Consider the following 144,179-nt stretch of genomic DNA (forward strand, 5'->3'; position numbering starts at 1 on the left):
TAGCACAGGTCCTTTTTATTAGTCAATAATTAATAAATGGGACCTCATGAGACCAAAAAGCTTCTGTATGGTAAAAATACAATTATTTATCCAAAGCAGAAAGGGAAAAGATTATTTTTTCCTACTACACTTCCAATAGAGAGCTACTATCCAAAATACATAAAGAACTCAAAAAGCTAGATAACAGGAAAACAAATAACCCAATTATAAATGGTATATAGAACTCTCTACATAGAGAGTTCTCAAAAGAGGAAATGCAAATGGATGAGAAACACTTAAAAATGTTTAACATTTTAGCCACCAAGGAAATGAAAACTACTTTGAGATTCCATATTATACCTGTCAGTATAGCTAAGATCAATAACACAAGTGAGAGGATGCTGGAGAGGATGGAGAGTAAGGGGAACACTCTACCATTGCTTGTATAGTCACTATCAAAATCAGTGTGGGAGTTCTACAGAAAAATGGGAATCTACCTCAAAATCTAACTGTGCCACTCAGGCATATGCCTAAAGGATGCTTCATCCTATCACAAAGACACTTGCTCAATCATGTTCATTGCTGCTCTTTTCATAATAGCCAGAAACTGGAAACAACCTAGATGTTCCACAACAGAAGAATGGATAAAGAAAATCTGGTACATTGACACACTGGAATTTTACTCAGGAGTTTAAAAAGGATAAAATCATGAAAAATGTAGGTAAATGAATGGAACTTGAAAAAAATCATCCTGAATGTGGTAACCTAGACCTAGAAAGATAGTATGTTTTAGCAAGCTTTCTTGTTGGACTATTTTGCACTGTTAGCCTGCAAATAATGACCTGGAGACTTATTATTAATCATGAAAGCTTGGCCTTAGCTTAGGCTTTCCCCCTACTAGCTCTTATGACTTAATTAACTTTTTTTAAAAATCTACTTTCTTCCATATGGCTGAGTTACTTCTTAGTCCAGTACATTCCACTTGCTCCAAGTCTGCTGGTGAAATCAGGCACCTAGATTCCTCCCAGTTTCTCTCTCTACACCTGAAAGCCCCACCTATTCTCTCCTGCATAGCTATTGACCATTTAGCTTTTTATTAAACCAATCAGAAGGTGCCTCAGGTAGGTGAGGAAGGACAGAGATGCATCTTCACACAGTGTGATCAAATATCCCACAGCACATACATGGAACGAGCGCACAAGTTCAGAGAACAGTAGACCTTCAGCATATTTTCTCCAGATCTCTCTTCCCTCTTCCTCCACCCCCATGTTTGCATGCGTGTGTGTGTGTGTAAAATAGAATTTAAAAATAAGAAGACGTTTTAAGAAAAAAATCCCTGACATGACATTATTAGACAAAGAACTTCCAAAAATGCCACTGAGTTCATTTTCTGTTGGCTATCTACTTTGGGGCACTTAGTCTATCCTTAAGAGTAGTCTGTTTCTCCAGTAAGACTCCCTTGTAGAAAACTAAGTTTTCATTTGCAAGTAGTTATCAATCATTTGCAAATAGTTACTAACTAGAGATTGCTTCTGGGTTAGGAATGAGAACGTGTGTCTAGTTTTCCCTTTATCTCTAATGCCCCATCTTGTACAGACCCTTCCCATGCTGCCTCAGTTTCTGCTGGTTCATATGTGTACCAATCTTACTGATGAAGTGGGTCTTGTGTTCTTGGTGTCCTTCATCTGCTCTGGCTCTTAGACTATTTCTGCCTCCACTTCCATAGGGTTCCTTGAGCGCTGAGTGGAGAAACTTGATGGAGACATCCTGTTTAGGGTTGAGTATTTTAAAGTCCATCACTCCCTGCAAAATATCGGCTGGGGTGGGGGTCTCAGTGTTTGTTCCCTTCTGCTGCAGGAGGAAGCTTCTCTGATGATGGCTGAGCAAGGCACTGATTATGAGTATAGCAGGATGTCATTAAGAATCATTTTACTGCTTTTGGATTTGTTTGTTAGTTTTTAAGGACAGTAGTTTTTGGTTTTAACCTAGGTCCCTGAACTATCTAGTCTCAGGTTTTTAGTCACCCAAGCACTATTGGGTATGGGTTCTGTCTTGTGGAGTGGGTCTTAAATCATATTAGATATTTGTTAGTTACTACAAAGATCTTTGTGCCACCATTGCCTTAGCATGTCATGCAGGCAGAAAACCATTATAGATCAAATGGTGTATGGTTGAATTGATGTTTATGTTTTTATTTTGGTAGCATGCAGAGTACTTTCCTCTACCAAAGATGCTAGAACATAGGAATGAGAGTTTTCTGTGGGCACCAGCTATGCTTTGGTAGAGGAAGGACCTAGGCTAAAACAAAAACAGAAAGTCTGGATCCTGTATGTTATTGTGTTGTCTTTGAATGTTTTGATTGATGATGAACACACTATAGCTGCTGAGAATCATTGAATTGTGGAAACTGCTAAATTAAACCAACCTATGTATTTTAAAACGTCTTAATTTCAAAATGCAAGTCAAAATACGTTACATTGGGGAAGAGGTTATGCTTTTGTTTCCACAAAAAACAAAAGGCTATGGATTCATTTAAGATTAAAGAGGATCAGGTTTGATTGAGGGAGACTCCCAGAAAATCCTGGCTACAAACATAAAGAAATAAATCTTTAAAAAACCACAAAATAGGTGCTGTATATTTTATGTGCTCAAACATTTTTTAAAAACTCATCTTTCACTGACTTGTGCACATCACACAATCCATACTTGTGTTAATTCAGAAATGTTACCTTTCAGAGCAAGGAGGCCAGACACCAATGAATTTTGGTGGCCCAGGTGACCCAGCTTATCAGGATGCCTCTGTTGCAGTTTTCTCTGAGTTCTGCACAGAATAACCTCAAGGAACACTACAGCCAAGACTTACTCTTTCCTATTGTGTGGAGACTGGACAACAAATGTACAGCTAACTCTCCAGGACTTGCCCATTATCCCAGTGTTCCCAGGGTCCCTTAAAGATGCCATTGCCCCAAGACAACAGGAAGCAGTATAGAAAACACAATGCCCACATTGCCAAGAGTTGGGATGGGTGTTTTTGTTTTCTGGTCATTCAGTGGGTTATGGATATTTATCATCTTTAGGGGGTGTTGGCTACAAATTGATAATGATCAGAAAAAAGCTAAACAAAGTGAATTAGACTCAAGGTTCTATATCTGAAGGAAAAGGGGGATATAGTATAAAATGAGGGGATAAAAAGGTGGATTTTTAAACATACTTTTGAACAACCACTAGTCTCAAATACTTTATATTGGTATAGATTTTGTATTTTGATACAAATTTAAGGTTGTTTTGTTATGTTTATATTATACAAATGCAGCTCATTTAAAAATGTTATGTAAAGTTTTAGTCCTTGAAAGCTATTTAGGATAATAAATACAGGTTAATAATCACCTATAACTCTGAAATTTACAATGATGTTAGGTTTTTTTTCAAGGTTATACTGATGGGGGAATGTCCTTCTATATGTATGTTTCTCTTGTTGGTTGATAAATAAAACACTGTTTGGCCAATTGATGCAAGAAGTTAGGCAGGACGTGTTGATCAGGAGAATTCTGGGGAAGGTAGGCAGAAAGAGATGGTGAGGAGATGCCATGTAGAGCCTGGGAAGATAGGGTGTGCCAGGCATTCTCTGGTAAGATGTAGAAATACATAGATTAGTAGTTATGAGTTAATAATTAAGAAAGAGCTAGCCAGTAAGAAGCCCTAGTCACTGGCCAACAATTTTATAACTAATAAAGCATCTGTGTGCTTATTTGGGGCTCAAAGGCAACTGTAGGACCTGGTGGCACAAGAAAACTTCAGCAACAAAATGGCACCCAATGTGGAGTAAGATTTTCCATGTAAAAGGGATTCTAAACAATAGAACAGAGACAAGCATGGCTTCTTGGTAACAGCATTTTCTTGGGTGGGCTCTTTTTGCTAGAGATAAGCAGAGGCTCTTGGCTTCTTTAAGGGAGGCTTCCTGACTCATCATAAGTGGCAAAAAAATAACCCACATGGCTCTTTCAAGAGGCCCTGTGCTACCAAACAATTAAATGGTGCGTACGAGCAGCTGGCAGCAGCAGTAACTACATTTTCAAGCCCACATGATGCATATCAGATTTAACTTTTATTCACACAGACAAAAATGGTTTAAGAGTCGAGGTGGTGAGCACAGTTCCCAGTGCTGGCAGTAATCTTACACTGGCCATGTTGGAAAGCCAGCAGCTAAAATTTCCACTTTAATCTTAGCTGTGCTATTTAGCAGATAAAAGATTTGTGGCAAGAAAAAAATAGGGATATATTGCAAAGACAGATTCAGATGGAGAGAAACCTCTAAAGAGTTTACAGTGTGTTTAAAAATATATGTAGGCTTGGGAGAGAAAAGAAGAAGAATAAAAAAGAGTAAAGGCATAGCTGGGTGGTGGTGGTACACAAGCCTTTAATCCCAGCACTCGGGAGGCAGAAGCAAGCAAATTTCTGTGATTTCAAGGCCAGTGTGGTATACAGAGTGAATTTCAGAACAGGCAAAAGTTACACAGAGAAACTCTGTCTCAAAAACAAAACAAAACAAAAAAAAAACAAGTAATAAAAATAGAGTAATTAAAAAAAGCCACATAAAGATGGAAAGTACACAGAGAGTCTGGATACTGTGTTATTGTGTTGTCTTTAAATTGTTTGATTGCTGAGGAAAGAGCAACAGCTGCTAACAGACATTTGATTATAAATGCTGCTGGATTAATGCAACCTATATATTTTGAAAATGTTTTGATTTCAAAATTTAAGTCTAAGGACAGGTTACTTTGTAAAAGATGTTTTGTTTTTGTTTACACACACACACACACACAAAATGAAAAGCTGTGGAATTCTTCCAGACTAACATGGTTTGATGAAAAAAGATCCCCCTGAAGCAGTGACTCAGGTGATCCAACATCCAAAAACAGTTGGGATAATGAAGCCTTGTAGATGACTACAGCCGAGATTTGGCCAGGTTTCTGTGTTCTCTCAGGATCCCTTTGGGATTGACAGTGCCCCCAAACAGCAGGAAACAGTTTGGAGACAACAATGCCCAAATTATCAAAAAGTGTTTATAAACGTTTGTCTTCATTTAAATGGGGTTGGTTATAAATGATTAATTATCACATTCAATCTCTTCCTAAAAGAAAAAAGGGAATATGATATAGAAATGAATACATTGTGTGGATTTTGGTTTATTGATAGAAATTTAAGGTCAATTTATATATATATATATATATATTTCTTGTTTAGGTATTTTGTTTATACAACTCATTTAAAAACGTAATGTATAATTAGATTGTAGTCACCTATAATAGTGAAATAGTGGATAGGTATTCTTGAAAATGTTTCAAAGACCTACAGAATATGGCATTTAATGTGGCTTAGTGTTCATGATAGTGAGACACAACTGCTCCTGAAAACACCAATTACTCAGAAAGGAAGAAGGGCATAGAAGAAACTCAATATGGAGTTGCTTTCTATATGGTGAGACTAACCATTTGAGCAAGAAACTGCACTTGTCTGCACTGGACACTGAAGAAACTCTGTATGGATTTGTTTTATTCATGGTAAAAGGCAGTCGTGTGTGCAAGAAACTTCCCTTGCCTTGACTGCTGATAGTATACTGTCCAAACTGGACCAGCAAGACACAAAGAAGTGACTGTTGAACTTTTCCAAGACAGGGTAGTACAATCTTTCAAGAATTCCAGCTTTACAGAAAAGTTTGTTAGATATTCTAGGCCTATAGGTTGAAGATGGATGCCCCAACATTACAGAGGAACCTTGGGTCACTGTTTAGGTGACCAGCTGTTTGTATTGTTGCTTTTAGTTTTGGAAGTTGCTTTCTCTGCACTTCCTGTTTACTGAGGTAGTATTATATTCTTCAGGGGTCTTTGATGGAGTTGAAGGCTAAATAGCCATAGTTATAGTTTCCCTTAGCTATATTAGAAGATAAATTAGTACAAAACTTTGGACACATCAAGAGAGAATGGATAATGGAGAATTTTCTCTAAATTTTCCAAGTTCAAATGAACTGGACATTGTAAATGTGATTCTTATTTGATACTTGTTCATATTTATATGGTTTTATTTGTTAAAGTTAATGCCTTTCTTTTCTATTTAGACAATACCTGATAATTGTTCATATTGTATATAGTTTTACTATGTTAGAGTTAAAACCTTTCCTTTTATTTAGGCAAAAGGGGGAAATCTTATGGAATAATTTTTTGTAAGCTGTGAATATGTCACTCTGATTGGTTTAATAAGAATCTGAAAGGCCAATAGCTTGGCAGGATTTGGGGGGCAGAAAAAAAGCTGTGAAGAAGGCAACGTCTCCAGGATGCACAGAGAACACAGTATGAACACTACTGAGGGCGATGAGGTAATAAAGCCATGAGGAAAAGCAAACTAATAGAAATGGGTTAATTTAAGTTATACGAGCTAGTCAGAATCAAGCCTAAGCTATCAGCTGAGCTTTTATAATGAAGAATAAGTCTCCATGTTATGATTTGGTAGCTAGCAGGAGGGACGGAAAAAAAATGTGACTACAGAATGTAGATTAGTATAGATGAGTTAATTTAAGTTTTATGAGATATTTGGGGAAACACGTAAGCTAAGGCCAAGCTTTCCACTTAACAAGGTCCAAAGAAACACCTGTTACATGTATTGATGTCTAGGTTGGCATTTTATAGCATTGTCTCTAAATACCCTTGCTCTGTACTATCGTATGCTCTCTCTCCCTCCTCTTTCTCTCTTCCTCCCCTACCTTTCCTTCCTCTCATCTGACAATTAATGGCTTTCACCACAAATATTTCAGTTGATTAGCTATGTGTATAATTGTGAATAATTTGAGAATAATTTTCTTAATGGAGTAAGTTTATTTAAGAGAACAGACAACTTAAGTGTGATTGCTTAAGTATTGACTACTCATAATGTGTGTGTGCATGGTATGTATATGTATTTTGAAAATTCTAGCTGAAAAAGAGGAAAATAGAATTTTCTTCTCTCTAAAATAAACTTAATAACCATGTTGTTGGTTTATGTATGTTTGTTATGAAATGGGTCAATGCATACAAAGATGTCAACAGTGCCTATTCTGTGGAAAGTAAAAAAAAAATAACCACACTCACACAAGAACCACAAACTGTTATTAATAAAGGATATTAGAATTTTTAAAAAAGAAAAATACATGTCTCCATGTGTTTTGATAATGGAGTTATATATACAGTGTAGAAAAGTGATGAAAAAGTAATTTCCCAGAAGTCCTAAGAACTATACTAATGTCAAATGGGAACTAATATTTTACAATATGATAATAAATATGTACATGGCCAAGAATGCTGGCATGAAAAAGAGTGGCTAATGAGACACAAAAGAATATGAATTTTCAATTAAACAAATGTTTCTATTTGTTTGTTATTTTGTCAAAGCTAGCCTGATAATTACAATGTTGCCTATTTGTTTATTCATACTGCCTAGTGGGAAAAAATACCACAAATAGACCAGGGTGACCCAAAGTGCTTCCCTTTATCCATATTATCACTTGAAAGCATGGAAGTAACATAGGGAAGGGGCCATCTGACAGCCCTGAACCTAAAACCTGAGCCATTTCTGCAGATACATGGTGGACTACTAGGAGAAAGAATGCTGGGAACCTCGGAGGAGGCAGACCTCCGAATCAGGGAACTGGCAACTAGGGCTGGCACTCAGAACTGCGCAAAAACGGGGACAGTCCCAGTTTAAACATTCCTTGACACACTGGCTAAACCCCACGAAGAGAACTAAATAAAGTGGAAGTCCAGGTGCATGGAGAATCTAGGGTCAACCTGCACTCTTAAGCTGCAGTCTGGCCTTTGGCATGGGTGTCACGAGCAAGGGCATCTGCAAGAAGCTGGATCACAAGAAACCTTTCACTGTTTCAGAAAAGTCATCCATAGGTCCTTCAGAAAAGCTGCCCTTTATCTCCAGTAAGAAGCCTGTGCATAGATGCCCTACTCCACTGGTGAAAGCCAATGCAATTTCTCCCTTAATAAAGGTTTTTAAATAGCTATTGAGTCCCAGGACACTTAAACTAATAACTCAAGTCCTTTATTCATAAACATGAGTTTAAAAAAAACCAGAAGTGCTAGGCATTTTGAGAGAAATGGAAGGGCTGGGCTAGTGACATAGCTCAAAAGGTAAGGGCACTTGTCGAGCACACGGCCTGATTTTCATCCCTGTAACCCACATAAAGTTGGGAGAACTGATTCCACCCACATGATATTTGCACATGCCCATGCAAACATCATGTACCAAACATACACACATATTCACTATCAATCAATAGTAATGATAAAAAAGGACGAGAGATACTAAAATGATTGTACACATATGAAGAAAATATATACTTTAAATCTTTTAAATAGATTTTGATGTTATTGTATTCATGATGAAATTGTCAAAAAGCAGATTCTTAGTAGTCAAAGTAATGCCGCAATTATGTTTTTGAAAAAGAATTGAATTGTAGAATAGATGAGCAATGCTAATTTTGTAGACAGACCTCTAATTAAAAGTTAGGTAGAATGAAATATCTTGCTTTTAGTGCCAAGCAAAGAGGTTAGAAAACTAGTCAAGAAGAATATTGGGTTGAAGACAACTACCATGGTCTCTAGTGCTTGGAGAAAACCCACAAATTTGGGTTGTGGCCAAAGTACCTGGGATTTTAAACGCTTGGCACATTCATTCCCTTCAAGGGTGAATCAAGAAAAAAGGAACAAGTACATTTTTACAGATATTATGATCCAGCCAAGGTGTTAAGGAGGACAAGACTAGAATCTTCCAGAATATAAAATGATCTGGGATTTCTGAGGTTTGTCACTGGCCTGAGTTCTTGAACTTTAAAACATGAATATGTGAGCTAAGTAATGGTTTTTCTTAATAAGTAATTGAAAAAAATTAAAGTGGAAAAGAAAAATATGTAGTAGAGATTTTTGTGTATATATGTATGTGTGAGTGTGTGTGTGCGTGTGTGTCAGTGTGTGTATGTGAGTTTACACGCATGTATGGGGGCTGTGGTACATGCACATGTGCCTATGAGTAAATGCACCCAGATATGTATTTAGGACAGATGAGAACATCAGAAGTCATCTTCTGCCTTATTCCTTTAGTCTGAGTCTTTCACTAGATCTAGGCTGGTGGAGTAGCAAGCCTTGGTGATCCTCCCGTCTCAGACCAGAAGTGCTCCTTCCATTGGTGTTGAAGTTTTAAACTCAGCTTATTATGTTTGTACCACCTGCTAAGCCATTTCCCCACCCTGTAGTAAACATTTACCATTCGTTTTTGTTACTCATCAATGTTTAGGTATTTTCCTCAAGTCTTATGAATTTCTCAGGTTCTAAGCCTTGACAAGATATAAATGAGAATTTCTTTCTCCATTCTTCTATGATATGCTAGTAGGCAAATATTTATTAGTTAAAAATTAATATTGTAGAGATTTGGGACTTGGCTCAGTTGTAGACTATTTGTCTAGTCCGGATGAGGTGCTAGATCAATTTCAAAACAGAAGAAGGAGGGAGAGAAGGAAGGTGGGGGAAGGAGGGGAAAAGGAACTAAGAGGAAGAATAATTAATACTGCAAACTTGAAAATCCCTACTAATTTTCTACAAAGTCTCTTTAAAATATATACACATGTATCACCCAAATGCATACCAATGAACAAGCTGTAGGTAGGTGGTCACTGAAGAATCTGAAAGTGTCTAGGAGCAAATGAAAATGAAAACACAGTACACAGTAACCTGTGAGTATAGAGAAAGCCATACTAAGAAGGTAACAATTAGCAATACATGCCCACACAAAAAACAGAAATCTCAAAGATACAAAGTCCAGTGGCACATCTCAAAGCTCTCAAAAAACAAGAACAAACACAACCCAAAGTCAAAGGAAAGACACAGATAACAGAGCAGAAGTGAATCTGACAAATAAAGGCTACAATTGCAAAGTGGCAATAAAATCAAGGATTGCTTCTTTGGAAAAAGCAACATAAATTTATACCAAAAATAAAGATATATAAATAAGTAAATTATAGATAAACAAGGAGTTATTGAAGGACATACCAGTGAAAAGGATCATCGGCAATATTTTAAAAAATGCTAACAAATTGAAAATTCCCAAAACAACTGAAAGAGAAAATTTAGGACATATACAACCTAACAAATTTATCAAGAGCCTATAAACAACCTCAAGAAATCAGCAACAAATAATAAGAGTGAAGGAGAAACAGAGTCATCCAGAAATGAAGAGCCCAGGATGAGAATCACTGATGAATTCTACCAGACATTTAAAACCATAATAATAATAATATTAACAGCACCAAACACCGAGATCCAGAAGAACAAATGTGATATATGTTCATTTTTGAATGGATACTAGCTGTTAAGTAAATGATAAGCAAGCTACAACCCATATCTCAGAGAGGCTAGGTAAAGAGGAAGTCTCTAGAGGGACACGTGGATCTCCCTTGGAAGGGGAAATAGAAAAAAATTTGCAGGTAAATAGAGGATGGGTGTAGATAGGAGCAGGATGGATGGAGGGAGAGAATGTGGGGAGAGACAGTTGAAATTGGGGAGTATTGGAGTGTGAGGAGGGAAAGCTAGTCAAAACTTCCTGGAATCTGTGAGGGTGACTCTAGAGAAGACTCCTAGTATTGGAGAATATGGAGTCTGAACTGGTCACCTTTTCTAGCTAGGCAGGGCTCCCAGCGGAAAGACTGGGTTATATTCCTTTGAATTTTGGGCCAGTGTGTTTTTGTGGAGATCCCTAAAGAACCCAGGTTAATGCTAACACTGAAGGTCACTCTCTGAAAACTGACAGCAGGGCCTGTTGCCAAGGACAACATCCACATAGCTCATTGAATATAAAGAGATAGAGCTGATGTGAGCATGGAGCCTTCACCCCTATGTTCTAGCCTTTTTGGTGTGGGAAAGGATTCTACAGGCTATGGGAAGAGAAACTTGGACACCAACCCAGTCACAAAAACCTCCACCTACAACCAGTCATGCTTGAAAGATATGCTGGGGCAATGGTGTGGAACTTGGGGGAGTGGCCAACCAACATTTTGTTTAACTTGAGGCTGACTCCACAAAGCGACCCTATGACGTACACTGCCTGGATGGCCAAGAACTGGAAACTGGGTATCCCAGAGATCTAGAGTAGAAGTAAACACAGTTGGCCAGGAAAAAAATTCAGTGAAATGATTCCTAATGATATTCTGCTATACTTACAGATTGGTGCCTTGTCTAGTCATGAGAGTGACTTCCTCCAGCAGTAGATGGGAGTGGACGCAGAGATTCGCAGGCAGACATTATTCAGAGAAAGAGAGTCTAAATTGGAGGCCTCCATGTGGTCCCTTCCAAGGTCAGAGAACCCCTTGGAAGAAGGGAGGAAAGATTGTAGGCACAGAGAGGATGAAGGACACCAGGAGAACATGACGTCTGAATCAGCTAAGCCGGGCTCACGTGGTCTCACAGAGTGAAGCAGCAGGCATGGGGCCTGAGAGGGTCTACACCAGGTCCTCTTCACATGCTATGGTTGTGTAGCTTGATGTCAGGGTCAATAAAAATGACTTCGCTTCATCTTGGCTTACGGTCAGGGAGTTCTAAACTATCCTCCAAGGCTAAAGTTATAAAACCTAAAATTCTAAGGTGTGGCTACTGTAGGATGTTTGTTCTTAGGTGTGAATGTCTTATCTAAATAACAAGAGACTTGGTCTAAGGTGTGGTTATTCTTAACCCTTAAGGCCAGATAATGAGAGATTTAGTCTAAGGTGTGGTTACTAAGTGTTTGGAGAATTAAAGAAGAAAATCTATTTGCTTCCTGTATCATGATAAAGAAGTCTTCCCCTTTTTCCGTTGGGGTATATAAGAATGTTGAAGAATAAACTTTGGGCATTCTGTGTCTCTGTCTTTTCCTTAGTATCTTTACCTGCCTTTTCTCAATCCACACTCTCCCTCTCAGGTATGAACCAGGCAAGTTGGCTGGATCGGACTGAAGCCCCCTCAAAGATGGTTACTACAGTTTGATTGTTTTGTGGGAGTCCTAACAGTGGGAGCAGGTTTGTTTCTGACACCTTTGCCTGCTCTTGAGACTCTTTTCCTTCTTTTGGGTTGCCTTATCTAGCTTCAATATTCATATCAAAGCTTTTGCCTTGTCTTGTTGTATTTTGTTTTGTCCTGTTTAGGTGTCATTTTTTGGAGGCCTGTCCTCTTCTGAAGAGGAAATGGAGGGAGAGTTGATCTGGGGATGCAGGGGAGTTGGGTGGGTGGGGGCCCGAGGAATGGAGGAAGGGGAAGATATGGCCAGGATGTAATGTATGAAAGAAGAATCTATTTTCAATAAAAGCAAAACAAAGCAGTACTATACAAGCTATTCCATATGATAGGAAAGGGACTGTTTCAGTTATTTTTCAATTACTGCCATAAGACAGTTTATTGAAGAAAGAGTTTATTTGGGGCTCACAGGTTAAGAGGGTTATAGTCCATGACCATCATGTTGGGGAACATGGGAATATGGCAGCAGGCAGACATTGCATTAGTTGAGAGCTTAAAACCTGAGACACAACTATGAAGCGGACGACCTAACAAAGAATGAAATAACCTCTTGAAACCTCAATGCCTAACTCCAGTGACGCATCTCCTCCAACAAGGCCACACTCCCTAGTGCTTCCCAAGCAGAGCAGTTCCACCAATTGGGGAGCAAGTTCTCAAACATATTGAGGAATTCTTATGCAAACCATCACATTTCAATCCCTGACCCTCAGAGGCTTGTGACCTTATCATAACACAAAATACATCTAGTCCCATTTCAAAAGTCTCCATAGCCTTTCACAGTCTCAAGAAGTTTTAAAATTCCAAGATCCAATGCTTCTTTGAGACTGAAGACAATCCTTTAATGGTAAGGTCCTGTGAAATCAAAAAGCAAATTACATATTTCCAACATACAATGGCACAAAATATTCACTACCATTCCAAAAGGAGGAAAGGCAACATAATGAGAAAATACTGGACCAAACCAAGACCAAAACCCAGCAGGGGAAACTGAATTCTGTACCTCCATGTTTGATGTCCAAGCTATTAGATGACTCAACCCTTGCAGCTCTAATAACTACAACACACTTTTCTATCCCTTGAGCTGGTTGCATTCCCCATCTATGATCTCTTTAGCAGATATCCCATGGCTCTGGAACCTCTCGGGATCTCCAATCCAAGCTTCACTTTCACAATTTCGTACAATAACCTCTCAGGGCCTCCATGCAGTAAGCCCCCTACCACATGCCTGGTGTCTGCAGCTTCCCTTACTGTAGAGGAAGATTCCACAACCCCTTTACTTCTGTATCTTTCATGACTCTAAAGCAGTGGTTCTCATCCCTCCTAATGCTGCAACCCTTTAATACAGTTCCTCATGTTGCGGTGACCCCCACCCATAAAATTATTTTGTGGCTACTTCATAACTGTAATTTTACTGCTGTTATGTATCATAACATAAATATCTGATATGCATGATACGCAACCCCCAAAGGGGTCACGATCCACAGAACAATTGACCTGAAGTCAGAACCATACAGTCCAACACTGCCAAGTTTTACTGCCTGCTTGGGCCAGAGCGTGCCCCCTCCTTGAATCACATTTCCATGAACTTTCCTTTGTTGATGCTCTTCCGTAGCATGAAATTCTTGAGGCATTTCCTTTTAACTAGCTGGAAGATTAGCTGGGTGGGGTCTCGCCCTGAGGGCATTCCTTCCTGTATTCCATTCCACATCAGACTTTCCCTTATCTCTTTCAACTTAAGCCTGGACTTCAACATTGAATCTCCTGGCACTCTCTTTTTACTTGAAGCTGCAAAGTATATATTGCTTTTTGTCCCGCTTGCTGCTTTACATTGTAAACCTTCATGAGAATAACCCTGGGACAGAATTAGATTATCTTGAAAACCTGTTTGCCCCCCCCCCAAAAATTTAGTCCAAAACTTTTCAATTTAGCCTCAGGACTAGGGCAAAAAGTAGTCATATACTTGCCCAAGAATCACAAAAATGGTCTCTAGCCTAGTCGATGATATTGTTCTGAGTGAAACTGTTAAAGCTGGGTACCGTGGTTTGAATGAGAACGCACACACCGTGCCCCCCACCACTCCCCACCCACCTCCCTGCATAGGCTCGTATCCTTATATGGCTGGTCAGCAGCTGATGGAGCTGTTTGCGAAGGACTAGGAGGTGTGGCCTTATTGAAGGAGGTGTGTCACTGGGTATGAGTTTGAGGTTTCAAAAGACCCAGCCTTCTCTTCTTGCTGTTTGTGTATCAAATGTAAGCTCTCAACTACTTACTCCAGTGCCACGCCAGCCTGCCTGCTGCCAGGCTGCCCGCCAGGAGTTAAGTATCATTATGTGAATGACAGTGAGAAGCACTGACATTTAAAAATCAGCAGAAAAATGAATTACCTTGTTAGTTTCCCATATCGCCTCTGCACCTAGTGTTTCTTTCTTCCTCACTAATATTTTGTAATTTTTGTTAATAAATCACAAATTTCTGAGTAAAATTGACATTAAAGATAAAAGTTGTAACACAAGACTATCTGACTTCCTGGGGGTGTTTAGGGTGTGTGACACTGGTTTAGTGATGGATTTTGTGATAGTTTGACTGAAAATGGCCCTCATAAATTAGGAGGTGGGTAGTAACTGTGGCCTTTTGGAGGAAGTGTGTCACTGAGGGTAGGCTTTGTGGTTTCAGAAGCTCAAGCCAGGCCCACTGTCGTTCTCTCTTCCTCCTGCCTGTGGATCCAGATGTAGAACTCTCAGCCACCTCTCTAACACCATGTCTGCCCACATGCAACTTCCCACCATGGCAATAGTGGACTAAACTTCTGAACTGTAAACCAGCTCCAATGAAATATTTTCCTTTGTAAGAGTTGCGGTGGTCAGCCGGGCGGTGATGGCCCATGCCTTTAGTCCGTCATTCGGGAGGTAGAGGCAGGTAGATCTCTGTGAGTTCGAGACCAGACTGGTCTACAAGAGCAAGTTCCAGGACAGCCTCCAAAGTAACAGAGAAACCCTGTCTTGAAAAACAAACAAAAATACCCAAAACCAACCAAACAAAAATTAGAGTTGCCAAGGACATGGTCTTCACAGCAATAGAAACTCTAATAAAATAAAAGTTGGTACCAGGGATTAGGGTATTATTATGATAGGTCAGACCATGCTTTCATCTGGAGGGATATGGAACACACTGGGGCTTTAAATTAGAAAAATGAATGAATACTTTAAGAGCAGTTTAATGGGTCATACTAGTAGGACCACCGATGATAGTGGGGCTGAGGGTGATGTGAACTGTGGGGTCCTGGACCAAGGGGTTTCAGAGAAGAAGAATTTTAATATGTGGCCTAGAGATTGTTCTTATAGGTTATTGCTTTCTGTGGTTTTTTTATGAATAATATGGCTATTTTCTGCCCTTGTCCAGAACATCTGCCTGAGATTAAATTGAAGAGTTTTAGATTAATTGTGTTTGTAGTCGAGATTTCAAAACAGCCGAGTGCAGACCGTGTCATGTTGTTGTTAGTGACCATGTTTATGAGATCTATAACAAAATGGAGCAAGCTGAGCAAATAAAAATACAAAATGTATAGTTTGAGGAGAAAAGGGGCAACAGAAAGTGTAAACAGATTTTTAAAAAGCCTGATGCTGAGTGGAATAAAGGGAAGGGTGACCTCAGAGCAAGACCCTGTCCAACTAAGCTTCCAACTTTGTGAAAAAAGGAATTAAAGAGTAGCTTTAAGGCTTGGTGTGGAGTTGAACACCTTTAATTCCAGCACTTAGAAGGCAAAGGCTGGTGGATCTCTGAGTTCAAGGCCAGCCTGGTCTACAGAGAAAAATCTCAGAATAGCTAAGCTTAGGCAGTGAAGGAAACAATAGAAAACAGAAAGCTGATTGATGAAGATGTAATCAAATGAAGGGACCATGTTCTAGCCACAGCAAGCAGCAGATCTTGGCAGCTTTGGCCACATCATTCTGCCTTTAAAGTCAAGGACAGAAGAAAGGGGTTATGGAATCTCCCTCCACAGCTAAAGAAAGCTGCTGAGGCCTATCATGTGCCAGGGGTCTCCCTGCATGGAGACCTGGGGAGGCCATTGTGTGAAGTTGTGAAGGTAAAACATGGATTATGCTGGAGACCCCAAAGCATTGGAGATTCCAGAGCTGTGGGATGGCTGCTAAGGAGAGCTACTTTCAGAGTGTGGAGCCAGAGCAGGAGAAAGAAGTGTGTTGTAGTAAACAAAGCTCAAAAGAATTGGAGATCTGAAGAGTGTTTTGACATAGGACTTGGAGATGTAGAATTTGTAGTTTCCCAGCTGGTTTTTGGTCTTGCTTTGGTCCAATTTCCTCACTAAGCTCCGTTTCCTCCCTTTTGGAATGGTAATGCATATCCTGTGCCATTGTATGTTGGAAGTATGTGATCTGCTTTTCATTTTGTTCACAGAGTTTTACAGTTATCAGACTGAATGAATCTCAGAAGAGACTTTGAACTTTGGACTTTTAAACATTGTTGAGACTGTGATAGACTATGGGAACTTTTGAAGTTGAATTAAATACCTTTTTGTGATGGGGGAAGTCCTATGTATATGTCAATAAAGCACTGTTGGGCCAATAGGGAACCAAGATAGGTGGGACTAGGAGTTCAGGGAGAACTCTGGGAAGGAGAAACACAGAGAGTCAAGATGTAACGCCATGGGGTAGGAAGCCCGGAACTATTCTCCGGTAAGAGAAATACTTAGATTAACAATTATGGGGTAATTACTTAAGTCAGAGCTAGCCAGTAAGAAACAAGCAAGGCCAACAGCTTCATAATTAATATAGCCTCCTGTGTGTTTATTTGGGACTGATGTGGCTCTAGAACCAGGCTGGCGGGAAGGCTTCTCTCAAAGAAAAAGGCTTCTCTTTACATTTTTGCATAAGCTATAAGCCTATGTGGGTCAGGGAGTGGAATGTGGTAGTTTGAATAAAAGTGTCCCTATAGACTCATAGAGTAGCACTATGAGGAGGAATGGCCTTGTTGAAGCAGGTATGGCCTTGTTGGAGGAAGTGTGTCACTGGGGTTGGGTTTTGAGGTTTCAGAAGCTCTAGCCAGGCCTAGTGGCTTCACTGTCTCTTTGTCCTGCCTGAGGTTTCAAAATATAGAACTCTCAACTACCTCTCTAGTACCGTGTCTGCCTGCATGGCACCATGATTCCTGTCCTGATGACAATGGACTAAACCTCTGAACTGTAAGCCAGCCCCCAATTAAATGCTTTCCTTTATAAGAGCTGCTATGGACAGGAATCTAAGATCACTTTAGTTCAACACAATTGATCCTCAGAATTCCCCTCATGGAGTATAACTATATACTCCAACCCAGATCTTCAGAATTTATTCTTGGTTTGTGGCTCTTTCCCCTTCTGAAAACTCACCTAATGACACTAGTATTGCCTCAGAGTGAACAATTCCTCTGAATGTGTACAACAGATGCATTTGTTCTTGCTGGCCAAGACTATAAGGTATGCAGAATTTTCTCCAGTCTGGAGATCCAAGTAATGACTACCTGGAGGACCACATGCTTTTACAATAAGTCCTACTTCAGGTGAACTATACACATAGACATCTGTACTAGTTTGCCTGAAGCAACCTCAAGTTACCTGGAAATAAAGATCAAATTGGAGATATGTAGGCAGTTCAGACAGTCATGAAAAAAATAAATATATAAGAGGCTCCTTTGGAAGAATCTGGGCCATTCCCAAGATGATGTGATGGACTCTGGAAATTCCTCATGGAGGCCCTTGCCCTCCCTGGGAGGATGGAGTGGGGGTGAGGGGTTGGGAGGATTGGAGTTGTGAGAGAAGGGGAGGGAGAGGGAACTGAAAGTGGCATGTGTAAAAAGTTAAATAAAAATATGGAAAAAAAAAGAGCTGCTATGGTCATAGTGTCTCTTCACAGCAGTAGAAACCCTAACTAAGATAGGTGTCTTCTTTATATTACCTCATCTTCCCCATCTGACCCACGGACTCTTCCTACGCTGGGGCTCCTCCTGCCTCTTCACCTCCCACTTTCTCTTAGTTACCTCACTCTCTTAATTGTTCTCAAATCTGAAGTATCCTAAGCAAAATTTGTATTTAAAATAAAGCTTGTTATATGGCCGGAGTTACTATTAGTTGATAACTTACTTTGTGTGTTAAAGTTTTGAAACTGGGATAAATCAGTCAATTCCTTGGGGGTAGTCTGGTGATGGGATTTATGCTAGGTTGTAATTGACCTAATCACATCATCACAATTCAGCTCACCTCAATTCCTGACCCTTCTTGCTCTGCCCATTTCTCCTGTATGATGGGGCAAGTCCTATTGTGTATATGTAAATAAAGCACTGTTGGCCAACAGGGAAGCAAGATAGGTGGGACTAGGAGTCGAGGAGGACTCTGATAATTGTAGTGAAGAGAGTCATAGGGATGTGACCCCTGGAGGAGAGAATGCAAGTCTGGCATTCTGGGAAAGATAAGTCCTTATAAAAACATATATTAGTAATTATGGGTTAATAATTAAATCAGAGCTAGCCAATTAGAAACAACAGCAAATTGCCAACAGCGGCATAATTAATATAATGTATCGTGTGTTATTTGAGGGCTAAAGCGGCGACAGGACCCAGGCGGCTGGCGGGAAGTATACACATAATACCTGTGCTTCCTCCCTTCATGATCCATGCACTGACTAGCTCATCTTCTTAAATTTTATTAGTAAATATTAAAATTTTTAATCAAAATTGACATTGCTAAGTCCATTTTTGTCTAATTATGTCACTAGAGTCACATGTGGCTTTAACTTTTATGTTAAAGTTTTGGCAGCTACAATATATAAGCTGTGTGATTTGTGGGTTTATAAATCCTCTCTTCCCACTCACTCACTCTCTTGTTCCATTGTCCACCCCCTAAGTTTTACCCCTCACTGCCCACACTCCCTATTATCCTCCCTTCTCAACCTGCTGCTGAACCTCCAAGAAATACTTACATTAAATATGAAGCTCTTACGTCACTTATTGGAGTCAGTGTTGATTTTATTTTAATTTAAAAAAAATTAGGGTGTGCATGTGTGAGATGTGTTTGTGTGTGAGTTTGGGCACATACATTCTTGGGATCTGGACTTATGTCTTCATGCTTGCAGAGTAAGACCTTTACCCTCTCTCCAGGCCCTGTGTTTACTTTTTGCCACCGGGATGTATTAGCCATCCTGGAGTACCCTGAGTGTTTGACTGTGCATGACTGATACAGCCTTCTACATTACCCTATCCCAAATTCACTTTTTTCTCACCTCCCCAACATCTTCTTTTGATCCTCCCACTTCTTGTCTCTCCAATGAAAAGAAGACCAACAATTGTATGTAATACTTATATAGAAGCTGTTATTATTATAAAATAATAATATTTTAATATTTTGCACCTGTAATATTCTAATTGATTTCCTGGGGCATTCTGGGTACACGATTGATGCTGTGTTATGTGTGTTTGATATCTTCTTTATATCCCACCCCTCATTTCAGACTTGTCCCTTGCTACATATCCCATCCCCCTTCTTAATGTCTTTCTACCCTCCACATCACATTCCCTACTGTCCTCGTTTCCTTGACTGCTGTTGATAAAACTGAAGTATTCAAGGAAAATTGATATTAAAATGAACTTAACTGTTTCATTACTGTTGCTGTTGTTGATAGACTTATTATTGTATGCTGCTTTTCAGATGTAGTTGATTGACATTAGTCCTTGGTTGTGTGATTGGCATCTTTGTTATGCATCCCCATTCTCTTCCCACCTTCCACCTTTCCAATTCTCTTTTTTTCCTGCGCCTACACCCCTTCCTCTTATTTCCTTCACTCTTTTGCTCTTCCACTTACTAGTAACTTAAAAATATCAAGTAATATTAATATTAAATATGTAGTAGGTATGTCAATGAAGCCATCATTGATGACTTTATTGTTAACATGTTAATAGTTTACAACTGAAATATATTTATTTCCTTGGAGTTTGTGAATGCATACTTGATCTGGACTGTGATTGATGTGTTTCTTATATACCCTCACATCTCAATGTCCCACCTTTCCCATCCAATTCCATCTTTCACTTTCTCCCCCTCCCCTATCTCTCCCCCCTTCTCCCCATTATACTATCCTCTTCACTCTAATCAATACGCCTCAACTATTCCAATATTGATGCTAAAGGTAAAAATTTATTATGCCACAGGAGAACCAATGATTTCTTCGCTATTCATGGTATTGTTTCATGCATGATAGTGTATAATTCCCGTCAGTTGATATCCTGGAGTATTCTGTGTATGTCTTGACCCTGAGTTGTGTAATTGACATTTTCTAAAATATAAAAACTCTCTCCTAAACTCACCCCATTCTTAATCTTCTCTTTCTTTTCTTCACTATTCTCCCCCACTCTCCTCAGTGTCCCCCCACCTCCACTCTAATTAATCTCAAGTATTCCATTTAATAGTGTTTTATGATTACTAAAGTCACTATTAATTGTTGGCTTTATTTTGTCTGCTATACAGTTGGTCCCTTGGTTGTTCTTGGCATGTAACCAATCGTGAGTTATATGATTGACATTCCTTATGCACCACCCTATTCCAAAGCCACACTCAACCCCAACCTCTCTTCTTGCCCTTCAATCTCCCTCTTAACACTGTTTCCTACCCCCAGATGTTCCCCTGGTCTCCCTCTCTCCCCATTTATTTTGTATGGGGAGGAATGAACACTGTCCCGCCATGAGTTTATGGAGGTCAAAGGTCAACTTGTAGGTGCTGGTCTTCTCCTTCCACCAGGTGGGTTCCAAATATCCAATTCAGGTTGTCCAGCTTGGCAGCAAGCACCCTTAACTGTTGAGGCATCTTGCTGGCCCCCAATTCCACTTAAATATGTAAATTCTAATTATTTTGGGTACTATTAGTATTGAGGTTTATTATGTCTATGGACTTGATGTTATTTGGTGACTTTATTACCATAGATACTAATGTTTTGCATCTGGACCACATTAGTTGACTTCTTGGAATATTCTGGGTATATTATTGTCACAGGATCGTGAGTATGACTGATGTGTTCCATATACACCACCCCTCCCTTTACACACCACCCACCCCTCCCTACTGGATTACTAACCCCACACCTTTACTCCCTCCCCCATCTCAACAATTCCACTCATATTGAAATATACCACTGTTATCTCACTGGTGTTATCATTAATTGGTGGGCTTATATGTTAGCCTTTTGTAGCTAGAATACATTTATTTCCTGGGGTCTTCTTGGTGTATTATGATGATTAGGTTCTGTGATTAATGTATTCTTCATATAAAACTCCATTCCAAATTTACTCAACTTGTACCCCTCTTGCCACCACTTCCCATCCCCCACTCTGCCTTGTGATCCTATTTGCCCATCCTCTGTTCTTATCTCAGCTGTTGGAAGCAACACTATACCGAGGTTATTTTGTCAATGTAATTTCCTGGGGTAGTTTGGGCATATCATTGATAAATCTATGTGATTAGTATGTTGCATACCACCATGTCAATCTCCACCCTCCTGCCCAACTTCCCATTCTGTTAACCTGGTTGTTCTTCTCTTTCATTTTCCCAGGTCCCTCCCTCTCTAATATATTAATAAATCTCAAGTATTCCAAGTCATACTGAGATTAATAGTTAAGTCACTGGGGTTTCTCTGAGGTGATGGCTTTATTTTGTTAATGTCACAGCTGGAACAAATTAGCCAATATTCTGGGGTATTCTGGGCATATGATTGATGGTGAATTGTGTGGCTGGTGTGTTGTTTATATGCTATTCCCCATTCCAAACTTTTCCCCAAACCCACCCTTCCCCCACCCTCTCTTTTCCCATTTGGTCCCTCCCAACCCCTTTCATTGATGGTGAACTGTGTGGCTGATGTCTTGTTTATATGCTACCTCCATTCCAAACTTTTCCCCAAACCCACCCTTCCCCCACCCTCTCTTTTCCCATTTGGTCCCTCCCAACCCCTTTCATTGATGGTGAACTGTGTGGCTGATGTCTTGTTTATATGCTACCTCCATTCCAAACTTTTCCCCAAACCCATCCTTCCCCCACCCTCTCTCTTCCCAGTTGGTCCCCCCCAACCCCTTTCATTGATGGTGAACTGTGTGGCTGGTGTGTTGTTTATATGCTACCTCCATTCCAAACTTTTCCCCACACCCACCCTTCCCCCACCCTCTCTCTTCCCAGTTGGTCCCCCCCAACCCCTTTACTTCCTAGCTCCCACCCTTTCTCATTCCAGACCCCTCCGCCGCTCCTCCCTCCATTCTTGATGGTGGTGGGCGTGAAAATGATCAGGACACAATTTGCCTTAACCACTAAGTCTTTATTTATTCAAATTTATTGTAACATTAATACAGTATGAGTAATATAGTAAAAAGTATACAGTAATATTGTTTGAAGGGTGGGGTTGGGAGGGGGAAGGGAAGAAGGGATGGGTTAGGGAGGGGAAGGGAGGGGAGGGGAGAGGAGAGAAAGAGGGTTACTGACAAGGAATTAACGATGGCTTTTATTCATCACTTTCTTCCAATTTCCATGCATATTTATCATTTGACATATTACAAACATTACATTGCAAACTTTATTCCAGTAACAGTTTCTCAATGATGCCTATCATTTGGTAGCTCTCTCAGGGTTTACTCACAATCTATCCCTGGAGTTAATTCCTAGGGCCTTTATTAGATTAATCTAATCATCTTTGAAGTTTCACTAGAATTTTATCTATGTCCAATTCACTTATAAAATGTTAATTTCCCTGCAGTTCCCTCTGAGTAGAATCTTAAAGGTAAGGTTGTAGGGAGGGGTAAGAGTGACAAATAAGTACACGTGTCCACTTCTTGTTGTATCTTATCTTATCCTATCTTATCCTAACTTATCCTATCTTATCCTAACTTATCCTATCTTATCCTAACTTATCCCCTAACTTACCCACCCACCTAAATTACTTAATAGTCCCTCCCAGCCTAAAATTCTTAATGATTATGTAGCCCCTATTACTTAATTGACTATAGAAAAAAAGAAAAACAATGCAACATTCAAAATCAACTCAAAAACATTCTACAATCTGAGACAAGCAAAAGCTTCCATTCCCATCAGATGCGTGTTCCCTCTCCAGCTGAATATGTAGCACGGTTCCTGCAGACACTTCTCTTCTGCAGGTGGTCCTTCATGACGGCTCAGGCCTCTCCAACAGGGTGCTCTCTGGTGCCAATCTCGTAACTGTGCGGGATGCGGGATGCTGATGATGTGCGACAGCCAGATCAGTTCAGGAGTCCAGGAAGTACCTGCAAACTTAAACACAAGTCTAGACTGCACCATACAGATGCCCATTTCAAATTAGTATCTCAGTCAAATGCCTCCAGGTTCAAACTAAACTGACTCTTCATGATGACCTTCATGATGAGCAATAGGAACTCTCACATCCCCTTCATCATTAATTAATGAAAAATAAAAATTTGGGCCTACAGTCAATTAGTTAATTTTGTCAATTTGTATTTTCCTCCTTTTCCAACTTATCTTTCTTTCCTAATAAATGAATAAAGGCATTTTTGTTGGAAATGCCAAATAAAAGAAAAAATAAAAAGAACGATTAATATAAATTTGATCAACAGAAGCAAAATAAAAGGAAACTTAACAAACCTAAAAAACTAAAAGGAAACTTAACAAAATTTCAGCATTATAGAGCAAATTGAAGATTACTTATCCTTAACACCTAACATTTATAGCTAGTATATATAGGAACAGAGCATAGGACACACTGCCGAAAGTCATTGGCAAGCTTCACAAAACAATCCAATGTGTGTCAGGGATATTGTCTGTGAGGTGTGAAGTCACACCAGCATGTCCTCCCTGACTGCTTCTCCAAATACTTGCTTGCAGTTGTGGCAAATGTCCGTGTGTCCATGCCAGGGCTGCAGATGATGACCCACTTCTAGGTACTCTGCAGCTTGAAGTCAAATCAATTAAAATGAATGAAGGATGGAATTGAGTTCTGAGGTAAACTGAAGTGATGCTTCACAAAAAATCAGAAGCACAAATGCACCATTTAAAAGTAATTAATGTAAAACACATGACAACTGACCAGCTTTCTGATCCCATTGAACAAAAAAACAATAGTCAATTAGGTTTCTTTTTTGGATTTTTATATCCTTGTGTGTGTGTGTGTGTGTGTGTGTGTGTGTGTGTGTGTGTGTGTGTGAATTTTAAAGGCCGAACTGATAGAACTGAGATTGTATTGTACGGATAGTACTTTGTAATTCAATGGAAATTCTGAAAGCATAGCCAACACTTGAAAATAACATACTTAAAAGAAAAAAAAACTACTGAACTACTTAAACATGCAAGGAAAAGGAAACTTCACCATTAAGACAAAACAATAACCACTACTGCTCAAACTGTTTGGCAACTGGAGACTGTGCTGAAACACATGCTCCGTCAGGCCTGCCTCTTTCATCTCCGTGCTTGGCAGCAAAATGGAGTCAGCAGTCAGGCAGGAAGGTGACAAATCCTGCAGCAGGCTTAATGGCAGTAGTGGAGAATCAAACAGAAAGAGGTTAGACAAATGTTTCAAGGTAGTAGCAAAAGACCTCATTCTTAAAAAGCCAGTATCTTCAAGTTGATGTCCAGTGCTCTAATTCTTCTTCAAATACATCTTGTACGATGGGAGTGTGGATCTGGGTGCAAAATCATTTCCCCTCTCTAAACATCCTCACGATACAGGCTGATGGGATGCCCCATGCATGTGGAGGCAGACACTGCTGGTATGATGATGGTAAGATGTTGTGTCAACACCAGAGTTCTTGGGTACATGTGATCTGCACCAGAATGCGAAGGCACACTCACAAGTCTATCTAAGAAAGCACTTCCTTTTCAAGCTGAGGTGTTTCGTGTTGCAAAGAACCAGTCAAGTTGCTGCTCCTTGAAAATTAACGGAACCATGAAGATGGAGTCTGAAGATGGTGAAGTTCCAGAGGGTGCAGCAAGAGAATCACGGAAGCCTTTCCATGCTGCACCAGCAAGTGTGGCTTCCTTCAGTAAGGCGCCCGTAGGGGCGGGTCGTGTCCTCCTCCTCCTCTTTTCCCCCTCTGTAAGAAATCAGCATGTCCTGTGTTTGCATCAGCTTCTCTGTAAAGAAGTTTGGCAGCCGGCGATTGAGACGTAAAACCCAGGCCAGGCCTTGTCAACTTAGAGTCCATTGGCAGTCAAGGTGGAAAACTGACTTTAGCCCCGTGTGCCTTTGTGCCTGAAGTGGCCTGAAGATCCGGTAGCACACAGTCACTGATTGAGAAGCTACACAGGAGAAAGCAGAGGGCAGAGTCTCTCCGAAGGACACTGTAGGTATTTACAAGGTACTGTAGGATGGAGGCGGCGGGGGCGGCGGGGGCGGCGGGGGCGGAGGCGGGGGTGGTGGCTGCGGAGGAGGATACTGGGGTACTGGGTGAGGATGATGGTGGTACCCATGTGGGCACCAGGTGATCACAACAGGCGTGAGGATCATTCTTCCGTGTATATCTCGCCCCACTGGGTACCACGCAAACATCATGTGGTGGCCTGCGTAGGTCGCATAGGCGGGGAGGTGGTGGTGGTGGTGGTAGTGGTGGTGGTGGTGGTGGTACCCGTGAACGTGAGGGGCAAATTCACTGTAGTTTGCCAGGTGCGCCTGGTCTCCCGCGTTGGGAAGAGACATCCGAAGGTACTGATTTTGGACTGTGCAGTTGTGTGGAGCTCGGCAGTTGTAAGTGACCTGGAGTTTCCATCCTCGCTTCACTTGCAGGACCTGGGCTCCGTTGGGAGCGACGGTGGGGGTCATGAGTCCATTCTTCACGTTCCTGTCCACGAACTCTCGCAGGGCAGCCATCTCGGTTTCAGACAAGGAGTACACGTGTCCGCCGGGAACGCTGTGTGCTCCGGGGTCCATTTCGATGTGAGGGTCAACCAGCCGCTGACCCGGGTAGGCGTGCTCATCCACTGGCGTGTATACATTCTGAACGTAGTAGTACCTCACGGGGTGGTAAACTCGGTATCCATCCGTGTGGTAGAAGAACGGAGGGTGCGGTGGGTGGGGCACCGGGAACAGCAGCGCGGGAGGTACCTGGGAGTACATCCGGCAGCGGAATCGGCAGTAATCGGAGTTGAAGACGATGGAGCGGGTGCTCCAGGTGATGTGCGGGTCGTGCGTGCTCAGCCAACGAACTCCCAGGACGATGGGAAAGAACGGAGACTGCGTCACGTCAAAAGACAGTACTTCGCGGTGGTCACCCAGGTCAACAATCAGGTGGTGTGTTTCCAGAACGATTGGGCCCGAGGCTATGGGATGCCCATCGATTGCTTCCACCATGATTGGCCACTCTTTGATTCTTAGAGGAATCCCGTTTTGGATGACGTAGTCCTGATCGATGAAGTTGCCGGAGGCGCCAGAGTCGATCATAGCTCGGACGAACAGGGTGTGTCTGCCCGGGATATGGACCTGGAGCATCACCTGCAGGTGCGCGGTCGGAGCCTCGGGGGGTGGGGACCTTGTTCTTTCCGGCCCAGTCGCTGAAGGTCCCTCTACAGCGGGGCCGGGGAGTTTCCCGACGGTGAATTCTTGGAGCCCTTGGCGGGGCAGTTGTCGGCGTAGTGGCCTCCGCTGCCGCAGTACAGGCACAGGTTGAGCTTGCGGCGGCGCTCCTTCTCTTCCTGGGTGAGGCGCATGCGGGCACCTCCGACGGGCTCGGTGGGATCAGCCTGGTGGCTCTGGGGCGCCACCAGGGCGCGGGGTGGGTCGGCGCGGGGCTTGTTAGCAGCCTCGGCAGCAGCACGGGCCAGCCTCCTCTCGATGTGGAGGCAGAGTCGGATGAGATCATTGAGGTTGGTGGGAACCTCGGTGCGGCGGGTCAGCTCGGAATGGATGTCTGTGTTGAGGCCCTCGAGGAACTGGTCAACCAGGGAGCTCTCGTTCCAATCCAGGTCCTGGGCAATCGACTCGAATGCACCGGCGTATTCTCCAACAGTGCCCATGCCCTGGCGCAGACGTCTGATCTTGCGTTTGGCAGCTTCACGCCTCTGAGGGTCTTCAAAGACGTGCTTCAGCTCCATCATAAAGGCACGGTAGTTGTTCATCAGGTAGCCGCATCGTTCCAGCTTGGCAGTAGCCCAGCGGGCAGCTCGGCCGAGCAGCATGCTTGTCACGAAGCACACACGGTTGCGATCAACTGAGAAATCTCGGGTGCTCTTCTCCATGAAGATCTGGCACTGGGCGATGAACGGGGTCACCGCGTCGGGGTTGCCGTCAAACTTCTCAGGAAGGTATTGCAGGGATTCTTCATCGACGTAAAAGAGTGGATCAGCGGCTGCTGCAGCGCCTTGCAGCTCGGATTCAGATTCACTGCTTCCAGAGGCCTGGGTCTGAGGCTCTTCGGGTTCGGAGTCAATTCCCACGTCGGGCCGGTAGCGGAGACGACGGTTGCTCCTGCGGGCCTGCCTGGACTGCCTGCCTGGGGGCTTGTTGTTGTTGTTGTTGTTGTTGGGGGGGAGGAGGAGGAGGAGGGGGGCGGGCAGGAACCACCTGCCGCCGCCTCGGCCATGGTGGAAGAGTGCCCAGTATTCTGGGGCACTCGGGGTCTCCGCTTCTTGGTTCTCAAAACCCGTCGGTTCCTGTAAATGTCAACAAAAGCACACATTCAACATACACATTCAATGCAGACTCTATAAACAAGGATTTAGGTTTTTCAAATATCCCTTGACACTTAATTATCAGTAGACAACACATCTTCAAAAGAGGATGAAGTAATCATTCACGAAATAGTAAAAAGCATACTACTTCTTGATGTCCAGACATCCAAATGACTTTTCTAAAAAGTCACCTGCTCCTTATAATTAATCCACGACCTTCAGCAGTATCACACTCACCCTTACAAACTATAAAGGAAAGGTGACAAGTCATTTGTATGGAGGTCACACAGCAAGAAACTTCCAAGGCAAAGATAAACAGGAAATTAATTATGCAAAATAACTTCTAAATTATGCAAAATAATCCCAACACCATGCCTTTTACTAATAAGGGTGCTAGGAAAATATAACTAAACTCTAATCACTCAGAAACCACACACACAAAAGAGGTGGGGTGTTAGAACCACAATGCCTGTCCTCATCAGCTCTGAAAGAAATAAAGTACACTTGGCCAAAAGTCACAACAGAGGTGCACCCCTTAATAATAAAGATCTAATTATTAAGTCCAACAACCAAGCACTATCACAAAAACAAGATTGTCTAATTGCTTCTGTGACCACAAGTTAACCTCCTCAGAATTCTCTATGGGAGAAAAATGGCACTGAACAGCACAAGGGGATGTCAGTTTACCTTATTTGGCAATCATTAAACAAATATTAATTGATGCCTCCTAGGAAGAAATGAGCAATAGGACATCTTTTTTTTAAAATCATGTCTGATAATAGTATAAGTCAAATTTATTGTGCCTTAATTAAATGATAAGTATAAATCCCTTAAATATAACTGTTAACTGATTCTTAGTAAGGTTATTAATTAAAAAAACACAAAGGTAACTGACTTTCTATATAAATGGGAAGGAAGCAGCTTGGGCAGCCTGAATCTAAAGATACTTAAAAATATACATTATTAGTCAAAGAAAACAGAAGTTTATTTGTACTACAGGTCACCATTGTGTAGCCTTTAGTTTTTAATTGAGATTTTTCAGTAGGGTCCCACCCAAAGGCTTGTAAAATTAAGGTGGGATAGGCCTGAAGTCCAAGGCAAGTGGATGCGTGTATGTGTGAAGAGGGGGAGTTTAAATGTCTTCATTATGAGTGGAGTGGTAACCATAACAGAGTGGCCGTCTGGGCACTTCCTAAAAAGGGTTAAATGCAATTAGAATGATTAATAACTTATGTATTTGTAATCTCAAAATCTCAAATTAAAATAATTATAGTAAAGAATAAGATATTAATGTTTTACAAACTTTGTAACTGGACAGTCTAGTAAACTTTTAAAAAAAGTTTAACTAAGTTTATTAAACTTAAAGTTAAAAAAGATGTTTGAACTTACAAACAACTTTTAAGTCTAAAATCTAAAACTTCAGAAAGTTTTTTAAACTTTGTAATTGGACAGCCTAGTAAAGTTTTTTTTTAAGAGTTTGACTAAGTTTACTGAAGTTTTTAAAAACTTTTTAAAAGTTTGAAATAAAACTAATCTTTAAGTTTAAAGTTAAATCTTTAGAAAGTTTAAAAACTTTGAAATTGGACAGTAGCAAACTTTTTAAAAAGTTTAGCTAAGTTTATGGAAGTTTAAAAAACTTTTTAAAAGTTTGAAATAAAACCAATCTTTAAGTTTAAAGTTAAATCTTTAGAAAGTTTTAAAAACTTTGAAGTTGGACAGTAGCAAACTTTTTAAAAAGTTTAGCTAAGTTTCCTGAAGTTAAAAAAAACTTTTTAAAAGTTTGAACTTACAACTTTTAAGTTTAAAGTTTCAAACTTTAGGAAGTTTGAAATTCCTGTTTTTGAAAGTTTATACTTTTTAGTAGCTAGAAACTTTTAATTTAAAAAGTTCAATAAAAGTTTAAGGACATAAAGTTTATAAAACTTTTGAACAAATAAAAGTTTAAAAATAAGTTGTTTTTCTCTGACCAATCAAGGTCAAAATGGGCACTAATTATATCCCATAGGACAAAAGAAAGATAAAAATGTTAATTAGAAAAGTTAGATGGAAAAGCAGCTACTATTTCATCCAATAGAGTACTTTTTAAAAATAGAGGAAAACTGTCATCCCACATGACACCTGTTCATTACCCTTGTCCAAACCCCCCTCCCTCCACCCCACCCCAACATCTAGGCCCCTCCCCTCCACAGCCACCTGCAGCCATTTCCCATTTGTCCCAAGCAGTTCCCGTGGCCTCTCCAATGAGCAGAGTGCACAGGGTCCTTAAATGACAGGAATCCGTGTGCCATTTTAACACTTCTACTTGATCACTTTAATAACAGGCTACCAAAGCTAACATAACTGATAATCGAGTCTTTAAAGGCAGAAGACGCCTTGACCTGTGACATTCAATCTTACTTCCAATTCATTAAAAACAAGTGTTTTGGTAACAAAGACCATGTTCAAAACATTGCAATATTCTTAAAATTAAGTTGTTTTAATCTCTCCTTAAAAATCAATTAACAAGCACTGGTCAGATGACTAAAGTGTAATTTTTGTTATCTAGAAAACAACAATTTCAAAATAGAAATTAAAAATTTCCTTAAGATGGCCTCAGCATGGCTTGGTGCAGCTTGACCCAGGTCAGGAAGGTACACAACTTACTGGACTGGGCTTCACTAAAGCCGGGTCTGGTGGGCATTGACACCTATAAAAGACAATTAGGGGGCAGAAATTGCATTAGGAAATCAGCAATCAATACATGGTTTGCTGATGTCAGTAAGATAATTTAAAGAGAGACTAGAGGTAAGAAAATGTGGGAGGGGCTGTGCCCATGTAACTTGGAGAGGTGTGCCCCTCCCACCAGGATATTCAGGGGGTTATTGCTATTGTAATAATACAGTACTTGCTAAACAAATTAAAGGCTTTATTTGGCCTGTGAGGTCACCACCACGTTAACACTTGGGACCTTCATCACTCCTAGACCTCAGGGTCACCCTTGGGGGCTTTGCAATTTGGGGAGTGGCACTCTACTGCAAGGCAGAGAAGTTTAACCTGTAAAAAGCATTAGGGCTCTGTGCAGACAGGTTAACAGTAACTATAAACAAATAATGGAAATGTTTGAAGAGCAACTGGGGTAGCACAAACTGAAGGGATGCAAGGAGCACGGTGACTTCATTTTAATTTGACTTCAGAACTGTGACTCCTCCATTTCCCTTTGAAGAGGCTACTGAGTGGGGGTTGCTGAGAGCTCCCATTCCTGAAAACTGAAAGGTCACACTGCAGAAGCAAGCCAAGCTACCTGAGATAAATAGGTGCCATCTTCATATGTGATCATTTAGTTTTAGCCTATGTAGGAATATGTACATCTGATTAATTATTAACTCTTTACAATGACTTCTTCAAACTTTCTTTAAATTCCCCCAAACACATCAAAGGACGATAATAGTAAATAAAATAATATATAAATGTCTCATTAGGAAATGAAACATTAAGCAACTCTTAGTTGCTTGAAATTTTTAAATGTCCTTCTCTTAGTATTATGTGGCTTATCTGTGAAATGCAATTCAAATTTGCATATATTGATTTACAATGTTTTGAACCTCTTTAGTATGCAGATAAAATTCCCAAAACAAACTTCAAGCTGTAATTATAAGCACGTATTTCCCATAGTTAGACTTCAGGGGAGGGGCAGTAGGAAGGTGAGAGTTTGGGGGAGCCATAGCCCCCACTTCTCCCCTTAACAAAATCCTGGCTCATGGTCTGTAATATATAGAGCCAGTTTTCTTTTAATTTCTTCATTAATTAAGAGAAATTTCTATTTGGCTTCTCTGTGAATTACAGATGTTTAATTAAGCCAATTGAAACAATCTATGTCTTGCGATGTAACCACTCTGTTACATCACTCAAATTTTAAATGTCAATATGTAACATTAATAACCCCCTTGCCCCAAATTTAAATTAGCTTTTTATGAAAAAAGCTAATTACTTGGGACAGCAAATAATTAGCTTTTTATGAAAAAAGCTAATTACTTGGAATAACAAATAATTAGCTTTTTATGAAAAAAGCTAATTACTTGGAATAACAAATAATTAGCTTTTTATGAAAAAAGCTAATTATTTGGAATATAATTCTGTGTCACATTATAATTACAGCTTACTTTACTGGAATTCAAAAACACACTTTTTTGAAAAAGAAAGTTTTAAAAGTGAGAGAGGGGGGCAGCAGCTCAACTCAGGACAGCAAAGCATCATAGGAAAAAGTACCAAAACCTCAAAAGAGCCTGAACGCCAGCAGCAGGACAATGAGTAATTTCCTTTGGCCATTTAACCAACATCTAATGACCGCCTACTATGTGCCAAGCACTATTTATTATACGTAGGCAGGTCAGCCAGAGCTAATCACCTAGAATTCTTAAGGAAAAACAGAAAGCCAAAAAACAAAATGCTCACAAATGTCTCCTTCCTCAGAGGCCAAGCCATAATAATACCAATGCCACTTCAAACTCTTAAGAAACATAGTCCAAGGTGCTTCACCAAAGCTTTCAATCCAGTAAGTCCAATGGTGTCTTAGGCAAATAATTAAATATGAAATTATTTTAAATTTAATTTTTAATTTAAAATAAATAATTGGCTTAAGTGCTTCAAGGCACCAGTCAGGTCTTCTTAGAAGTTCCCATATCCCACTATCAGTTTTAATTGTGGGATCATTTTATTTAATAATGCAAGGCACTTATTAAAAGTGCTTATGCATGCCAGGTATACTTCTTATTGTTGTTAATTATTCTTATTATACTTATATATTTACTAGACACCTGTGGACAAAAAAGCAAAACCGCGCAACAGAGAAACCGCAGGGAGGCGGGGCTGTACAGCCAGGCTCAGACAGTGTTGGCGCACTTGTGCAAAGCAGGCGGGGATGAAGGGAGGGGCTGGGGCCCACACTGCGCAGGCGCGGGCAGGCTGAGGGGAAGGCGGGGCTCTGGGCCTCCTCAGTGGAGGAGCCCTGGGGGGAGCTGAACATTGAGAGAGGCGGGGCCTGGGCAGGCCACCTCAGAGGAGGCAGGCCTTGGGCGGGGCTGGGAGGTGGAGGAGGCGGGCCTTGGGCGGGGCTGGGAGGCTACCTCAGAGGAGGCGGGCCTTGGGCGGGCTGGAGGCGGGCCTTGGGCGGGGCTGGGCGGCCACCTCAGAGGAGGCGGGCCTTGGGCGGGGCTGGGAGGCTGGCTCTAAGGCGTCAGCACTTGGGAGGGCGGACCCGTGGGAGCATGTTCTGGAAAGGCGCGCGACAGGCGAGGCGCGCAGGCGAGGCGCTAGGCCTCTCTGCGGAGAGGGCCGGCTAGGACGGGAGGGGCAGGTCTGAGAGTGGCTGCTGCAGGGCTGCAGAGTGTCTGCAAGCCTCCCCACCCACCCCCCTGCCCCCCACCTCCCCAGACCCCTCCCTCCAGCTTCCAACAACCATTTTCTTTCCATTGCGGCAAGAGCAGACAGCCCACCCCCTCCCCTCGGCCTCAAACCCACCCAGCAAACTGTTGCTGGACGCCAAGGTGCGCCACCAAATCCACTGCACCGTCACGTCAATCAATCACCACCAGACAAGGCAGCCCCTCCTGCCATTTCCAAAACCCAGCACCCCTCCTTCTACCGCCAGAGCAGGAATGGCGCAGACACTAATTTTTGCGGCCCAGGGCTCCATTTTGTCTAACACCGCCGTCACGCAGCTAGGCCGTCCTGCGGGAAAACCTTTCCAAAAGACGACAAGGGTCTCGTCCCCCCACCACCTCCCTCCGAGGAGAGAACCGCACTTTCTCCCTCTTTTTCCAAATCCACTTTTTCTTCCTATAGCTCGAGAGTCGTCTGCGTTACGGCTCTGCAGCAGGCAGTGGCACACTTATGAATTCATCTTTTTTTGAGTGTGTGTGGCGCATTTCTTTTTTGGTTAACCCTCCTGCGGCTCGGAACGGAGTGCGTGAAGCACGGGAACCGATCGCGGATCGCCGTGGTTCGGACAGGGGTTTGCCGCGCACGAAGCGCCCGTCTGCCGTCCGTCTGCACACACAGCAGCGCACGAGGCGCCCATTAGTACATGGGAACAGCGCATGAAGCGCCCATTAGCACAGCGAGGCGCGCAATAAGCGCCCATTGGCACATGGGAGCAGCGCATGAAGCGCCCATTAGCACAGCGCCGGGCGCGCTCGTATGTGAGTGTATGTGTGTGGGGTGCTGCGCGTGAAGCTCCCGTCGGCTCGTGGCGCATGAAGCGCCTGTCCAGAAGTCCTCCGTGGCGCATGAAGCGCCCGGGAAAGTACTTCGCGGCGCGTGGAGCGCCCATTGGTCCATCGCGGCAGCGCATGAAGCGCCCCGTCTGCAGCAGCAGCAGCGGTGCAGGGGAGCGCCCCGAGAGTTGCAGAGCCGTCCGTTTGCAGCGCCCTTCGGGAGCAAGCACATAGCGAGTCGGGAGGTCCGTAGCTCATATGCGTCTGCAGCTCATCGACTGTCCGCAGCTCATGCGTCTACTGACCAGTCCTGGACGCGGGTCGTGCAAACCGAAGCCGTGACGGGCTCGCTTTGCACACTCGCGTCTCGTGGAGGCCACTGAAGGCGTGGAGCAGAGAGAGGAAAAAAAAACCAGGTTTGCGAGGAGATATCCCGGGGGCGCTACTTCATCTCCCGCAGCTCCCGAATAAACGGGGGATTGCGTGTTGATGGGGTTTTTTTTTTTTTAGAAAGAAGAAAAAAATGTGTCCTCACCGCATACTCACCACGCGAGGACTCCTCTGCGATGACAGGAACGGTCACGGAGACGGCGGGGTCCCACACCTGGCCCGGCGACGGTCCACTGGTTGACCGCGGTCCGGAGAGACTCCGGACCGCAGCCCGCACAGCGGACCTCGGCGAGGCTCGGTGGACCTTCTCCCCGCTGGCTGGGTCGCTTTCCTCAGCTCGCAGTCAGGATTCTTCGACACACACCAACCGAAGTTGGAAACGCGTGTACCGAGAGCCCGGACTGGCCGCCTTATATAGTGTGTTCCTAGGAGGGGGCGACCAATCCCGACGTGCTTCGCGGGCTGGCGGGGGCGGAGGGGGGGCTGCGTGGGCGGGCGCCTGGGGGGATGGGGTGGCGGGGCCGGGAGGAGGGGCGGGGGCGGCGTGCGCCGCGCTGGCCCGCCGCTAGGGGGAGCATGGGCTCGGATGGGGGGTGCACGGTGCTGATGCTGAGCGGGCCGAGCTGGGAGGAAAGAAGAAAGGGAGGGGAGGGGAGAAGCCGGCCTAGGCAGGCCAAGAATGCTATTATCGTGGTGGTGGGAGCTGGGAGACCCCTGTGCTTGGACGGGAAAGGGTCGGGGGACACGCAGGATGAGCCCCGCGACCGCTGGCACACTCTTACTGACAGGTTAGTGGTCTACGCGCGATGTGGAGGTTCGGGGGAGCCACAGGCCGCCGCCTCCCCCTCCCCCACTCGGGTTCCGGGGTGCCAGGGCGCGCCCAAAGGGTGCTGGTCCGTCTCTATGCCCGATGCTCCCCCACAGCACCCCTCTTTCGGGGCACCCTGAAGCCCGTTACCTGGGCTCAGTGGGTTCCCTCCCCAGGCCTGACCCCTGGCTCTTTCTTTCTCTCTTTCTTTCTTCCTTTCTTTCTTCTTTCTTTGTGCACCCCCATGGCCTCTCCCTGTCCAGCAGGGCAGGAATTCATCTCCAGTTTCCACTGCGTGCACCCCTCCTCCCCCCCCAGCCTGGTGGTGGACATCTTCTGATCCCCGAAGCAGAGACCTGGGGGTCATTGCCCCTCGGGGTGGGGGGCTTTACCCCACAATGGAGACTCCTTGGGCTAGATGTGAACCAAAGGACATGGCTGACCAGATGCTTTCTCTGTTACACAAAGATGTACATCTTTTCTCTTTCTGCAATCGGGTAGGGAGAGAGAGACCACCAAAATATGACATTTAAAAGACTGAAGCCCCCACCCCCTTCTTTTAAAACATATTTCCTGGTGGTGCAAACCTTGTTTTTCTTAGGTTTTACCGAACAGGGAAGCAGAATCACGAAATGCTCGGAGCCAAACGGTCTTCAGGTCAGGGTCAACCATGGCTGGGGGTCAAAGATCCTGCAAACGGCACCCGTTGCCCTACTAAATACATTCTGAGGGAAAGCAAGACCAATTGAAAACAGCTGTGGGTTCTTCCAGCGTTCTTGGCGGGCTTTGGAGATTTCAGCTACGGACTTTTGGTGGTGATTGCTAGGTTTACAGGGAGACCTCGGCTTTCTCCCCGCGCCGTTATGTTTTTCTAAATCTTAGGGGGTGAATGAATGTTTTGGGGTGCGGGAACTGCACGCTTTAACCTTTGAAACAGGTTGCTGAGGCTCTGCTCCAAAGATCTGCTTGACTTGGTACATATGAAACCTGTAAGGTTTTTAACGTTAGGGAGATTTGCAAAGGGACAAAACACTGAAATACTGGAGAAGAAAATAGGTGAAACAAACCCTAACGTGGAATCCCGCCTAAGCTGCTGAAAACGTTAGGTGCCAAGGAAACCCACAATCTGTTGCTAATCTTTGTCCCAAAAAGTTAAAAAGAAAAATCAAATCGTCTACAACTGAGTTGGATTTATTCACCACAGATGAAACACATTTGTCTTTCAAGACTAAAACGGCGTATTTCAGGAAGACACCTATAGCTTTTCCTTAAAGGAAAAAGCGAGACTTTGACCCATTGTGTATACTGCAAGGTGGAAGGGACCTTGTGTTATACAAAGCTTTTAGCATTAAGCAAAAACTCATTCATTTACTGGGAACCTACGTTTTAGAAATTAAGTGTTGACCCCCCCCCACCCCAAAGCAGAAATGAATAAGTGCAGATTTACAGTAGGGAAAGGCATTTTTATCTAGGAAGCTGGGTGAACATAATCTTGTTTTTTGAATTTAAAAATGTTTATTGTCTTCTGCAAGACAGACTAATTCCAGGATTTTTTAAACAACTGCTTATTTAACAGTCACTGCTCTGGTGACTGCGGCACTGTCCTATGCTTCGCAATTGTTTCTCTTACAAAGTTAATTCACCCAACTGTTCACTGATAGCACTGCTTTTTTCAAGTGAGACCTATAGCGAGCATGGATAAAAAATATGGAAAACCAAGTTTTAAAAAAAATCACCCAAGTCTTTCAAGGTTTGAACTAATTTGATTTTTTATTTCAAAATTTGAACCAGGATTTTTTGGGGGGGTTCAAAAGTAAAAAAGGCTTTGTTTGTATTTTTGTAATAATAGTAATTCTATTCATTGTTCAAATTCCAGAGAGAGCCTTAGTAAAGTTGATCAGGATCACCTGTGACACCCTCGCCCTGATGCGGTGCGGCCATCCTACCTCTGTGCTTACAGAGGTGTCTAAAAAAACAGTTTTTTCATAGGGTTGTGTCTATTTTTTCTCAAAATTAAATATTGGATCAAATTAATTTTCTCCATTTTTTCAAGTATGTAGATTTTGATCATCAAATAACATTAATTTACAGTTTTCTTTAAAATAAATAATGTTAAATTAATATTTTCTGGTTGATGTATATGAACAGCCATAACAGCCGAGTATTTCAAACCAGCAAGCCGAGCAGATACTCCCCGACCGCAGGATTCTCTCATGTAGCTATAATTCTGGTCACTACCCTTGGGGATTTTTATGCTCTACATATGAAAAAAAATTCACTTTGCTTCAAATTATAAATTTCCCAGGGAAAAAGCAATGCCAGATGTTTAGGTAAAACTTCCTTGCTGTCTGAAAGAACAAAACATTATTTAACTGATCAGACAAAATTAATAGATGCTTTAGATTGTTGTTATTGTTAAAAACCAGCATGTCCAAATTCTGATAGACGAGACTCTTCAACACTCTTGATATTTACTGTTCAGGTGAAGTTTAGATTTTTCTACGCTGTTTTTCCCCAGTGTGGATTGTTTTGTGTCTGCTTTTCACAAGGGTCAGTGCGAGGCGCACGAAGTGTTTCTATGCGTTCTTTACCTCACTAGGTGCTAGTTGTCCTTTGTATCTGAACACTATCCATTTTTGTGAGACTTTGCTCTGGGGCTATCAATCTCTCGATTTACCACCATGTTGAGTTTTCAGCGGGGTGGGAAAAGTACTTTAGCACCAAGGAGGATTTTGACATCGCACGTAATATTTCTTCTGTTTGAACAATTTTACCTGTTTTATGGCAATTTGCCATATATCTGTGAAGCTGTTGATTTATATCTTTTATTTAGAGCAAGTTCTAGAGGAGCGGGGGATTTCTATTTCAAAGGCAAGGTAGAATTTCCACATGTCAAACAGTAGACTTCCCATTTGGACATTTTATCCTTTTTTAATGAGAAATTGATATGAATGCTAACTTGCTGATGCACTGCGTGTAGGTGGCTTAGCTTCTAGTATAGAAGGAGAAAAATATTTTTAAACAAGATAAAATTTTCACTTGCCAAATGGTAACTAGGATTTGAATTGCTCGTTTTATCCATTGTGATAACAGTTTACCATAAATCTATCAGCTATTGGTTTACCTTGTATATGTAGCAAATCTTCTAGTCCGGGAAGTAAATTATATTTCTAAGCCAAATGGAATTTTCACTTGTCTCACAGAGTTTGCAGACAGGAATGAACAAAACGGGCGAGATATTACCTGAGAGAAAAAGATAGCCTGTGTCTAGTTTTTAACACCGGTTTTCACTGATGAAAATCACCCCCCCCCCAGAAAAAAATGAAACAGTAAAGAAATCATAGCTTGTTGAAAATGTTTCAGTCAAATACTCAGATTATCTCTGGATCTAAGAGCAGTATTTATACATGCTATTTTTCTCCACAATTAGTGTTTCTTTTCTTTTTTCCTAATTGTCCATAGGCTCATACTCTATCCGATCCTTTTTCTTTAATCTTACCCTTCTGAAGTCTCTATTCTAAACACCTATATTCTATTTATTTATCTTATTTCCTAGTCTCAGCATGGAACAGGACCCTGTTCTGTTCCAGATGACTCAGGTTTGTCTATTCCGGTTCTTGGACTGGAAGAACTTTTTACACTTTGATCTTTTGGTCTCTATATTGTTTTTTCATATTTCTTAACCTCTCTAGCAGAGGCATGCAGCGGACAGAGGGATAGATGGACACACACACACATACACACACACACACATGCTCTTGCTGGCACACATACACGTGTGCACACATCACCCAGACTTTTTTAAAATCTTTAATATCTAGTTTTCTAGTCTGCTCTTTCTTTATTATCAGATTGTTAAGTCTAAATAGCAATGTAATGTTGAAAAAAAGGAAAGAAGAGAGGTGGGGAAAGAAAGAGGAAAGAAAGGAAGAAAGAAAGAAAACGGGGCTGATGTTTCCAGGGATCAACAAGTTCTATCAGAGACTATTTTTCTGCTTAGAGTTTTCCGGTTGGAAAGAGATTCTCAATGGTCTAAAGCCATTTCACATGGACTGCTTCCAAGCCAAATTCTCTGTACATGATTTTCATTGCTATTTTTTAAAGACATGTAATTGTAGTAAAGACAGCAATGAATTAAACAATAATACCAGTAAATCCCAAACAACCTCTACAGCCTGCCATACACATTCTCACTGGTATTCTTTCCTTCCTGCGTTTTTCTCGGAGTGTATGCATATTTTCATAGACATGTACTTTTAAGTTATGTGGGTCTTTTACTCTTTATTTCAAAAGTTAAATGAATCTTGCTTTTAGGGAGGCTATAGGCTGATGTGAGAGACGGTGTACAGACTAATTATCGGGATTAGTGTGTGAGCCGGAGACTAGCTGGGACCAGTGCCGGCCAGATGTGTATAGGATACTGAGTCTGAAGAAGACAGGAACCCGGGTAGGGTCACAAACCCTTGCCCTGGATCTTCACTTGGGTAACACTGGCACAAATGATTTTGACAGAGATCTACAAGTCTTGTTCACAATTCAGGAATATCTGGAAAAGGGATAGCTGTTGCAAACAGGTAACAGGATTTAGAGTTAAATACAGTTTGAGTCCAGTGCCATGGCATACGCACAGAGTGCAGCAACCAGTGCACCTCAATTCTCTGACAGGAAGAGAAGGGGAGTGACTTTTGCCCCCTTCCCATTCTTTAGGAAGATCCGTATGAAGCAACGGCATGATATGACTTATCAATAAAAATCCAAGTTAGACTGTGGTTATTAACTGTAATGTCTGCACATCATGAAAATTAATAGGACCTTGCTCTAATCGAGCACATCTGGAGTATCGTGTTCATCTCTGGCTGTCAGTTTGAAGAGAGATGTTGACACATTAGGCAACTTGCAGAACAGTCTGTTGGGTTGGTGAGGATCTGGAAACTCTGTCCTAGAGGGTATCCTCAAAGGGTCTGAAAATGTTTAGATTGAGTAGACTAAAAGTAGAAATACCCTTCTGTTTGCTTCAGAGACCAGAACCAGCATTCAGTGAGAGCCAACTCAAACCCTTTCTAACAGTGCAGCCGGACAGGAAAATCAACTCCACTGTTCTTTTTACCAGTATCAAAGACCTTTTTTGCAGTAGGGAATTTGAAGACCACTAGGATATTTTAGTGTAGCCAGTACACAAGCTTGTCATGGAAGCCTTTTTTTTTTTTTCTGTCCTCTGATAAACTTTCTAAAAAGAACAACCCTATAAGTTGCAAGTTCATGTTTGTCTCCTCTGCATTGCAAACTTGGAAATCTGAGAAAATCCAAGATCACTTCTCTCCCACCAAGTGTCCTTGTCTTAACTAGCTCCCCAGAGTCACTTTCTTTTCTCTTTCTTCCTGGCTCCCCAGGTGTCTTGCTTGGTTCAAGCAGACTTCTGCCTAGTGGTGGTGGATGCTTGGGACTACAGGGTTACTTGGTAGGCAAGATGCTGGCCACTGGCCCAAGATAGCTTGGTGCCTCCTGCCATCCTCTTCCTCAGGGGAATGTGGGAAGAGCTCTCTACAGTAACCCCTCTTCCCCCTGTGGTATCACTTAATAATAAAGTTGAGGGTTTGTTGTTGTTGTTTTTCCAGCAACACCATAAAATCATAACCGTCAAAAGTAGCTTCCAGCCTGTGTTTCTTAACAGCTTGTCTGGATGAGTGTGGTTTCTGACCGCCTCGGGAGCACATTCTTACTGTGTCAAACATACCTTGGGGCAGATTTTTCTTCCGTGTCTGTTCATCTGCCCATTGATGGTTTATTTTGATAACCATATCTAACTTGGAATACGTGATTGTTCAAAATGAATTCAAGAGGTTATAGGACTTGCATCAGGGATTTTTTTTTTGAGCAGCATTTCTGACCTCATAGGATCTGTGTTAGGTATTTGGAAACCTTGCAAACTATGGAGGGCTCTGTAAGAAATGTGAAGAGAAGGGAGACAATTCTGCTGTCTTAATGAGCTCTCTCCTGCTGCTTTCACTCCTGCCTCAGACCCGGAACTTTCTTCTCCACTCCAGTGGCCTGGAGTCAGCAGTGGAATCACTCTCGTTTTGATTGCATGAAGTAGATTTTTACTGTTAAACAACTCTCTTCTCTCTTTTACTCATTTTGTAACCGTGCCATACACTTCTGTGAGGTTGTAATAACACACACAGCCTCTTGCGGTGGCTGTCTTCCCAGTTACTGGGGATGCCACAGGCATTCTCTGGCTCAGCTCCTATTTCTGGGAGAGAAACTCTCAAAAGTGAGGTTCTGGCATGTCAAAGCTTACCTGATCTGCAGGAAACTACTTGCAATTCCTTGAATGCAGTGCTTGCCCATGTCCCTGAACTACAAAGTAATAATCCCAGTATTTAGGCTTTCAAAATGAGTTATCCTGGGGAATGACTAGGTTGCTTCCCGAACATTTGTTGCTGGTGTGACTATATTCTCAGAAGCATTTGTGCGATAGGAAAGGCTATGCAAGTTTCTTCTTAGGTCTCTCTAAGTTTTTTTTTTTCGTTTGTTTGTTTAAGTCTTCACCTAGGAATTTTAATGCAACATTTATGTCAGTGGTTTAAATGTATTTCTTTATTTAAAAATCATCTTTCACATGGCTCACTTTCTACCTAACTACCTTAGACTAATCAGATATTTAGAATAGATCCTTGGCAGCCTGCACCGCGGGAATCACCACGGCATCTGTTGTGACATGGAAAGACAGACTTTCTTTTCAGATAAATGGACCGGCTGGTTGAGAAACTGTTTGGGAGACAGGCAGCTTTAGTGTACATTCCTTCCCATTCTTTGCCCTTTCTCTCATTCATCTCCTCACCCCTTTGATTATTATGGAGATCGGAGGCTCCCTCTGAATTTGAAAGAGATCACAGTTAATTTTCCTAGACCAGTTATAGTGGGGTGTTTCAGTTCCCTATTTTTTCCTCAGCGGTATGTAAAGAAATATAGCTTCTGTTTTACCTTCGAATGTAAAAGCAAAGAAAACATTAGCTCTAAGATTTGTTTTCTCTCTTTAGCAAAGCGGTGTTTCTCGCGAGGCAGTAAAATGATCCGGCTTTTCTCTCCCATGCAACAGTTAATCAATGTAGCACCTTTGACATCTTTTATTCTCAGTAGTTGCACAGTTGATTCTAATCAAAAACCAGCACTGCAGTAGGCTGTTAGATATCTTATCAGTATCTGAATTGTACATTTTATTTTTTGACCTGGCAGTTTTCCTTGTGGATGTTTAGCTTACATGTAAACTGATAAAAATGCTCAGAGATACAGACATGAATATTATGCTTGGTAGTGATAAGGAAAAACAAGAAAAACTCTCGGTAATCTTAATGAATGAATAATTATTTTATACTTTCTTTGGGGGTGCATTGGGTGTTTTTAAGAAGCTGTGGCAGATGCTGGGAAATACGTGGTCCAGCTGTAGAACTTTTTACACATTTAACTGAAAAAAATGAATCAAGCTTTTTTATCTTCTGGATTAATTTTTGCGAAGATTGACCAGATATTTACACATAAGACTGTACTCTTTGTAACGAAGCTAAGTGCTGCAGACACTAGCAGAGAGGATTTGACTGAACTGGAATAAGGGTGAATTTTTTTCTTCCAAGGATGCGCTCAGATGTGAAGGGAAGTAAATGGGAGGTGAATCAGGAAAGGTTCCAGTGAGACCGGGCTTCTGCTGAGGTCCAGGGGCAGCCAGAGACTGCTACCTAAAAAGTGCTGAGAGAAGAAAGAGACGGGCAAAGACAATGCCAGCGGGGTCAAGGAGCCAATCTCTCCCGACCTAGTAGACCACCTTAAAGAGGTTCATCTTTGTACTAACACCAATGGGAAGTCTCAGAGGGGGGTTAAGCGGGACAAGACCAGATTTGCATTTCAAAAAGAGTACTCTAACTGCTGTGTGAAGAAAAGGTTAGAGGACTCTGAATAAATTGCCACTGGAGGCTGTTTACACCCAGGCTGGAGATAGTGACCTTGTAGGCTAACATGGGGGCAGAGAACATGAAGAGAGGGGGAACATTCCAAGGGGTAAAATCTGACCGAGGGTATCTGAGTGAATTTGGGGTTGTTTGCAAGGAGGTTATGATTGTTACGTTTCTGTCATCTGCCCAGTGGTCTCTAATGCGGGAAGGGGGTCTGATTGGAAAGGCGAGATCTCTGGTCTAAGTTTGGTCCAGTTGAATTCGCGGTGACAGTAAATAAATTACGACTGAGCCACAGGATGGAAGGCTATGCAATTTTAACATGTAAACAGGTGCAAGTATCCTCTCAGTGAAAAACAGGTATATTTATGCCTGGTTACAAATATGTGTTCCATATGAATAAAATACAGAAAGATGCAAAGACAGTTAAGAGTAGCCAGTGAGTGGTTTTGGTAAGATGACAATAGGGATGTGAGAAGGCACCTTTATAAAATATAGCATCCTGATGAAAGTTGTAATGCAATACGCTTGTAAAGCATGACTCCTATAATATAGACAACTAATGGCAATTTAAAGCAAACACTCGATATGAGTATTTCTCTTTTAGATGCTTCCTAGCTAGAAAGAGGGTGTAACGCTGTTGCTTTAGATTTTTGAATAGAAGTCTTTGCTACAGCTTCACTTCCGTACCCCAGTGGCTCACAGGAACCCACTGCTTTTTAATCCCTTTCCACTAGATCGCACTAGTACTCTGGATTTCAAATAGTGTATGGTGTTTTGTGTTCTGCTTTTCACCGACTGTCTTCATTGGAGAACAATCCCACATCTTTCACATGAGGACATTAGACAGCAATGATGCATGTAGCTATCACACATAGTGTGGATGTCTTTTGTGAAAGGTCCCAATGTGTTCCCTTTCTACAGAAGAGCAGAAAGCGCCTTGTAACAGAGGAAGAGCTACAACTTCTCTAAGTTATCTGAGCCAGAAAGCAAATCTTAGCTAGAGACCTTTGGTCTCAGCCACTCTTTCAAATATTCCAATTTAATTTTTGCCTGGCCTTGGGATTATGTTTACTGCAAAAATGAATCGTGTGCACACGGCACACAGTTTTTCCCCTTTGGTTGCATTCTTTCCTCAGGGGGAAAAAACACCTAAGGTTCATGAGATCTCAGGGAAGATGAGTGTAAATGGAATTCACATAACATCTGCTTCCAAAGAGGTAAATGGCGACAATCTGTCGCCAGAACTCCCTGAGTAAGGGTTAGGCCTGAGGATATGCCTGGTTACCTTTTTCTTAGACCCGGGGGTGAAGTTTGACAAAACTGAGGCGCTAGGCTTTTAGAGTGTTTTGGGGTGCTCCATCATGTCTCCTAGCCTATCATGGAAATATGATTACATTTCATGCATCGTGGTTGTAGGGGAAAAATGAGGGTGCCATATAATATCAGCTGAAGTGATAATTTTTAATTGAATATCAAAAAAACATTTTAAAAAGCCCAAATATTTCTTCAGATTAGTTGAAAATAAATGATAGATCAATCACTTGTGAGTTATCATTTTGTGCTCACTTTCACTGAAAAGGTTTTACGTGTATTCTCTCACTCAGTACTGACAGTGCCTCTGTGAGGTGAGCTCTGCTCTGTTCCTACCCGAGGAAGAAACTGAGGCACAGAAACACTGGCTAACCAGCAGGGGGAAAACTAGATTTGAGTTCAGCTAGCCTCCCTTCAGGAAGTCTCACCCTGAGCACTGCCCTCTGCCTCTCTGAAGCCCAGTTTTATTTCACTTCAGTCTCATAATTTACCTTGCTTAAAAATGATAAAAATCGTAGTAAACTTAAATCATATCATATGGCTGCTCAGATTCTGCTAGGATTTGGTTTTGTTTTTAAAGTTCTTGCTCTCAAGCCCTGCTGCAGCGAGCACTTCTCCTAGGAATACCCTTCCGGGCACCTGTTAGCGGCGTAGGAGACAGGCTTGGTGAAGCCTCATCACGGCGTTCTTCTATGAGTGAATTGTTTTGTGTTTTGTTTAGATTTTAATGCAGAAGTACACTGACTTAATTCCTTCCTCACAGCCAAAGCACTGTCTCGTTGCTATATCTAATGCAAGGGTCCGGCAAAGCATTTTTTCCCCCTCAGAAGCAAAATAAGCCGTAGTTGATAAGCTAGCAATAATAAGAGTATCTGAGATGAGAACATGCCGTTTACACATTGCATTCTTTTTAAAAACTATTTTGAGGTAGGGCTGATAAATAAGTAATAGTGATTTTGCCGTCAGCCACAAAGTGGGCTCAAAAATCCAATCCTGCCACTTACGAAGCTGGTGACTGGTGGTAAATAACTCAATTTCCTAAGACTTCTTGTCCTTATTATGAAATGGAACTAATACTGCCTATTTCACATAGTTAATACAAAAATGAAATTAGTTAATATGTGTAAGCACTTTTGTTCAGGGTCTAGCTAGTGTTGCACTGAAAACATGGGTGCTAACAAGAAACAATAATCAGTTGATCTTTTGTACAAAGAGAAAAAAATAGGAACAGTTTAGACGCCGTTTTGTAAGTAGTAAGAAAGTGGCATAAGGGAAGGAAGGGGGCCTGGAGAGATGGTTAAGTGAGTAAAGGTGCTTGCTGCTAGAGATGCGAGCCGGCAATTCGATTTAATCCCTGCAATCTATGTACAGCTGAAAAGAGAGAATTGGTTCCACAGCAGTTTCCTTTGATCTTCAAACATACACCGTGGCATGGTGTGTACACAGACACACACACACACACACACACACACACACACACACACACACACAGACTCACCGACACACAGACACAGAGGATGATAAAAAATCGATTTTTGAAAGGGGAAAAGAAAAGGGTCTTGAAGGGAGTTAGTTGGAGAAGGGAAGACTGGGGGATGTGAGATACACAGTCAACTTCTTGGCAAAGTCTTTGGGTCTCCTTGGAGTAGTATATGCAAAGAGATAACTGAAGCAGGACCTGAGAGAGGCTTGATAAGGCTTGATCGTTCACTTGGTAGGTGAGTGTGCTAATCAGATTAAATTCCATTTGGCATATCCTGCTGTTTACTTGGACAGTGATGTCTGAGCAACTTATTATTTATTATTTCTGTCCCTTGTCATTCTGATTAGCTCATCAGCAATCAGTCACTATTCATAGCTCTTCAATCGCTTGTATTAAACAGCAGATCCCCCCACCCCTAGTCTGCAAATTACTCAGGTTAGGGAAAGAGCAGTAATCTCCCTTTAGAGACTGCTTGCCCAGGGCCAGATGAAAACTTGTTATGCTGCTACAAGCCTCCAAATGAATCAGAGAATCTTAAGACAAACCTTAAGTAGTGTATGGCTTCTAGGGAACTCAAGGGCATGCCAGCCACCTTCAGATTCATTTGGCTCTGATTAGTTTGGAGGGGAAGCATTGAAAAGTTGGCTGTGCTGTGCACACCGGTAAGTGTGAACTGTCACTGACTTTTGCTGTGTAAAGGCAGGACTCATGGTGATCTTTGCCTTTGTGCTCTTCAGTTAGAGCACAGCAGCCTTGTAGGGGTAATTGTGACAAATGATCACGAAGCTCTTCCTGTAACGATTTCTGAAGATGCTGCGTAACCTCTGCAGTTCATCCGATAACCCATCTATTCAGGTTGGCACTATTTTACACATTAGATTTAATCTTGAAAAGTTGTATACAGAAAAAAGATTTTTAAAACTGAGTCATAGTTTTTAAAAAAGGTTTTTTTTTCTTACAGGAAATAAAATGCTTTGGTCTTCTAATGAAAATAAAGCTACCAAACATTTTTTTAAAATCAGTGAGGAATCTCCATTTGTCAGTGTATAGATTACAGTGATTTTTTTTCACACAAGAAATTAGTTAAGTGCTCCCATGATGTTGAGCAAAAAATTAAAAACAAATAATTATTTCAATATTATTGAGATTTCTCTGTAAGGTATGTGTGGAACTTGAATGTCTAAACAACTGCATTCTGCCTCGTCTTTAATAACATTGCTTGGTGAGCAGAGCATAATGGTTACCCTTTTATTTAGATTTATCAGGCTTCAGTTATCTGAGGTCAGTCAGTTATTGTATGAATTAATATGTGCTTAAAAATGAATATGCAAGGACCAATGTGGTAGCTCTGTGATAAATGTGCTTTTCCACGAAGTGCGAAGACCTGAGTTCTGTCCCTGGAGCCCAAATAAGATGGAAGGAGCGACTGACGGTGTAAAGTCGTCCTCTGACCAATGTGCCACATGGCATGTCTAGTCCCTTGCACATGTATTACACACACACACACACACACACACACACACACACACACACACACCCCACTACATAAATAAACATTTTAAAAGAAAGACCTGGCTTCCTCTTACATTACAAAAAGAAAAATGTACTCAAAGCATTGCTGCCCTTAGGATGCAGGAACATGGATGAGATGTGTGCAGCTGTTGTGTTCTGTCTTAATTCTTGACAATTGGAGCACTATCTCTACTGAGGATCCAGAAAGCATGGAAATGATACATTAGTTTACTAGCCACGGACACAAAGTGACGACAGAACCTTATGCTGAGGTTAGTGAAGTTGTTGAAAGCAAGAGTACAAAAACAAAATCTCACTGACTTACAGTTATGCAAATAAGTCATGGGAGTCATGCATAAATTCAATGTGTTTGGTTTTGTGTGCAAACTCAGAGCGGTGAATCTATGTACACCATAGTCTGAGGATGGCTGCAACAGAATGGAGGAAGGACTCAACCCAGTGCTATCTGGTCTCTCAACCCATGCTTAACTTTGTGATGACTCACCACCCAGCCCACAGAGAAGTGACAAGCTCCAGGGTGTCTGCCTGCTGGATTTACTACCTTGTGCCTTAAGATTAAGCCTCTGTAATCTTCAAACACATTGATAGATTCGCTTGGGTTTGTAAGGATTGAGTGAGACAATACATGAAAACCCTTTACTCGGGGCCTGGTAGTGTGAAACAGTAACATCTAAGGGCTGCTGGAAAAGAGAGCAGAATTTGTCATCTGCTTCCTGCATCTGTAGGGTGGGCTTCTTCATCATCCAGCAGTGACTTAAATGTTCTGACTGTTAAGATAGATGAGCTAGGGGTAAGGAGGTAGGAATTTTCAGTGCTGGGTCACTCTTGTTTTGGTGCATACAAGCACACCGGACTAGTGTATCATACTCTATCATGTTATAACATGTCAGTCTTCTAGACTTCATAATTGTTGATGAGAATCACGTAATGAAATCATGTAGCCTATCTACCTAGACTATCTTTTGCAGAGTCACAGATACATGTTGTGTTTATATTCACTATAAACCTTATGGGGTACATGGGCCATTTACTCTGAAGGGGCTCTGCCTAGGTGTATAACCAGCAATGCTGCCTTTAGAACCCAATAATGAAAATCTGGAGAGAACTGCTGAGTCATGGGACATTGTTAGCATTTTGGATTTTGTTTAATATTGAAGTTACTGAGAAAGCCTACCATGTATTGTTGCACCTAGCTTTAGAAACCCATAATTTCAGTTCTAGAACAAATCAACTGCTTATTAAGGAAGTCACTCATGAGATTATCCATTTAGTAGATAAAGCTAGTTCACTTAAATTTGCATAGTTTAAAACTGAATGCTAGTCAAGTAGTTTCTTTGCTAGAGTTCTAGAGTCTCTGACTTTTATTTCCCATAAGACTACATGCTTGTTTGATTGTTTGTGTTAATGAGGTAGGTTTTTGCAGGATTTTCTCTTTTTGTTTGTTTGTTTGTTTGTTTGTTTCGAAACAAGAAGTCTGTCCTTGATCCCTGTATCCTGCTACTGTCACCTGCAAGTACAGTGATCAAAGGCACCACAGTCAGCTAGACCTTAGATTTTGAATGAATTGTCTCCCCCCCCCCCCATTTTATACTGGTACTTGTTATTTCTCATTTGTTAAACATTTTACTGAAAAGTCAATATGAAAAGAAAATTCATTCATAATCTCTGACTTAATTTTAGCATTAATTTTTGGGCTCTACAGAATGTTTTAGCTCTCAGCCATCCTTACTTTCTCATTCAAGAGGCATTTTCTATACTTATCTATTTCTGGCCCGGAGGGGGATCTACTTTTCTGGGACTTGTGTCTCAATGACTATGCCCCTTTTCTTTATTTCTGTTTTCTTTCCTTCTTTCTCCTCACATCTTTTCTAGAGCTTGTGTGTAGCACCTCAGTGACCCTCTACCGGCTGGCTCCCTGTTTCTCCACCCCGCCCTCCACCATTGCCTGGCTTCCTCGTACTGGTACTGGCTGCTGCTCCTCACAGAGGGACTGCGCTTGCAGCTTCTACGTCTTAATCCTTACAGCTTGTTTCCTTCTTTCACAACCTTACTAGAACTCCATTTTCAAACGGTCACAAGTCAATTTCCTGCTTTTGAAAGTTAGTGGTCTTTTTTTTTTTAATAAAGCTGTCACCCTCTGACCATTTTGTAGCAAGTGAGGATATGGGTTGAAGCTTCTTCCATGACATCTCCTTTCATTGGAGTATGTGTCATGTCAGACCCTGTTGTCCAACCTGTGACTACCCCTGCCTTACATTGTGGAATCATCCTCTATTTTGATATAGAAGTATGTATATTAACACATTCTGCTTTTACTATCCTTGCCTATTTTGTGCATTCTGTCTTACTCATTTCTTTTTTAGTTTTTAAATCTATGCGTGTGAATTAATTCTTGGGTTATGAATGTGCACCACCTGTGTGCAGTAGGTACCTGAGGAGATCAGAAGAAAGCATCAGATTCTCTGGAGTAATAGATCATGATCTACCTAAGTTGGATGCTGGGAACCAAACAGGGTCTTTTTCACCTCTCTAGCCCCTTGTGTGTTCTTTCTTACTGCATTTTGGGTTTAGGAGAAAGGACAGTTGTACAGGGTAAACCCTAGGAGATTTTGCAGTTGTGCTCAACCCAGAGGCAACTTCTCTGAGATGGTGAGAAGAAGGAGAGTAGAGTAGAGAGTTAGTGTTATAATGGAGGCTAAATCCATGAAATCTAAAGAGTCAGGGTGAAAAGTGGAAACTCAGTGGTAAGATAGGCAGTCTGGATGAAGAGAAACAGCATGAAGAGTGTACGTGCTCCAGATCACCTCATGGTTTACAGTCTCAAATGTGCTCCCTGGGGGCATGAGCACTGGAACTTCAGCTCCTGTTGTCAGTTCTATTGAGAAATAACTTCAAGTCTGCATCTGAAGTCCATTTATGGTTGTTTATGAACCAAATCTGAAGCAGTGTCTTCTTAGCTGGCCTTATTGGATGTCCATTTGGTACCCTAAGTTTAACATATCCCAAATTTGACGCTCTTCTTTCTCCTGAAGTTAACCTTTCTTCTGTGGTTACTAATGTATCTCTGGCCAGTATCATGCTAGGCCAAACCTTCAAAGTCATCTTTGACTCTCCTTTATCTATGTATCCTGAGGTTTGAAAAGTATTCAGTATTATCTACTATGGGTCTTGTGGCTAGCTGGCGCCTCTTTGTCTTTCCCTTAGCTTTGAGCTGACTATTGTGATAGTCTCTGTGTGCCTCTGGACCCTATCTTATCCTCTTCATCGCTGCCTTTAATATTTCCAAACTCAACCCTGGGTTGATGTAATGCAAAATTCCTAGGCAGAGATAATTGTCTCCCCTCCGGTGTTCTCGTGTATCTCTGGGCCCTATCTAATCCTGATCATCATAGCTGCCACTTTAATATTTCCAAACTCAACTCTGGGTTGATGTAATGCAAAATTCCTAGCCAGAGATAATTGTCCCCCCTCCAGCGTTCCTGTGGCCCTCATGCTTTTGGCCATCTGCAGACATCATTTATATCGTTTCATAATCAATATTTCTGTATAGACATTACCATTCAGTCCTCAGAGATTGTAAGCTCCTTGTGGGGCAGGAACCATATCTTGTTTACTTGCTATTCCTGTAGATTCCTCATATTGGTGGGTAATAAACATTTACTAGTTGGAACACAGCAGCTACTTTGACCAGTTGTAATCTGAGCCAAGTTAACAGTGTCTGTGATAGTCATTTTTAATTTGACATTAATTTCATTTCTTTGTGTGCATTTGTTTTATTCTGAAAAGCTTTTTTATTAAGCTGTGCTGATGGCATAAATGGAACAGTTAACTGGAAGACCAAACAAGCCAACAGTTTTATTATCAGCAGAAAAATGGCTGCTGGGAAGAACGGTGGTGAGTTTAGGCTATAAATGTAAATCTCCATCAGTGTTTGCTTCCAGTGCTCTTCCTGCTCTGTTTCAGTCCTGTGTCAGTGAGTGTTTAATAAATCAACCTGAAAAATAAACTTTTGTTTTCCTAATTTTCTAAAAATACTTTGATCCTCTTGTGTTCTTCAGCCATTGTTTTCCTTAAAAAAAAACTAAAAATCACTTCTTGTTTTTAACCTATGCCCCTTACCAGTCTCTCTCCTGACACTTATAGAAATTGTCCAAGTGTGCTTATTATAACAATTTATTGAAAACATTAAGAAGTATGATTAACAATATTGATTTAAAACAGCCTTTATGTAAACTTGGAAAAATGGGCATGAATATTTTGTCTAATTTTGGGTGATTTGATTGTAAACCAAATTGATGTTTTGCTGTTAAATAATTACTTGGTACTTGATTTTTATTAGAAAGATGGCTTCACCCTTGAATGATGGGTTCATCCTTGTACATTTTTCTATCTATAAATGTGTCCATTAGCAACATTACATGACCTTTGAAACAGTGCATTTGTTTATGGGAAAAGCCTGCCTTAGTATTAGTTTTGTTCAGAGTATCAGTTACCACTGTAAATTTTCACTTCATATTTTTTGTTTATTCATCTTTAATATCTCTCTCCTTCCCAAAATATTGGCTGTATGTGGTTATGAAGATTAACCAAATAAGAGACCTAGTTTCTATAACTTTGGGAGCCACCAAAATGTTTGCAAAATAATGCTAGTGTTTAAATAAAGAGCAAATTAATATCATAAAATGTCCTTCCTTTAAGATAAAAGAAATAAAGGAGTTTCTCCATGTATCTTTGAAGTTGGGGTCACTAACATTTTTATGACTGGTACCCTACTATTCAGCAGCTAGAATCTTCATCCACCATGTCTGATTCACAGTAGGACAAAGTTTCCCAGTATCCCCACTGCCTTTGAAACAAACATCTGTGTATTTTAAAGGATTTTTTTGCTCATATCTATGTAGAGATAACAATTTATAACAGTAACTTGTCATGAAGAGATGCCAGTCATTTGTTTTTAAGAACACCAGATTATTCATTCTAGAACTGCACAGGGCTCCTCTTCCCTCTTCCTCTTTAGTTACCTCCTGTGGATTCTTCCACAGTCCTTCAGAAGACTCATTCTGATAACCCTTATTGTTTTGTTTGTTTGGCATATCCACTCTTCCTGTTTCTTTCTAGTTAAGGGTCTGATATGTGTGTTTCTTTGGTTGTTCTGGCTAGCACTGAACCTTCTACTCTGTCCTTTCCAAAGGAATGGATGGAACTTTTGACTTCTGATACACCCATGGGATCCCCAAAGATTCTTTCTCTGGACTTCACAGAATTTTGTAATAAATTAGAGTCATCTTTCCCATTTTCATTCTTCCTCGTGTTTTAAACTATGGTTCTTATGACCTCTGTCCTTTCTCTCATCCACCTCTGGCCCCTGTTTGATTTGCCAAAAGTGTCCCATCTAACGAGCTGTTAGCTTCAGCTGAGTTGCTGAACTGGGTCTGCTCTTAAAAAAATGCATTTCCAGACAGACAGCAGTATCCACCAGAAACTCCAAGAGATAACCATCTCTTTCATTTTCAGTGTTGTGTTTCCAAATGGACCTCAGACTAACATTCAATGTGTAACTTAAGACATACTATCTCTTGAAATAGAAAAGAAAATCCTTCATAAATCTCTCCATGAAACCATCTGGGTTGTAATTCTCTTATTTCCTCATCCTTTAGACTTTCCTCCTTCCTGGTTTCCTCTTCCCATTTAACTTTGAACATTCTTCTGAGTGATTGGAATAACTTGCAGAGAAAGCTTATGGGTCATTGCTTTAAAACGTACAAGTGCAAGCCGGGCGTTGGTGGCGCATGCCTTTAATCCCAGCACTCGGGAGGCAGAGGCAGGCGGATCTCTATGAGTTCGAGACCAGCCTGGACTACCAAGCGAGTTCCAGGACAGCCTCCAAAGCCACAGAGAAACCCTGTCTCGAAAAAACAAAAAACAAAAAACAAAAAACAAAAAAAAAAACAAAACCAAAAAACAAAAACAAAACAAAAACAAAAAAAAACCAAAAAAAAAAAAAACGTACAAGTGCTAGCAGCTTGTGCAGTGAGGATGTTTTAACTGCTATGTCTGATTTCACATTTCTGTCATGTTCTTGACCATAAATGCCAATGTCTGCTTGACAATTTCAAGGGAGCACATATTGTTATAAGAGCATTTATATAGTAAAATTAATTTTGTGGTTATTTCTGACACAATTTCTAAATAACACTCTAATTCTTAACAAAAACAGTGGAATAGTACTTCTGTAAATAGAATTCAGAGGAATTTGAATGCCTTATGCCAACATATTTCACATTATTCTTTGATATGTATTAAGTGATTATAAAAGTCATAAAAACACTTCAAATATGGACCCCTTTCTTTTATTCTAGACTAATTTTAGAGAAATTAAAACTATAGTGTGTATCCTTAGGAAAATTTACATGAAAAAAGAAAAAAAGTATATTTTCCTATTTATATACCTAAGATTAACTTGTCTCTTATTTCCATCACATGTTAATTATAGAAAGCACATTTTTTATTTGATATTCCCATATATTCATGTAGTAAACTTTTATTGTGTTTTTGTATTCACTTCTTCTTGTTATCTCATTTATTCCCCTCCCCCAAGAAAATTCACACTCTAAAATCCTTAGATTCATTGTGGGGTTTTTTGCTAAGAAATTAAGACAAAAGTCAAAATGATTGTGCCTAGATTCCCTAATTATTTTCAACTTGAAGGTTAAACTTTAACTAAATGTTCATGGGATAAGATAGTATGTACATTACATAGCTTCATCTTCAGTCTCAAAGGAGGCTCCTTTACTAACGATCAAATAAGTGAGTGTTGGGAATGGATGGATGGTGCAGTGGTTAAGAGCACTTGCTGCTTTCCTAGAGGACCTTGGTTTGGTTCCCAGTAACCACAGTGGGTGACTCACAATGAACTGTAATTCCAGTTCCAGGGCACATACATACACTAAGATACTCATACATACACACAAAATAGAAGTAAATCTGAGAGAGAGACAGAGACACATACACAGAGAGAGACAGACAGACAGACAGACAGACTTGGAGATAGAAATATGGTTCTTAATGACCTCTTCTATGACTGTACAGAAAGTGCCCTAGGGTGAAAATATTCCCTTGCCTATGGTAGGAGGTAAAGTAAAAAAAATTAAGACTCTGAAGGACCATGTACAAGAGATGTGGGACTCCCCTTCTGAGTCTTAGCTACAAGATTTAGATGCCTCCTCCTCTCCTAAACCACTAAGTATGCTTCTTCCTACTTGTGTTTGTGTGTGTGTAAACTGGCCTTTCTTAGTTCTGTAGTGTAATTAAGATAACTCTCTGAACTGAGAAGCTTAGATTATCTAATCAAAGTCTGATTCTTTATAAATCACAGAGAAATTACTAAAGAATTAATAAGTTAAATCTTATCGTAGCAGAACCATTAACTACCAGATGTGTTAGCTTGTGTTTTGTATTGTCAGACTGATAAGCTCCCTTGTGAAACAAACATTTAGTCCCTGTGAGTTCGATTTTGTCACCTATACAGTAAAATGGAGGACTTAATCTTCTAGGAAAACAAATGAATGCCAATTCTGGCTTGCATAGGAGGCTAAGGCCATGTCTTGGTCAGGAGTAGTGCTTTGATCTGTCTTTTAATAAAGATATTTGCATGCCAAGACAGCAGGACATCTAAAACTCTTTTCAACTTTTTGGCGTTCTGAGTCCCGTGTTCTATTGATCACCCATTAACAATAGTTTGCACCCTTTTCCTATTGACATTTAAGCCACACAAACGCACAGGCAAAGGGGAAAATATATTTGATTAGATAATAACCAAGATAATTCCAATTAAGAAAAGTTGGATTAGTAACTTAAGTTAGGAGGAAAAATTTTAATGAAATTCTTCTGCCTTTTTGTAGAAAAAAGATCCAAGCCATGATTTCTGCCTCACATGAACAGAAGTGTCTGTATCTCTTAGCAAAGGAGGCAATATAATGCTGTCCTTAGGATGAATCCCACAGCTTAGGCATGAACTATTTGTGACTGCAAGAGAAACAATAGCTTCCTGCCTCTAAATGAATGGCCCGCCGGCCTTTGATACCCTGAGGTGAAGGGCTGACAGCAGAGAAACGCTTTCAATTGAAAGCCAACATTTATAAAGCTGAATTGATCAAACCTAGCATAAATCTCAATGAGAGGCTTCAAAAAAAAAAAAGGATGAAAATACATTGTGTACCTGGTTGGACAGTAAGATTTCTTAAAATATTTTTCTACAGTAATTATCTGGTTTTAATAATTAAATTTCAATTTGAATGGTGTAATAACTTGTTAAAAATGAATTAGGAAGGAATTCATAAATTTATTGAGCTCTGCAGGGCCCGAGATTAGTTATCGTGATTCAGAGAACCAAAAAGATTCATCTTGCAGTCTGTCCCGATGCTTTGGGTAGCGGCCCCGTGCGGGTCTGTGTGTTCAGGGGATGAGCTGGGTAGCAGCTCCAGGCAGTGATGTGTATGCAGGGGCTCTGAGTCTCAGAGAGATTGCTAAAAGCCCCTTAAACCTGTAATATGAAAAAAATGAAGTCTTATTTCCCCTCCTAGTACTTAAAATGTTTGGTTTTCATGCTACTCATGCCCAGTGGCTTAGGTCAAATTTTGCCTTTTAAAGTTGTATGAAGATGGGTGGCTGGTCAGTAACCTCTTTATAGCTTGAGCATCTTGAAAAATCTTCTTCATAGTTTTTATCTAATTTATTCCAGATAGTATTTTCCATTAAGATAATACTGTGAACAGTTGGAAATACATATACTGTCTTATTTAAATAATTTGTCTCCAACGTACCTGTTTGGTACTTCGCTGTGACTGGACACGAAGGACACTGATAAAATCGAGATGCTCTTAGAAATAAACGTTTAATGTCTCATATGAGAACTATTCATTATAGTATGTTGGTACTTCTTAGATTGGTTAGGTCACTCCTGCTAAGAGTAATATCTAATCCATAAATCTCTGTTTAGAATTGTGCAGTCTGTTTCCCACATAGCAAACATGAAGTTATTTCACATAATGCCTTATGTTCATTTTGATTTGACAGCTCATATTTACATAACATCTGGATTCAATTAAGATTTTAAATTGTACACTTATTTATTTCTGAATGTATGACTTTGCGCAGAGTTTATACTGCTTTTGCCTCAAGGAATGACACCATCCTGAGTATAGTAAGAGAGGCTATTCACAGGCTTACGGCAGCAGCTGAGAATCGGGAAATACACCACCAAAGGGTCCTTGGGCAGCTAATCCTTCAGATGCAGGCTTCTGGCTTTCCACGTCTAGCAGAGCACTGCACGCGCTGAAACAGCACGTATCCTCTCTTAATTTAGCACGCAGTACTACCTCATTCGCTCGTCTGGCTTTTAAACCTGCAGCACGTTAATAATGGCAAACTTAAAAGGCCAGAGAAGCTGCTATAGAAAACATACTGATAGCAATGAGAAATGACAGCTGACAACGTGTCTACCGGGGGAGAAAACAAAAATCTATAAAACAACCTTAAAATGCATTAGCCTGCTGGGACGCACTTTGTGATTTGTAAATGACGGGCAACCAAACAATCCATACGGCCCCTTGTATAATAGATCCGCGTACACTAACTGATGTGCGAAATGATGATCTTACAACATTGTGAAAAAGGATCAACCGCTGCTACCTTAGGAGCATCAGCGCTCTGCATGTTCCATTCCCTGGGCTTCCTGGTGATCTGAGATTTTATTCCATCCTTATAAGCCTTACAAACACGAGAAAATGACAATATAAGCGGATATTTTAAAGTCATCAATTTGTTGATAAAGCATTTATAAATGGGAATACACATAACTGGTACTTAACATTGACTATTTGGACACAGGTATTGACAATAATTTATGACTTTCTTCTCAAAGATTACAAAGAGAGCCCGCTTTAAGATTATATGTAGCTGGAACTTTCCGGCCTCACACTCAATGTCTGCTTTATCTTTATGGCTGTGCCCGTATTCTTAGTGACGCAGAAAAAGAAAAAAGGTCCAGTATGTGTTCTTCGGACTCTTTGTAAAGATGGGATCATATGTGTGTTTGTTTACATTTCAAGAATAATAATCACAGCCATTGTGAAGGTCTGCTATAGGTTCGTCAGCAGCGTAATTCTTTCAAACCTCAGTGTTTGTTAAGGATAACCATGTTTGCTTTTGTTTTTGAGGTAATTGTAAGGAAGCACACTGATGCACACACTTACCTTTTTCTTCACAAGAAAGGAAATTTCTAACAGAGTCTTAGCAAAGGAAGACGGGCACAATTTAGCTAGCGTGAGGTCCCACTTTATTGCTACTGCTGTCAAGATCTATTATTTGATTCTTGGCTATCTACTGTCACATAATATAGAGTTGTTGAAATGTCCTGACCTTTTCTATATTCCCTGTGACTAAACATGCAAATAATACTTCTGTGAATAAGATTATGGTCGCATGATAATGAGAGACATAGGAGCTTAGGGAGGGTAAAATATTGAAATTATTTTCCAGCACTATTTTCCGTACTCAGACATGAGATTTGTTTTTAAATAAGTTCTATTGCTTCTGGCAATGCATTTTCAAAAGTTTTAATCTTTATAACCATAGCCATCTTTTCTATTTGACAAAGATGTTTTTGATTCTCCATGGGTTGAACTTTTGCTTTAATTGTTTTGCCCACTAATGTTGCTAAGATTTGCAGGGATTTAGCTACATACTGGTTTTCAGTTTCATTTGTTTCCAGTGGCATGTTTGCAGAGGTAATGGATTTGCAGCTGTACAAGATTACAGAACCGTGTGAGACAGAGAAGCCAGACCCTGTGACCTTGCCTTGATTAGCACTGTGCTGTACACATGTATGTTGTGGAGATGATCAGATCTTCGTGCTGTGCTTTCTTAGGGTATTAACATTTCATTTTTTCATACTTATTATTAAGAAAAATAATAATATGTATCAAGTTTGTTGTTTGTGGATACTGCTAGGCACCTGTGAATGCCACAGGCGTTAACTCCAAGAGGCAGTTTCTATGGTTGTTTGTGCAGACCCTATGAACATTATTGACAGAGCTTGTGTTTAGAAGAGCAACAGCCCAGATTTCAAATTCTCTGTCACTTTGCTTTTGAAAAGAAGCATAGGTGTAACTACTGCCCAAATAGCCTCTTGTGAAGAGCTATTTGTTTTGCAAATAACAAAGGGACAGGGAAAGGGTTCTTCTCTAAGTATGTTGTGTGGGTGCCCATAATTTAAACCCATTGTAAAGAAAGGAAGTATTATTTTCACAAACAAAACATAGTGGCTTAGTCATTTTCCATTTCTAGATGATGAATATGTCCTGCATCTGTATCATGTTTTTCTTCAGTGAATGGCATATTATACTTAAAGAGAAGCAGGCATTACTGTGGAGTTGCCAAGGTAACTGACCAGCAAGGGTACAGTTCAATAGATTGCAGAACAGCAATTGAGTGCACATGAATAAAAAAAAGTGCATGTCATCTTAAAGCCTGAAAAGGCCATGGCGGTTTGTGCTTAACTCTATACACTGGAGAAATAGTTTTAGTTTGCTTGTTTTGTTTTGTAAGGGTAGAATCTGAGGGGTTCTATACTAGTCATGGTGGGGTGATATGGAATGATAGGTACCCTTTAATGGGATCGTGTTAGACTCTATGAGGGCTATATAGAAAATAGAATTATTTCAGTGTTATTTAATGTGAGAAACATTTCCTTTTGCCTCACAAGCTGACATATATCACTTTGCGTAGCAAACACTAAAAGAGGCTATTACTTTATGATGGAAATGGAGGACCGTAATCTGCAGAATACTATACCTTAAATGAAGTGTCATATATGTTTAGCTCCCTAGCATGAGACCTGTGTTTGTCTCTGCATTGCTTTGTATTAGAATGTATTCATTCATTCCACAGGCATCAATAAACCTATTTAAATATGCTCAACACTCCTCAAGGTATTAAAAAATGACAAGGAAAATAAAACTCAGTATTGCACTGCACAATGTTTTCATCTCTAGAAAGATTAATACATCAGATATGTTCAGAAGAGATTCATTTAGATCTTCCTGTACTTTGGATATAAGATTGAGATATGGAATTTTAACAACTTTAATATAGAGAAAAGTAATTTCTCAGAAGCAGTTTGAAACTCTTCACAATTTGATTTTTTTCTTCCCAGCTTTTGTTTTCTTCTGACATGAATCCCAGGATTGTGCATATTTAGCTTACTTACTTTCTTTAAAGGGTTCCCACGATGCCCCACTCTTGCATCTCGCCTGCTTTCACGGCTGAATGCCTGAATGCCCTTTCTCTGGCTTGTAAACAGCCAGAGAAACTATTAAATCTACCACCCCCCCCACAAGATCTTTCCAGAGACAGCCCACTCTTCATGGTATTGCCAGAACAGCTTCTATCTCTGGGGTAATACCTAGTGAAAAAGATGTTGGTCTCCCAAATTGGATGGTTGCCTTGTGGGAAACAGGGCTTGGGTCTCTGTGGTCTGTACATTTCCAACACCATTTGACATTTAGGGCACATTGAACTGGGAAAAGAAATTCAGATTCTCATATTTCCATCCTTACAATTTTTCTCTGATTCAGTGATTATTATTTGGAATGTGATCATCATCTCCCCAGGTGAGTAAGTAGTCCTTAAGTCAAAGCTGGCAGTAGCAACGGCAAGGGAAGACTTTACCTGTTCAGTGTCAATCACATCGGTGTCTTTCCACAAACTTGGTTAAACTATCTTGAAGCTTCTTTCTATTTGTTTGTTTGTTTGTTTATTTGTTTGCAAAGCCTTTTTTGTTGTGGTTACTTTATTTGGACAGAAGATCTTGCTCTGTCATCCAGGCTGCCCTGAACTTATTCTATAACCAAGGCTTGTCTTAAACTCAAAGCAATCCTTGTACAGATCCCTTGAGAGATAGAATTACAGGCGTGAGCCACCACATCTGGCCACTCCATAGACTTTGAAGTTGTAGTTTTAGTAGTCAAGTTATGGATACATGAAACTACAACCAAAATGTTTTGGTTCATTCTTCTTTTTTTATGGGCAGCTCTCCACAGAACAGTGGGTCAAGTTTTCTCAGAGGGAGAAACACTTTGTGGGAGTTCTTTTGTTAATGCTAAAAACTTTACTGTTAGTGATCTGGCTGTGTAGTGCTTTTAGCAAGTTGTGAGCTTGGCGTGATCAGTCTTGGGGTTCCTGAAGCTAATTACCGTGTTTACAAATCCATCAGTGACTAAGTGAAAGGACAAGATTGATAGGGTTTATCTGTATACAAATTGCAGCTACTGGCTAATCATGAAGCTAGAATCCCAAAAGACATTGCAGGGGTGAAAAGAGGTGATGGTCATAATGTATTGGTGGAGATGATATCAGAGGAAAAACAAGAGGTAGAAACTAATCAGACCAATTTAGCCGTTTTCCTGCACTGAATCTTATGTCCTGAGTCACAGTGAATCATGAAATTGGTCCCAGTTAGCCTAAAGAATGATTTGTCCAGAAATGTGTTGTGTAATTGTTGCTGCTTATTTAGGAGCTAGCATAATGGAATAGATTGTGCTATTTTAATTATTAGATGCCCAAATCAGGAGACATGAAATAAAGTAATTGTTTCTAGGAAAGATTTTAGCATGCATGGAGAAAGTTGTTCGAAAATGTTCCTAAGTATAAATGAGTTGCTGCATATATTCTGGTGGGAGTACTGTTACTTGCAAAGTAATAGTATTCATTATTTTAAAAGTACTCTATTTGCTTTTTAAAAAGGGAAAGGGGAAGCTGTACTAATTATGAAGTTTATCAGTTCTTACTATATGTATTTTGTTGGTAATGTTTTTGAAACAAATAAATCATCAATATGATATTTTTGTCTTTATGCTTAATGGCAATTAAAAATACTAAATATAATGTATGTTATTTTACTTGTTCAGTATTTTAATGGTTTCTAAACACAAGCCAGGAGAGTTTTCTTTTGCTGTGTCCTAATCAATCAAACTCCTTTCAATCAAATATGCACTAACGGTTCCCCTGTGTATTGCTTTGGTTTTCCAAGCTGTTTCTGTATAGTGAAACCCATCTCGGCAGCCGATGCTGATTTACCGAGGGCCATTCTGATTATCCCCTGTCTCTCTTCTTTCCCCTCTGCTTCCAGTGTACACTCTTTTCTCAAAGGTGCATGCTGATCGGAACGTATACCCGTCTGCAGGTGTCCTCTTTGTTCATGTTTTGGAGAGAGAGTATTTTAAGGGTGAATTTCCACCTTACCCAAAGCCTGGTAGGTTCTCGGAAGGAGGGAAGAAGGGTTAAACATTTTTTTTCATTGCACGGAACCTGGCTGATACGAAATCAAATACAGTTAACACTATTTTAAATGATTTGGATATGTGAAAAATTGGTTGTTTGAGGATCTTTCTCATTTTGACATTAGAAATTTAGTTGTAAAAGGAAAAGATTTTTTAATTTTAGAGAGTACATATTTCTCAAGCTTCATTCTTGAATGTTATGTCCCTGACATAACATTATTAGTTACACAATAATAATTACAGCTGTACCCAATTATGATTTTCTATACTCTGACTTAGTATCTTACATTTTTTCAGAAAACTATATATTTGTTGTGTAAGAGAATGAAATAAGATATTAAGTATCAATGTTTTAAAAACCTTTAGTTGATGAGGCAGTTTAGCAAAAGTTCTTAATAATGTAATGATTCATTTTCCTTCAAAGTAATAACAATTATTAAAACATTTAATTCACTATTGGTTTAATGTTATTTTGAATTACCACAAGTACGGTCACATTAAGAAGATACAGAAAGAATAGTAAGAGAAAACATTAAGTTATAACTCTTAAGTAACAAAAATGACTTCTGAAAATTAAATTTTAGAGGAATACATGCTTAATATTAGAATTAATACAGATATTCTTTTGTGGGTTATATGATGAGTAGCAGCTTATCTGACATTCATAAAATGAAGGTAACCCTGTTTTTAACAGGAAAATGAGTCTTTTCCATCAGTTACTCTTAAAGTGTTTTCTTATGAGACGTTCCATTTTTTAGAAAATTATATGGCTAAGGCTTTTGGACAGCAGTTGTTACACATAAAGAAAAGTATACGGTTATGACACATTATGATAACTTTATAATTATTTAACCAATCTTTCTGCTATTCTGATAATGTTTGGAGATCCGTGAAGGGAATGCCTCTCATTAGCAGAGGATTTCATTTTGGGGGAGATATTTATGAACGATACTTGTTGTCTTACTGGTGAAAATGTCCTAAAGTATTGTCTTCAAAATAGTACCAATTGTTAGAATTTGCTACTGTTATTTATTAGCTCTCCAGACCAATTCAACAACCAAAAGGATATTTTTCATTACGTGTATGACTAAAGTCAAAATTTCTAGATGAAGTTTTTTTCATTTGTGTATTAGTTTGCTACAAATGTCAAATATTTTTTTTCAGATAGTATGCTTTGATTTATAGTACCAAAGAAACATTTTTGAAAATAAATGTTTTTTGTCTTAATTCTCTATTCCTTATCTAGGTGAGGTTAGTAATGATCCTATAACATTTAACACAAATTTAATGGGTTACCCAGACAGACCTGGATGGCTTCGATACATTCAAAGGACACCATACAGTGATGGGGTTCTGTATGGGTCTCCAACAGCTGAAAATGTGGGGAAACCAACCATCATTGAGGTACTTTATTTTGAACAAGCAATACTATGTTTTTTTATCACTTGTTTTAAATGTTGAAATTAAAGTTATGTAGCCATGACTTTTAAGATTTTTTTTAACATAGAAATGTACTCACCAATGTTTTGGCACATAATAATCTTCTCTATAAAGTTTGCTATTTCAACATTTATATTAAAAATGATAAACTAAATTGGTGAAAAATTAAATGATGCTTAAAAGAAACTTAAATATAAAGTCTAATAAAATAAATGCAAACGTAAAACATTTATTTGTTTTATATTTTAAAAATTATTTCAGTTATTTCTGTGTGTATATGTGTGTGAGTGCACAAGTGTCTGGATGTATTTGTGGAGGTCAGAGAACAACTTTCAGGAGTCTCCCCTTCCACCCTGTGTGTCCTGAGGATCACACTCAGGTCTTCAGGCTTGGCAGTAAGTGTATTTACCCACTGAGCCAAATTGTCGAATCAAATCTATATTTTTAATTCAAATTTCATGCTTACTGAAATAAAGTCACTCACTAGACATCTTAATTACCAAACATTGTGAAGGGTGACTAGGGTTTGAGGGATGAATGACAAGCACATTCAGCCATGCATTATGGTCTAGGGGCTGAATATCTTGGGAGAGAAATATACATCTACCCAATGCTGTGACAAGTGCTATCATCAGAAGTTGCTCAGGAGTCCAGTTCACACACGTCAAGGAAGACTTCCTGGGTGAAGGAGTCAGTCCTTACAGATTTTGAAAATAGAGTCTGGGCTCTAGCTTAGTGGTAGAGAAGATGGCAAGCACATTTGCAAATTCATCTCCAGTACTGCAAAACAAAGCAAAACAACAATAAAGGCACACCCCACCCACCCCCAAATACAAACAAATCAGGGAGGTGTGGAAAAGTATATGATTTCAGAGAGCTATGCGTGGTTAGAAGTTAGGGTTCATTCCAGGGGACAGATGATAGGAGCAGGAGTTACCAGTATCGCTAAGATGATCCCCGGACGGCCGCGGAAGCTGTGATGGGCTGTGAAAACTGCGATCTGTATTCTGAAAGCCATTGGGGTATTACAAGTCACCATTTTTTTCTAGTGCCAGCATAGAAGCACCTATAAGGCATGAGAAGTTAAAACCCGTAACAGCAATGATAATGGTAATTTAAATTAAATTAATACTTCCTTTAAAAGTTATAATTAAAAGATAATAGTGTTTCACTGTTGATATGGGTGACGAGAACCAAACTCAAGTCCTCTGCAAGAGTAGAAAGTGCTTTTAACTGACGAGCCTTCTCTCCAAGCCCTCTGTTGCACTCTTTTTAAACAAAGAATCAACGTGATCTTCCTTAACATGATAATTTCCCCCCAGAAGAATAGCAAACATCATTCTAAGTAGGGAATCATTAGAGAAATTTCACTTAAATTTGGAAACAAAACAAGAATGACATCCTCTATATTTTATTATAGAATATATTAGAAATCATAGCTAGGGAAGGGAAGAATATGAAATCAAATTCCCAATTTGAAAGAAAGAAGTTGAACAGTCAATAGTATAAAGTCTATGGACTATTAAAATATTATGAAAGACTAGCAATTAGCTCTATGATAAATATGAATGTGTTACATTTCTGCACATGAACAAAAAGTACTGAGAAATAGATGCTTCAAAGAAGCATGTGTTTTCAATAGAGACAAAACTACAATGTACTGGGAGTAAATATAATACAAATAATGTAAAATTTGCATAAATAGTAATTTCAGTAATAGGAACATAGTGTGATAATGGCATAATTTCTCCTAATCTATAGATTCGGTACAATGCCAATATGGTTTTCAGTGGATTTTTAAAAACAGAACATGACTGTTTCTTACATGTATGAGAGGGTTATATGCCAGAATTAACTAAGCCCTAATGAAGAAGAATAAGGAGAAGGTCTCTTTTCTCCCATAGGCATCCAGATTTCCATAAAGCCACGGTCATTATTACAGAGTTGCAGTGACACAGGGATGGACAAATGAGCTGAAGGATTGAGTAGCAAGGACAGAGACAGACCACACAGTGAGTGATAGGGGTTTGAAGAGTTGGTGCCACGTGCCATTGGGAAAAGGAGTGTCTATTTTTTAACTAGTGCTCAGAAACATTGTTAGCCATTTGAATTAGATCCTTCATACCAACCATAGAGTTTGATCCTTTATATTAAACTCTAAGTACAAATCTAGGTAGATTAGGCATTAAGTGTGTAAAACAAAAGGTTAAATTATTATATTAAAATATAGAAGATTCTCTTGCTTACTTGGGGACAAGAATAGATTTAAATATCACCTGCATACTTTTGAGAGAAAAGCATATGATTTTCACCATTATGTTTGTGAACTGTTCATCAAAAGAGATTCTTTAAGTGATGGGCTGGAGAACAGGAGAAGGAAGATACTGCCATTGCTTGTGCCCTACTATAGGGTACCTGAAATTGAAAAGAAATTCTCAATTCGGTAAGAAAAAGATAATCTATTGAAGAGGACACACAAATATCCATGAGCTCAAGTAAGATGCCTCTTCTTACTAGTAACAAACAACATACATACTCAGACATTAGTGAGAATTTTATCATTATTGCATTGCAGGGGAATGTGTGGATTGGATATAACCACTGTGGGACTGGCATGAAATCATGCCCCATGTGTAAGTATCAGTATACTATATCACTAAGCAGTGCCAGGTCTAAATATATACTCAAAGAAGCTACTTGCAAAATTCACCTGAAGGCGTGTATGGACACACTCTTTGAACATTGTTTATAAAGCAGAGCACTGGAAACCCACTAAACAGCATGTGGTAAATATTAAGAGGAAAAGTGAATTGAGGCTTGTCCAGCAAAATGGATAAAGTTTTAAACACAATGTTGAGCGGGAAGGTGGGGAGACCAATCACAAGACTATATGTGGATGGTATGTAGATGACCAGTCTTACAGTGTTCAAAACAAGCAAAAGTAGGCAATATATTTTAGTCTACATGTTTTTTAATAAGTAAATGAGATCCCAAGTAAATAAGTAAATGAGATTGTAATCTCATTAAATAAATGGGATTTTAAACATAAGTTCACGTTTTCAGCTACTGCTGGAAAGTAGTCTGGGCCTAAGACAGGCGAGCAGTAACATTGTCGGGGTGAGTTCAAGAACAGTCACGATGTGCTTATATGTCACCACACACATTAAATGTTATGAGTCTGTATCAAATAATATGCTTAAAAAGTATCAATGAAAACCTAACATAACCTTTTATAGAGTACAAGTAGATCTGAATAGTGTAATAAGCATAGGATTTTAATATATTCTTCCATTTAGTCAATTTTATGTCTTAAATCATGATTTAATTATATCAATCTAGGAATTAATCCATTCAGTAACTATGTATTTGAAATATTTAGATTTTAAACATGTTAGAAAAATAACTCCTACTCGGTTTTGGTAGCTAGCGTCCCCGGTGGTCTAGTGGTTAGGATTCAGTACTCTCTCCTACTTAGTCTGGTAGGTAGTCTTAATGTTTGAGGTAAGCCCTGCTGATCATGTGTCTATGAGGAAGAAAGTGGCAACCCCAGTGGAATTTTGACAAGTTGGAGAGAGAGAAACTCCTTTAACTCTGTGGGTTGGTGTACTGTTCAGAATAGATATTGCCAAAGGTTTGAAATTATTTGTTCCCCAATTCTGAATCTTGCTGTTTTAATTGTAACCTACTTCTCTCAAAGTCCTATTGATATGTAAACATCTCCTGTGCTTGTTGAGTGCCCAGGGTCTTCTCTCTTAGTTAAAGACAGTTCTCTTCCAATCTTCTATTTTGATGTCACCTACAGCTGCAGTCACCGCCAGAAACTTAGAGCTGGGATCTTAAGAGTTTGACATGGTCATTTGGTTTTGTTGAGGTACTCCAGATGTGTCTGCATCATTTAATGCCTGTTACAAAGTTAATTATCTGAGTTCTGAAGCCATGTTTGTCTCTGGTAGCCCTTTCTGGGCTGACTTCCATATAAGTTCACTGACCCTGCAAGTATTTACTAACATTTTACTATTTGATATGCTGATGTGTGACTTTTGAGCATGCACTCTTACGATTTGTAGATGACGATCCTTACTGCGTTATTCATCATGAGGCATATTTACATCACAAAAGTGTGATTTATGACATCTTTTGACTGCGGTGCAGTTCAGCACTAAGTGCAACATTGGTGTGCTTGGTTTACAGTTCACTCTTCATGATGATTTTTCAAATCAACTTACCAGCACAACCATACATACTTAGGATTTGTGTTTGTGTGTGTGTGTGTGTGTGTTGTTTTCTTTTGTTTTAATCTTAGTATATCACCAGCAAGTCACTCATAATGGTTCATCTGTCTTCTAATGACCCATCTATATTGCCTCTTGTGCCTAATGACTTTCTGTGAAAGAATTTTTCTGTATTTAAATTTTTGTTTTAGCATGTTAAATAGACCTGACTACTTAATTTCTTTTTTTTTTTGTTTTTTGTTTTTGTTTTTGTTTTTTTTACAATACTGCTTAAATGTTCTGGGTAGTTATTGCCCAAGAAGGAAAATTTCTAGATATATCAACAAATAATAAAAATGGAAAAAATGATTTGTTTTCATTTTGTCTTTAATGAGTTGCATTTAACAAAGCATTTCACTTCCTAAACATGATTTTCCTTTTCTAATAGATAACTGCGTACAATAGACGCACCTTTGAGACTGCAAGGCATAATTTGATAATCAATATAATGTCAGCAGAAGGTAAGTGTGGAAAATACGTTGATGATCATTTCACATTTATTAAAAGGATTTCATTGTGTTCATAAATATAAAATGTAATTGTGGATTACAAAGCATCACATACCTACTACAACTGATGAAGTAGTAAAATGTGGAAAGAAAAGCAAGCCATTTCTAACTCTTTATAAAAGTGGTTTACTGTGCTGACCAACTGAGGCTGGTTCTTCACCAGATGTTGATGTCTTCAAGCCTTGCTACGTCAGTGCTGAAGAGGTGCTAAGATGCACTTGCTTCCAAGTCTGCTCTGAAGCCTGGGAGTTAAGTCTAAGAACACAGAGTCATTAGTAGCTACTTTTATATTTAACTTTAGTGTAATTATAAGTAGTTTAGCTGCATATAAAGATAAACTGTGATTTGAGGACTTGGGGTACATAGTTAGCTAATTAGCTAAATTTGCTCATTTGTGTCAGTAAATGCTAGAGTCCATCAACAACTTAGAGGAACATGCTCAAACTCTAAATGATTTCTTGAGGGTTTTGAAGGGACACAAGAATTGGAAAAATTATGCTTATACTTTTTATCCTATTTGGCAAAGACTAGGAAATGTTTTTAACACTTAGAATGCTTTAGTGAGGATACTAACTTGAGGGGAGGGGAAGGGCTCATGGAAAATTAGTCCGGAGGACCTAGAGGGAGGAAAGAGGAAAAATTTTACAATCCCATATCCCAAACTTGTGGGATGATGATAATGATGATGATGATGATGATGATTTTGATTTGTGTTTCAAGACAGGGTTTCTCTGTGTAGCCCTGGCTGTCCTGTAACTTGCCCTGTACACCAGTCTGGCCTCAAACTCACAGAAATGCATCTATTGAGTCTTAAATGTTAAAAAAAGAAAGAGAAAATACTTTAGGTACCATTAGAAACTTATGGTTAATATTCTCTATTCTTCTGCTAGAAAAGACAATGACAGGAAGGGAGCTGTTACCAACCTTTTCCTCTGAAAAGGAGAAAAATGAGAATATTCTTGGTGGGGAATGACTGATCCTGTTCACTGGTAGAAAACAAGGCATTCTGCCAGAAACTAGTATTTTGAAGTTCATGATAACTCAGTAAAGCTGATTAAAAGTTGCCCTTAGACTATATAAAAGAAAGAATTAAGTACAAAATTGGCAGTATGTACCTGGAAGGCTTGCTTGAAGACTTGAACCACCCTCAGTGGGTCTTCCCTTATGTGTTTTAGTAGTATCAACTGCAGACGACTATACCAGGGTAAAATGTAAAGTGCTCTTTATACATGAAAACGAGTTTAAGGTCTAATTCTGTGATCCTAGACAAAACGTTCCCTCTCCACACTTCCACCCTCTGCATGTTCCATGTTCTTTAGGCATCCATAGATCAGGGAACCTGCTTCTTGACTTAATTAGGATTGGATAGTTGTATCTAGTTTAAGCTGTTCCTGTAGAGTTAAGAACTCTTAAGTTGGTAGAATCATTGTCTTTTTCTTCCTGTTTGTGGATTCATGGTTGGAGTCACATAGTTACACTGTGGTGACTTTGGGCTCTTGTAGTTACAGGTTTAAGAGACCACATCTTTGTCAGATATTCCAGACTGGAAGAGAGCCTGATCTGCAGTTGGGTCTTTCTCCTTCTCTAGTCTGGTCTCTGCTGTGGGAAGTAGACATCCACAACCTATAATGGGTGTTAATGTCACATGGGGTAGAAACCGTGTGTTAGCGAGTGGGGGGGGTAATATTTTAGAGGACTCCATTTAGAGTTTAGGCAGATATGTTCCACTTCTATTCTACATAGGGTTCAATGACCCCAAACAGTTTGAAAACCACTAAACTAGAAAGGTCACACATTTGTCCTTGCCAGTCTAGACAAGATTCATATGTACTTGAAAATGAATGTCTTTGAGCATGGCCTTCACTCATGCTATTCGTCTCAGATAAGGCTTAGAAAAAGGAATAACAAAGTTGTAAATCAAGGTAGCCATGCTCAGTCCAGCTCCTCGTCCCGTTGTCTTCTACTCTGAGTGACCTAATGGGAAATTAGTCATGTAGTTGCACACAGCACAGCGCTCAAGGGGCGTGCATAAAGTGAATCCCTAAATTGGGTTTAGCACCTCAGAGGCCTGCCACCAATCCGTTGGCCTACTGTTCTCTTGGCCTTTTTGATTTCCAAATATAGCCAGCATGGGATTTCCCCAGAGTTAGAAAGCTCCTGTGACTCATCCCAGAAAGACCTGGCAGTAAGTTGTTCTTGGCCCAGAGACAGCAGACAAGCTGCGCAGCCCAGAGCCTTGGAGGCATATGGTAGCAACCACAAGGCCTTGTAGCAGATCTCAGAAAGGGAACCACTAAGTGGGGCTGAATGGATCAGGAAGAGCCAGAGAGTAGTTCTCCAAAAGTAGTGCTGATAATAAGATGGGTGGGCTGGGATGGTGTGGAGAGGGGTAGAGTGGAGGTTTTCAGGGTTTTTATAGAAGCTTAATATAAAAATATTTAGAGAAAAAGTAATTGTCTATATCTGGCACATCTAAAACTATATTATTTATTGTATAATTTACCACTAAGAAATTCTCCTTCACGATTCATTTGTGTGACTATTTCTAGGCATGGGGGAAAGTGTCATATTATTAAGCTACTATACTATGTAAAGAGGAAATGCATTAATATATAACAATATAACTGAGAATTTATCTGCAAAAAAGAGAATGAAATGATCATACTTTAGAAGACTACATATGGGCAATGCATTGAATAAATCTAGCAAAATCATGAGCCAAATCAGTGCCTGCAGGAGAGAAGGAAAGAATTTTCTGTTAGTAGGGCCTTACAGAGCTGTGGCTTTAGGAGTGGTCACCGCCTGCTCCGCTGCTCTGGAGAAGACTATGGCCAGAGCTGTCTCCCTTTCCGAATCTCTAGTGTCTAGCTTCCATTAATATCAAAGAGTCTTTCAAGAAATGAGGTCATTAACATGTCAAGTACTTATTATGTATTTTATCTTCCATTTATTAAACAAGAGTGGGTTAATTTACAAATTCACAATTTTGTTTAAATAGAGAATGTGCATAGTATAATTAGTATTGGAGACATTAAGTCTGTTTAGAACCCAGAAATAATCATATAAATGAACCTTTTCATGTTAAAATAAGGGCTAAAGTTTTAATATTTTATGAGTTTTTACCATATGTTTGAAGTCTGCTGAGCACATTATACACACACTCTCTAACTTAGAGAAAAATTGGCTGAGATAAATTCAAATTACTGTGTCTTTCTGAACATCTCTAAAGATAAATCTTCCACTGAAAGTGTGGGGGTAAAAGAACCTGCTGGTTTTCCTGCTGTTCTGATCCACATGAATCTCTTCATTTGTCCTGGTTTATAAAAAGTCTCTAAATTAACTCTTATTGTTGCAGAAGTAGTATTGTGTAAGAAGAAAACATTTTTAACCTTAAAAGAACAATCATAATATAGGGGAAAATGTCAATAATTCAAGAATAACAGTTGAGAAACTAAAATGTTTATTTAATTGTGTTTCTTATATTAATAGACTGAATTTCATATTAGGTTTCTTTAAAGTATATTTAATTTTTTGTTTGTTCGTTTGTTTTTCAAGACAGGGTTTCTTAGTGTAGTCCCTGCTATTCTGGGACTAGCTCTGTAGATCAGACTGGCCTTGAACTCAGAGAGATCCTCCTGCCCCTGCCTCCCTGGAATTAAAGGAGTGCACCACCAACATTCAGCTTAATTTTTTTAAAGGAGAATTTTAGTGAACATTTTGAAAGAAAAAAAAGCTCACAAAATTTTAGAATTCTCACCTGTTATGTAATGAATATCATAGAAAAAAGCAATGATTGGTAGCATGTTCCAAACAATATCAGAAATACTGTAAATTAAAAACACAGGCTTAGTCAGTCTTTTCTTTCTCTGTTTAAATTCTGTAACTACAAATTACCTCCATGAACCAAGGATTTTTTTATATTGTAAATACAGTTCAATGTCTAATGTTTGTTATGTTCTTAGAACATCATCAGTTAGTTACAGAGAATCCTTTGAAGTCACAGAAATCTCTCAGTACCCACCAGGAACTGCTTCCTAGACCTGTCTCTAATCCCCTATATAATATCACCTGCATATACCCTCCCATATGTGAATCATCTCTAGATTGTGTCTGGTAAAACTGCAATGTAGGTTCTATATAAATAGTTGACATATTATTTAGAGATTAACGACAAGAAAGTTTATGAATTTGTATCTGTTGAGTACAGACATAATTTTGTTGCTGTTGTTGAGACAGGAATCTCACTATATAATCCTGGTTGTCCTGAAACTCACTATGTAGACCAGGCTGGCCTCCAACTCACAGAGATCAGCCTGCCTCTGCCTCCTGAGTGCTGGGACTAGAGATGTATACTACGCCCTCCACTCAGATGTATTTTCTAGGAACAATTTTGGGTCACAGTTTGTTTAGTCCAAGAATCAGGATCCATACAGATGGAGAATTAACTGTTTATATGGCTCCTTAATGCTAGGACTATAACAGAACTCAGCAAAACTCAAATTGTTCTTTTTAAGAGGTTGCTTCATTAAAGATATGCATATCCCTTTTTATCAATACTAGAATTCCCGTTGCCATATCAAGCAGAATTCTTCATCAAAAATATGAATGTGGAAGAAATATTGGCCAGTGAGGTTCTTGGAGACTTTCTTGGGGCTGTCAAAAATGTGTGGCAACCAGAGCGCCTCAACGCTATAAACATCACGTCGGCCCTAGACAGGGGTGGCAGGGTGCCGCTTCCTATTAATGACATGAAGGAGGGGTAAGACAACTTTTATCTCGTTGCCTTAAATGTGGATTTTTAAGTATGGTGACTTTATCAAACTTATTATAGATGGAAGATAGCCTACTGCATTTTTCTTTTTAATAAGAAGTAGATATTATGAAGATATGAACATATAAGCAATTTTCTATATTGACAAAGAGATAGCATCAATGGGTCCTTCAATCACAGTACCCAGGTCCTGTGAATCTAATTGTAGATCAGGATCGACAACATGAATTATAGCACTAAGCCTTTTGTACCTTCAGACACAAGCTGATTATTTAGGGCCATGCATTTCAAAGGAAATTGATGCTCAGTTATCAGCTGGAGGACTCACCGCCTGCTGGAGCTTTATTCTAGGAAACTATTTCTTCTCCTTTCGCATTCTTTCCACCATGTGTTGGTGGCTGATGGCTGAAGTGGATTTGAAACCCATTCCTGTGACACTAGAGCCAAAAGTTTGGCCTTGTCACTCACAAGCTGGATGACATTGCACAAATATGGAGCCCCTCTGTGCCTCAACTTCCTTTTCTGTTCCAGTGGGGATGACATTCTCTCTCAAGCTTCTTAAGTGATTAAATGAGACAGTGCATTTGAAATGGATATGTCAACTCTCAAGCAATGCAGAGTGTGACCTGTGTAAGTAAAAACACTCCAGTTGGGAAAATTGAAAGCCTCAGGGTCGGTATCACACCAAACTTCCATCTTTAATTTCTTATCTGTAGGTTGATGGAGAATTGCTTCTCACTCAGTCCGGTGAAAGTGTAGCACGTGGAATAAATCACAGTTGGCACAACATATCCCTCTTCTAACTCTCCCTTCTCCCATAATCCTGGTAGCATTTCTATGCAGGTCATATCTAGAATTAGCTAGGATAACTGGATTCAGAAGAATCAGATTTCAGGGCGGCTTAATGGATAACTTGTTTGGAAATGACGGAAAAGATTCGAAATACACATAAATGAAGTCTGAGAGGGAGGCAAGAGAGAATGAGGGAAGCAGTGGTCTGTGAAGTTCAACTTAAAATTTCAGAATTAAATTTTATCTTGAATGTTATAGCAATGAATTTTGAAGTCAGTCATGCACATATAGAAGTGCTTTGAGGAAAATGGCGAGCTTATCTCTTGTCTGAGTGCTAGTTGGTTTTTTTTATAGGAAAGGTAACTCTAGAGCTTAACTTCTCACTGTGGAGTTACAATGTGGATCTCTTTCCCAGTGAGTAAATTAAAAAGCATAACTGTGGAGCAAGGTGAGCAGGGCATTCCTCTGAAAATACTTTCCCATCTTGCCCCCCTTTCCACTGTTCCCTTAATGCGTTCCAAGGTGGTTGTTAGAACAACGGCCAGAAAGAGTTGGGAAGCCACAGCAAGAGCTCAAGGCACCGACAGTTTTGCTTCTTCTGGGATCATACCTTCTCTCATAAGTAGTGCAGAGCCTTATTTTAAGATGTGAACTGAACTAAGTTGAATTAAGCAACTCTCTGAACCAAACACCAACCTAAAGCAGAACTTTCTAACTGTACCAAGCCGGAGAATGATTGGCTAAGTATTATTGAAAGTGTAGATAATCCATGGTTACTGGCCTCTGATACCCTCTAGAGATTCTGAGGTTTTGAGCTGGCCCTGAGCATGTGACTCTAAATTAAGAACAGAATGTTGGCCCTCCAAGTCCTCATCGAGAGTTCAGTTATTTGCTGACTGACCCGCAGCACCTGCTTGAGGGCGGTGTACCCTGTCAGCTACTTAAGAGAGCCCGCCCTGTAGCATTTATTTAGACCATTGTCTCAGATCCCTGCCCAACTTGGAATGCTTTCCTCGAGCTTTAATTTAATGTTAAGCCTTAACCTTTGCAGAGTATGCATAGGAGAAGTCTTCTAAAATGGCGTTTCTATAAATTGTACCTGATGCCAGCTCTGTCCCTCTAGGGTCTCCATGTAAGCCTCAGTGAAATAAGTTCTTATTTGAATTACAGCTGCAGGAGAAAAAGTGTGTCCCCAGGAGTGATTTTGTGTATTTTCTTTAGTTGCTATATAAAGTTATGATAACCAAGGTTTCTTTAACTACATTGCCTTATGAGGACAAGTAAATTCCACACTTTTCTTAGCTCTATGCTTTTCTTTCTTTTTAGTGATACATAGTGTATATATGTAATCCACTTAATACACTTTTAAATGATGTATACTGTGCATATGTAATTCACTTAATACATTTAAAAATGATATATAGTGTGTATGTGTAATTCACGTAATACATGTTTTTGCCTTTGCATTTAGAAAATCATGAACTCTAAGTATACTTAAAATGAAATATTGAAAATATAAACAAGGAAGGACAGATATAGCCAAAGAATTTCAGATATTGCTTTTCTATAATATTATTTAAAAATAATGTGTATGCTTTGGTAATAGTAATTAAGAAACCAATAAACGTGTTTCCTTAATACACATAAATCGTGCTCCAAGATTTAGAGGAAAAAATAAAGATCTTCATGAAATTATTCTTATTATTTTTTAATTGTGGCAGCCACAATTTACTAGCGATATTTTTTTTTCTGTACTTGGTATGTGTAGTGACTTCGAGTCACTGTTAGTAGTAGACCTTTTTATGGCCTTCTACCCAAAGTGCCATTATATACCAGTCAGCAGGACCCATTCTGTAGCATCCTAGCTCGTCCTTCCCATGAGCACTTTCGCATCTCTGCAGACCTTGCTGACAGCTTTCAAACTTCTTCTAAATCAAACAGAAAACAATTAGAAAGATTGACTTCAAAGTGAGTAATCTTCTGCAAAGGAAGGCTGAGCCCTCTGAAAAGATTAATTTTCACTTGCCAGACTCATAACCCCAAGGCAACTGTGCATGAACTTGGTGTTGCTTTTGCTCCTGACATAGAGCCAAAGACTAAGGACTCAGAGATGTATTTAGCCTGGGATAAAGCTGGTGGAAAGAAGATCAGGGTCATGTTTCATGCTAGGCATATTGTAGCTGCCAACCGTGGGTGACTGATGTGGTGTAAATGGTGACTATGAAGGGAATGATGGGGTGTGAGGATTAAAGAATATACTCGCTTCTCATAAGAGATTGTCAAACTTATTTCCTCTGCTGACCAAAGCGTGCAAATCTAGCCTCAATCGGTGTCAGAGAAACTGTCTTCATTTATTCTCTGGACCATTTCATAAAATACCCTTTGTAACTGGCTGGGTTTTGCCTCCATCAGAAGCCTCAGTGAGAAGCGAGGAAGAGAATGTAAGTCGGCGGCTGCCAGATACTGTTGTGATGGAAAGTCATGATGCTGGGCCAGGGTGCTCAGCTCTGAAATTGTACTCATCCTTACCCTTCCCAGAAAGAGAGAGCGAGAGGGAGAGGGTCATTCCTCGGGAGCTATTCACCTTGATCCTTCAAGACAGGGTCACACTGGCATGAAGCTTGCTTATTAGACTGGCCTGGGTGGACCGTGAGTCCTGGGCTTTCACATGTCTGTGCTTCCCCAACATTTCTATAGTTATGAAGCTACCAAAGGCTGAACCACATGATGCATCATATTCTATGGAAGTTGGGTGGGCATTATCCTGAAGCAAAGGGATCTTTGCAGAAAATGATTGATAGGAAAGTTTCTGTTCGGCTTATCGAATACAGTGTAGAGAAAAATGAGACAGAAGGGAGGAGGATAGATACAAGTGTGGACTTTAGATGGTTCAAGGGTAACATACATGGACCTTGGGCCATCTGAATCTACGCAACGTCTCCACTCCTCCCTCAGCCTCCCTTTCCTCCAGTTCTCATAGCTTCTTCAGCAGTCCTGTTTTCAAGGCTCTAAGAACTAACCACATTCCTCCTTTTATTATTAAGAAGGTAATATATTTTTACTGTTGTTTTTTTCTTTCTTTTTTTTTCCAAGACAGGGTTTCTCTGTGTGGCTTTGTAGAACAGGCTGGCCCTGAACTCACAGAGATCTGCCTGTCTCTGCCTCCTGAGTGCTGGGATTAAAGGCATGTGCCACCACTGCCTGGCTCTTTTTCTATTTTTACTTAGCACGAGGAAGTTCACTGTAAACTCAAAGCTCTGGATTAAAATACAATTATTAATAATTTTAATTTCTGAGCTTTCCTAAGTCATTTGGTTATATATCTTATAAACAGTTTTGTAAATCTCTGATTTCACATCTTATTTTTTGATTAATTGCAGTTGTATACAGAAAAAGAAGTAGGGTGAGAGGCAACTCAGAAGATGATGCTGCCTCTCTGGGGAGCTCCCATACCTGGGGGACATGTAATATACATGGATATATTCTCAAGTCAATTTGTGTCTCTTCTGGGCACAAGCTCAGGAGTCAAATGTTTTCCATGAGTAGGACAGTTATGGAAAACATACATTCATTGTAACCACTGTCTTGCTGTTGCTGTGAAAGACAATGTTGAATACAGTTATTTTCCTGTTTGCTGATTCCGCACATAAAATGTTTAAATGCCTCAACAAACATATTCCACCTCAAGGGAAATTGAATTATTCAAATTGTAATAAAACTGTTCATAAGGGGTTTAATCCAGGGTTCAGAAGCTCCTGGCATTTTGAAGCACAATACTTTATAGCCATCTAGAGTAATGGTTTTCAATACTTTATAGCCATCTAGAGTAGGGGTTTTCAATACTTTATAGTCATCTAGAGTAGGGGTTTTCAACTGTGGGTTGTGAATCCTACCACTGGGGTCGCAGATCAGATATTCTGCATATCATTTATTTACATTGTGATCCATACATAGCACCAGCAAAATTATAGTTATGAAGTAGCAGTGAAATAATTTTATGGCTGGGGTCACCAAAGGTGAGGAACTGTATTATGAAGATTGAGAACCACGAATCTAGAGCTTTTTCCTTGACAATGTGTGCCCATCTCAACTGTTTAGGTACATCTGAAAATTTGAAAACATATGGTTGGGTTCAAGATAACAATTATCTTCATTTTATTTGATAAGAAATTTTTAAATGTATATTCATAAGATGCTTAAAAGGAAAACATCATGAGAGACATTTTTTCATGTACAGCATTGAGTTGATATTATTAAGTATGGTCTCATAAAATTATAAATTAGAAAGACCCCATGTGTCCATGTTGCTTAGTCTACAAAAGCAGCAACAAATACACCCTTATACCTATGAGACAAGTCCACTGTCTACTACTACTCTTCATCATGGTATTTGTGCTCTGTTTGTATTTAACTGATAAATGCCATTTGTTTGTCCATCTGCCCATTTATTCACTCAACAAGTAGGCGTCCAGAGGACAGTGGCAAAAATTAGGTTTAAGAACATTTACAGGACTGTTGCTTTGCTCCCATGTAGAGTGTTGGTGATTCAAGCTAAAGTGGTATCAGTGAGATGGAACCAAGTAACTCTTGTGTTTGTGAGTTATTTCAGGGCAACTGTCAGCAACTGATGATGGATTGAGCTGAGAGAAGGAGAGGAGTTAAAGATGATGGCACTGGAGTTCATGACTTGAGCATCTGGGGTTGCCAATCACTAGGAGAAGGAGGTAGAAGGAGGAACAGGTGAAGGTTGGGTGGGGTGAAGATGAGCTCAGCTCAGGACATATCAAGTTTGAGGAGTTTATGGATCGTCCTAGTAGAGATGAAAGTAACTTGGCAGAGTGGCAACTGCCATAAAAATGTTTCCACTTCTAGGCATCTCTTTTAAGACAGCAACAGTAAGAAAAATACACAGAGATAGGCTTTACGATCTTATTTATAACATCAAAAAATTAGAAGCAACTGCATGTCCAACTCTGAAATAATTGCCGAATAAATCATGTGCACTTAAAAAATTATATTGCCATAAAACCATAATTACAAAGACTACAATATGGAAAATTCTTATGACACATTAAGTGGAGAAGCAGGATACAAAATTAAATTTTAGAGATGATTGCAATTAGGTTAAAATATATGCATTTGAAAAATATTCTGCAAGGTACATTGGAAAATGAAAATAGTTACCTTGGTAATATGAATGAGTACTGCTTTTATATTCCAAGTTTTCTATAATGTTTTTATATTGCTTTTATAATTTAAGAGAAAACACATTTCAAAGTGCCAAAACTTCTTATGTTTATTTATATTAACTTCAGCTGAATTAATCTAAAATCTTACTAATTGTAAATGCAAATCACTGTCATGTTTGAGCAAGAGGGCTCTTAACAGTTATGAGAAACACATCCATTTGTCTCTGTTTATGAAAATACTTTACAGTTATCAAGAAAAAACATATGGTGTTGGGTAGACAGTTAATAACTAGAAAGCAGTGACTTTTATAAACAGAATATATCACAGAGCACTTAAGTTTTCCAGTGATTTCTTAAATTTATGTTTGTTCTGAATTTTTACTTGGATCTTTTAACTTACTGCATTAGTTATTCTTTATTCCCCAAAGGCGTATAGTTGTTGTTTTTAAGTTGCCCCGTATATGAAGCTTCGACCCTAATGTAAATTGATGTAAAGAACAAACAGATTTGTGCAGCTGTGTTCTAGAATAATTGTGCATCTCAAGTGTGGCTGTGACACCCTGTGTACACTGGCACAGTTTTGAATTTTTATATCACACTTTGGTTTATTTCACGTTAGACTACAATAGCAGTTAACCAAGAGTGATGGTTCATGTCTAACCTTGCTACTTGGGTGGTTGAGGCAGGAGGATTGCTGTCACTTTGAGCCAATCTGGGCCACATAGTGAGTTTATAGGTAAGTCCAGATTTTAAGAATGAGATCCTGTCTCAAAAAACCAAACATAACATCTTCGTTAAGGTGAACTCTACATATCACACAACTCACCCATTTGGAAAGGATGATCATTACAATTTTATCATCTTGGAGTTCTCCACTCCTACTCTTGTACATATCAGTAGTCACCACCAACAACCTCAGCTCTTGACAAACTCTAGCTTACTTGGCTATTCTTTACGCTTACCTTTCCTTGGGCATTCCACATAAATGAAATGGTGTAGTGTGTGCTTGCTTCGACTGGCTTTTTTTTTTGTCATTTAATATTATGGTGTCATGTTTCATCCATCATAAAAGTTTTTTCTTATTAGTGAATAATATAATATTCTGTGACTGTTGTCATTTGTTCATAAATTGACAAACCTTTGGATCGTTTTTGCATTTTTACTATTAGAAATGCTACTGATGTGAACATCCAGCTGTACATTTTGCATAGAGAGCTATTTTCATTTCTCCTAGGCATAGCCATGGGAATAGAATTCCCGAGTCATCTGGTGATCCTGTATGTAACCTCTGGAGGAACTGTTAAGCTGTCTTCCCAAAGCCTTGAGCCGTCTCACATTCCCATCCACCGGCTTTCATCTTGCTTTCTGATTATCATCATCCTAGCAGGAATTAAGTGGTATCTTCTTGTGGATTTGATGTCTCTCTCACTATTGGTCAATGATGTCTTTACATATACTGTTTTACGTGCAATGCAGCAGAACGGAACAATTGTTTTTCTGATTCTTTGGAGATATGTCTATTCAGATGCTTGATCATTTTTTAACTGGGTTGTTTGCCTTTTTAAAATGTGAGATTCCTTTACATACTCTGGACCCAAGTTACTTATCAGACTTGCAATTTGTAAATAACCCCTTTGTAACTTATCTTTGCCTTCTTGTTGTGACTCTTTGAAGCATGAAATGTTTTAATTATGATAAAGCTCAGCTTATCTAGTTTTTCCTGTCACTGCTGGAGTTTTTGATGTCAAAGCTAAAAAATACCATGGCTAATCCAAGGTCATAAGGATTTATGCCTGTTTTCTTCTTAGGGTTAATAGTTTTAACTCTTGTATTCAAGTCCCTGAATGTATTTTTAAGTAAATTGCTTTTAGAGAATTTTTAAGTTCATAGTTCCATTAAAGAGAGAGTGCAGAGAAGCTGTGTATGCCATTGTTTTCACACACTTGTAGCTCCCCTAGTTGTCATTATCTTTTGCAAAGTGGTACACTTGTTACTGTTGACACACTGCCCATAGCTTACACGGTGGTTCATTGGTGGTGGTGTACGTTGTATGGAGTTGGAAAAATGCACGTGGCATATATGTACTATGGTCATCATTCCAAGTGCTTTCACTGCCCCGAAAATCTTCTGTGTTCACCTCCTCATCCTTTTTCCTCTGCCCTCTAGCAAATACCTGTTTAGTCTCTCCAGAGTTTGCTTTATCTGCATGTACCCTTTTTATAGTCTTTCATTTAATAACATGCACTTAAGTTTCTTTTGCTCGACAGCTCATTCCTTTTTGTGTGTGTGCTGAATAATATTTCCTTTTCCTGGATGTAATACAGTCGACCACTTACCCACTGAAAGGCATACCGATTGCTTCTGTACTTGGCAATTGTAAATAAAGATTCTGTATTCTTTATTCATAAATATTGTTGTGTGGAACTAAGTGCTGGCTCCTTTTGTGGAAAAACCTCAAGCACTCTTCAAATTGGCTGTACCATATTGTGTTACTTCATTCAGGAAAGTTGCAGATTCTCCTGTGTCCTAGAGTTGATTTGTGGTCTCTCAATGCTGCTTTAGTCAAGATTTTTAGTAATAATATGTTGTGTGGGGCACGTTGTCATCTTTATTTGCTCTCTGTGTGTTTTCCTTGCTAAATTCTCTACTAAGGTTTTCTCTTTAAATTTAATTTTATTTACTTTTTTTTGAGACAGTCTCAAACTGGTGTTGTACTCATTAACTGGGAATGGTTTTGGATTCCTGATTCTCTTGCCTCCACTTCCTGGATGCTGGGATTACAGATGTATACCACCATGCCCAGTTTATGAGGTGCTGAAGATTGAACCCAGGATTTTATGCATGCTAGGCAAATACTTTACCAAGTGAGCTATCTCCCCCAGCCTTAGGACACTTTTAAGTAAGTTTCATTTTATTAGTGGTTTATGTTTGATAACAGCTTTTATGATAAAGGAGATTTGCAAATGTTTTTCCCCAGGCTCTGGAAAATTTTCTTGAAAGTTTTTTTTTGTATGGGAGAAAATTTAAATCTGTCTATTTTATCAATTCCTTTATTTCATGAATTATACTCTTAGTGCTTTTTTTTTTCCTAGAAAGTCATCTAATAGTTCTCTGTATTGCTTTCTTGGAACTGTGTAGTTTTGCAATCTGTAATTAGGTTGTGACTGATTTTTGAGGTAACATTTGTGAAGAATGCAAGGTATATATGCATACTACATTGTAGTTTGTTTTTATTCTAGCATGGGCATTCAATTGTTCAAGTACCATTTGTTGAAAAGATTGACTTGCGTATATTTGTTCCTCATTAGAGGTCAGCTATCTGTACTTGTGTAGGTCTTACCTAGGGTTTACATAAGTCTGTCCCTGGACTCTCTTTTTGGTTCTAATTCCTTCTGGATTCTTTCACTACAATTGCATTGTTTTGATTGATTTGTTTTAGTGTAGGTCTTGAGGTAGGTTAGTTCAGGCCTCTGACTTTGCTCTTCTGTTTCAGTATTATGCTTGATATTCTGAGTCTTTTGTCTCTTTGTAAGCTTTAGAACTGGTTTGTCGATGTCCACAGATGAAATCACTGGGCTTTTCATTGAGATTACGAAGTAATTTGGAAAGAACTATCATCTTCACAATACTGAGTCTTCCTATTGATAAAGAAAATTTCTCTCCATTAATTTTGTTTTATTTCTCTCATCAGGTTTTGTTTTTCCTGTGAATAGTTTGAATGTACTTTTAAAGATTTTTATTTAGTTTTGTTATGTTCTAATGTCAGTGGGATGATGCTTTTGTTTCAAGGTTCATCTGTGCTTGTACGTAGGAAAATGATTTTTCATGCATTTGCCTGTGTGCTCTATTGTAGTCTATAAACTTACTATAATGAACCATTAGTTCTGAGAGGCATTTGTGCATTATTTTGGATCTTGTCATCTCTGAACAAGATGTCTTTATTTCTTCTAAATCAGCATGCCTTGTATTTCTTTTTCTATCTCTGACTACATTAGCTAGAACTTCTAGTACAGTGTTGATATGGGAAATCTTTTGAGTTTTTTCCCCTCTTCATCATTATCTGATTTTGATTCTAAAAGATGATCCATATTGAGATTAGGAAGTTCCCTCCCTTCTCATTTATTTATTTATTTATTTATTTATTTATTTATTTATTTATTTGGTTTTTCGAGACAGGGTTTCTCTGTATTGTTTTGGAGGCTGTCCTGGAACTCCCTCTGTAGACCAGGCTGGCCTCGAACTCACAGAGATCCGCCTGCCTCTGCCTCCCAAGTGCTGGGATTAAAGGCGTGCACCACCAATGCCTGGCTCCCTTCTTATTTTATAAGTGATTTTTTTTCACTTGTGAATGTTTGATTTTGATTTTGTTAAATGATATGTCTTAATTTATTAATAAAATGATTCCCTGTGCAGTTCACTGATATGATAAATTAATTTATTTTTAATTTTACTTTCATAGCTGGGATAAATTTTATATGGTCACCTTTTATAATTTTATTTATACATCGTTAGATTCAATTTGCTACATTTTTATTTTTTCATTTTGTTTATATTCCAGATATACTCTGAAACTCATTATGTAGTGAGTGAGACTAGCTTCAAACTTCCGGTTCCCCTTCCTCTGCCTTGCAAGTAATAAGTTATTGGCTCCGTCTAGAAAATGTTCTCTTTGCTTCTGTATTCTGTATTCTGCAGGGAACTAGCATTATTTTATCAAATGTGGGGGGAAGTCTGAGACTTGCAGTGTGTGAGTCAGCTCTTTCCACACTGAAGGCTGATTACTGATAAGTTTCCTTTCTGGATTATAGATCTACACTGATTGTTTCTTTTTTACTAGTTATACAAGATGGGTCTTCCCCATAATTGTTCAATTTCATCTGCACAATCAAGTTTGGGGTATGGAGATGATTGCAGTGTTCCTTGGTTATCCGTCTGTGCCTATGAACTGTCTTACATTGCGCACCATTGATTTTTGGTATTCAGCTTCTATGCCCCCATTTGCCTGTGTCATTTTTTTTAAAAGAAGTATCTTTTCACTTCCTTGATTTTCCTCTTCTGTCTTGTTTCCAACTTATTCAATTCTTCTCTGATTTTTATTGCTGCTTTTTAGTTGTGTATTTTAAAGTTAATTTGTTGGCTTGTTTTGTTTTGCTTTTGTTTCCTAAAGTGGAAGTTTATGTGATTGATTTTATTAAGCTTTTCTCTTTTCATGTATATGCGTTCAGCACTATAAATTTCCCTCTAAGAAATGCTGTGGCTGTAGCCCCAGATTTTTGAAAAACTCACAGCCTTCTATATATTTATCTCAAAATATTGTTGGAGATTTTTCTTTAACTCACATGTATAGACAAGTGCCACTGGGCCTGGTTCAGACACTGTCCGGTTTTTTCAAGCTGTGATGTTTGCCACAAGAGGTTTTTGTTGTTGTTGTTGCTGGGACTGATACTGAGCAAAAGAAACTATATAATTAAGTAATGGAATAGTTAAGATGTGGAACCGGAGGTTTCTCTAGCTCTGTGAATAGATCTCAGTATTGAGTGAGCCTGTGCCTTCCAGCTGAGAGGATAATCTGTGGTGGTTGGTACAGTGGTGAAGTTGTGTGCTCTCCTTGGTCTGCTTGGCTATGTTGTTATAATACAAGCAGTTGAGGCCCTGCATAGTTTCTCCTGAAGGCAGGCCTTTTAAAGAATGGAATTGCTCCTTTCCATCTTTCCTGCCAACAGTACACATTGCGTTTCCCGGAGAAGCTGAGCCACGTCTGCTAGTGAAAAAGTACATAAATGTGGGATCCTCGATAACCAGACTGCTCTGGAGTTTGTGACTCTGTCTGTCCATAGTGACCCTCCAGCAACTCTATAACTGCAGCTCAGGTTTCCTGTTCCACCACCTCACAGGCCCCCTTAGAGGCTGTGGCTCGCAAACTTCTTTTCCAGGAGGTAGTGAGTCTCTATGTTCATCTATTGGTCTCTCCAAGTCCCTCAGCATCAGTTTTCTCGATTGCCTGATTTGTCTTGTGAGCCTAAGAATTGTTCTCTTTTTTGCAGTTTGTTCATTTTTTTATGTTAGAATCTGGTGGTGGTTTCCAGTCTTCTGTGCTAGCTAGATCCAAAACCAGATGTCTTCTTGGATCAATTTTGGGTTAACTTGGTTTTTATGGTATGAGATAATAGTGGTGAGATTTAAAATTTTCTTCATTTTCATGTGGATACCTAATTGTTCTAAGACCATTTATTGTAATTATAATTCATCTTCCACCAGACTTTCTTGTGACAACAATCCATTTACTAAGTATTAGAGTTGATTTCTAGATTTTTGGTTCTATTTCATTGATTTGTATGTGTAAATTTGTACCCTATGTACTATATCTTTATGTTGTAACTTTGAGTACCATTGCAAACCTTCACTATTCATCTTCCAAATTTGTTTTGTTTTCTCAAATTTTTCTTTTTTGGCCTTTTGATTTTCTTGAACTTTTTTGAGTCTTGGGATCAGTTGGGTTTTTTTTAAATGTTTTTCGAAGACAGCTGGATCCCTGGTAGGCTTATCATATTTCATAAATAGGTAATTCTTATCTTTTAAGAAATTATAGTTATTTCGAGAATTTTTTTGTCTTCTCCTTTTCTTTGGGAAGCCGATAAGATCCCTATCTGGTCGAGATTCTCTGAGATTGTCCCTGTCACAGCAGCCACTGTCTCTGGTTGTGAAATCGGGTTTCTCAATTCAGTGGAACTCTTGCCTCAGGACTCTCAGGGTACCCTTCAAGAAAACATGTTTTGCTTCAGTTGTGGTGACCAAACAATGGCTTTCTTTTATGTTGACTTCTTAGCTGACCAGGAAGAGATCAGAAATGAAACCAAGAGCAGAGGGGTCTGTGTGTTCAAAACACTGACAGAAATGTCCAGTTGAATAATGAAGTCAAAAGAGAGCTTGGGTGCTCGAGGGTGTAATATCATAATTGAATTTTGATGAAATCAAATGAAAAGACATTACTATTTTAGTGATAGGGTTATTTTCTTAACAAATTTATCTGAAGGAGAATCTTAATGCAAGGAGTCTACCAAATGTAATAATCACAGAATACAGCACGTAGCTGGTTTGAATGCAATGAAAAGGATGAAATATAACTTCTAGACATTCATATAGAATGGAAAGAGTGCAGGGTACACCTAAGCACACAGTAAATAATAGTTGAATAAAGGAATGGGCAGCGGGAGGCCCTGCATGAATCGATGCTTTGAAAGTCTAGACTCCACCTCAGAGGTAGTTCCAGTTAATCCCTCAATTCAAAAGGATAAGTCCTGTTTTCAGGGGTAAATTGTTTTTTTCAGTGTTTTCAATTCTCTTAAAGGATAACTTGAGAGTTTCCCATTTTTGCAGTGTTTATGTCATGGTTGGTGCCGACGTTGCATTTTCTTCTTGTTTACGAGAAGTTGAGAATCCACAGAATCAGTTGAGATGCAGTCAAGAAATGGAGCCTGTGATAACATGTGATAAAAAGTTTCGAACTCAGTTTTACATTGACTGGTGCAAAATTTCACTGGTGAGTTTTTTCTCTTTTTTTTTTAATTTTGCTTTTGCAAATTTAATTAGCAGTGATGTGTCTGGACATAGCATCTGGCTAGAACCAGAATTGCCATTGGAAATAAATCCTAGGTTTTCTTTGTCAACTGTGTGGACTTCCTTGATTTTAGGGATTTGGTAAATTAGATGATGGTATATCCACTTAAGAAAGAGTCTCGCCACCTTTGTACTCTACACTTGATTAGTTGCTGAGGCTGGATTAGCTTGGCGGGTGGTCCAGATGAAGCTCCTGGACATCCTGGAGGCTGTTAACTCAGCAGACACTAGGGAGCCAGCATGGTGTGAACAGGTCTGCTTGAATGTGCTGCACTATCCCACTTTGGAGGGAAGGAGGAGAGTACAGTGAGATAGTACAGATAAAATGGAACCGTGTTGTTCTGCAAATGCAAAGGACAGATCTCAGCAGACAAGAAATAATTCTAAGGGAAGAGAGTGTTTTGCCTACAGCCTTAAAAATAAATGTATCAAAATTCTAAGTTTTTTTAAACCACTTTAAATTATTTTTAATTCATTAAATTTACTCTATGACAATTGCAAGCATGTTTTGGGTTGAATGCTAAAAAATTATAAGTGGTTTGACACATATGTATAAGAGATGTATAATATTCCTGCTTACTTATAGTGTTTGTCTTCTTTGTCTTTCTATACAATATTTTGATCTTCTTAGATTCTTTAATTTTTTATGACCTTTAATTCTCTAGTGACCTTTAGATTTACCTTCTGTCAACTTTTTATGATTGATGGTGATTTAGATCTAAGTTTAAAACTGACGTTTGAACAAAGTTACTGACACATAAACACAACTGTCGCTTCATGTCTTAGAGAGGCGACTGCAGGCGACCTCCCAGGCCCCGGTGCTGGCCAGGGAACACATTACTCACATTGCAATACTCAGCATTCCCTGTGGCTTTTTGCCCTGAGTGCTTTTTCTCCCGTCTTTTGTATCTAGAAAAATTATACCCTTTCTTTGCCTTCTTAAATCACATAAAATTACTTTTTTTTAAAAAACTGTGGTTTATGTGCAATCTTGGGTAAATATTAACACTACAGAGCTCGTTATTTCAGTCACGGTGCTAATCATCCAAGGCTGAGGGAGCAGCTGCGACCATGACTTACACACGTTCCTCTCACCAACCAGGAGACAGCAGGCTCTGCCAGCTGCATTCTGTTCATGGCTATGCTGTTATGCGAATTTATGTTTAGCAACACTGTCTAACTTCCAAAAATTAAAAATTGTTTCTGTTTTGAAAGTTTTGAGAGCAAGGCTTTTATAACTGAAAAGGTTGGGAATTTTCCGTTTAATTTTGCATGTATATGTATTTATTTATATGCCACATCATTCCACAAAAATACTTCTTAAATACTTTTTAATATTTAAGGAGGCTTAATAAAAGAGTCATTGGGCTGTGTGTGGTGGTGCATGCCTGTAATCCTAATACTCTTGTGAGTTTGAGGCCAACCTGTTCCAGACTAGCTGAAGCTATATTCTTCCTAAAAATAAAATAAGATAAAGATAAATGACATAGTCTTACTGCAAACATAAAAAGTATTTTAAATGGTAAAATCAGTACCTAAATTTAAAAACAAAAAAGCATATGGTTTTGTTGGACAACCAGTTTCCCAATACTAAGAATGGAAAGCCAGGAAATTGAGTTACTTCACTGTTATTTGGACGGAGATGATGCACGGATGCCTCTGCAGGTATTGAAGGCTCGGCTAGCGTGCCATAAAGAGTAACATCGTTTTCCAACAGAGGGTGCTGAATAAGGCCAACAATAGTTCTCCCACATGTTTTTTAAATCATCAAAGGAAACAAATTTCGCATGAATACTTTTTAATTCCCTTCAGTAAAGACCTCAGCAGAATTACATGTAGCAAACGAAGGCAGATCTGTAGATGTGAGGCGAGTGTCCACAGTTCAGAGTGCATGCGTGCTGCGATCCTGGAACAGACTGCAGTAATACTCCACCATCGGGGCTGTGTGGTCTCGCTTCTGCTCTTTTTTTTTTTCCTGAAATTAACATCAGCCAAATAGAAGAAAGACTGTAGTGTGTTGTGTTTTCTATTTCTTATTCCAGTAACCTTACAAACCATCCCCGTGTACTGGTTTATCAGCCAGTTTGTTAACATTTTCACTAGAAGCTGGTCACCAGAAATGTAATTATCATGGTATTAAGGACTTCTGCTTTGCAAAACGCAAGCAAATACATGCACACACATATCATGCATACATGTATGCATGTGTTTCTGTTGCAAGAAGGGTAGGAAAATAGGCTGTGATAAGGTGGTTACTACTGCTTCCATTTGTACTTTCCCTGGCTCCAATAAGGAACAACAAGTCAAGATAAATTAGCTTTTAAAGTTCATTTGTCAAAGACTGTTTTGGTATGTCTCGATCTTAAAATCTCATGTCTGTAACTATTAATTTGATGGGTAATTGTCTTCTTTTGTATCAGGTTGATAAAACCAAGCAAGTGTCCACCTATCAGGAAGTGGTTCGTGGTGAGGGGATCTTGCCTGATGGTGGGGAGTACAAGCCTCCTTCTGAGTCTTTGAAAAGCAGGGACTATTACACGGATTTCCTCATTACACTGGCTGTGCCCTCAGCAGTGGCACTGGTGCTTTTCCTAATCCTCGCTTACATCATGTGCTGCCGACGGGAAGGAGTGTGAGTACTTTCAAACACTAATCAAGAATCGGCAAGCCTGTTAAGACAACAGCAGAGACGATTCCATTAAAAGCAAAGTTGCCTCTAGTTCATAAAAACACTGTAAATGAATTGAAATTCGGTTCAAGTCAAACAGCAGTACTTTATTCCTTTAAAATGAATTAAAGTAGTTGTGAGTCTAGCAAACTAAATTAGGGGCCAAAATTGTTTTATTCAGAAATGATTAAGGCTAGATATAAATTCATGATGGAAAAACAGTACCAAGAATAATTGAAGCTAGACACGGTGGTTATGCAAGCTATCTTGAGTGAGCCCAGACAGGAGTCTATTGACATGGTAATTGCATTTAAATAAATAAATTGTCTTAGTCAGAGTGATGAAAAGTGATGGTCAGAATTTTTCTTGGAGTCATTCTGCTGTCAAACAGGGTGACACAATCTAAATGTTTAAAATATATTTAAAAAAAACCAGGAGTAAATTAATGAAAATAAGGTATCATTTGAGTAATGAGTCTTCCCTTCATGAATAGTTAGTACTTTCAGGACATCTATGTCAATTAAGATAATCTCCCGAGATTACTTGGAAGTCAGGGTAACAAAGCAAAGACTCAGAAACTCATAAAGCAGCGAGTAACAGATTCTCCATTCTTCATGTAGCCTGATTTCATTATGTCACAGAGTTTATTTCAATCAAGAGCTTGATTCTTAATCTCCATTTTTCCATTTTCTGTGTGCTTCTCAACAGTGTTCCATCACCGCATGTGTATCATCCTAGTCATATTGTCACCCTGGTGGCAAATGTTGCCTGGTTGCATTTGAGTCACGACTTGAACATTCCCACATCACACAAGGTCCCATGAGCATATAGTCTTAATGTTCCGAATATCAATGCTATTATTTAATTCATAAATTTTGTTTTGTTTCTAGGGAAAAGAGAAACATGCAAACCCCAGAGTAAGTGTCTTCTTTCCTGTTATTTTCTTTATCATCGTTTTGGTCACTTCTCAGTTTCCATTCATGCTCTGTACGTGTGTCTCATGCTTTCCTTTCCTTCACCGTCATTCATAGATGACCTCACAAACTTGAAAGCTGCTTTCTAAATAGAGAGATGTAGGATGGGTAGACACTAAAAACAAAAAGGGCTCAAAATCTAAGGTAACCTAGCTAAAAATTAAACCTAAACTATTTCAGAGTTAGTATATTAACATGTCATTTATATTATGTGATTTCCCAACCTGCATTTCCGTAAACCACAGGACAGATAACAAGGCCCTTCATACATGTTTTCCTGAATGTATAGGCATAACCTTCCATAAAATGAAACTCCTGTAAGTATTTATAAATGCCCCCACCAAAAGCAATAAAATAAAAGCTATCATAGTTTTATCTTAATCATAGAGAATAAATAGTTAACTAGTTGGTGACTTGGGCTGGAATATTAACACAGTGCTTCATAGCTGAGTTCAACTTGAGACTTACATAGGTATGTGAGATGTAAGTTTTTCTGAGCTAGTTTATAGAATACCTCAAAGCAATAATTTCTTACTTTTTAAAAAAGTGTCTTTTTCAAATTGGTACTCATTTGGCTAGTACATCATTTTAAATATGTGTTGTTTTATTTCTTCTTTTATGTAGTATCCAACTTGTCCATCACAGTTCTATTCAGAAATCTACCAAGGAGCTTCGAGACATGTCCAAAAACAGAGAAATTGCATGGCCTTTGTCTACCCTCCCCGTGTTTCACCCTGTAACTGGGGAAATTATACCTCCCCTGCACACGGACAACTACGACAGCACCAACATGCCGTTGATGCAAACACAGCAGTAAGTATCCATATGGAGGCACAGTTGCCAACATGCATGGGTATTTTACTAGTATCTGTCAAAACCGTGGCGTTCAGCTGTTACTGGTTTTGTTACTTTATTATTGGAGGACACCGTACCAAAATATGACTTGCCCTGACTAAAATGTAAGAGAATCATTTTCCAGATGCCTTTCTTGAGTAATAAAAATGCGTCAACATTAACATATGAGATATTGACACTGAAAACAATCTATATGTTTGTCCTAAGATGAGCTCATTAAAAAAAGACAGGCATAGACTAAAGCATTATTCCTAAGAGGTGATGGGTTTGATATTTCTTCTAACTACCATAAGCCTTCAGTTTAAACTATTTAAACTATTTTTTCTGTATAAGAGATCTCTCTCTCTCTCTCTCTCTCTGTGTGTGTGTGTGTGTGTGTGTGTGTGTGTGTGTGTGTGTGTGTGTACATCCAAACAAGCAAATTGGTTTGGGCTTTGACATATAGCTATTTTTGTTTGGTTTTGTGTTTTTGCTTTTGTTTTTTTTTTTTAAGGCAGGGTTTTTTATGTAGCCCAGGCTGGCCTTGAACTTGTGGTTCTGCTCCTGCTTCCTAAGTGCTGGAAGCCATGTTCACATGAACATACATTTAGTTATAGCTAATCTCTCATGCTTCCAAGACAATGGTCGGGAAGCCAGGCGGGGTCGTTAAAGAATAGGTGTGGGGGAAGCAGGGGAGGGATTTTATAGCTTAGAAACTAGATCTTGATATATGAAGTGGTAGCTGAATCTGCCATTTATTCTTTTAGAATGTAGCTCTTTTTTTCTTTTTCACGTTATATTAGAATGGGCTAAATTGTTTTGCCCTAAGAATTAGAAGCTGCAATTGTATTTTTGTATTTGTTCCTATTTTTAAAGTAAATTATATGGATATGCAGAAAAATATCTGTGTCCTTCTGTCCCTTACTCCTTCACACACACACACACACACACACACACACACACACTGATGTAAAAATAAAAACTGTTTAAAACTTTATCTGAGACACAAACATTTTTTCCATTGAAAGTGCTTATTTATCATTATGTAAAATGTATTGCTAAATAAGATCAAACAATAATCATGCAAAACAGTGTAAACAGCTTGGCTCCATGCATTTACCACAAACCCTCTGAAAATATAACATAATTGTAAATATTGTCACAAATTTCTAACATCTACTTAGGGTTGGTTGTATAAGCTAAGGCTGTGTGATTCAATCCCTTCGATGGTGGTCAACCTTTGCATGCATTTGAATTTAGGATTTTGGAAATAAATACTAGTGATATGCATAAGTAGGCTTCACAGTATTTAATTTTAATGTAGAGAATGTATATATGCTTATGTTCTCTTTATAAAGATTAGTGGCCCATTGTTATAGGCTAATCTAAGGTTAGAATTAGGGACTGATAAAATAATCAGTAGTTTTAAGACTATTGTAATAATTCACAGCTTATCCATCTATGCAGTTTTTTATAGGCAAATTGAGAATCATATTTAATACTTAAGTACTGTTTCTTACATTGTATAGAGGGCCAAAGAAGTGTTCATAGTACTCAAACCATAAAGTCATTATGTATTCTTGAAAGCCAGATTTGTGTTTGTTTTACGTTGTTTTGTTTTGTTGATTTTTTTTAACTTTATTATTTTGGGGAGAGCTGCATGCCATAGGTCTCATGGAGTGGGTAGGGACAACTTATAGGCGTTGATTCTTTTTACCATGTGGGTCCTAGGGATCTAACTCAGGTCATTAGCCTTTGTAGCAAGTACCTTTATGTGCTGAGCTATCTCACTAGATACTTCTTGAATCTGTGCAGAATGGTCAGAGTGTCTCCAGAGAGCATAGGTCTGGAAATGTTTCTATTGACAACATCACAATGCTATACCGCTTTAAAATACAACAGTAGTTACTTGTTGTGGTGAGTTTAAGAACATGGGTATGAATCATGCAGTTTGGCTAGTATTAGTGAATTCTAAATGAGAAGGGAAAGGCTTCTGCCACTTTTAAAGTTATATGTTGAGAATAACAAATATTTCCTTGAAAATTTTGATTTTCTTGTACCAGGATTTTATGCTGTTGCTACTGATATATAAACAAAACAAAAAAATTCTTGTCTAGTTCATAAGCATCTGTGTCTGTCAGGTCTTTTCAGAACCTGTCAAGACCACCATTATGCCGATCAGCTCTTTGCAAATACAATAGGTTATTACACTGAACTTGCAACAATTTCAGTATGTATGTGTTTTGAAGTCCAGAAAACCTTTGTGTTATTACCATCTCTGCTAATGGAAAAGCTCCATTAACTAGCACTTCTATATAAATAGGGTCCATAGATAATTGATGATGTTCACAGTGATTGTTCTGAGGCACTGTGGGATCATCAAGTGCGCCTGACTCATCAGAGGAAAATTAAATTACATTCGGTGTCGTTTCAATGTTGAGTGTATATTAGCTTTCTTTTATTCTCGGAAATGGATAATATGTGCACGGTCTCTATGGTAACTCCCTATAAGCCAGAATATGTGATTAACCTCATTTTCTAACTATGCCTGATAATAGAAAATTTATTGTGTTAGATTCATCAACACTTTTTTATTACAAAAATTCAACTTTTACACTTTAACTGAAAATCATTGATTCTTTTTTTTAAAAAAGCTTTTTCTTTTAGCATTAAGTAGATGAATAAATATTTTGGTCCTTTGGATGGAGCTGAATTTTCACGGTGAAGATGAGGTACTTATTTGAGCAGTGTATGGTCCCCATAGCCAGGTGTGTGCTCGGCTGCTGCCTTGTGTTTGTGTTTGCTCCTTAGCCCTTTGTGAAAGGGCCAGCATTTCAGCCTTCCACATTCAAGCATAGCGGTGTAAGGAATTGGATCGGCTGCAGGATTTCATGTTTACTCCTCAGGTTTGATAGCAGAAATAGTCAGGCAAAGTAATATGGCTAAACACTTGCGTGAACTTATAAGTAAGACTGGGAAATATTCAAAGATTTCCGTCAAGGCTGCATGGAAAATAATTTGGTCTTTTAAACAAGTCAGTCCACTTGTGAGACATAGAGAGCTCACAGCAGCGGTGTAACTAAAGGCTGCCACTGTTGTCACTTACATAGAAAGTTTTTTCTTTTTTTGGCGCAATACTTCACATGGCTCCAGGCTAAAACCATAAATTATCCAGTTAAAAAAATGAGCATCATCATTTGTATGTGACAAATTTAAGACAACAACAATAGACAAAGATAAATGAAGTCAGTGTAGAGATTAGAGTATTTGCCGATTCTCATATCTACTTTGTGTGGTCATTGACCTCAAAGGTATCTCAGAACCAGCTTACATGCACGGGGCATTAAAAGAGGAAGAAAAGCAGTAGACTCAGATGCTCAGAAAAGGGTGCAAGTCTTTTCACTTTTCAAGTTGCTGAGATGATATGATCATGTGGTGAAATTTTCACATGGTGTAGATAGGGAAGATCAATTTAATTTGATCTAATGTATTTGCTCATGATATATATATATATATACATATATATATACATATATATATATATATATATAAGTTTGGGACAATCTTTGAGGTACAAGGAAGTTGCAAAGATGATGGAGAGTCTGCAGTTACTTTCAGTCAGTTTCTCTCATTAACACCATGACCACGGTGAGGTTCTTAACAATGGTGCTTTGCTATCTCCTAGACTGAAGACATGTTTTAGATTTTACTAGTTTTCCAGTCATGTCCTTTTTCTCTTCTACATTTTATTAAGGACAGAGTAGTCACATTAGTGCCCTGTGCGCTGGGTTGTTTCTTAGACCTGTGTGACTGCCTTGGTGGTGTGGAGAAGTACTAGTTAAGTGTTCTGAGGATGGTTCCTATCTCTCTACCTAGTCAGGATTACCTCTTCCTCCCCTTGTCACTGTCTCTCAGTGCATAAATTTCTAATGATGCCCCCCCTTACTATAAGCAGTTTCCTTAATACAATTCATTTCTGGAAGTCACATTCTAAAATAATTATTAAATGTGAGTTACCTTGACCCAAAGAATCATGGAAATTGAGGTGATGTGTTTAACTAGAGTCTTAATCAAAACTGTAGAAGATACTCTTTATAGCTATAAGATTAAGTTCTGAGTCATAGAATTTTATGTCCTTAAGTTGTAGACAATCAATCTAACACTATCTCCATACCATGGTGCTCAGAATCTCTTGGAGCTTTTCCAATGCAGAGCTCAAGCCCTAAGTCAAGTCTTTCCTGGTAGAAGTACATATCATAAGAGCAGGACCACGGCTGTGTGAGAATTACAAAGCCTCTCGGGCCATCCTAATGGGGTGCAGTTAGAGTATAGATGACACATAAACTCTTCCACCTAAAGTTTTCAAAGACAATTTCTTTATGAAGTTCCCCTGAAGGACATGTTTGGAAGTATGAAATAGTATTGGATTTTATCTCTAATGTTTAGGTCGTTTGTGAATATATGCAGTTGAACATTTGGACTTTCTATCAAATTCTTCAACTGCTTGAAGGAAGTGCTGTGGAGAAGTGATTGGTAGTGACTTGAAAATAGTGACTAAATGAAAGAGAAAAATGCTGAACCTTGAAAAACTAAAATAAACAAAGGAATAAGAATAGTTTAGGAAATGCAGTCAATATATTGTTTTATGCCTTGAGAAGCAGGCGTTGACTGGAGGGTCCCAAATATTGAATTTTCTAGAGAAACTCTGTTGTGTTCTGAACACAGAGCTAGGAGCTATGTTTCCCTTCAGGGGAATGATCTACTTCCTCATTCTTGTTTTAACATTCTCCATAGTCCTTGACATTTTCTAGGTGAAGCATCTTCACAGAGGACCCCTTAGTAATGGACAACACAGGAAAGTGCCCCAGACGTTTTCCTGGAGCATTTTTAACTGACTGTGTGGAAATTGTCCTCATTCATTGCACTAAACCTAATCTCTATTCAAGGATGATTGAGTGTCCCTCAAACAGGAGGTGGGCTATGCTCAAATCTTTTTGCAAATCAACAATTGTAGGAGTGCAATTAAGTCTTATAATTAAAGATAGTAAACTAGTTTTAGCTTTTTTTTTTTTTTTTTTTGGTTTTTACGAGACAGGGTTTCTCTGTATTGTTTTGGAGGCTATCGGTCCATCCCGGCCTCGAACTCACAGAGATCCGCCTGCCTCTGCCTCCCGAGTGCTGGGATTAAAGGTGTGCGCCACCTCCGCCCGGCCTAGTTTTAGCTTTTATTTGAGTGTTTTCCATTTGTTTTCTCTTCAGTGAGCATTAAAACCAACTTTTCAAGGTAAAATTCCATATATAAAAAGTCAAGTTTTAATGAAAATTAACTGTGAGTTGAAACTCACTGTTTCCATAGACCAGGACCATGGTGCTCCTCTTCAAAAGAGCCATCAACCCCTGAAGAGCATTTGTTTAAAATTTTTCTTTTATTCTTAAGTATATGCTAATAAAAGTGATGGACTCATTGTTTCTTGGTGAATTTGGGTCCTGTTGATTCCTGATGCAACAGATCAAAGCTGTGATGAGTTTGTTTCTGGACTTAAACAAGCAAAGAGGAAAACTGGAAAAAGTTGCCTGGAGGAGCCCTCCTCTTTTATATTTTATATAGAATACAGGGTTGATTTTAATTAAAATGAAGGTTTCACATTTAAAACCATACCTGTGTGGCATTCCTTTCTATCTTCTTCAAAGTTCCTGATTTCTCAGCAAAAGGACTTGTAGGTCCAAGCCATCATTTTCAGAAGGAAACAATGAAGGTATTGACAATATCAGTTTTGCTGAGGTAATTGGCAAATTTCCCAAATAATATAAACCGTTGCTTGTTGCTAAATGTCTCCATATTATTTTAAAAGATGTTCCATACACGGAAGGCCTTTTTCTTTCAATTCTGGTATAGGTTCTGTGCATTTATGCAAATCACTTTGTTTTTTGAGTCTTCAAGCAAGTAGCAAAATAATTGGTTGATAATCATCCACCTTAGTCATAGAATTACTCTACAGGATAGCCAACAATGTAAATTACCTTGAAACAGTTATACAAATAACGAGTAATTGTGCTCTCCCCCAAATCACTTATTTACTAATTTGCAAATTATTACCTTTGCATTCTTAAAGAATGAAGCTTGGGCAATTACTAATTTGTACAATTTCCTATTTAGATGCAGGCAATTAATGGCAATACAATTAGGAAATAATTAATGCTAATAATTTAGAGAATTACAGTTTTTCTTAGCTTTCTATATAATGCTGCAGTTTACATATTATAACCTTTCCATAAGTCCATTAATAACTTAATTACTCTAAATAGTCTTAGGACTTCATAAGGGTCCTTTCTTTGAAGGACTGTAGGTGCTCTGTTTGAAGTCAGCCCTGCTCTCCTTGTCTAATTGCTTTTAGTGGTCTGTGCTCAGCAAAGATGGACATGTTCCCACATCCCCCACGTCTTTCTCTTCATTACAGCCCCAGTGCAGACGGTTGTAGGTATATTATTCAGCATGCCTGCTGCTGCGCTTTTATGAGCACCGCCCTACCCTAGTTGGCACACATGACTTCATAGAGACCAAGGTGGGCCAGCATTTGCTGCATATCCCAGAGTGGACTCTAATCCATGATCCCCTTACCTCAGTTTCCTACATGCTCACACACAGGTATGAATGTCCACGTAGCTTAACGTTTTTGTTGTTATTTGCACATGTGGGTCCTTTCTATATAATTCATCTCAAGTTTTATCTACAGCCTCGGGGACAGTGTACATCATTCATTCAGATGCAGTGTTGGTTGTTTGAAACCCCCAGACTAATTCAGGTATACAAATGACTCTAATGTACCTTTTCATATTGCTGGTATATATATTTTAACCAACAATTTTTCATCATCCATCCAAGACTACTGTGATTGTGAGTTTCACAGTGTAGCCAAAGAAAAAGTTCAGGAAATAACAGGCATGGATTGACTTTGAACACTGGCTTTGAACAATGTTTCAATGAAGAATGCACCATGAGGCCCAACAAGGGTATGGAGTAACAGTGGCCTTCTCTAAACACTGATTTAAATTTAGGGTACCCTTCATCTACAGCTTTTGGAAATGGCTGTCTTTGACTAAGCATTGTCCATGTCAGAACACTTATGCTCTGGGGTTTCCCCTCTTTCCTCTGTGAATTTTGTCAAAGAGTGTTGGTTTAATTTGTCAATAGACTAGGTATGCCTGGAGCTAATGCAGAATGAGGAAGTGTGTTCAGAATGTAGGGAAAGTGTAGAGCAGTTTCAGATGTAGAAGACATCCATGTCAGTTATGCCTGAGGACCTGAAATGAAGTTCGTCTACCCCTCATCCCAAGGACCCACGTAATTTCATTTTTACTTGTGTAATAGAGGTCTCGACTCTTCCATCGTTAAGTGCATAGCTCATCTCTTCATGGTTTCTAAATCCTTCTAACTTTGTGACCAAAACCAATATAAATACGTTGTGTGAACTTCTGAAAGAACAAACCAAAAGAAATATTCCCTAAACCATATGAGCATAAGTATAGCTCAAAACTAATAGAGGATGTGGTCATTGGGGCAAGTTATCAAATAATTTCCTCAACTTGAGTGAGAATGGATTTTGTTATTTTCTTAACAATGTATTTTAAGTGGGACTTGATTTTTTTAATCACTCAAAGGCATTCAGTAGAGATTATGAGTTTAGGCTAAGCATGCTTCTTTAATCCCAGCACTCAGCTGAGGCAGGTGGATGTCTATGATGAAGAGGTTAGCCTGATCTGCATAGCAAGTAAGAACCTGTTAAATAAAGTAACAAAACATTGGAAACTTTAAACAGTATTCAGCTAGCAGGTGCTATCTTCACTTCCATCATTATTTATGCTTATTTTTATTGTGTGCCGTGTGTGTGTGTGTGTGTGTGTGTGTGCGTGTGCGTGTGCGTGCATGCGTGCGCGAGCGCAAACTCACAGATAATCACCTGCCTCTGCCTCCAGAGTGCTGGAATTATCATGCCACCACCATCTGACTGGGACATCTCTTTTTAATTGCTAGCAAACTTAGGTTGAGGCAGGGTGCTCCTTGGAACTTGGTGCTTAATGTTGGGAAACCTGTTGATCATGGCTGGCCCATTTGCTTCACACATTCCTGATTTCTTACCTCTGCGCCCAGGTCCTGGACTATAGGGGGACTGACATACTAACCCCACAATTTATATAGGGTTCTGGGGTTCTGAACTCTGGTTCTGTGCTTTTGTGGCAAATACTTGGCCCACTAAGCCATTTCCCCAGCCCCTTTATTTGGAATATAAGAAGTGGCTTGTAGAAATGACTCGGATCAGTGGGTTTTCAAACTCTTGGTTACTAGACACATTTTAGGGCTCTGTGTGAGGCAAAGGATGCAAAGCAGGCAGGCTTGCTTCGTTCATCTTTGGTACATCAGAGTTCTGTGTGTGGTTTCAGCTTAAAGGAATTGCCCTGCTCAAAAGAAACAAAAAGCTTGGAGAGTCCTTACAGCATAGAACAGGTTGACTCTGGGCTTTATTCCACCTACAACCTAAATTGTGTATTTTCATGAACTAATAACAATATTAAAATTTGACATAGAATTTATACATCTACGTGTTAATAAATACGTGCATAATACCCAAGTCTTTGTGAGTATCTCACTTCTGCATATATTCATTAACTTTTTTTGCATGTTTCTTTCCTCTTAGAGTTATTAACAAAATAGGATGATTCTTACTAATAAGGCAATTTGGGCCAACAAAATAGCATATGCAGAGGAATATAATGGCAGTCAGCACACAACTGAATGCATACTAAATGGCCTAATTATCATTTAATTTAGGGTTGCTTAGAGAGTGAAAACGAGTAGAAGAGGTCCTATTTGTTTTTGATTTCTGCATGTATCTGTGTGTGGTACGTGTATGTGCATGTTCACAATGTGGGTGCATGAAGAATGCACGTACATGTGGATACTCAAGGTTGAATTCAGGAATCTTCCTGAGAACTCCCTAACATATTCACTGAAGCTGAGTCTCTCGGTTGAAGCCAGGACCTGCTAACCCCTTGTTTCTGTCTCCCTAGTGTTGGAGTTATGTGTAATCTGACACCCACCTGGCATTTATGTGGATGCTGGGAATCTGAATTCTGATCTTTGGGCGTGTCCAGCAAGTGATTAATTTACTGAGCCATCTCCCAGACCCCAAAGACATGGTTCCTAAGATGTTGTTTTTAATTAAAATAGTACTTCAACACTTAATACATTCATATGGAATCTTTTCTCATAAGAGTAAAATGTATCTGCTCTATGCAATGTATGTATGTATGTGTTTTTTTAAAAAAAAAAGAGCCAATGAGATGATTCAGTGTCTAAAAGTACCTACTGCCAAACATAAATGGCCTGAATTCAATCCTTGTGACCCATATTGTGGAAGGAGAAACTGATATCTGCAAGTTGCCGTGCCCATGCCATGGTACACATACAGAGACACAAATTCACACAGACACACTTTTTGTAAGTAATGTATATCTGATGTAATAAACTTAGAATTGAATTTGTAAAGACAACTGCAGGCTCATTGAGTTTTCTCAAATAGGTTTTGTTTCAAACAGGTGGGGTTCTTGTGTAGGGTACATATATATATGAAGATCAAAGAACACACATTTGGGATATTGAATAAAGGTTGTGATATGCTTTAAAAGCTGTTACAACGTGCCAGTGATGATCATATGTGTATATACATATACCCACATATGTGTGCTTAAGTATATACTATGATCTAGACCCAGTTTGAAACTATACAGATCAGTAATTCAGCTGCTGGGATCACTGTTTACATCTTTATCCACTGTTTTTAGTTGTGACCTCGGAACTCTAAGGCTATTTCCTCTTGTAACAAGTGAAAAAAACAAAGCAAAACAAAAACCCTATGTCAGACTTGTGAGGGAGTTTAGTATACTGTGGTGAGAATTTCATGGACAGTATTAGGGACTGCTGTTTATCTTCCTCGGACTTCAGCGCTGGAAAGAGGAGCTGAGAACATCATTTGGGTCCTGTCTCTCCACATGTTTCTATCTTAATGTGACTCGTTCTCCCTTTACAAGTCTGAAAACAGAATTTTACTCAATAATGTTAATTGCTTCTAGGAACTTGCCACACCAGACTCAGATTCCGCAACAGCAGACTACAGGTGAGTACTAAAACGCTAATTTGATGTTTATGAATGAAACTAATATATTAAAAGATAATCATATACTATATAATTGATGACACTTTTGTCTTCATCAAGGAAGGCAAAACAGTTGTGTAATTCCCTAATTAGACTTGGAACTTCATAATAGTAGCTTAGATTATTGCATAAATTGGCATCAGAATGACAAAGGGAAAATGATCTTAAAGCAGTAACAACCATGGAGGTCCAGTCTAATTAAGGACGGCTGAATTCAGGTCCCTTTCTACATGGGGAGGGGGGTGTTCACTATTCTTCTTGCTATAAAAGGTTTTTAGCTTGGATGGGTCCAGGATTTGTCTCAGTAAGTGAGTAAGCTGAAACTGACTCTCACAAAGGGAAGCCATTGTGACTAATCACTGAGCCTTCAGGGTGATCAATGAGAAATGGTTGGCCTGGTTTTAAAGCCGTTTTAAAAAGGCTGTTACGACATGACCAGTGACAACAAGATGGTAGACAATTCTCCCTGGGGCTGTATGTTTCCCCCAAAACTTGCTGTCTTGAAGTTTATTTCTTTCAAGAGTCCCTAAAAACTTTCCACAGCCAATTATTTTCACTCACCCCTCACTTATTCGCAATTGTCTCCTAATTAGTAGTTGATTCCTAGTTCTAATTGCCAGGAAACCAGTAATGCTTTTGTCCCTCTTTTGGAAAAGCAAGAGAAGTTCTAAAAATGTAAGTTGAGTGTGGAATTCTAAGTATGAATAGTGGCTTTGTGGTAGGAAAGCCATTAAGTGATTCTCAAAAAAAAAAAAAAAAAGAAAGAAAGAAAGAAAAAGAAAAAGAAAAAAATGTCAGCCCCGTCTAGAAATGTGCTGGATGTTTTCATTCAGAATTATCCTCTCTTACTGCTTTCGGGGATTTAAGGAGATTTTCGTTTGACAACTTTTCAAAGATTTGAGGCAAGTATTATAAAGGTTTTTTTAATCATATTTTAATTATAAGTTGATGTTTGTCAGAATTGTTCCTACAGTTTTGATTGCTTGTTTTAATTAAATGCTAATGTGATTCAAGCAGACTGTTCAATATATTGATGGGTGGTACTGTTCTGTAAACATTCAGGAGACTGATGAAGAAACAAACCGTTATAAATATGAGTCACTGAAAGAGGAAAATTCTCCCATTCTTTAGCTCTACTGATTCCATGCCTGTCTTTCGAGGGAGTAAAAAATTGAAACGAACATGACTGTAACAAAAATGATTACAGTACCTTCCTCTCTAACCACTGAGGTCGGTCTCTCCTGAGATGTCTGTTTCTGATCCTTGCTTATTTGAGTCATGCAATGAATGAGTAGAAGTCAGATAATATCTAGAAAATTTGTAAATTTTTTTGAGACTTGTAAAAATCTCGGTTTTTGTTTATGCCTGTGCCTAAAGGAGAGAGAATAGACATCTTGAATAGGTGCTGTTGGGGACAGTGGCAGTAGATGATGGTACTTGTTTAGTATGTTGGGGTGCTGTGCTCAATACTGGGGCACTTTCCCTTTCCCTGATAGAAGGAGCACTTGGAGCGGGGTGCATGTGATAAGAAAAGGCTTCCCTGCAGGTGACTTTTGTCAACCTCGTTTTCAAAATTATTTTTCTAAAAAGGTTCGGGGAGCAGGCATTTTGGTTGCGTTTGAAAAGAGTTTGTCCTCCTTGTTAGGACTGCCCTTCTACCCATTTGTTTTCTCGTGTGTTTCCACACATTGCCTTGTGTCACTGACTTAGAGGACACTGTCTCCTCTCGAGCGTTTTGTTGTTTTCCTCGGTAAGCCTCAGGATGGGTCTGAGTGTCATGGAGAAGAGACCACGCTAACATTTTGTGTAACTATGAGAGACTGTTGCTTCTGCCTCTCATGTATTTAAAACTAAGTGGAGCTAGGCTCCTGTGGACGGAGCTAAGGGACAGTTATATCCTTTATTTTCATTCTGTTCATTTACATGAAAAATGTTGCTTTTCCCAGCTTCCAATTTCTTCTGTTCCATCTGCAAGAGCATGGATTTGGGGCTGATTGGGTATTTTCATGGGTACAGTTGAGCTGTTCTGTTCCTTTCCCCTGCTTGTCCTAGCACGGCATGGAGGGGCTGATCTGTGCATGATTGTTATGAAACAGTGACAGGCTTTTTCTTTACAAAGGTGACTGAGGTACTCAAGTTGCAATTTTATATGTAGCTGCAGATATGGGCTTTATCAGCTGAAAGAAGATCTGCAGCCTGTTTCATGCAGTTAGTTGTTTTCTTTTGAATTCTCATCAGAAGTTTAGCCAGTGAGCTGGTGACGCTGTACTGCTGGGCTGGAGCACTGGCTGGGATAATAAAGTAGTTAAATGCAGACAATAGCACTGCCTTTTTAACCAGGTCCAAAACAGTAGGCTTCGCGGTCTTTCGGGCCCTCTCATTCTCTCTGCCCTCCCGATGCACATGGTATTTTTTTAAACCACCACTAAAAGGTGCGGCCATACATCCCGCAATTAACCTCATTCTGCTTGTTTATTGTGGGAGAAATTTTCAGGCTGTAGCTTGGGAAAAATAAAACATTGCAGCCTGGTTCAGGAAAAGGGGTGCTAATTCAGAATTAATCTCTTCCTTCCTTCTCTCTCTCCTTCCTTCGTTCCTTTGTTCCTTCCTTTCAAATCAAACAAATAAAGATAATGCTCTATAATTATTTTAAATTAAGATGATAGGAAAGTTATCCTTGCAATCTAGGTTTTCATATGTGTATGTATGGTGTGTGTGTGTGTGTGTCTGTCTGTCTGTCTGTCATCTGTCTATCTGTCCGTCCTATATGCAACATGAGAGTAGAAGTCTGTTGGGGGCAAGGAAGGGGATGGGTAGTGTGACGAGAACCTGAAGGAAGAAAAGGAACATACAAAAACAGTATCCAACATATACATGTATGGAGGTATAACAAAACTCACCATTTTTTACATTGACTAGAAATTTTAGTAACAATATAATATAAACATTGTGTACATTTTAAAATAGAGACTTTCTTGTAATAATTTCCTGTGTTCGAAATCTAGATGTGCTATATCCTGCATAACTCACACTTGCATTGTCATCTTGGTTCTAGGTAAATGGTATCCCTGAAGAAAGAAAACTGACTGAAGCCATGAGTTTATAATCAGCAACACAGCATTTGCGTCTCATTCCCTTTCTCTTCCAATAATGCATGAGCTTTTCTGACATCACTTATGCATGTTGACTGCGTTAAGCACATACCAAATACCACGGCATATCTTTTCATTTACTAATGTTTTATTTTGTACTTAAGCATTTTGAAAATTTATAAGACACCAATGACTTTATATTTGTTACAATAAAAAGTGATCTTTAAAATAAATATTAATGAAGCCTAATGTGCAGTAAAATTTTCTTCAAAACTGTATGTTATTGCCTCCTGTGTAGTAGAAATCTATTAGTCTCTAGGAGCAGGGCCATTCAACAGGATTTTTATTAAGTGCTTCTTATGAATTCATAAATTGTGTTCCAAGTGAGCAATCCATTTAACTAATACTTCAACTCCTGTGGACTGCAGAGCCTGTTGCTTCATGTTGCATTTCATAGAGTGCTATAGAGTGAACATAGTGTTTTTTGATATTGAATAGAGCATGCCCATTTATGTAGGGTAGCCCAGGGTGTACACTTGGCTTTGTAATTGGATGTTTGCAAGTCAGATGCTGCTCCTCACAGAGAGAGAGAATAGTTGCTAGTAGGGCTGTAGTGTCCACTATGGGAAATTTCGTGTTCCAGGCTTAGCATTTTCCTCATCCAATTTTGTTCGGTTTCATGACTCCAACACTGTTGGGTTATCATGGATATCTGCTACTGGCCTTTTCAAATAATGTATTCTTACAGGAGACTTTTAGAAATTCAGCATTAATCAGAGCTAAGTTGTAGTAAAGATAAGGTTCATGTAATATTTTCCACATAACTCATTGTTTTACTTTGGACCATTAATTTCCAAATCTTGCAACTTTGGGTATTAAGATGGTTGCAATAGTGTTTAGGGTTAGCTGTTAATTGACATGTACTTTTTTTCTGCTACCAGATTTCATTGCTGTCAGAGAAAACATACCTGTTCATTTGGGGAAGCACTGCTCCTTCTGATAAATATTCCACATTGACTCTGCCTCCATTCCAGGGATTAGCTGGGAGGGAACATTTGATCCTACTGAGTCACAGTATTTCGTTCCTCGGAATCCATGAGCTGGTCATGTGACACAAGTCAATGAGAGCCCTCTCAGATTTGGGGAAGATCTATCTTTTTAAGGTGACTAAACTGAGAAGCTAGGAGCCAAGGACCAATATGGGTGTAGTCACAGAAGCTTCAGCTTTACCAAGGGATAGACTAGCTGGAAAACATTTTGTTTCTCTATTTCTGGGCCAATTTCTGGGTTACCTGGTAAATAGTCAGATGTCACCCAAATAATATATAAATACCATTTCCAAATTCAAAGTGTTCCCCCTCTTTATTGTGTATGACAAATTATCTTCCATATCGAGGGACTACTCCAGCTTGTCGTTGGATCACCTCCATGCTCTCCTCAGTTCTTTCTAGGACTTAGTATATGGGCGTGTCTTGGTTTCTGTTTCTTTATTTCTTAAACTGGATACAACATCTTCCAATGTAGATAGCCTGGCTCTCCCAACCCTCTTGCCTCAGCTTCTCAAGGACCAGGATTGCAAGGACTCAGTAATATGCTAGGCTGTTTTATTCCTTAAAGATAGGTCTCTACTTCCAGGACAACCAGAGTGCTGCTTCTCGCTGGCCCTCGGGAGTGGCCAGCCGGAGGTTGAAAGCATGTTGTGTTAGGCTCACAGGCCGAGGAGAGAATGTCTAGGCTTCAGAGGGTGGGCTGTGGCACAGAAGCTGGCTTAAACTGATGATCCTGCTGCTGAAATCAAAGTGTTCTGCTCACAGAGTGAGTGCGGCTTGGATAAGGTATAATCAGCAGAGAATTGTGGATTGGGAGCCAGTACAATTACTCATTTGTAAAAAATATGGAGGGGTTTGGAAAATGCAGCCGGAGATAACATTGATCTTTGTACTGACCATTGTCCAAAGTCTTACACACTGTTGACAGTCTTAATCTCTAAAATTCCACTTGAAACAGCAGTCTTCCCTCTGATGTCACACCTTGACTGGAGGAGTCCACAAGTTTCTTTTTAGTTACTAATACCCTAATGATCCTTATTTTGGGTGGTTTGTTTTTTTGTTTTTTGTTTTTAAATAAGCATTTTGCCATATGTTGCAGGTCCCCCTATTCATCCTTGCAGTGAGGAAATGTTTTCATAGTGGATTTGGAGTTCCAAAAAATAAATTTAAAATACCTTCTCAGTTGGCTACAATAAGGCCTGTCCAAAAACTGTAGTGTTCTGCATTTGTGGAGATTTAATTAAATTTGAATTTAGAGTTTAGATGTCCCCAGACAGTATGTGTCTTCTGTCTTCCCAAATATAATCACTAATTGTCTTTGAGGAACCTTCTTACATTAACAATAGTTGGAAATACCACATGCACTAAGAAAACTAGACACACCAAAACAGAAGGTTAGAAGGTTCATTAAAATTTCATATCTGCTTGGTGACTACCCTAATTGTCATCAGAGAGCCTTTATCCAGTAACTGATGGAAGCAGATGCAGAGATCCACAGCCAAGCACTAGGCTGAATTCCAGGAGTCTTCCTGAAGAAAAGGAGGAGGGATTGTACGAGCCAGGGGAGTCAAGGTCATGATGGAGGAAACCACAGAGAGAGATGACCTGAGCTCATGGTAGCACATGGGCTCTGGACCAACAGGGAATCTGCATGGATGAAGACAGGGGTAGTTGGGAGTCAAGAGGAGGGGCTGGGAGGGGAGAGGGTGGGAAAATGGTGGTCAGTATGCAAAATAAATGGAAAAAAGTTAATTAAATAAAAAGCTTGCACATCTGCAACAAGTCTATGCAAATGTATTAAGGCTGAGTTTGGACTAAGATAATAATTAGAAATAGTATCTCAGCCAATACCTTTAAGTACAGCGATAGCAAGAAGAAGCCATGTGATCCTAGAGACCCACAGTCCATGATTTAAACTATCAAGATCATGTTTGACTCTCCTAATGGGGCGGGTGGATAAAAATGTCTTCAAAAAACCAGGAACCTAAGATGAGTGTGCACGTGACAGCTTCTTACCATTTGCTTATTAGTTCTAAATGGCCAACAAGTTAATCTGAGTCAGTCAGCATTCTAAGGAGACAACGGTGACCCTGGATAGACAGCACCACTCCTCATGGTGTTTATGTTCTAGTAGGAAAGGCAAATGCTAACCAAGTAATCACACACATAAGGACCAAAGTGCAACCGCGTGGACAGCTGTGTGTGAAAGTAGCTGCTTCTGTGAGACACGCTTATCTTAGGGTCTCCTCATCTGCTCACCAAGGACAGAGCTGCTCCCATGAAGAAGTTCATGGTGACATCAAAAGGCCTGTAGAACTTCATGATGAAAAGAAGCAAAACACATCTGAAGCACACAGGTGTCCATATCTAATCTGTGCCCTTTAAGCGAAAGACACGCCAGTGAGTGAGCTGCCATTGGGCTCTGTCAGAGACTCTGGTGTTACTAGTGCAAAGAACAAGGAAGGGATGGTGGTGAGGTGTTGGGCAGACCCAAGAGGTCTCTAGGGCTGAGTTTTATGGGAATTTGGAGGCAGAAAAATAAAAACTGGAAAATTTCAAGACTAAAAGGCGATGATGTCATTTTTTTTTCATTCCTATACAAGTAATCTAGCAGTAGTGTGCTGAGCCGTGGGCACAGTAGGTGTGGATAGAGCAGTTAGGTCTATTAGACATACAATTGAGGGAATAATAGCTTTGGCTATGAGAGGGTAGAGGATTCAAGAGCTACTTACAAAGTAAAGGACAGCAGCTGCATTTTGGGAAATGCGTTATGGAACAGGAAGGGGCCAGTTCTGAGAAGTACTGCGGGACGGTAAGTGGGGCCGAGAAAATAAACGAGCTCTGTCTCTTGCACGCGAATGTAAGGTTCTTTTGAGAAAACCACGAACAGCAGGCAAGTGGACATTTAAATTTAAAGTTCAGAAAAGAGATCAGGACTTGCGCCGTGAGTGGCAAGCGATGGCAAGGTAGTTGTTGAAACAGTGGGAGCCCATGAAAGCCCGTTCTCTGTGTGAACGTTTCCCAGGTGCTGTTCAGCCGAGGAGTGTTATTTTATTTCTCCAAGAGAACAGGATGCACACAGTTGGTGGATGCTTTCAAAAAGGTAATAACACAGCACCAATAAAGGCCTCTTAAAGAAAACTAATTCTTTCTGGTCAAGAGGATGAGATCCGTGGCCTGCGTAGAAACTTAATATTCCAAGCTATCAAACATTAAAAATGTTAACCCAGTTGGACCTGTCAATCACCCGAGGATCACCCTCCAGGGAAGCTGGCTCTCCTTAAGCCATGCTGGAGAGATGGACGGAAAAATTATCCCTTTAATAAGTTAATGTTCTTTCCCTTCCCCAAATTCCACCCCCAGCACAGTCTCTGAGAGCGGCTTCCGTAGGGTTTGGCTGGGTCCCTCCACCTTTCTGGGTCCTGGCTCCCAAAGTCCTCTTTGTTCTCCTTTTTTGTTCTGTTTCTTTCTGGTGATGGCCAGAGCCTAAGTATTTGGAGAGGAGGTTCCTTATCCTCCTTCTAAAGACCTCCTCCTGACCATGTGGCTCTTTGTCCCCCAGGTAGCTGACCTCTATGCTGCCTTAATTCTGGCAGCCCAACCTTACCCCCTCCCCTCTCTGTTTTCTTCCTCTGGGAAGCTACTAAGATTTACAGCTTGCCTGCCCTAGGGCATTTCTTAAATTTGATTTTGGCCTTTCTGAAGAAACTTAAGTTTTGCTTGACTTTCCAAGTCTTCTTGCCTTTTAATTCTTTAATCAGTGGAAAAAATTAACCCATCCCTGTGCCCCTAGATAATACAAACAATACCATTTTATATTCTAAACCATGCAGAGGTGGATTGAGAAAAATAATATTCATTCCTGCTACTTGTTCTAATAGATCAATCAATCTTCCTTCCTTCCTTCCTTTCTCTCTTTTTTCTTTCCATGTGAGCATGAGGGTTGCTTCCTTATTTAACTGTTGTGAGTGTGAACAACTATTTTCAACATGCACCATCGAGAGGCAAATGTATCATGTTTCTTAACATTGAACAGTTGGTTAAAATAGATGTTTCTCAGATTCTGCCCAGTGAAACAGTGAAGGCACTGTGGAATTGTATGCCAAAAATGCCTGCCTGAGACTAAACAAGGGGAAATATAATAGTAAACTTAGAGGCATGCAATACAATAACCAGTTTTAGCCTTCAAAACTACCAAGCTCACAGAGTCTAAGTCCGAGGAACTCTAGATTACTGAAGATAATGGAGACAAGTCACAAGTATAATATGTGATCTCCACCCGAATTCTGCATCAGAAAAGGTACCTTATTGGGGCAATTTATAGAATAAAAATAAGGTTGACCTATCAGATAATGGAATTCTATCAAAACTAAATCCCTGGTTTTGATGCCTAAGCAGAGATGATAGAATATTTGGGTTTTCTTCTTAAAGGATTTGCACTAAAGGATTTAGAGGCAAAGTGAAATCATGTCTGCAACTTATCCTCAGCTACCTTACGAACTAAACTACAGGTGAATGAATGTGTGTACAGAAATGAGAAAGCCAGTGTGGTAAACCATCCACAGTTGATAAATCTGAGTATATCCGGATTGTTTACTATATTTAAAGTTTTTGCAACTCTGAACTTATCTCAGAGATAAATTCTTAAAGATAAAAGTGTTGGTGGCTGCCACCATGACTCTGCCGGAGAAAGGACCTGCCCTTGGGCCTGAAGACCTGAATTAGATCTCTGGCACCCACATAATAGAAGGCGGGAATCATTTGCTGAAAGTTCTTCTCTGACCTCCACATGGCACACTCATACATACATGCATACATACACACATACACACATACATACACCAAGTCATAAAAAAGTAGTTAAAAAAACATTGTAACTAAAATGTGACTACTGAGAGAAAGAGCAAGAAGTTAATGCATGGGCAGACAATCAGCTGTTTGGGGCTGAGTATGCTGAAGGAATAGACATGTTTGCCTTTGAGAAATAGTTTGAACATGGAATTGCTTGGAGTTTCTGTTAAACTATGAAGTGTGAAAGTAAGGAAAGGAGACTCAAGATAGTTTCCAAAGTCGTGGACTTAGTTTGTGAATGCCTTTTTTGGTTCTTTTACTGTGTTGGTGAAGGCATGACGGATAAACACACGATTATTTTTCAGCATTTTTATCTCTTGTCACAAATACCATCACTTTCTAGGGAAAAGAACATGGTACGTGTGCCATCTTGAGAGTTTTCAGTGTCATCTGCCAAATTTTTGTTCGTGTTCTGAAGCAAGTTTTATGGCCTACAAGAGATGGTCAAACATTAGCAAGCTGTGGTAATGCCTGGGTCAGACAATGCACAGGGTTCAAAGGTTCCACTGTAGATAAAGATAGTGAAATCCAGGGTGTTTCTCAGGTGAATGTGTAACACAGGATGCGTCAAGAGCAATAAACACATTGGAAAAGTAAATAAGGGCTATAACCCAGTTTACCTCTGGTAATTGATCATTTATGATATTTGAAACTTATGGAAATTAGAAATGAATTAAAATTGCTACCCTTTTTGTGTTAAGATATTTGAGTGTTGAGACGGAGAACTCACAGACCATTGTGGCTATTAAGAGAGAATTTTTCATTTATTGTGCATGCTATTCCTACTGAGAGGTAACAACACAAACTGGTGCCTCATCTTGATAGAGGATAGCCGTGGATTATACCCTTAATAGCTTTCCTAACAAGACATCAAATCCAGCATGTCCACTCATTACATCAGAATGACTCACAAGCTTGTACAGTCCACTTTGTGAGAAATTCCTAGTACTTAAAATCCAAAACTAAGCAGGTTGTGGGGTACCCTTCAAACAGATTACAGCATGTAGCTCATTTTTTCATGGGTACACAGCTATCTGCTGCTACATTTCTGATGTGTAAAAAGCCACTCTGAAACTTCAGTGGATTTGAATAACTTTTAAAAACTCTTTGTGAGCCATCTATTTAGGTTATATTTATTTAGAAGATGTTTCTGATATCAGCTGAAATTCTTCATATGCCTTGTGTTGACTGACTAGTGAATACATTGGCAGATACAGAATGGCCTCAGCTGAGATGCTGGGGACACTTGATTTCTTCCTCCTCTGTGGATTAGGCTGGCAGGATGTGTTCTCATAGAGAGGTAGAGATGGAAATAGATAAAATGTGCACAGAATACATCTCTCAAAGCACTCTTGGTGACGTTTGTTTGTATCAGACCAATAAAATCAATTAGCTGAGCCCTAAATCTGACTGTAGGGCAGACTGTAACTATAGGAATGCTATTGAATGGTGTGGTCACATTACAGACAATGTATTGATCTCAAGTATTAATTCTTCCCACATACAAATAAACAAGTCTGTGAGAAGACCCCCAAACTCTTTCACAAACATGGCAAGAGTCTTCAACTATAGAATCTCATACTCTACGCTAGGTTCAGATAGGTCTTCTTGGCTGTGTCTCCCTTTGAAGAGCCATACTGTATCTATAAGAATTTTCCGTCTCTTATGCCCCAATGTAAAATGAACAGAAAGGGACGGGATTTGTCCTGAAGACACCTCAGTTAGGTAGCAGAGGCATGGAGAACATACGGGAGAACTCTGGTTAAAAGGAGCCATGTAATCTATTTATTGCCGAGTTCTCACTAGAGACACCCTTCAAAGTTGAGGTCTCAACTGAACAACAGATCCAAGAAATGTAAGTCTTCTCTGAAATTTTCTTTATAATTGTTCAAACTTGAAAAAAAGCCTGTCAATTCAAAGTGCGCCTGACAAAACTACCTATTAAACAAGGCAAAGAAATTAAGACAGTTCCAGAAAAATAAAAGCTGAGGGAGTTCAAATATCATTAGACCTGACTGATGAGAGATACAAGAGAGAGTCCTTCGGGTGAAGACAGACAACCGGAACCTGACGCCCTGTGAAGCATTGTCCTCAATGAGGGTGAATCCATGGGTTAATATAAAAGCCAGTTCTTTTGTGATGTGTAAATATGAAAGCCAGGGCTTTGTAATTTTGACTCGTAGACAAAGACTTACAGGTAAATGATTGGAAAGATAAATGACTAATGCAAACTGTGGAGAACCGTGTCAGTTACTTTACTCATTGCTATGAGGAAATACCTGACAAAAGCCTGTTAAGGAAGGCAGAGTAATTCAAGGTTTGAGGATAGGGTTCATCGTGGCAGGGAAGTGTTTCTGGTAGTACGACAAGGAGGCTGGTCACATTGCAGACACAGTCAGGAAAAGGAGTGACTGCTGGCTCTCTGATCAATATGTCTTTTTTATCTGGTCTAGGCATGAAGGAGTCCGTATTCAGGGTGGCCATTCTCTCCTTTCTTAAACATTCTTGGAAGTATCCTCACAGACACACATCAGAAGCATCTTTCTTGGTTTATTCCAAATCCAATCAAGTTGATGACAAAAGTAGCACCACATGTTTATAGTGTATACAAATTTAAATAATGACATCAACAGCATAAAAGAAAGCAGAGACATGAGTTAGTATCAGCTTGAACTTAAAGACTGGAAAGTTACTGGTAAACTGCTTTTCTAGCACCTGTGAAGGCTTGAGTTTAATCTCCAGCATAGAAAAAAAATACACAGAAGAGAGAAGTGTGTGTACATGCACATGTGTGTGGGTGATTTATGCATGTGTGTGTTGGGTGTGTGTTATGTGTTGTGTGGGAGTGTGGGGGGATAGGGGTACGGATGTCTCTATGTGTGTCTCTGTGTGTAGAAGGTATATACAAGGAAGGTCCTCAAACTGTTCACTGAAAAAAAAAAAACCATCTAAACACAAAAGGCAAGAATGAGGAAATGAGGAACCAAAAAACTTTAGCATGCATAGCAGATGGCAGAAGTAAGTACTGTCTTACCAGAAATTACTGTTAAGGTAAATGGGTTTAAAAAAATTATAGTCACAGGACAGATGTTCTTGTTTTTTAAAACAGTCTTATGTGCCCCAGGCTGGTCTTAAACTTGTTATGTAGGCAAAGATGACCCTAATCTTCTGACCCTCTGCCTCTGCTCCCCCAGTGCTAGGAGTACAGGTGTGCACCAACACCTGGTTTATTTGGTGTTTGGAATAAAAGCCAGAGTCTGGGCGTGCTAGGCAAGCAATATGCCAACTAAGCTGTAGCACATCCTCAGCACTGGCCTGTCAATGTTTTAAAGTCATCCAGATACATCTAAAGTTCTAATTTCATATCTAAATACACTCTAGGTAACCATCTGATTTTCTTAGTTACTGTATATTTTTATACAAAACGATTGGCCTCCTTATGACATTGGCTGAGTTTATATAATGCACTTTGATCCTACCCCCTCATACCCACACACTATTTTTGCTTACCCCTATCCACTCTGGCCCTCTTCCTCTTATCTACTGGGTTTTTTTTGAAAGGTTTCCAAAGCCATTCTGTGGTGAAAGAAAGCCCCTATCAGATGATGTTAGGAAGATAAGATAGCCACAAGCAAACAAGGTGGTTAGAGGCTACTTTGCTGCAATCAAACATGCGGGTCCAGGCACCTGGAAGGCTGAGGCAGGGAGATCATGAGTTTGAGGGCATCTTGGGTAATTGAGCAAGACTTTGCCTCAAAAAACAAAAATGTAAAATGGCCAGGAATTTAGTTCAGAGGTAGAGAACGTGGTATCTGTCTTCCAAATGGAAAAAGGAGGCCGGGGGTTGGGGAAAGAGAAGAATGAGATTAGATTCTATACCATATTTGGGGAAAAATTACAGATTAATGAGTAAAGAAACATGGTATGTACCTATAGACGTGTTTGTTCAGTCATAAAGAACAAAATCATGTCATTTGCAAGAGAATGGAAGTAAATGAAAGTTGTCATATTAAGCAAAGACTCAAAAAGACAAATATTACATGTTTTTCTTATTTGTAGATCCTGAATTGTATACAGACACTTTAAATCACATATGCATATAGGATGTGATGCTGGAAATGAATCTGGGGGAATAATGGGAGGGGAGAGGCAAAAAAGGGAAGAATGTGGGATAAATTCAGCCAAAGTAGAGATATAGTTGAGTGAAAATGTCTATGAAACCTGTCACATATGTGCAGATAAAATTAGAATAATAATTCAAAATGTATCAAAGGCTTAAAACTATAAACTTAAAACTATAAACTCAGGAATATAGAAAAAATTTCTATGTTGAGATTCACATATCAAAGCCACCATCAAGGAAATGAGAAGAAAGTCTGAAGAATGGGGAAAATATTTGCAAGTCCTTTATCTGATAAGAGATGTGCACTTTGTGCAAAGAACTGCTCCAACTCAGCAACAACAAGGCCCAGTCACCCAGTTGCAAATAGGAAACCTGAAAGATATTTCTCCAAAGGAGATATGTAAATGGCCAGATGCAAATCCAATTTAACACCATAAAGCCTATGATTCAATACATCAATTAACGTAGAGCTGAACATGAAATGGTCATCTCCATTGACGCTGAAAAGCAACAGCGATCTTCGCTTTCATTTCATCGAACAGAACCCAGTACTCTGAGATAGAACCCAGATAGGCGTTTGCTTAGCAGGATTCATGCTGTGAGAGGAAAAAGCAGCGATATAGCAGAGATGTTCTGACCCCGGGTGATTCCATGTGAGCCACGGAGACAACAGAAGTAACGCAACAATCTGACAAAGCAGAGGCATGAGGGGCAGAAAGTACAAGCAAAGACAAAGATCAGGCTGAACTATGAGTATAAGGATGAGGAAAAATGTCAGCATCGAAGAGAGTCAACTAAACAATTACAAATGAATAGAAACTTATTATTTTAAAACTGTATAGTACAATGGCATATTCAATATAAAGATAACACCATATATGTATATATATATATATATATATATATATGTACACACACACACATAAAATTACTAGTTAAAAGATATGGTGGAAAAGTCCTCGCTTAAAATGGCAGTCCAAACCAAACCAAATCAGTGAACAAACAAGAGCAGGAAAAACATCTAATAATGAATTGACCTCGAAAAATGTTATGTAAGTAGAAATTTCAAAATGCCACTGTGCCTACCACAAAAGAGACTTGCATAAATAAAAAGGCCTATTATCTCTAGAAGTGATTTGGATATATTTGTATATGTACATATATGCATACACATATATGACTACAATATTTTGGAAGTAGACAAACTAACTTTGAATTTAATTGGGAAAAACAAGTGCAAAAATTGTTAGTAGGCTTCTCACTTTTTTCTTCCATTATTTTATTTTTTTATTTCATTTTACATTCCAACCACAGTTCTTCCTCCCACTCCTCTTCCCACCCTCCATCATCTCCTCCCCCCCCAGCTGACCCCTAGTCCACTCCTCCTCACAGATAAGGGCTCTCATGAGGAGTCAACATAGTCTGGTACAATAGGATGTGGCAGGACCAGGCCCCTCTCTCATGCATTAAGACTGAGCATGGCATCCCACCATAGGGAATGGGCCCCAACATGCTAGCTCATGTACTGGGATTATATCATGGTCCTACTGCATCTGAGCATGGCAACTCACCGTAAGGAATGGGCTCCAACAAACTAGCTCATGTACCAGGTTTGTGTCATGGTGCTACTACCAGGGACCCCTCTGATAGTTCAAGCTTCACAACTGTCTCCCACATATGGAGGGCCAAATTAGGTCCTCTGGAGTCTCCACAGTTGTAGGTCTAGAGTCCATGAGTTTCCATGAACTTGGTTCAGCTGTCTCTGTAGATTTCTCCACTATGATCTTGACCTCCCTTGCTCATGTGTTCCCTCCTTCCTCTCTTTGCCTGGATTCCTGGAGTTTGATCTGGTTCTTGGTAGTGGATCTCTGTGTCTGGTTCCATCAATTATTAGATGAGGGCTCTATGGTGATAGTTGGGGTATTCATCAATCTGGTTATAGGAGTAGGCCAGTTCAGGCATCCTCTCTACCATTGCTAGGAGTTTTAGTTGGGTCCTCCTTGTGGATTCTTGGGAGTTACCATAGCACCAGATTTCTCTCTTAGCCCACAGTGCCTCTCTCTATTAAGATGTCTCTTTCATTACTCTTCCACTGTATCCTTCCCCATCTAGGCCATCTCGTTTCCTCCTATTCTCATTCCCCTCCCCTCCCCCTTAGCACCCTCTCCCCTGCCCCCACTTTGCCTTGTAGATAACTTCTAATTTTTCTTCCAAGGGTAATTCATGTGTCTCTCTTAGGGTCCTCCTTGTTACCCAGCTTCTCTGTAGCTTTGGATTTTATTTTGGTTATCCTTTTTTTTTTAAACATCCAATATCCACTTATGATTGATTACATACCCCTTTTTCTTTCTGAGTGTTTTTTTCCTAGTTCCATCCATTTGCCTGAAAATTTCACTAGGTCATCTATTTTTTTATTCCACTGATTAGTACTCCATTGTGTAAATGCACCACATTTTCCTTATCCATTCTTTAGTTGAGGGACATCTAGTTTGTTTCCAGGTTCTGGCTCTTACAAATAATGCTGCTATGAACATTGTTGAACAAATGTCCTTTTTTAAAAAAGAAAAGTGTAGAAGATTACTTTTACCAGTAACAGAAACATTTTATAGTATGTGGTGAGATAAGGAAACTGGAAGCCTCTGTACTTAAAACTGTGGGAAGTTATTACACAATATGAGTTGATACAATATGAAAATATTGCTTCATACATAGTGGTCTAGGTACATATTATAAGCAAGAAGACACTTATAGAAATGATTGACTACTTAAAAACTAGTTCTGGCAACAGAGTGGTCATCTGAAACAAAATTAAATTGGATTCCTAGCACACACTCCACAGGTCTAAATGACTGTCAGTTTTCCTTTATTACCTTCCTTTGTTAAAGAAGAATGGGAAATTCCATTTATTCAAAAATATTCAAATGCAAAAGTTTTTAGATGGCAGATTGACACAATCTATTCTTTGAACAAAATCCTTTCTTGCAGAATAAAGCAAGAAATAAAAGGTAGACTGAGAAAAAGTATATTTTATGTCACTGATAATGAGTTAATCTCCCAATTACATGAAAGATTATTAAGATTTGTGTAAGAATAAACAAGTACTTAGGTCTAGATGCCTGTACATCCCACACGACAATGTATCTACTGAAAAGCATCTACCTGCAAAGATCTACCTGCAAAAAAGTATCTACCTGCAAAGCATTGGTGTAAGAAGGTGGGACCTTTGTGGAGTGATAAGGACATGGGCAAGGGTCCCTCATGTGTGGGGTTTGCAGCCTTACAAGAGAGACCTTGGAAACTTGCCTTGCCTGCTCCACCAGGCAAAGATACAGGGAGGACACTGCTATCTCTGAGACAGGCATGAGGACCTCATGTCTGCCAATGTCTTGATCTTAGACATCCCAGACTCCATAAGTGATAGGAATAAATTTCTTGCTTATGGATTTTTTAAAAAGCTGTCAGTCTGGGGTCCATGAGCTCCCCCTTGCTCAGGTCAGCTGTTTCTGTGGGTTTCCCCAGCCTGGTCTTGACCCCTTTGCTCATCTCTCCTCCCTCTCTACAACTGGATTCCGAAGTTTGGCTCAGTGCTTAGCTATGGATGTCTGCTTCTGCTTCCATTAGCTACTGGATGAAAGCTCTAGGATAACATTTAAGGTAGTCATCAATTTCATTACAGGGAAGGGCATTTAAGGTAGCCTCTCCACTATTGCTTAGATTCTTAGTTGGGGGTCATCCTTGTGGATTCCTGGACATTTCTCTAGTGCCAGATTTCTCTTTAAACCTATAATGGCTCCCTCTTTTAAGGTATCTCTGTTCTTTCTCTCTTTGTCTATTATACCCTCGACTCACTCTTCCTGATCCCTCATGATCTCCTTCTCCCTCCTCCTCTCCTCTTTCTCTTACCTCCCCCTCTCCCCACGCTCCCAATGTACTCAGCAGATCTTGTCCTTTTCCCCTTCACAGGGGCGATGTTTCTCTCTTAGCTTCCTCCTTGTTTCCTAGCTTCTCTGGGGTTGTGGATTTTAGACTGGATAGCTTATTAACTTTTTTATCTATAGCCTTTTTGCTATAGCAGCCTTATGAACTAAGACAGAGTGCAAGCGATAGAAGCAAATTATTCACATGAAGAGAAATATTGATGCTCTTTAAATATGTAACAGAGTATGAGGTAACAATGCAGTGTGTTAAGAAAAAGCTATGGTCCTGGGAGAGACCAATGGTGCACTGTTATTGGAGGTGTACATTCCCGGGGTCATTAAGAGTTCAATCTCCCAGAATAAAACTAAAAATCCATATTCCCTAAGACTTGGTAATTTCCACATCTGATAATTTATCTTACACAGATACACTTATTAGTGGAAAATGAAATGTAAGGAAAGCTATTTGTGCAGTACTGGTTTTAATATTATTTGGTTAGAACTGACATCAATAAGTAAAGATGGTGACGGTATGTCACCAGTGCCAATGACTCACATCCATACTATGCAATGATAATAAAACAATACAGGTGGCCATGGAGGATGGTTCAAGACCTAAAGTATCTGTCTCTCTGTAGTGAGGACTTGAGTTCAGTCCCAAGAACCAACACAAAAAGTTGGATAGTGACACGTGAATGTAAATGATAGTGAGATGGAGGCAGACAGGCAGATCTGTAGAAAACTGGCCTGCGAATCCCACCAGGCCACTGAATGATCTCATCTCAAAAAATCCAAGGTAGATGGCATCTGAGAGTTTTCCTTTGACATGCGTTCTCTCTCTCTCTCTCTCTCTCTCTCTCTCTCTCTCTCTCTCTCTCTCCCTCTGTCTCTGTCTGTCTCTGTCTCTGTCTCTGTCTCTGTCTCTCTGTCTCTCTGTCTGTCTGTCTGCGTCTCTCTCTCTCTCTCTCACACACACACACACACACACACAATGGAAAGACAACACCTTGAGTGAAAGACACAAAGGAATATTTTTAGGCGAGAAAAAGTTCAAAAGTCTACTATTTTAAAAAGGAAAAAATAGCAATTTTCTGGTAGTATACGAAACAAATTTACAAGAACACAGCTAGTAGATGGGGCTACGTGGAGCTGGAATGTAGAAATCACAAGAACTGCACAGGTGAGGAAAAAGGAAACTTTGTGTTATTTCTCCTTAGTGCTTTTTTACTTTTGGAACCATCAGAATCTGTGCCCGTTTAACAATAAATACCTAGCAAAATGTTTTGTCCTTGAAAGCAGAGCGTGGAGGTCAGGGGTTGGCTCAGGCACACATTCCCAGTCTCTGCTGACCTCATGCCACCCCGCTGGCATTTTAAAGACACCCAGCATGCTGAGACTCCTGAGGCATGCCAGTCCTTCGGAGACACATTTCTGATTTCACCGTATGACTCCACGGATATTTTCAAGGCTAGAGTCTCTCCAGAAACTAAGTATGCACTTGCTTCATGTGTGAAATGATGAGAACCACTGCAATTTGAAATTTTGTTCCCTAATATGTCTGCTTTGATTCACAGCTCTGCTCAGATAGCAGAAGAACCGTGAGGAACCAGAGAAAGGCAACCCTTGGCGCGGCAGAAGTGTCTGGAAGACTCAAGGCAGTAGAAAAGAACTAAACGCAATGTTCACAACACATAAGAGAAAAATAAATCACAGCATTACTGAGTAATAGAAATAAGTAAATTAAGATAGAAGTAGTAAGTCTCAAAATTAAGCTATCAGAATAGATGTCAAAGTGTAAACACATATTCTCTGGCCAGTATCTGGCATATGGCTGCTTTGTTTGGTTCACCAGGATTGCAAATTTAGGCATTAATGGCTAGGAGATGCAGGGGGACAGAAAGTTTTTTCTCTGTATAGTAAAAACCTAACCAGAAAGGCCTATCATACTGTGGTGAGCAGAGAAAACCACTAAGATTTGGTCAAGAGTGTCTATGGGAAAAACTTAGAATTTGCTCTTAATCATGGAGAGATGGGCCTGGGAACATCTAGGTTCTGCTCCACGTGAGACAGATGCAATCATTTGGTTTCATGTGATGTTTAAGGAGGATGTCATGAGAAGCCCACTGTAGTACATTTAGAGAGGAGAGCAGAAAGAAAACAAATCAGGGAAATAGTCATAGAATGACTACTTTTGGACAAAGGTGCCTCACTGTACCTTTCCAAGCTAAACTATTTCTGAAATGGAGCGCAAAATTTTGAAATGAAGTGTTGTACTGTGCAATTCAAACTAGAAAGAATCAACAATGATTTGGAGAATGCCTTGTGTGTGATTTTTTAATAAAACTCCTTTATGTAAGGATATTAAAAGCAAGTGCATTAATTTTTCAATTTTTTTCTAATTTTCCTCTTAATATTGTTTAAGGCATTTTCTTCACTAAGAGAAATATTTTCCCTTTGTGAATATTATGATCATGCAAACTTTATTTCTTTTTGTTTGTATGCTTAAGATATTCTTTCTATATCAGAGATTAAAATTAAATTATATTTTGTCTCCCTCCGTTCTTTGCTTATTAAAATGCTATGTTCTCTGCATTATTAGTTTTCACATACATATGACTATCCCAGCTTTTCTTCTGGTTTCTGGATGGAGCATTGAGAATTTAATTGTAAATTCTGGGTTATCATTATTAACTACAAATGCTCCCTTATTGTTTCTTGTAGTTGTCATGGAAGTGCCGTGCTCAGGGATGTCCTTTAACAAAGCACCATGATAGTGGACAGAAGGCAGTAGACAGACAACCTCCCACTTATAACCTTAGGGTCAGCCTTAGAGTTCATTAGACATCCTGGCTGTCAGTGACTACCGATCCCAGTCATGACTAGGCACAACAAGGGTGGCAAAGCCAGCCTATAGCTGCTCAATACTTGGCATTTCTGATGGACAGTCTTAGTTCTCTAGGTCCCCATCACCCCTACCATGATCTCTTGACACTTCAGTGCCCTGAGGTCCTTCTTATGACTGGCTTCTCCTTCAGGAGCCTGGCATACAGGCTATTCTGCCTGTAAATGTCAGACCTGCCTGGTGGCTTCCTCGGCTCACCCCTGCTGTGTCTTTTCTCCCTTCTCTTACAGGAGCATTTCCCCTAGAAAATCTCTTGCACATCTAATTCTGTCTGCTTCTGGGTGACCTAAGCTGGCATAGCTGGCAGCTGGAGAATGTTGGTGGTAAAACTGGAATTACATGGAGACCAAAGCACTGTGCTATTGGCAGTGAAGAGCCATTACTAAGTAGAATGTGGATCATGGTTACTTAGCAGAAGATGACAGCGTAATCGCCAAAGCTTTCACTGGTGTTAATTTGATCATGTGCCCTAAGCGGAGGAAAGAGCTCTTAGAAGTGTGGGAATCCAGGCATCTGAAAATTTTGAGAAGAATAAAGACAGGGGAGATTGTTCTATAGACGATGTGGAGAAACCGAGGCAGCTAACAGAGTTGGCTTGAAAGCCGCAGTGGCTATTTGGAAGCTTCTGGAGAGGGCCTCATCTCCTGCATTTCGAAAGCAACATAGATGAGTAATAAGTTCAGGATTTAGCAACCTGAGTGATAACCCAGTGATCTTTAAGTACTCAGCCAAGGTAGGTCTGTGAACCATGGATGACATCTGGGACCCTGAAATGTGGGTCAGCATCATTGAGGGAGCTTGTCGAGCTATTAGCAATGGTGCTTTCTGGCCTCCAATAACTGATGCCAGATGGTGGCACAGAATCCCAGAAGCTACTCTAACATCAAAGTCTTAGGGATTGTTCTGGGTCTTGGGGAGAAGTAACAGAAGAGACAGCTATTATTAATATAAGACTCCTAAGTGAAATAGCGAACAGGCTGGAAACCTCTATGAGACTGATAAGAAAGGAACAGAGATCAAAGGGACAGAGATTAAGAGCAATAGTTTAGTGGAATGTCATGTCTTTTTTAATATGCAGACCTGGGATGGGTCAGGTCTGGAACCCATTGAGTGTAAAGATTTCTTCAGTCCTTTCCCCCCATAAGGGTCTATGAACATTAAACACTCATGCAATTGCTGCTGCTTAAATGGGACTAATCAAACATTTATTCCTAATCTTTGACATTGATACTTAGAGCACCAAAGTATCACTACAGCCCTGAAGGCAGGGGTAGGAGGTGGGGGTAAGACACCCGGGGATTAAATAAGTAAGGCTCTGGCTAAAGTGAGTTTACCAGCTCCAGGAATCCACCCGGTGCTTGTGCCCTGAGTTGTAGCACTGGAATTTACTTACTTTTCCATACTGGGTGTGGTGGTTTGAATAAAAATGTCCCCCATAGGACCACAGTGAACGGCACTATTAGGATGTGGGACCTTGTTGGAGTAGGTGTGGCCTTTTGGGAAGTGTGTCTCATTCTGTTCATGCTGCCTGCAGATCCAGATGTAGAACTATCAGCCTCCTCTCCAGTATCATGTCTGCCTGTGGGTTACCATGCTTCCTGCCATGACCATATTGGACTGAGCCTCTTAACTGTAAGCCAGCCCCAATTAAATGTTTTCCTTTATAAGGGTTCTCATGGACATGGTGCATCTTCACAGCAATAAAGCCCTAACCAAGACACTGGCTTAGCTTCAGTTGGATCTTTTGCCCATGCAATGAGACAAGGAGAGTAATCTCTTCAGCTGGCTGTGATGATAAGTTATGAACAATTCTTATATCCGGGGTGATGGCAGATAGTAGTTTAGCCAATACAATGCCCAGAGGTGTGGGTTTATGCTTCCTGCATTTGTCATCTTTTCACAGTCAATCAACTCGGCTAAATGGAAGAATGATTTGTTTTGGCTCACAGCTTTGGAGTGTTAGCCCAAGATCAGCAGGATCCATGGCTTCGGGTCTGAGACAAAGCAGAATAGCATGGTGGTAGGAATGTGGGGTAGAGGAGGGAACTCACAGGATGCAGAGAAACAGAAAGGTCTGAGGACAAGACACAGGCTTAAGTACATATTCCAAGTCATCTACCTCCTCCAACCAGGCCTTACCACTGAAAGTTTCCATCACCTCCCAATAATGCTGTTTAATTACAAATACACCATTGAGTAGGTCAGGACCCTTGTGATCCAATCAGCTCTCAATGACTGAATCCACCAACAGGGAACCATATCTTCACACATGAGCCTTTTGTTGGCGGATGCTTTATAGATAAACCATAATAGTTATATATCATTATAAGTCTAGTTACCATTGTGGCACTGTAGATATTGCGTAGATTCTGAGGAATATCAGTACACACAGCAAACTCAATCACGTAATAACCAAGATCATCTATGCTGTGCTAGACAGGGTTTCATTACTAGAGAAGAACAGAACCGATTACTAAAGATACAGATACATGTCCATTGATTTGGTAAATATGTTCCTTCCATTCAGCCAGAAATAGTTTTCATTCACATAGAATAGAGTGTATTCATTTGACTGGAGTGTGGTAATGTTCACCCTGTGTCACAAGACAGCCTGAAGAGTTCTGGGTTGTGTATGCATTGCATGTACACACTCTCACACTAATGTGCTATACTGAGGACAGAATATTGAACAGGTGGCACTTCTGCTCAGATTTTGTTAAAACACATGCTATGGGGACTCTAGGTAATAAACCTTTAAAAACAGGCCAGGTTTTTCAGTGAGCCTTTTAGGAATCCAGCAATGAGTATTGTGCCCAGACATGTCTATCAGAACAAAGGATATATCACTGCTACTAACGTCTACTGCAAGGAAAGAAGACCTCCTTAGTTAGGTTTATTCTTTTTAAATTTTAGAGACAACGCATTCTTCTCCAAAGACTACTGCTCTGGCCATATGCAAAGTGACACAAGAGGCAGTCAGCCCTTAGAGGAGCCCTGAATAGGAAAAAGCTTTGCAGAAACAGAATTTTTAATATGGATTTTCCTTTTATTGAAAATAGATTCATTTCTCACATAATATATCCTGATATGTTTTTTCCCTGGTATTCGTCCCAGTTCCTCCCCACCTTCCCTCCGTTCCAGATCCATTCCCTTTGTCTCTCATTAGAAAAGAACAGGCTTCTAAGAGATAAAATACAGCGAAACAAAATACAATAAGGTAAAACAAAACTATCATATAGAAGCTGGAAAAGACAAAACTATAGAAGGAAAAGAGCCCAAGAGAAGGCACAATCAGAGACACAGAATCAGAGACACACAGAGTTAATTTCATTTTTTGAAATTAAAACTTATATAAGAAAGAGTCAAAATAGAAGGGATGTAGAAACTGGGAACAGTGTTTTCAAAATTAGAAAGAAGGGTTATCATCCTTCTTATACAAAAGTGCTTATAGATGACTAAGAAAACTATACACCTTTTGGTCACATAAGAATAAGGGAAACGGCCTGACGATTTATGGTGTAAACTGCAAATGCTAATTGTAGTTTGACATTCCCATTGACCCTACCGCTAAAAAGTCATTTTCCTTTAGAGATTTTTTTTAAAAGACATGTGAGTTTCCCAGAGCTCGTATTATTTCCTAGAAAGGTCTTTCCTGATGCTTGGAAGGAAGCAGCTTCTTTTCAGGATACTCGGGGAGGGGTCGGTGAGACCAATAGTTTAAGTTCTGCCCCGAATGGACACTCAGCACCCAGCTCTGTGCTTCCTGTCATCTTCTCTGTTGCTACTCTCTGCCCGCTTTGTCATAGGTGACACAGTGCGCATTCTCGTATTCAAGCCCCTCTGAGGGCAATAATGTTGGGTGGCCAAAGGAAGAGGGCATTCCTTCCAGAGTCCAGTATGTTACGTGTTTCTGGAGGGAAAAGAACACTAAGCCACAGGAAGAGAATTTCCCACAGTCTTTCAGGATGCTCTGACATCCAGGAGCAAGGGGAAGGCAGGCAGTGGTACGAAGACTGTCAAGGGAAAAAGAAACAAGCCCACAGGAGGGCCCTGTTCTGCTGTGAGGGCAACACTGTGCCAACATCCTGAGGCTGTGGTTTGCCACCTGGTCTTCAGGACCACAATCCCCATAAAGGAAATAGTATTGGCAGTTTGGGAAACAGGCAGAAATACTAGAACTTATGGCAACTTAAAGTGAAAAAGGAAGAAGGAGACATGAGATTCAGAAAGACATTGAATGGGGAGCTAGGGAGAACGTCAGCATTGCTGGCAAGGCAAGGAGGGAAGAAAGCCGAAAAAGACTCGCTGCACAGGCATGTTAAGAGAGCCTGTCGTAGCATGGCCACTAAAGTGAAGAGTGCATCTGACTGTGGCCCACTGCTCTGATTGCTGTTACCTGCAAAACTCCCAAACCGTAAGACTGCCTTGTTTCCAGAAAGGGTGAGGACAAGGCAAAATGGCATCATCTGAAATGGACAAGAAAGAACAGTGGTCAAGAATGAGGGTGATGTAAGTAACAGACACTAAAGTCCTCTGTTCTTTGAGACACATGACTTTCCTTCTAGTTCTTACTAGTAAAAATTGGCTAAGATAGGGTGCTCACAGATGTTAGCAAAGAAACTAGAGTAAGTGCTCCACTGCGGCCAGAAAGGAGTGATTGAAAGCACACCAAAAGAGATCACTGAGACATAACTAAGGCTCTGCAAGATACAATAGTGATTCTCATGGAGCTGTTTTGCAGGATGAACTACAACACAGATCATTGGCTTCAACTATGAGGGAGATTTGGGGGTTATGTAAGGAGTTATCATTCAGGTGATCTTTTGTAGGTGCTTGGTTAATTTGATTCTGTGCACTGTACTGGTGAATTTGGTCAATTTGGTTGGATTAAGAAATGTCTAGAGCATGAGTGAAGTGCTCCTTTGAGTGTTTTCATAAGGGGCATTTTGAGAGATTACCTATATGGGAAGATGATCCATTGTTGTTTTTTTGTTGTTGTTTCATTTTGAGATGCGGTCAAATTATGAGCTGAGTGGCCCTGAACTCACTTTGTAGACCAGTTGGGCCTCAGACTCACAGACATCTTTCTGTCTGTGCCTCCTTAGTGCTGGGATTAGAGTTATATACTCCACACTTTGCAGACACCCTCATTCGAATCTCCTGTGGACAAAGGGCAGGGGGTGGGGCGTGGGGAGAAAGGCAGCTGAGTATCAGCATGCTTCCTGGCCCACTGAATTGTGAGGAAGCAGCCTTCTCAGACCGGCTGGCAGGGACCTCTTGCTGTCATGCCTGCCCCAAGAGTATGAGTGTCAACTCAAACTGTGAGTCACACTGAGTCTCTTCTCATCTTAGCTGCTTCTTGTCCCGTATTTGATCACAGTGACAAGAAAAGCAAACCACACAGATACACTGTAAAGGACTGGAAGAAGGAACAAAACGAATATTCTCAATACCCCATTACAAAGCATTTGCTACAGTCAAAACCATAAAAAATGTGTATTACTATGTGACATTCACTGGAGTTTAACTAACCCAGGGTTCCAGAGAAAAGCATCTTAAGATATTGGGCAGGAGCGACATCTTTTGGGAAAACTTAAGCGTTTAATACTTTTGAGGTAGGCCAAGATTCTCCTTAGGAAGAAAAATAATATTGAATCTGTGTTCTCACACAGACAGATGGGCCATTTAGTTTCCAAACTCTGCTAAATATAATATAGTCTTAATTAATTTTAGTTTGGAAAAAGTTAATGGGAGCATAAGAAAACACAGTGGCTATTAAGAAAAATTTCCCCTTCTCACCAGTTCCCAGAAGGATCCGTAGAAAGACTGTATTTAGTATGCTGGTTTCCTGGTGTTCTTCCAAGTTAAATTATTAGTGCAATATACATTTAGGCATGTGAATGAAGAGGCCTTCTGTACAGAATTAGCAACCAACTGGAATCTAGACACAGCTTGGTATTTCTACTCCAAAAGAGCCCTCTATATGCTCAGGGCATTAAATTTCAGTCAAATAGTCATTTCTGCAAATTTATAGTTTGTATTTTTTCTATTTTTGTCTTCTGATATGTTTATGTTTTAATTTTTCATGTAATTGAACTTAGAATTAAGTTTTAAATTTTCATGCACAGGGAATGTATTGATTCTGATTTTAACTTTTGGTTTCCCTTCATGGGTCATTTTTCATTTAGAGACAAGATAGTCATAGTCACACTTCTGGGGTGTTTGTGTTTGTATGTGTGTGTGTGTGTGTGTGCGTGTGTGTGCGTGTTTGCTTCATCAGTTAGTTTATATTTGGTCTGGTATAAGAATAGCAATTTATCATTTTTATCCCCAGAGTTAAACAGTCATTCCAAGACTAGACATAGACTCTATCATCTGTCTTTCCCCAGTAATAGTAAATGAAATCCAAGGTTAATCTTCATCGCCAACTGGACTGGCTTTGGAATCCCCATGGAGGTATACTTCAGCGTGGATCTATGAGGGTCTTCCCAGGAAAGTCTGATGGAGGTGGGGAAACCCATTCTAATGCAGGTGGCACTATTCCATGGTCTGAGGTCTTCAACTGAATGAAAAGCAGAAATTAGCTGAGCCCCAGCGTTCATCTCTGTGTTTCCTGACAGCAGATACACTGTGGCCAGCTGCCTCATGCCTTGTCCACTATGGTGTACTATCCCTCCAACCATGAGTCAGAATAAATACTTTCTTTAAAAAGCAGCCACTGTCAGGCGTTTGTCTCAGCAATGAGAAAAATACCTAATGTAAACTCATTACTTTATTTGAATGTTCTTTTAATAAAGTCAGCTTTTACAGTAATCTATATATTTTTCTACTCGGACATAATTGTAATAATGGACTTAAATATCTGAGTATGTAAGTCTTATCCGTCCTCGTTATATTTAAAGATGTTTACTGACCTTTCTGGTCCATGTACAACCTCTTTATGATTCCAGTTTAAAATGGTGCCATCTGAGAAAGGCCACGTGCTTCAGTTACTATGCATAGGTGGGCTATTTGCAGCGGCTAGACCCAAGATTACAACTAAACATCTTTCCATGACTGTTTCTCTGAAAATAAATGGGGCCTAAGATGGAGAGGAGAGGGAAGGAGGCAAAAAGGAGTGGTGATGCTTAGTTCTAGTTCACTATATCAAGAATGCCTGTCACAACTTTATCCTGAATTACTCCATTCACACAGGAGAGGAGGATCAAATTGTATTAGTAGTAAACCACCAAAACAAAATGGACTTAAATTTTATGTCTTTGCACGACATCATTCGTCTGAATTTCATAAGTCCACACACTCTGTATAATCATACTGACTCGCTAGTAACTTTGTTAATACTCACCTGTGTGAAACTTTAAGGATTCTATTAATCCAGCTCATTAATAAGCATTTGCCTTATAAGGGACTGGATATTAGCAGGATTTTGAATCACTTCATTTATTACATGAGAATGCCACTGGAAACATGAACAGATAGGATGAACCAGTCATATTGTTGATGTCTGAACTTGAATGAATTACCAAAGAGAATGGCACAAATCATATCATTCACAAACTTTTCCGTAAGGTTTCATCCCATCTTAGTATGTTGAGGGACACAACAGTGTTATTTTTTTAACTGTATGTTTCCAAAAAGCTCATTTTTGTCATGTAATTTTTGTTGTCACTAATGTGTAATATGTCTTGATGTCTTTTATTTGCTCTATATGTACATATGACTTTCACAATGTTACCTACATGTTTTCCGTTTTTTATTTAAAATAAAGACTTGTTTTCAGGCTTTTTTAAAAATACAGTTCATGAATCTGTCATGCTTCTATCATGCTTTTCTATGGTTTGGCACTGGTGTCTTAGTATTAGTTAATATCACCTATGTATCTATGTATCCATCTATCTATCATCTATCTATCTTTTTTTTTTGAGACAGGGTTTCTCTGTGTAACCCTGACTAACCTGGAACTCGCTCTGTAGACTAGGCTGGTCTGAAACTTAGAGATTCATCTGCCTCTGCCTTCCGAGTGCTGGGATTAAAGGTGTGTGTCACCATGGCCCAGTCATGGTGGTCTTTAAAGTAGTATTCCTTTGACAGCCATTTTTCTGATTGAACATTGAAGACTATTTTTGGTTCTCACAAAAATTCAATCTTTAAAAAAAAAGATGGTTTTATTATTTTGTTTTGTTCTTAAAATTTTTCTTACTTTTGATGGATATGTCAGTTCAAAGAAACGACTTACTACTGTAAGAAGCAACAATAAAAGGCAATGACCAAACAGGGAATGGTAGTAACCACAGGGAGGACAGGTGCCCACTGCAGGGAAGCCGGGGTTCAGTTCTAGCTGGAGTTTGTCATAGGAGAGCAAAGAACCCATGCCAATGCAATCTGCTTACCTGTTTTAAAGGTTAGAATACTGGAATTAACACCGTAAAAGCCAGCTAAAGCATCACTTCAGCCCTTTGTCTCTTTCCCTAAGAAACATCTTAATGGCCTCACGATTTAAGCCTGCTTGTTTATCTCAAAAATAGAGTAAGTGCTAGGTGTGATTTTGCAGTATCGACTGAGCCATGACCTCAGTAAATCATGTGTTAAGAGAAGCAATGATACAGCAGCTAAGCAAATAACAGTGAATGAGAAGAAAACTTGCTGCCTCTAGAAACAAATGCTCTAAGGGAGTCAGCTAGACAACTAAAATTCATTCAAGACTCGAGTTTGATTCCCAGGCCCCCACAACAGAAATCTCAGGTGGAGGTGTGTCTGCCAGTGATCCCAGCACAGGGGACACAGAGACTTTAGTGTAGCCTAATCAGTGCACTCCAGGCCAGTGAGAAGTTTTAAGTTTCTCTCAGAAGAGAAAAGGCTCTTGGGGAATGAGACCAGAGGGCTCTCTATACACGTGTGCATACAGATATGGACATACCCCCCCACCCCAGCAAGAAACCTAAAACAAAACAGAACAAACAAAAACCGAACAGGTTATAAACAGACCATAATCCAGGAGAGAATTGACTCTATATTGGAACAGTGGTCAGACATCCTGGAGGTGATGACAAGTAGCTGAACTGTGGATGGATTCTGAGGGGCGGCTGACAAGATTTACTGACTCTAAGACATCGTGTGTATAAGTAAGGGTGTCCAAGAAGAGGACCCATTTTGGTTGTGCTGGAGGGGGCTTGGTTGCTGTTTGCCATGGTGGGGAAGACTGGGAGGTTTGATTTGCCAGTTTTTGTGTGTCCAATAATAGAGAAGCTTTTGTGCATTGTTTTCACGGTTAGATGTCCTTTTAAAATAGTTGAACAGAGAAAGCAAATGTATATTTGAGTTCTACATCAGATAGACTATAACTTCATAGTCCTCAGCATACAGATGATGTTCCAAGTCATGTGACTGGGTAAGGGGCATTGAGGAACAGGTTTTGGGAAATGATGTTCAGATGCTGAAGGTGTGAGGAGGACCCATTAAACAAGCCTGGGGGCATGGCTCCTCAGATAGGAAGAAAACAAAACCAGAGATGGCAGAGGTAACATGAAGGCAGCTGCCTGGGACAAGGAGGATAAGGACAGCAGTGATGGAGGGATTTAGCAAGATGGAGGTTCTTGCTTATCCTGACAGGAGCAGGGCAGGCTGTGAGAGAAATGAGGCAGCAGATTTGGGTATACAAGACAACAAGAGGAAACTTGCTTTAACATGGGAAAAATAAAGCTCAAATTTCTTAGCTGATGGCCATGGCTTTCTCTTATCTATTGCACCCCAGGTTCACAAGACATGACGTCTTCACTCTGGAGTTGCAACTTTCACTGCAGTAACGGGGTCTCCAAAGAGAATGGGGCTAGATGATTAATGTTTAAATAAAAGAAAGTATGTGGTCTCATGGGGTGTCACATTTCACTTTTTAAAAGAATTACAAGTAGGCAGGTGACAATAATGAGAACGAAGCAACATGAGAAGAAAATGAACAGTGGTCTTGCAGGTGCCAGAATTCCTATTTTAGAGACTGTGATAATGTGGAAAGCTTGACTATCAGCTAAGAAAAGACTCAATCTGTCTATGGGAAGCTAACATAATTAATGCCTCTGTAATAGTTCAGAATCAAAAATATTGGTGTATTTTAATAGTATGATCATGAGATAAAACTTTAAAAACAATTGCAATTATTACATAATTCTCTAAAATACAAGTACTAGATGATGTTGGTAATTGAAATCGTAATATAGATGAAATTTGAAAATAATTAGCTTTAAAGATTTTACTTGAAATGACATACTTCTAAACAACCACAAAATTCTATTTTTGTTTTAATTATTCTATGCTTAGTGTGTGTGTGTGTGCGTGTGTGTGTGTGCGCGCACACGCACCTGGAGGCACACATACACCTACCTACTTTAGCACATACATAAGAGGTCAGAGGAAAACTTGTGCAAATTTTCTCCTACTATGTGGGTCCCAGGGATCCTATTCAAGTCCTTAGGCATGACAGCAAGTACCTTACCTATTGACCTATTTTACTGGCCCCAAGCTTCCTTTTAAAATATTGATTTACCTCATTTTTATTCTCTAAGATTTAAGTGGGTTACTTCTAACTAATAAACAGCCTCAATTCTTTTGCAAAATAACTTCTTTTTTATACTGTTTCATGAATCTTCTAGGGAAGTTAATAGTATTTTTAATTCCTATCATTCATAACACTAGAATAAATTTTGTTGAATACCAGTGATTTTAAAAATTAATGTATAAAGTTTCCATCAATCCTCATAAAACTACTCCAAATATGACCAAACAGTATTTACAACTTTTGGAATAATTATCAATGAAAAGATCTTCAGGTAACTAATAGCCCATCAAGATCTAAAAAAAGAAACCCCCCCCCCAAAAAAACAAAACAAAACCAAAAAACCAAAAAACAAAGGAAGCTGTTAAGTGGGACAATAGGAAATGATTATCTCTGCATGTCAAAATATTGGCATATTAATAGGCAATTTAATATTGCTCAACATAAAAATGCCAATTTGGTTCTTCTAACATTTGTTAGATTGACAAAAATACTAACTTTCAGAGATGGGGTTCTTTCTGAGGAATTGCAAATACTCGTGATAATATCAAATCTCATTTCGTGTCTCTACATGAAGTGCTATCCTTGGTTCTGCAGAATCAATCTATTTATATGTCTACCTACTATCGTCACCAGCCATCTATCATCTACCTATAACTGTTAAAAAACTAAAAAAAATACTGACATGCTTATTGTTAAAATGATCTTTATCAAGTTTAAAAGCTTCCTAGCCTTGAGAAAATGAAAGATTTGTGAAGGAAAAAAATGTACCCATTAAAGAAATTGAAGTATCATGCTATGATGGAATAGTGGTACATCAATGTCATTTACTGTCATCACAAAAACAACCTGGTCTTACACAGAGAGCTAGGTAATGGGCTTGGACACAGGCTGAAATTTCAATGATTCTTTCTCAAGAGACACAAGGGGAAAGTTTGCCACAAGAAGCAGGAGGGGCCATGGAAAAGTTGAGTGAGCAAAGTAGCCCAGAGGCAGAGGATGGTTTCTTGACTACAGACTATCTGACTTTGGGAACTGTGTCCTCTGTTCGTATCATACAGAAATAGCTTTACTGAGAATCAAATGCTCAGCAACAGTCAGCATCTGTACCACAGCAGCAAGAACAATTCGTTGACCAAACACAGATGCCTTCCCCGTGGCAACTCCTGCAAAATCCTCTTCTCCAGAGGACATATTAAACCAAGTTAAATAGAATGACTTCAAGTATCAACATAAAAAAACCCACTGAGTTTTAATTATATCATTATGTATAGTGCCATCTAAGAAAGTCTTGCAACTTAAATAAAACATGCCATGAAGAAATAGTGCTTTTCCCTGGAGTTTTAGGCTTGAGTTCAAACAGAAGAGAAAAACTTCGGCATTCTCTTGGGCATCATTACTGAAAGACATAGTTGCCTCCAAACCACGGAGAGAACTGGTCATCTTTCTCTTTCAATTGTTCCATCAGCAAGAGTCTTCTTCAGGTAATAAAACTTACAAGTGAAATTAAAATGCACTCTGCTCATTGGCAAGCTACATGAGCAAGAATAATGTGAGCACGGTGCTTGGAAGTTTTTGATTTATAACTATACGACTCTCTGCTTACAAGGCTGCCGTCTATGAGGCAGAGCAATGAATCATTACAATTGTCTATCTGGGAAATGTCAAAAGATGAAGGAAGGGCAGAAGGACAGAGCAACAGAGAAAAGCACATTTCTGCCCAACAAATACTTCTCAGCTAACGGGAATGTATCAGTAGCATATAAGGTTTCAGAATTATAAAACTTCAAAATAAAACTACAAATAAACTGTAATTCTTAGATTTCCTAGTTTGAAGTCAGATTATCATCACAAGCCCTAATAACTAAATTAATTCATTCTTGGCTAGAACTTGGTGATTTACCCCTACATATTAAGGGTTTGATAAAGACGATGAATAAAAAAAAACACCATACACACAAGGCTTGATATTTTGCCAATACAAAAATAAGCCTCCACGGAACATTTATTTGCTGTTTAAATTACTCCTTATTGTCACACACTGTGAACAGAAAATACATCTTACCACACACAGAATAAAAGCAAATAAGTGCAATCTTTTTCATACATTAAAAATCATAATCAGATCTGTACAACAGATAAATAAATGTATACCTTTAACAGTTAGCTTAAAAAAAAACAACTGAACAAATCATTCATTATCCGAAATCACCAGCTTATTTAAAATTCTACTATGGTCAGACATTTCGATCAGAGGGCTTTAAACTTCCCTATGCTATACAGGTTCAGATCGATAAATATTTAAAAAAAAAAAAGGAGGGAATAATATGCAATACCAAAATGGCTCTAAAGGACTTTCCAAACATTGGAAACAATACACAATACTTAATTAGTGGCCAGAAAACATCAGTGGATCCACAGGGTAGTTTTATTATCCTGTTATAACTTAGGGAAAGAAAGTGGGAGAAGGTTCGGATTGGAAGGGAAATTTGGTCTTTTTAAAAATAATGATGATATCCACAATAACAAAACCTTGTCACGGAGCTCTAGAACAACTCTGTGAAGGGCAAAATGTACAGAGTTAGGCTTACACACCCGAAAACCACAGCTAGGAAAAAAAATCACACCAGGAAACACACAGTGGATATGAACGCATGTGAGTTAGCGTCCGTCATACTGTTTCTCATTTCACGTCATTGCACATAAGACAGAAAGGACCCTGCAAGTCACTTCAGCACTAAGCTCTCAGTGAACCAGGGAGCTCTGTAAGGACTGATGCAGATGGGACAGTCACTACAAACTGAGGGAACATCAAAACACTCAGTGGCATCACTAAGCTAAGTAAATTACGTACACAAGTTTACTGGAAAATCCATCATTTCCCTGCCTTCATACGTTAACTATAACCACCTATGAACGGAGACACAGATGCAGTAGAAAAGTCTTTCTACATGCATTCCTCTATGATGCAACCTGGTTCAATGATTTTATGCATTTCACATTGGATATATACAGTGCTGATATATACAATCACATGAGTTTAACGGCCATCACAAAACTGTCCCCTTGCCAAATATTTATATTTACAGTCATTAATATCTCAGGCAGATTATTTTCTCCTCTAGGCAGACGCTAAGTAAGCCCAAAGAGTTTGTTCTTAGGATTTTAGGTGCCTAGAGTCTTGATTTATCTTGAATGGAGGATAAGATGAGTAGTCCACAAAAGAATGCAACTGTACAAGCCAGCCTTCTGAAGAGAGATGCGTTATCTTTAGGAATAAGGACCTGGGCTAGGTCAGTGGTGATCTGAGAAATTTCGTGAGCCACACAAACAAAGATGAACGTGCTGATGATGATGTTGAGAGTGGGGTTTCCAGGGATGAGTACCAAAATACCCCTTGTGTCTGCCGCCAGCCATATGTGATACTGACAAATAAACAGCTGGAAAACAAACAAACAAACAAAACACTTAAGGTCAGGTGTGTGCGGAGCATTAATGACTGAATTACAAATTTTCCTAACTTAAGTATGTCATAATGCTTTACTCTCGGTGGCTTTTCCGACCCCTCTGGTTCTCCTACCAGCCCGAAAGCTTACTGTAGAGTTTGTTACCCCTGTGCAGCTTCTCTTCTAACAGAGACAACAGAAAGTGGCAGAACCCTGAACCCTGACCAGAGAACTTGGGGAAACTCAGCTGCCCTATTTAAGAAGGTACCTCTACAAGTCTCATATTCTGAAAAGTATGTTATAACTGTAATATGAATTGTATGAAAGCATTTTATCTCAAATAACAAAGCTCAGAATCTACAGAGTGTACTTCAAACCCCATGGCTTAAATTGATTTTGAAGATAATTTTATCTTTTACAGCTCACACTGTAATGAATTTGACTATCTTCCCACAGTGTCCAGGCGTATGAAAATTACATATACTACAATAAACATTAGCAATCTTTATCCCAGCAATATTTAATTATGGAGAAGAGCAAAAAGCCAAAACCTCCCTGGTGAGACTTCATTTCTATCTGGTTAGTACTTTTCTTCCTCTCCAAGCATCTTAGTTGACTGAAAAGCTGACGGCAATGTGAAGATGCTCTGACAGTTACTGACATCCAGCCATTGTTAAATGAGGCTTAAAAGCATCCCAAATGCCTTAAGATTGTTCAGAGTTATAATTCTACACAGAATGTAGCTCTGATCTAAGGAGAGTGTGTCAGATTTGCACCTTCACACACACATACATGTACATGCACAGGTATACTCGGCTGCTTATGATAAAGCAAAATGTTAGTGTACCAACCTCTAGTGAAATTTTTCCAAACCAAGCAAAAAATGAACTGTAAACAGAACGGGCATATCCAGGGATGTTCCTTATCAGGATGAAGGCTACAATCTATGAGAAAAACCCAAAAAGGTAAATATCATAAACATATTTATTTAAACGAATTTGAATGCAGTCCAAGTGGTAATTCCATTGTTTATACTCTTAAATTTGATGTAAACTTTTTAATTGATGAACACTGGCAGGGTATTTTGGTTAGAGTGCATCCAAGCTGGGTTTCTCAACACATCATCTGTATACTGGAGTAATGTGGATTTGAGGTAGTGTTAGACAGAAAAGGTTTACTCTACGTACAACAGAGAACATATTAACCCTTTGCTGCCACCCATCCCCCCACTCTCTGTATAAAGCTGATGGATCTTTGCTCCATTCATAGAGTATCTGCCAGGGCCAGGGCCACTCTTTCTATTCACATATTTCAAATTCCTGGTTGTGGTTTGGATATGAAGGGTTCCTAAAACGGACTGGTCCACCAGTCCGTTCGTGGCTGGATGAGGTAATACTTGGTGAGGCCTTGATGGTCGAAGGAGCTCAATGAGGACATGCCTTTGAAGAGTACACCTTGTCCCTGGACCTTCCTCTCTATTTCTGCTCTTGGCCACCTTGGGCCAAGCAGCCTTGGCAGACGGGTGCTCTGCCACATCACCGCCCAGAAGCACCAGGCCCACAAACTCCACCAGAACTTACTAAGGCATGAATCAAAGCAAGTCTTGCTTCCTTTAAGTTGCATTTCCTGAGTATTTTGTTATAGTGACAGAAATCCAATGAACACAATCCCTCCTACACTGCCAGAGATGTGTGTATGGGAGCAGCAGGGCCATGATTACTGCCAGGTTGCCTCTGCAAAGCCCGACAAGTGACATCTCACCCATCATTCATATGCAGGCTTCTGGCTGTCACCCCTCTCCTGTATCCTTCTGTACAAGGGAGAACAATCTTGCGCTTTTAAAACTTTCAATTCACAGTCTCATATCCAATAACTAGTTCATTAAGTACTATCCTTGGAATTCATCTTCCTTTCTTTCGAACTCACAGAGATCCGCCTGCCTCTGCCTCTCAAGTGCTGGGATTAAAGGCATGCGCCACCACCACCAGCTCATCTTTCAAGGAAGCAAGACTACTTTTCCAAAAGAGATTGTATTTTCATCATTATCTTTTCAGAATTTTTCTCTTATAAAAGGGTGGGACATCCACTTCAGCTTCAGAAAAGAGCTACAATTGGTGATGTTCATTCCATGCCTCTGTCAAAGGATGCAGAAATACTCTGGGGAGCATAAGGGTACGGAGGTGAAAGGAGGTCGGTGGATAATCTGGCCAGGAGAAACCGTCAGGCATGATTTAGCTAAGGGACACTTGTGGCAATGGCATCAGCGAGCCATCAAGCTGGCCTGTCTGTGCCAGTTCTGGGACCTGAGGAAAGGCACTTAACTAGGTCTGCATCATCATCAATACAAATGGGGATGAGCTCACCTTTAAAAGGTGGACATGAACATTAATAAGAAAACATGCATGGGTATTTATTGATGCACACCATGGAGATCTTTAAAGAAATGTTGTACATAGTTAACAGCATAAGCATTAAACACTTAGAGGTAAAGATCAAGAAGGGGAGACCTATGCTTCTTTAATGTGTTATAATTAGCAATGTAACATGGCTGTAATGGAAAATATTAGAAATATGAATACATAAGCATGCAATCCCATAAGCTGAGCAACCAGATATCCAGGAAGAGTACCAAACAAGTCATTTCCTTGCTTTCTATCTGGGATATGCCATTCTCAAAACGTACTACATCTCCTTGCCATACTGAAGTGTTGTACTTTATCGTTTATTTAATAAATAAGGAAAATAGTAAAGTCAAAGAAATAATAACCATGGAGAGCACAGTTGAAGTCTGGGAAGTTATTATTAACTTCAAGTGAATATAATGATGTTTAAAATTGGGTTAGCATTAAAATTTCCTGGGTACTATTATAATCATTTTCTATACATTCTTTATGATTAATTACCTGTTCTATAGCTAGTCACTGCTAGAAATTCCTATCAAATCTGTTAGGCAAAACCATAAAGCTCATATTCAAAGACTGGCTCAGGCTGGGGTACACTCCATTGTAATGTGTTTGTCTAGCACCTTCCAGATCTTGGATTTGATTTCTAGCATCTCTCTCTCTGTCTCTCTGTCTCTCTTTTTCTCATCTATCTATCTATCTATCTATCTATCTATCTATCTATCTATCTATCTATCTATCTATCTATCTAACTATGTATCTATCTATCTATGTGGAGGGGGAGAAAGAAAAACAGAGAAAGGAGGAAAGAAAAAGTCATGTTAGGATGGGAAATATTTTCAAATGAAACACCAGGAGTTGTTTACGTGGTTAAAATCTTAAAGGAATTCCCTCCAATATGTATGTATGTAAGCACTTTAATGATATCTATTTGTTTTTCTGTCTGTCTGTCTGTCTGTCTGTCTGTCTGTCTGTCTGTCCAACTTCCACTCTTCTAATTCCTCATGAGACACACACGTATACCCTCTGTTCACATCTAAGAACAAGCATGCAGTCTGTTCAGAAGGATGTTATAACATCTGAATTTCTTAGATGCTGTTGACATTTACTTGGTGGAACAAATATCCTTAAAAAGAAGCAAACAATCTATAAAACGAATGACTTCTTGAATGTATATTCCTTGTCCACGCTTTACCCTATGAGGGAGAAGCTATAGTTCTCAGAGCAAAGGTAACTTTGGATATATGACGTGTGGAGGCGGCTAAGCAGGAACGAGTTGGTATTATTCTGCTTGCAGCCACCTCTCCAATGCTCCCTCTAAATTGTTCTGCCTGGTATATCATGAGTGCTAATGTTCCCTCTTATCCTGTGAGTCACAGCAATGACATTTTATAAGTTGCACAAAGAGCTATTGGTAAGTAGTACCATTGTGTACAGAAGCAATAGAAATGCCATTCAAACATAGCATTGGAAACTTGATTACCAATCATGTCTAGAGAATCTCTCACCTGTTTGGTACTACCGAACACACAGAAGCTGAGAATAAATTCCACAGTCTCCACACTGAAGAATACTTAGGACCTAGGAGAAGATACTCCAAAAACTCTCCATGTTCCTCTGTGCTAGACTACTCATCCTTTAGATTTTTAAGACACAATTTCCTTCAAAAAAACCCTTGCTTTTACATCAACAAAAGTTTGGAAGAACGCCCATACTTTCAAAGTAATCTATACCTACTGCCCCCACCCTGATGATCATGTCCTATGATGGCCTGCAACCGACCTTTTGTTTTGTAGATCAGATTTGAATCTTTACAGGACTGATCCTTTCCAGACACTATCCCCCACCTCTCTATATCTTGGCTTTCTGAGTTCCCGTCCCAATGGCCTGCTCTAAGTTCATTCATTGTGCCGTGCTCCCTTTCACTATAGGGCCTACCCAACTGTTCCTTCTCTCTATTCTCAGGAAAACAACCCAGGATCCCTGACCCATTGCTTTGTCTTCCAGCTAGGTCATATACCACCGTTTATTATAGTTCATAAACTATGGTATACTTTTATTCATAATTATATAGTAATTGTAATAATTTGTTATAGAAAATTTTCTCTAACAATTGTCCCCTCCACAAGAGTAGAAAATGTGCTGGATCTGGTCATCACTGGAATATCTAACATGCAGAATCAAAAGATTATTCAATGAACACAAAATACTCCTAACTAAACAAAGCAGTGTGCATTGGCACACAGCTCCATTAAACCACAGGTTTGTTGAGGACAGGTATCATCTTGTGTAACACTGAGCCTTTTATTATTAAGTGGTACTAAGCATAGTAGGTAATTAATAAATAAAATTAAATAAATTCAAGCAAATATTAAAAAAGCAAGTAAGAGCAGAGAATTAAAATGCTTTGCAAACGTGTGTGTGTGTGTGTGTGTGTGTGTGTGTGTAGGATAGAGGTTGAAATTGGGTGTGCTACTCAATAGCTCTTCATTTTCATTTTATGTCTCTCACTGAGCATGGAGCTCACCAATTGGCTAAATAGGCTGGCCAGTGAGCACAGGGACCCTCTAGTCTCTGCTACCCCTGAGCGGGGATTTTAGGCACATGCTGCTGCACCTAGCCTTTTACAAGGTACTGGAGCTTGAACACCCATCTTCGTGCTCTGTATAGTAAATATTTTACCAAATGAGCCATCACCCTAGTCCTGAAATTAACAATTTCCAAGTTACAAATGTTTGGCTGCAAAATTTTCAAACATGAGATATAATAAGACTTTGAGAGTGATTTTAATATCTATATTATTGTAAAGAAAGATAAGGCTTCCCTGCATTTTCTGGTGTTTGAACTTTCTGTCATCTCTTTATTTCTGAAGTCTATATTGGTACAAAAACTTCCGAGTGAAAAGTTCTCTAAATCAAGATAGTTCTTTGGAACTGAGTTTGGTACTGAACGCCATGATTTTATCACCTGGGAGCCTGAGGCAAGGGAATCGTGAGTTTGAGGCTAGCATGGGCTACACAGCATGACTCTGTCTGGACAAAAAGTAAGAGAGATACTTACCTGCACTACAGAAACAGATGGGTGGAGCTCATTACACTGTGCTTTGTTTTTACAACTGCTAGCCCAGATGGAATAGGTCTAAAATGAGAATGCTTAGGTCAGATCACAAAACAGCTGACACTTAAACAGACATGAAACAGAGTTTTAGTGGTGATCTTCCTCACAACATGGCAGCTCACTATTCCATAAAGAGCACCATTAGCTGTAGGCTTATTCACTTGTTTCAGTAGGATTATCTGTCTAAGCATGAGAAAGGAGAGAGAGAGGACAAAGATTTGGGCATCTGGGAATCTGGTCATTACAAGGCAGTACTGACTCTTCACATTAAAGAGTACAGGCTATAATTTTTCCCAAATTGATTGTAACTTTTGAAATTCCTATTTCACTATACTCTCAGCTAAAAGTGTTCATACTGAACTTGTATGTGCATTCTATTTAGAGCTTATATCCAACTAGAAAACAACATACTAAGAAGTTTTAAAGTATTTATTTAAATCAGTTGATTATATTGCTTTGTTTTAAGGTTAATTTTCTCTATCAGTTAAAAATTTAGAAAATTAAAAACTTACATTTTAAAACTTACCAAGAAAGACACTACTGAAATAAACAATAGGAAGTTGGAAATTTTGTTTGAAAACAAAGGTTCACCCTTTCCTTCAGAAAGTATTTGACGTCTCTGCAAAGCCAGATAAATGAAAGCAAACAGCATGCCATGGAAGACTACCTGAAAACAACAAAGAGGAAGGTTGTTTGAAGAGTCACTCCTCCAACACTACCAACAATGCTTGGTTATTTAGTAGGGTATTTATAAAAGCAGGTGGGCGAGAAGCTGAAGACTTTAGAGTTGCCGAGAAGAGCTTAAACTTCAAGAGCAAAGTTGGATAGTCAAATAAAGCCAGTGACTGCTAGAAAGTGCAAGCCAGGAGGGCAAGCGTCCTGCAGTAGAGCAGGAGGACAAGCGTCCTGCAGTAGAGCAGGAGGACAAGCGTCCTGCAGTAGAGCAGGAGGACAAGCGTCCTGCAGTAGAGCAGGAGGGCAAGCGTCCTGCAGTAGAGCAGGAGGGCAAGCGTCCTGCAGTAGAGCAGGAGGACAAGCGTCCTGCAGTAGAGCAGGAGGACAAGCGTCCTGCAGTAGAGCAGGAGGACAAGCGTCCTGCAGTAGAGCAGGAGGACAAGCGTCCTGCAGTAGAGCAGGAGGACAAGCGTCCTGAGTACAGAGGGTCTTCCTCGAAGTCTTTTGGCAGCCAGTGAGGGGAGAAAGACAACTGGTTTTTTCAAATGTTGGAGACTGAACCCTGGGCCTTGTACATGAGAAACACAAATGCTCCACTGGGCTACGTTCCTAACCTCAACAATTTAAACATACCAAGGCTCCTAAACATTCTTCAAAATGTTAAAGCACATTTTATACAGCTCCCTTCTATCAAACCCAGCAACAATACTGACAACTCTTAAGCTTAGAAGGAAACTAGTCACAAAAAACAACATGGTGGAGCATAGGGCACATAGATATATTTTTTGTTTGTTTTTTTTTAGACAGGGTTTCTCTGTAGACCAGGCTGGCCTCAAACTCACAGAGATCCGTCTGCCTCTACCTCCTGAGTGCTGGGTTTAAAGGCGTGTGCCACCAATGCCCGGCTTACAGCTGTCTCTTTTTCTTTTTTAAAGATTTATTTATTTATAACATATACACCAAATTAAATTGTAGATGGCTGTCAGCCACCATGAGGTTGCTGGGACTTGAACTCATGACCTCTGGAAGAGCAGTCAGTGCTCTTAACCTCTGAGCCATCTCTCCAGCCCCTTACAGCTGTCTCTTAAAAAAAAAGTCAAAAATAAGTATTCGATTTATTACTGGAAAGGACTGGGATTTTTTATTCCTTGGTTGCTCCCTCCCACAAATAATAAAAACCTCTTGAATACTGAAAATGAACTCCTATGTGGAGTTTGGCATTTTAAGTGAGTATGTGGGAAGCAGTCAGGACACAAGCATACAATCTTTATGAGTGGAGTTAGTGCCATGTCAGAGACCCTAGGGAACATTCCTAGTGAGAACATGGCTGCCCATGGCCCTCACGCTCACTAAATCTGCCATCACCATGAACTTGGATTCCCAGTCTCTGAAATTGTAAGAAATATGCTTTGTTGTTCAGGAGCCAACGAGGCTATCATGCTCTTCAATAGTTGTCCAAACAGACTAAGATAAGCGCATCCTAGGAGATTGCTTTAAAGAGACTTTAGCAGGAACACTGTATTTATATGTGGCTTAGAGATGCAATAAACTACACTGGGAAATGCACAGATGTTAGAAGTAGAGAATGGCACCAAATAGTTATCAAGAAAGCATATTGAAAGACCATGAAAGATAGAAACAAGTGAAGGGTAAAGTAATTATCATTGACTGAGTGTTCTGCTAGACAGTTTGCATTTTATTAGACATGGGTATCTGGACTATTTTAGGTTAAGTGCATGGAATAAACTGGTATGCCATTGCTGCTGCTGCTTTGCATGTCTATCAATCACCATATCTATATTGCATGGATTAATTCCCCATTACAATAGCTAGCTTAGACTTGAGAGTGGATTGAAAATGCCTGTCAGCTCAGGGATATGTCTTTCTCTACTAGACACTTCCCAACATCAACATCTCATGAAACTCTGGACTCATCATGGAACTCAAAGAGTTCTGTTCTGAATGGCACATCTGTCTGTGAATCATCTCTAAATCATAACTCTCAGTCAGAGGCCACTGTATAGACAACATGGAAAAAACTTTGCTGCTAATAGACAAGCATGTACTGAAAAGGGGCATGTGGGTATTCTGCATTAACTTACACTCAAGGTGTTTATTTATTCTAAAAGTGAGCAGAGATAGACAAAAGTGCAAATACTTTTCTAACAGTATCATTTGAGGTAGCAATATACCACAAAGAGAATACATACGTAACGGTCTAACCGCCATCTGAACCACCATTCATACACATTCCCGTTCAGCTCAAAACATTTGGAAAGTGGCCAAAGAGAAAAGATCTTCTCAAATGCACCCTAAGAAAAGAAATCCAGACAGTTAAGACGATACAAACCTTGCTTGCTTTGCAATTTTATCCTAATGTATATATTTGTTGAGCAAGAAATATACAAAGGTCATGCACATTTTTAACTTTGTTCGAACTAATTTTTAAACTATGGCTTCATCTGAAATCCACTTAAGAAAAAATTAATTTTAGCTATGGCCAGTAATTATTATTTTATACTTTCCAAATTTATTCATCCTTCACACGAAAGCTACTAAAACTAAAACATTTTAAAAAAACAAAGCCTAGTAATTAGAAATTATCGAGGAATTATAATCTAATATACCAAAATGCTCATATTTATTAGTCAGATACAAAAATACAAAATGCTTTAGCCAATATAATATCAATAACCGAAAGAATGATTAAGGTGAAAATACTTATTTTCTTCTAGATGTCCTTAATTAACTGTAATTATTAGAATTGAAAGAGTTTCCTGGATTAGTCCCTCCAATCAGCCATCCCCAAATGCTATTACTAGCCTTTGAAACACAGTTTCAAGTTTTACTTTGTCCAGTTATTGAATGGCACCCTCTTATTAATCTGACAGCCAGGAAAATGTGAGAACGAAGGGGCAAAAGTCTTGGGTACATTCCTGCACACTAATGAAACCCTTCAAAGAGAACAAATCCTCAATATTGACTAAAGAATGCCAGCACACTCTACTAAGAAATGTCCCATTACCGGAACTACTGCAACAGCATAAAAATTGATTACCAAA

The 144,179-nt window shown here is 39.5% G+C and overlaps 3 protein-coding genes across 14 annotated transcripts in view; 1 reads left to right on the top strand and 2 right to left on the bottom strand.

The window, feature by feature from the left end:
* Positions 1-22,369: 22,369 nt before the first annotated feature.
* On the bottom strand, positions 22,370-34,730 carry Peg10 (paternally expressed 10). 2 transcript variants are annotated; one of them, NM_001291223.1, is given in 4 exon segments: positions 22,370-27,570; positions 27,572-27,590; positions 27,592-27,681; positions 34,455-34,730. In NM_001291223.1, coding segments are annotated over 3 exon segments (2,223 nt in total). In that variant the 5' UTR covers positions 27,630-27,681; positions 34,455-34,730; the 3' UTR covers positions 22,370-25,405.
* Positions 34,731-34,911: 181 nt separating this feature from the next.
* Sgce (sarcoglycan epsilon) lies at positions 34,912-104,338 on the top strand. 10 transcript variants are annotated; one of them, XM_013122657.3, is made up of 13 exons: positions 34,913-35,086; positions 51,169-51,276; positions 61,571-61,693; positions 62,968-63,125; positions 67,821-67,893; positions 72,502-72,700; positions 86,071-86,233; positions 88,731-88,942; positions 89,869-89,895; positions 90,577-90,765; positions 100,915-100,958; positions 101,865-101,899; positions 104,053-104,338. In XM_013122657.3, the coding sequence occupies exons 1-13, from the start codon at positions 34,978-34,980 to the stop codon at positions 104,101-104,103; spliced, it is 1,491 nt and encodes a 496-aa protein (XP_012978111.1). In that variant the 5' UTR covers positions 34,913-34,977; the 3' UTR covers positions 104,104-104,338. The 10 variants fall into 10 exon arrangements, with proteins under 10 accessions (XP_021090266.1, XP_012978111.1, XP_040584518.1 ...); XM_040728584.1 differs by having other exon boundaries at positions 63,022-63,125; XM_005082902.4 differs by lacking the exon at positions 101,865-101,899 and having other exon boundaries at positions 34,914-35,086.
* Positions 104,339-133,441: 29,103 nt separating this feature from the next.
* Casd1 (CAS1 domain containing 1) overlaps positions 133,442-144,179 on the bottom strand; it is a 42,357-nt gene continuing 31,619 nt past the window's right edge. For both annotated transcript variants that reach the window (XM_040728530.1, XM_040728529.1), the window contains 5 exons: positions 143,328-143,429; positions 140,969-141,109; positions 140,386-140,463; positions 135,775-135,867; positions 133,442-134,917 (listed from right to left, as the gene is read on the bottom strand). In XM_040728530.1, coding sequence (XP_040584464.1) covers positions 134,651-134,917; positions 135,775-135,867; positions 140,386-140,463; positions 140,969-141,109; positions 143,328-143,429 — 681 coding nt within the window. In that variant the 3' untranslated portion in view covers positions 133,442-134,650. The remainder of the gene's footprint in view (positions 134,918-135,774; positions 135,868-140,385; positions 140,464-140,968; positions 141,110-143,327; positions 143,430-144,179) is intronic.

Source organism: Mesocricetus auratus, unplaced genomic scaffold (assembly GCF_017639785.1).
Source record: "Mesocricetus auratus isolate SY011 unplaced genomic scaffold, BCM_Maur_2.0 Super-Scaffold_100019, whole genome shotgun sequence".
NCBI classification, from domain to species: domain Eukaryota; kingdom Metazoa; phylum Chordata; class Mammalia; order Rodentia; family Cricetidae; genus Mesocricetus; species Mesocricetus auratus.

Excerpts from the sequence above, each read along its gene's own strand:
- Sgce (XM_013122657.3), top strand. The coding sequence starts at position 34,978 with ATGCTATTATCGTGGTGGTGGGAGCTGGGAGACCCCTGTGCTTGGACG. Across the intron at positions 67,894-72,501 it reads CAATATAATGTCAGCAGAAG|AATTCCCGTTGCCATATCAA; the intron begins GTAAGTGTGGAA and ends TATCAATACTAG. Across the intron at positions 72,701-86,070 it reads ATTAATGACATGAAGGAGGG|TGTTTATGTCATGGTTGGTG; the intron begins GTAAGACAACTT and ends CCATTTTTGCAG.